Raw genomic sequence first — 144,179 nt, 5'->3', positions numbered from 1 at the left:
TAGCCAGGGGTGGGAAGACCTAGTGAGTAACGGCACGGCCGAGGGTCGTCGGTCGACAACATAAGGGGTCGCTAGTTGGGCCGCCAGTTTGGCCGCCCAAGGGGCCGCCAGTTGGGCCGCCCAAGGGGCCGCCAGTTAGGCCGCCCAAGGGGCCGAGGGGTCGGCTCGTTACAGATTGCTTTGGGTCAATTGATTACCCTAATCGATCGTCCAACCCTAATACCTGAAATCTGAATTTAGGATTTCTTTGCCCAACATCCAGTCATTTGTGACTCGTTGGAACTTTTCGTTGTCTAACATCCGATCAACTTTGACCTGCCAGGGTTTTTCTACTAAGTGTCTAGTCAACCTTTGACCCACTTGGACTTTATCTTATCTAGCCTTGCTAGGACTTTCACATCCTAGTTCCCAACTAGGTCTTTTACTATCTAACCCCACTAGAACTTCTACTACCTAGTTCCTAACTAAGTCTTACATTGCCTAGCCTCGCTAGGACTTCCATTGCCTAGTTCTCAACTAGGGCTTTCATTGTCTAGCCTTGCTAAGACTTTCATTACTTATTTCCCAACTAGGACATTCCATCGCTTAGCCCCGCTAGGACTTTCATTGTCTAGTTCTCAACTAGGTCTTCCATTGCCTAGCCCCCACTAGGACTTCCATTACCTAGTTCCCATCTAGGGCTTTTTATTGATTAACCTCCAGCTTGTACTTTCCCAGTCAAACATCTGATCCTCTCTTGAACTACTTTACTTCTCTCACACATATTGTCAAACATCGAAACTCAAACTCAGACCAATCCGAGCTTAGTCAAAATGATCAACATTTACCCGAGAATGATTGCACCAACACATTAATGGAACTAGACAAGTTCAATTCATTTCAAGTCCTATAAATTTTTTGAGACTGTAAGGAGTCCAATGGTACCCTCCATTGCTTATTTCAACCTTTCTGAATGTACTACAATGTTATACTAACTTTCAACTAGAACGTGGTCCTGGTATCTAGGAAATCAAACTCATGTTGGGTATGATCTGAATTAGACTAGGGCTGGAGGATCTAAATCAACACTACGACAGGTCTGATCTAATTCAGATCAGACTCAATGTGGGTCTAATTTCCCAAAGACTAAGATCACATTCTAATTGAAAGTTAGCATAATATTGTAATACCTCCGGAGATGTAGAAATAAGTAATAGAGGGTACTATTAGACTCCTTACAGTATTAGAAATTCATAAGATTTGAAATGAAGCCAAACAGACCTATTTATATCCATCAATGGATTCCGATCAAAATCCATTAATGGATCTAGATAGATTTAATTGGACTCATTTCAAGTTCTATGAATTTCTGAAACTACAAGAAATCTAACAATATCCTCCATTACTTATTGCATGTCTTATTCGTGATAACCTTGCATTTATAACCAGATGAAGAGATCAGGTATAGTAAACACAAAACTCATGTCATATAGTAGAGAGGGGTGAGAGACATGATGCACGCATGTATATCCTAACCATAAAAGTTACTTTCGAATTAGATTTTCTGAAAATGTTACTCGGATGGATTGAAAATCAGAGTGTGGAAAGTTAGTATTAGAAGGAGGGGTATAATAGAAAAGTGATCCAAATCAATGCATTTGATCATTCTCAAATGCCATACATTGGAAAAAAAAATTTGATCCCGGGCCTTATTGAGTTGGTTGCTCTCCGTAGTTGAAAATTATATATATATATATATATATATATATATATATATATATATATATAAATAAATAAAAGGTGGAATTCATCATTTCAACCACCCACATGATTATATTCATGACAATTAGGCTAATGTGGGAAGGACATTTTTCTCAATTTTATCGATTCGACCCTTTATTCATTGTAGTAATTAATATCTGTTCTACAGTAACCAACTCAACCATGTCCTGAGAGACTTTTACATGCTCATTCATAGTCTTTGATCGCATGAAGAACCTCCTTTTCTTGATAGAGCGACCTATAGAATCCGGAAACAAATTCAACTGGAAGGAAGGCGATTGCAATTTAGGGCAACATCTCGTGAGAGAAGAGAAAAAAAAGAGAGAATAAGACGACCCCTTCAATAATGATCCTTTCAATTAACCTAAACATAAGTATTTAAGCTAATCACTTTAAATTATTATATTTGGTAGTTCTTACACTCGCATTGTTTTATCTATCTCATTATTCTATTATTTAGTAATCCTTATTGATTATTATCTTCTTTACCTAGAATCTAGCTGGGTTAAATTGTTATTATTATTATTATTTGACTATACATTAATTATTATTCTTTTTTTGATAAAATGATCAATTTTATTACATGAAGGAAACTTGGCATAACTATAAAATTACTGTCGTGTGTGTGACCAGATAAAATTGCTTACAATAAATTCTTCATTTTACTCTATATTGCATATTAGATGATTAAAGGTCTCTGCTTCTTAGGTCATCAAAGGCTTTGCGGTCCTTCATTGTGCATTGCTCAGATGTACCATGGCAGCAGAAGAGAATTATGGTTTCAAGAGGTCAGAGACCCAGAGTCTATGAAAGTGATTGTCTTCCGATCCTTATGAAGTTGGTAATTCTTTAGACTTGGAAATCTTTGCTCTTTGTGAAACCTTGTAAACTCTAAGATTCCAGTATAAATGCTTGCTCTACTGAAAAAAAAGGAGAAGAAATTATCATACTTATTTGTGGAGATCGACTATTTCATTCCCTATGTGCACTCCAGATCAACAGTGTTCGATAGGCCTCTACAAACATTCTAAGATTCCAGTATAAATGCTTGACTTGGAAGTCTTTTCTGTTTTCAACGAGCATTTTGACAACATTCATGGATTGGAGGTCACCTTGTTTAGTCATATGGCCATGTTTTAAAATGGCAACTGAGTTTGATGGTCAATTCACTAAAAAAACCAAAAAAAAATATCTATTAGCGACAGAATTATCGGTCGCTATTTGAGATTAGAAACCGATTATTTCAGTTTCCATAAAATTGGTCATTATTGTACGGACTTTTAATTCCGTAGTAAATTAAGATGGAATTAAATTGTCCATCTTTAATTTTAGCATTGGAATATAAATTCCGTGACTAAAATTAGAGATAGATATTGACATTCTGTCTCCAATATTAACGATGGAATTAATATTTCGTCATTAAATTTATAGACGGAATTAGTATTTCATCATAGCTTTAGCGACATAAATTTAAATTCAGTCTCTAATTTTAACGACGGAATATTAAATATTCAATTATAATTAGAGTCGGATATTAAATATCCATCGCTAATATTATAGACAGAATTAAAAATTTCATCCCTAATTAGAAATAGAAATTAAAATATTTGTCATCAATTAGCGATGGATATTTAATATTCCGTTGTTAAATTTCATTAAAATTTTGACAGCCCCTCCTCGTTTTTAGATTTTCTTTGTTTACATAGTCACAAACAACACATCATCACAAATGGTGATTTTCAGAACACAAACAATATAGTATCTAATCCAACACATGGACAACATAAACAATAAAAACACCATAATTCATTCACAAATCCATATCTAAATTATGTCGAATGAATATATACTTTCAATATGACAATTTTTAGAAAATGCTTCTTTTTTTCCAACCACATTTACACATCCTAACAATATATTTATTTATCTCGTCAAAACCAAGCTTAGATATTGTAGGAATTCATAGTTATCTATTTGGTGAATGATTTTTTTCACATAACTTGATTGTTGGCAGAAGCTTTCTCACTACAAAATTCTTTATGAAAATTTTCTTATTTCACCTGAAAGATGTTCAACTGATAAAAATTTATGATGATTATCAAACCAAGATACATTCCCACTGTAATAATGTAATGAAAATGTGTCAGACTCTATCATGCAATGTTGTATACTAATTTACCAGTTGTGCTCCATCACGATAACATTCAATATGTTAGAAAATAGTTGATTGTCCATAATAAGGCAGCATACAATGTAAAATTAGTTTTACTTGTAGCATCAAAAGTCTCCGTCCCTACTTCCATAATTCATTCAGCTCGGCAATCAGAGGTTACAAAAAAATATCTATCTTCTCTTTTAGATTAGTTGGACCTAAACATGAATTTCTCTTTCATGCACATACATGGAGGTAAGTTATATGATGTTAATATAACTGGCTATGATGAATGTTGTTGTCTTGACTGATTAAATGATTGAAATTCATTTACAGAAAGTCTTAGTATCACATTACGTGATTCCATTATAAAATAAAAAAATATTGTATCGAGATGTTTCTATGTAAGAGAGTCACAAGGATAATACATTATACCTCCTTCGTACACATGCTCATGACGCCACCTCATGTGGCTTGCTGTTGTAGCAGATGCATATAGGCGTTGAAGTCTAGCAGTTAATGTGAAGTAATATATAACTTTCCATTCAGTCTTTTTCTTCTTCTTCCCTAGTGAATACAAATTTTATATTCAATCGGTTCACTGTCTTCATTCCAAAATATAATCAATCTTCTTTACAAGCAAACATAAATCTCTCACCAATTTTTTTGTACTATAAAAGTTATTAGTCATTAGGTGATTAGTAAGGAGCAACTTTGACATCAATTGATAAATGCCATCATTACATCGTTATGAGAAATAATGTTCTATCTTGATGTTCAATAACTAGATGGAATGTCTTCCCTTACTTCTTTCATTAGCTTTTAAAATGTCATATAGTAGTTGAACTTCGGGTGTTGGTATTTCATTTATATTGGAATGACCAAGTATATTCATCTTGTCATGACCATTTATTGCATTCTCATTATATGATGATTTCCCTACAGCAGTTATGTCGGATGAAGAAGCAACTGAAGTTCCAATTTGATGAGACAAATTAAATAAGACTCTCTCTGATAGTACCAGTTGTGGTAATTTGGAACAAAATCATTTCTACATATATATACTGATGCGACAATAGGAGGAGGCCCACATGGCACGAGATCAACCGTCAAGGTAGAGGTCAAAGTCAAGATGGTCTACGCCCAAGTGTGAAAGGGTCGAATGGAGGATAAACACAACGACCGGTCAGGACAGGTAGGCCTCGATCGGCGAGAGACATGTCCGAGCGGACAATCCTTTCGACTCGGAGAATGCCATAGGCAGCTGCTCAAGTCATATTATCAAGACGCTGAGGGAGACTAGATATTTTGTCCGAACAGAGGAAGGTAGGTTACTACATAGACACCGCACAGAATGACAACTGAAGTTGACAGAGCGGAGGACTCCCGACCGAGCGGCTACCTGCCCAGCCGAGCAACGGTACCTGACCGTAAACAGAGCGGAGTCCTAGCCGAGCGGCTGTTCCGCTCGGCCAAGCAGTAGGACTATGGTCCTCACGATATCCTTCATAGGACATAGTGGAGGGCATGGCCCCAAATATGTTGGAGAACGTGGCTACAAATGTGTTGGAAAATGTGACAACAAATATATCGAAGAACGTTACCACACCTCAAGGAGCATGTACGTCACCCACTAGGGCTCTATATAAAGGGGGATCCATCACCGGCGAAGGTACACATGGTCTACTTTTTGTGCATAATTATACTATTGCTTCACTTCTTCTCCACATTCCGATGACTGACTTGAGCGTTGGAGGGCCAACGCCGAAGACCCCTTCCCTGGCTCGGCACTGACGTCATTTGTTTTGCAAAGCGGAGCGGAATCCACATCCGGTTAGCAAAACCGCCACATCCCAGCATTCCACTCGCCCGCTTTCGGACAAGATCATATACTTTCACGATATCCTTATCATAGAAAGTTTTATTTCTACATTTATAATGATTACACGGACAACGTAATTCGACACCATGCATATATTCTAGATGACTTTTAGCAAAATTCACAAACTCTTCAATTCCAATAAAATATTTACCTCGGATAAATTCATTTCTAATCTATTATACATCCAAGCTTTATTCATTGTATCCTAATGAGAATAAAATTTCCAGCATTACCAACATAATTACAAAACTTATCAATTATGCAATTATGCAATAATTTGTGTAATAATTATCATAACTATTCATGACCTAACTTATCTATATGGATAATCTGTAACAATTATGCAATAATTTATATAAGTTATGGGCAAAAAATATCACATTGCCGTATCAAACAAATAATGAGAATAATCTCAAAAGATGAATAACCAATATAAGCATATTATTAAGCATGCATCCATCAATACAAGAGAGATACTACAAACATAATTCCATATATTAACTAAGCATGTCATGAACACACAAAGAATAAGAATATAAGAAATTGCTCAATCAAAGAAATTAAAAATTTTTAAATGATTTTCGTCGAGTTAGAATTTTAACTCGAAACCCTACAACTAGCCAGACTAGATTAAAATCTAACATATAGTATTTAGGATTTTATCCTAAACCTTACAACTACTTTGGTTGAGGCCTCATGACCAAGTCTAACGTCAGACAAGCTCACATCTGGCTCTCTCATGACATTAAAACGAGAGGAGAGGGGGTAGGACGCTGGAGAGATTGAGAACATGACACTAAAAAAAATTGAATTTAGGGAAAAAAAAATTTTCATCCCAAATCTGCAATAAATTTAGTGACAAAACAAGATATCATCACTAATTAGCAATGAAATAGATTTGTCGTAAATTGGCAACAAATTATATTTCATTGCAAAATTAGTTGTCAATTAATAACAAAATTTAATATTCATTGCAAACTTTACGATGAAATTCCATATTCATTGCAACCAACGAAATTAAAATTTGTTGCAAACTCTGTGATGAATTAAGAATTCATCCCAGAATGGGCAAAAAAAATTAAAAATAAAAGTGTCTAAAATAGATTGATGGACTTAAAGAGTTTAGAATGACATGAAACTAAGTCATATGTGTTCCTCTAGTTCTTCTAATTATATTCATACATTCAAATATTAATTTGATCCATTATATTGAGATTAGTAATTTTGTGAACACAAATATGTCTAAAAAATCTAATTCGTGTTCAAAAAATCACTGATATCAATATATTAAGTCAATTTGATATTTGAAGACATATATATAATCAAGAGAACTAAATGAATATATAGAAACTGGTAAACTAGCCATTCTACAACGAATCCATGGATTCGTCATGAAATTTGCCACAAATCCATAGATTCATTGTAGAATGACCAATTTATTTTTTAAAAATAAAATATGTCTGAAGCCAGTTGATGGACCTAGAGAGTTTGGAATAACATGATATCAGTTTTTATGTGTTCCTCTAGTTCTTCTAATTATATATATGCCTTCAAATATTAATTTGACTCAATGTATTAAGATTAGCAATTTTATGAACACAGATGTGTATGAAAAATCTAATTCATATTTAAAAAATCATTGATCTCGGTATATTATGTCAAATTGATGTTTGAAGATATGGATATAATCTAGAGAACTAGAGGAACACAAAACAACTAGTTTCATGTTATTCTAAGCTCTTTAAATCCATCAATCGCCTTTAGATATATTTATTTTTTTTAAAAAAATTGGTCATTCTGCGACGAATCCATGGATTCGCCGCCAAATCTATAATGAATTCATAGATTCATTGTTGAATGGCAATTTTAAATAAATAAATAAATATGTCAAAAGCTAGTTGATTGACCTAGAGAGCTCGAAAAATATAAAATTAGTTCTTATATGTTCCTCTAATTCTCTTGATTATATTTTTGTCTTTAAATATGAATTTGATTTAATATATTGAGATTAGTGATTTTTTGAATATGAATGTGCCTAAAAAATCTAATTTATGTTCAAAAAATGATTGATCTCAATATATTATGTCAAATTAATATTTGAAGCTATAGATATAATTAGGAGAACTAGAGTAGCATACATAAACTAATTTTATATCATTTCGAGCTCTCTAGGTCCATCAATCAGCTTCCAACATTTTTATTTTTTTTTAAAAAATGGTCATTCTGCGATGAATCCATGGATTCGTTGTAGAATGACCATTTTTAAAATAAATAAATATGTCCGAAGTTGATTGATAGACCTAAAGAACTTGAAATAATATGAAATTAGTTCCTATGTGTCTCTCTAGTTCTCATGATTATATTTATGCCTTCAAATATTAATTTTATTGAATATATTGAGATTAGTGATTTTTTGAACATCAATATGCCTGAAAAATCTAATTCATGTTAAAAAAAAATACTGATCTCAATATATTAAGTCAAATTGATGTCTGAAACTATAGATATAATAAAGAGAACTAGAGAAACGTATAGAAACTAATTTCATATCATTTCGAGCTCTTTAGGTCCATCAACTTGCTTTGAATATATTTATTTTTTTAAAAAAAAATTTGGTCATTCTGCGATGAATCCATGGATTCATCACTGGATTCGTCGCCAAATCTATGATGAATCCATGGATTCGTCACCAAATCTGCAATGACTCCATGGATTCATTGCAGGATTACCATTTTTTTTAAAAAAAATAAATATCTCCAAAGCTGGTTGATGAACCTAGAGAGCTCAGAATGATATGAAATCAATTCATATATGTTCCTCTAGTTCTTTTTATTATATTCATGCCTTAAAATATTAATTTAACCCAATATATTGACATCGGTGATTTTTTAAAATAGAAATATGCTCGAAAAATTTAATTCGTATTCAAAAAATTACCTATCTCAATATATTGTGTCAAATTGATGTTGGAAGTAATGAATATAATCAGGAGATTTATATCCATATCTTCAAATATCAATTTTACATAATACATTAAGTTCAATAATTTTTTAACATCAAAATTACTTTAACATATTCAATCAATAACTCTTTTTAGTATTTTTACCAAGCCACCAGTCGTTTAAAGTTCATTTAATTGACTAAGTTATGAAAAAAAAATATATTAGATCAAATCGATGTTTGAAGATATGGATATAATTAGGTCTACTAGAGGAATATATAAAAACTGATTTTATATCATTCTGAGCACTCTAGGTCCATCAACCGGCTTCGAATATATTTATTTATTTATTTTTAAAATGGTTATTCTGTGATAAATCCATGGTTTCGTCGCCAAATCTGTGATGAATTAATGGATTCTTTATAGAATGGCCATTTTCAAAAATAAAAAATAAGTATGTCTGAAATCGATTGATAAACCTATAGAGCTCGGAATGATATGAAATGAGTTTATATGGATTTCTCTAATTCTCCTAATTATATATATGCCTTTAAACATCAATTTAACTTGTTATATTGAGATAAATGATTTTTAAATATGAATTAGATTTTTTGACACATTCATGTTCAAAAAATTATTGATCTTAATATATTATGTCAAATTAATATTTGAAGGCAAAAATATAATCAAGAGAACTAGATAAACACATAAGAATTAATTTCATATCATTTGAGTTCTCTAGGTTCATCAACTGGCTTCGGACATATTTTTTTTTTAAAAAATGATCATTCTGCGAGAACTCCATGGATTCATTGTAGATTTGACAACAAATTTAGTGACAAAGTTATTTTTATCGCAAAAAAAACCTAAAATTTCCCCACCCACCCGACTTCCCCCTTGTGCTAAGTTCTTCCTTCGACAGTGGCGATGGCGACTGATCCTGTCCGAAAGCTGAATCAACGGACGCTGGGCACGTGGTGCTCTCTTTGCTGACGTAGATTTCCGACCGGTCGTACGTCGCTCCGGCGAACCTGCACAGAAGTCGGGCCGGGGAGGGATTCCCGGCGACGACCCTCCGACGCTCAAGTCAGGCAAGCAAGTAACGAAGTGGCTCCAAATATCGTAGCATGCGTACCTCTGGTGAAGTGCAAAGCTCCTTATATAGAGCTGGGGAGGAGCTCAGGCACACATACCTAGGCAAACACGTGTCCTCAGCCCATACCCCAGTAAGGGCCTGTCAGCAAGCTTACCTGACACCATACTGCTACAGTCCAAGCATGTCTTCAATGGGATAGCGGAACCCCTTGTCGTCAGATTTGGAGTATGGCCGAATTATAAAGTATGCCCGCTGTCAGAATATGTCCTTTGTCCTTTTCTCCTTACTCCCTGTCGGGCGTCCGGTCGACCAGCACTTCCTTACTCCCCGTCGGGCGTCCGGCCGGCCAGCACTTGCCTTACGTCCGGCCGGCCATATATAGTGATCTACTTGGGAGATACTCGGTAATGTGCTTTGTGGAGACTGTTAGCAGTATGCTACCTTATGTCTTCGGCTGAGCGTGTCATCTGCTCAGCCTTACAATCCTGTTTGACGAGCGTCGGAACCCAATCCTCGCCGGGTGCCTTTGACTCCGCTGGGACCTCGCTCGGCCGACCGGTCTCCTCTTCTCCGGACGACCGTTCGGCCCTTTGACTTCCACGTGGCGTTGACTTCCCTCAGCGGGGGGGGGGGGGGTCTCTCTTGCCTCCCCTTCAAGTCTAGTCGAAGGAGGCGATTAGTCCGACTGACTGGACCGTCAATTTAGCCGAGCGGAGCGCTGCAACAACCATCCACTCGGAAACCAAGGGTAGCCAAAGCACCAGTCAACGCCACCGCTACCCAGCATCACTTCGAATTTTCCACCAATCTTCATCATTAAGGCCGAGCACGCGCGCATTAAATGCATCCCAGTGGCTGAATGCCACGTGGCGGTGCTGTCGTAATCGTACGGCGACGGCGTGGTCGAACGATGAGATTGAGGCGGTTCGAGATGAACGACCAGATGCGTGCTTTGGCTTCCGTGACCTGGATCCAACGGTGGAGGCCGCTCGACCTCCGCCCTATAAAATCTTCATTCTCCTCTATTCACCGCATTTGCTTTCGCGACTTCTACCTCCGTCCCTGGTGTTTCGGTGCTCCGGCGATTCTGCTCCTGCTCTCCGACGATCTCCAGCGCCTCTTCCTTGATCCTTTTCCTCGTAGTAAGGCTATATTTCTTTCCTTCCTTGTTTCCATTGCTTTCTTTTACATTTCTTTCCCCAGTTCCAATCCGTGGGGTCTCTTTTCGCTTGTTGTCGTCTTTCTTCTGCCTTTCTTTGCCTTTTTGATTTCTTCCGATCGGACCATGGCTAGTTCTTCTCATCCTGAAGACCAGTCACTCGGCCCCTGGTACACTACCATGGTGTCACGATTCGATCATCGTGACTTTGATATTCTGACAGATAATTTTGAAATCCTCGGTGATTTTGAACTTCTTTTAGTCGGTCCCTCCGCTCGGCCATATAGGCCGCCGCGCGAAGCTTTCTGTGTCTTCCGCGACCAGTTTACTGCCGGTCTGCGTTTCCCTGTACATCCCTTCATTATAGATGTTTGTAACTTTTTTGGTGTTCCGCTCGGTAGTCTAGTACCCAACACCTTTCGTCTTCTCTGTGGTGTTGTTGTTTTGTTCAAGATCCACAACATGCCCCTCCAACCAGAGGTCTTTTATTATTTCTATTACCCCAAGCAGTCCGAGCCGGGCACCTTCATGTTCCAAGCTCGACCCGACTTAGTCTTCTTTAATAAACTGCCTTCTTCCAATAAACATTGGAAGGAGTATTTTTTCTATATTCGTATGCCCGATCAGGCCAATTTCTGGACCAAGTGGCAGGTCGACCTACCCCCCACTCCTGAGCTGAAGAAATTCAAGACCCGACCGGATTACCTCCATGCTGCAAATATGCTAGCCGGTCTGCGACTTGACATCATTAAGCTTTTGCACGAGGGAGTGATGTACATCTTCGGCCTGAGTCCCATACGGACTCCTCTTCCGAGCAGCTTCGGTAAGAATTTTAATTGGGCATATGCTTTGATTGCTAACTGATTTCTCTTCTTTCCTTTGCAGCGGACATCGTCATGGAGTCGGTAATGGCCGACATCTTGAAGAAAAAGGCGGCGGCGCTAGAAGCCGCGGCAGCCAAAGAAATGGAGACGCTCGGCATCCAGCCGGTCGGCTCGCATGAAGGGGAAAGCGAGACTCGGGAAGAGTCGGCCACTCAGGCCTCTCATCAGAACGTGGCAAGCGGAGCCACCCCCAGCAGAGGACCAACTGCCCAAGAGGAAGGTTCCGCTCGGGAGAAAGAGCAACCTCGACAAAAGAGGCGCCGGGTGGAGACTCCCCTGCGATCGGCTACCTCCGCAATCCAACCATCCGAGCGGGACACTGCCACTACTCGCGGCAAGGCTCCAGAAGTCGAAGCCATTTCGTCTGACCGGACGCCCTCTGAATGGGACGAGCCGGCAGCCCCGATTGAGGCTATTCCGATCAGCACCCTTCCGCCCGCTCTTCAACCAGTCCAGCGCTCAACCATTCATTCTCAGTTTTCGGCGCCGGCTTCTGATCCTCTTCCAACCGCCGGTCAGACGACCCCCGGTCATGGCCGCACTGTACGAGTCTCTCTTTATCTCCCGACTGAAGAGCTGCTGCCAGAGGCCGACCGCCCAACCGTGCCCGAGCACACCATCACCTTGAAGGGGCCCCTAGCTGAGATGTGGGCCGACGCTCGGGCGCGCGTCGCACTGATCCCCCTCCGAAATTTGGCTAATAGCCATATGCAGGAGGCCACGGGGGTAAGTTTGTTTTCTTCGAAGTTTGGTATGCATTATCTCCGCTCGGTCACTAACAACTTCTAATTCACTCGCCAGAGATGGGTGGAGGAGATAGCTGTCTCCAACCGCCTGGCGATGGTGGACGAGGAATTAAGACAACTGAAGGCGGCTGGTGGTCCGTCCGGCTCTCAAGGCCCTTCGTATGCCGAACTGCAAAAGGAGCTGAAGAAAGCTCAAGATTTGTTGGCGGCCGAGCAGAAGAAGATGGCCGATCAGGCCCACGCCTTGGCCGAGTCCGAGCGACAGGTCAAATCGCTCGACACAAAAATAACCCTGGCCACTACTCGCAAAAACACGGCCATCTCCGATCTGGAGAAAAAGAATGTGGAGGCTCGGGGCCTAGAGCAGAAAGTAAAGGGGCTAATGGACCAGCTCGATGGCGAGAAAGCAGGTCGCTCGGCTGACACACTGAAGCATATAGACGAGCTGAAAACTCTGCAGGATTCCCTCGACGCGTCTCAATTGGCCTTCAAAGAATATCAAGAGGCTAAGCCGAGCCGGGTCACACTACAAAAATTTAGGAAAATAGCGACGAAATATTAGCGACGAAATATAATATCGTAGCTAAATAACGATATTTGCGACTAAATATAGTATCGACGTAAACTTTTTTCCATTTTTAAAAAATAATATATTTGCGACGAAACTAGCGGCGAATTAAATCGCCGCTAAAATGTTTGCAACGAAATTAAGTACGGTTGTCGCCAATTATTATTTTTTTTTAAAAAAAATGTTTACAACGATTCTAGCGACGATTTAAATCACCGCTAAAAACTTTGCGACGAAAATTGACGTTTCGCCGCAAATGATAATTTTTCCGACGAAATTGTAAATTTTCGCCGTTAAAAACTTAGCGACGAAAATTGGTTTTTTCGCCGCAAAATATAAATGTTTGCGACGAAATTGTAAATTTCGCCGCTAATATCCGTTTTAAACCCTAAATCTGCCCGACCCATTTCTTTCTCCCGACGCACGCCCTCCTCCTCGCTCATTCCTGCGGCCTCCCTCCTCCGGCGAGACTCCACCGGCCCTTTCTTCCTCCCGACGCACTCGATTCTGCGATTCTTCCTCCCTCATTCTTGCGCTCTCCCTCCCTCCTCCGGCGAGACTCCCCCAACGCTGCACCGAACGCCTTGCCTCTTCCTTCCTTCCAGCGAGGTGACTCTTCCCTCCTTCCTCGACAATGTATTCATGCTATCTGTGCTGCATTGTAACATTTTCAAGCTTAACATTAATTTACTAGCAGCATATACATTTTTTTAGAATTGACATAGGTTGTATTTCTTGTGAAATATGAGATCATGACTCCAAGAGTAGGTTGCCCTTTACTCAGCTATAAGCTTTGAATGACTAGATGCAGATTTAGGCGTATATTATGTGCTAAAGTTGTAACCAGAATTTTGTGCAGTTAAATCATTTCATATATATTAATTTTAAAATTTTACAAAAATGACTAAACTTCTCCAGGAAGTTTAAACAGTATTCATGAAAGCCCTCTATATCTTTCTTGTATGCCTATTTTTAAAAATAGATCAACAATACTATTGCAAATTGGGATGTTATTTTGGCAGTGAGTGATTGTTAATATTATTACTCCCTATACATTATTATTATTCCTTAGTTCGCACATCCAAGATTCTTAGAATGATGTTTGACAACACTATTACATTATTTTCCATCAGCTACACTTCTCAAACAATTAACTTCATCATCACCAATCAGCTCTAAAGATTTCAAGTGTCTACATATCCCTTTATGGAGACGATCCTATGAGACACTGCACAGAAGAGAAATAGGCATCATTAACAATCTAAAATAGCTCCTAACAGAAGATCATTTGCTAAGGATTATCGTATATATATCTTCAAAAGAACTAGAAATTATCTGAGTGCTTAAACTGTATTCTTTGCGTCACCAAAAAAAAACTAGAAATTATCTAGGAGCTGTGATTCAACATCATTTAAGTTTATTTTATACAATTTATTCAGTATTCAGAGTGACACCGAATGCTTGCTTTCCCTTGTGCACTGCTACATCAAAGTAGAGACACCTAAAACACTAACTAAACGAACACATTCACGAAAAGCTTTACAAGAAGATAATGGAAGAATATTTTCATTTTTATTCATCTTTATGTGCTTATGTCTAGTTTAGTTCTTTAGTCCTTGGTGATCTCTTGCCTACATTTTTGTTATCCCCGTCCACTCATGTTTGTGTCAAATCTTAGCTTGGTAATTAAAATTAATCTTAGCTTTGTGTCAATCTTGCCTACCTTGTTTATAATTGTAATATTTTAATGCTTAGATGATAATTTTAGGGTTCTTTTGATGCTATTAATTAATTTTAGGATTATTTTATTGAATAATATGATTTTTTTTATATTATTAATCAGGTTATAAATATGGATAAAACTTGGATAATGATTGAGAATAGGATTGCGCCTGAATATATAAATGGACTAAATCAGTTTTTAAAGGTGGCAGAGAATTATATGATAAGTTTGAATTTATCTAAAATTCGTTGTCCATGTCGAAGGTGTGGCAATTTGTTTAAATATGAGTTGGATTATATTCGAGGACATCTTTATAGGTGGGGATTTGATAAATTATACAAAGTTTGGAACTTTCACGGAGAAGCTACTACATCATCTATTAATATAAATATTGTCAATGAAGAGGAACATGATCAAGAAGATGATTTTGAAGATATGCTTACTGATTTAAGAAATGCAGAAAATATCAATACGAGTGGACCTCAATTAGATGATATTAATGCAGATGATATTAGAGGAAGTTATACCTCAATGTTTGAAGAAGCACAAAAAGTGTTGTATCACAATTGTACTAATTTTTCTGCATTCAGTTTTTTGGTCAAGTTAATGCATGTGAAGGTGTTAAATGGGTGGAGCAATAAATCTTTTGATATGTTACTTCAGTTATTGCAAGAGGCATTTCCAAAACCGAATGCGATTCCAAACTCTCATTATGAAGCAAAAAAAATGTTAAAAGAGTTAGGATTGACATATGAGAAGATACATGCATGTAAGAATGATTGTATATTATTTTGGGGTGAGCACGAGAATAAAGATATATGCCCAGTGTGCAAGGAGCCCAGATACAAGTATGATGGGATGAATAAGAAAAAAAGAATGCTCAGAAAATTCTTCGATATTTTCCTTTGAAGCCCAGACTTAAGCGGTTGTTTATTGCCAAACATACAACACAAGATATGAGATGGCATAAAGAAAAACGGGTTGAAATAGATGGTGTATTAAGGCATCCAGCAGATAGTGAATCATGGAAAGATTTTGACACATCACATGAAATATTTGCTAGTGATCCACGAAATATTCACTTAGGGTTGGCTACTGATGGTTTTAATCCATTTGGAAACATGTCAAATGCTTATAGTATGTGGCCTGTTATACTTGTAAATTATAATTTACCACCATGGAAAATGATGAAGCCATCATATTTGATAATGTCTCTTTTAATTCCTGGTCCTAAATCACCTGGGAAAGAGATAGATGTGTACTTACGACCTTTGATCAACGAACTGAAGGAGCTATGGGATGATGGGGTGGAAACATATGATGCATCGACTGAACAAGTATTTCAATTACATGCTACTGTGATGTGGACCATTCATGACTTTCCAGCATATGGAACAATATCTGGATGGAGTACAAAGGGTTATAAAGCATGTCCAGTATGTCTTGATGAAACTAAATCCCAAAGATTACGGAGTAAAATATGCTATACATGCCACCGTCGATTCTTGAATGTGCAACACCCATGGCGTAGAAATAAGAATTTCAATGGAAAGGTTGAACAAGAAGGACCACCATGAAGACTTAATGGTTATGAGATTTTAGCACAGTTAAATGCATTACCCCAAGTGACATTCAGTAAGGATCCTACATTAAGTAAAAAGCGGCAGCGATCTTTGGATGAAACCAATTGGGTAAAAAAGTCTATATTTTTTGAATTAAAGTATTGGCCAGATTTAAAGTTGAGACACAATTTAGATGTGATGCACATAGAAAAAAACATCTGCGACGCTTTGGTTGGCACATTATTTAATATAGATGGAAAGTCAAAGGATACATTTAAAGTAAGGTTAGACTTGCAGGATATGGGAATTAGAAGTGAATTGCATTTAAAGAAAGTTGGAGACAAATTAGTAAACCATATGCAAGTTACACATTGACATTAGAAGAAAGACGTGAATTTTGTCAATTTTTAAAATCCGTGAAGTTTCCTGATGGATATGCTGCTAATATATCTAGAAATGTGAATGCAAATGATGGAAAATTACATGGACTAAAATCACATGATTGTCATGTTTTGTTGCAAAGAATACTTCCAGTGGCCGTACGGAAATTCTTTCCAAAAGACATATGCGGCACACTAATTGAGTTATGTGATTTTTTCAAAAAGCTAACTGCAAGATCTTTACACTTAGCGGACTTATGTAAAATGGAGGAGGAAATAATCTTCATATTATGTAAGATGGAACAAATATTTCCTCCAGCATTTTTTGACATTATGGTTCATTTGGCAGTTCATTTACCTCGTGAAGCCATGTTAGCTGGACCTGTTTCTTCACGATGGATGTATCCTTTTGAACGATATTTGGGCAGACTAAAAAAGTATGTTCGTAATAAAGCAAGGCCTGGAGGATCTATTGCAGAAGGGTATATTGTAAATGAGGCATTGACTTTCAATTCCTTATATATGAGTCAAATTGAGACAATATTTAGTAGGCCAGAACGAAATAAAGATGTTCAACCAGTAACATGCAATTTAAGTGTTTTCTCACAACAAACAAGAGTATTTGACAATCCACATAATCTGAAATTGCCTTGACTTTGTATAAGAAAGCACATTGGTATATTCTCAACAATTGTAAGGAAGTTGACCAATATAGAAAGTAAGTTTTTACATTATGTAATTTTATTGTTTATACTTCATTATACAATTGTCAAATAATTATTTTTTTCTACAGTGAACATCTACAACTTCTGTCACATAAAGTTCATTCAAATCAACTTCTCCAATACCATGAGCGAGATTTCCCACAATGGTTTAGGGATAGAATGATAAAGTTAAAGAATTTAACAAATTCAGAAATCACAAACGAGTTATATTATTTAGCAATGAGACCTGATCTTGAAGTTCAATTGTATGATGCATGCATTGTAAATGGTATTCGATATCATACAAGATCTCGTGATGCTCGCAGAACTACTCAGAACAGCGGGGTTAGCGTACCATCATCTGATGACGGGGACAATTTAGATTTTTTTGGAGTATTGAAGGATGTTGTTCAGCTATTTTACTCTTTCAGATATAAAGTACAATTATTTTGGTGCGAATGGTTCCAATGTAATCCGAAAAAAAAATCAATAGTTGAAGAGTTTGGTCTGTTATCTATTGACACTTCTAAAACATGGTACGCTGATGACCCATTCATTTTGGCCAACCAAGCAAACCAAGTTTATTATTTAAATGATATAAAGCGTGGAGGTCATTGGGCGGTAGTGCAGAAGGTTCAACACCGAGAAATATACGAAGTAACTGAAGTTGATGAAGTATCAGAAGAAATTGAATCCGAAAATAATTTCAATATTGACACTAACCAAGATAATTCTTCTAATAAAGCAACTTTAGTAGTTGGTGAAGAATTAGAGATATTCCAACTGTGTAGATTAGATGTTGAGCATCAACATATAAATATGTCAAATGCACAAGTGGAGCTTGCTAGGGATGCTCAAAGTTTTCTTAACGATGAAGATGAAGATACTGAAATTGATAGTAACACAGATGATCAATTATCTCTTTCAGATGATAGTGGTGATTAATTTTTATGAACATGGTATATATGTTTTTCTTTTTTTTAATTCATTACTTGTAGATGTCTATATATGTTGATGCATATTTGTTAATCTATATATGATGAATATGCGACAGCCATGCCGCCTAAGAGGATTGAGCATTTACCAGTTTTGGAGACACCTATAGATGATAGTTCTTCCAGTGGTTAGTTGTTTTGTATTTAATTTACAAAAATTTTATTTAAATATTTCAGCTGTTAATTGTTAACACTATTACATTTACAGGTCGGCCGATACGTAGGGAGACACGTGGCACACATTTTGATCGGCTACGACGCCAGATAAGTCATCGGGGTAGATTGCCCGTTACTTTCCGTCAGAGCGATGAGCATCCCATTGGCCCTAATGCAGCTTCATTTATGACCGAATTAGGCCTCTCAGTAAAGAAGTTTGCTCCCTTACAAGCTAAGAGCTGGAAGCACATCCCCGCTGAGAATAAAAGGATGATATACGATCGAATATCAGTAAGTATAAGTAATTCAACATATTTATAACCACTCCTTTATTACTAACCATGTGAAAAACAAATTTATTTTTTTCAAGCTGCTTTTGATATAAGTTTTCAGGAGGGTTCATCATCGGTCATGAAGGAGATCGACCGATTGATGAGTGCACGATATAGAGACAATAGATCTAAAATGCATAACCATTATAAGAAGCTATCGCACCTTCCTCCTGTTGAGCGCCGACAGCATATTCCGATTGAGTTCTGTGAGACTCAAGATGATTGGGACTACATGTGTACTCTATTTGAATCTGAGGCATTTCAGGTAACTCATTCTATAACAAACGTCTTATTTATATAAAAATTTAACTATTTGTTCTATAACTATTGTTTTGTTTATACAAAATTTTGTGTTGTAGAAACGATCCGCAATAAATGTCGAAAATCGAGGAAAACTCCCATATAACCATCGCGGAGGTTCTAAATCATTCATTCAGTATAGTTACGATGGTGTAAGTATTAATTTTATAATTATCTTATATTGTTTGTTGATTAAAATACTAACGCATTATTTTTTTTAGACCGATTAGTCACAAAGAAAAGATCGGATTACTGTCTTTAATGAAACCCATTATAGCTCGAAGAAAGGGTGGATTGGGGACACGGCAAAAACTGCATATGTATATTATGATCTTATTTAGTGAATTTATTCTTAACCGTGCATAATTATTTTTTACACTATTTTTGACATATTTACTTTTTCTAGGATGATATGGTTAGACTACGTGATGAGTGTATTCTATCACAAAATCCAGAAGATGTCATCGATGTAGTCCAAATTGCAGATACAGTTTGTGATTAGGTCCGTGAGAATATTATTTAATAACTGCCGATACATTTAGTTGAATATCTCTATGGATTAAAAATATTTTTTTTCCAGCTGAGTTAATTGATTAAGGCAATCTGTGAATAGGCAGTAATATGCAATCTTGTTTGCTTGCTATACATATACTGTCATGTTGTTAGATTTGATCTTCTGCCTTCTTTACGATCATTGATGGATTACTTCTTTTTTTAGTGTCGTATCATTTTTATGAAAGTGTCAATTTAAAATGGGTTATATGAAGCTTAGACTTGCTGTAGATCGTCCAGGACATCGATTGCTTCCAAACTTTTCACAAACATTGCAATAATAGCTTTGAGCTTAAGTAATTGTTTTAAAATCCTGCTTGTGCTAGTGATCCACATCTTGCAGGCTAAATTTTCCTTCTTTCCTGTTTCAAACAAGGGCTTATCCTGCCCAAAGCTTCTGAATTTCTTTTGATGATCTATCTTGCTTTACTTTTCTGATTACATCCTTTATCTCCATCTGTGATTATGATTGCTTTTCCCTACTTGTTTCGTACGAGTTTTATCTCATCTTCTAAAACAAAAATGTTTCTCAATCTTTGTTTTTCTAAACTTTATTAGTGTATTAGTTTGATTTACGGTTTATTTCCTCTTCTTAATTTGGATGGTTCCCTATGAAAATTATTTATAATATGACTCCAGTCTCCTTGTCCTCTTCCAAGTTTGGGATTTCCTTCTCTCTCTTTTGCAGCAGTGCTTACCTCGATTCTCTTCTCGTGTTTTGTTGTTGGGTTGTTCTTCTTCCCTCTGCCTTCCAAGGGAAGCAAGCGCTGCTTTATAGTGCCTTGCTCCCTCGCCCTTCCTCGCTCAAAGGTTAGCGGAAAGGGGATCTCGAGCAGAGGCAGGGATGAGTGCCACCAAGTTCATTAAATGTGTCACTGTTGGAGATGGGGCGGTGGGCAAGACCTGCATGCTTATCTGCTACACCAGCAATAAGTTCCCCACTGTGAGTAATGCGCAAATCAACTAATGTTCCTACTTGTTTTCGCTTCCTTCTTCAGCTTCTCAATTGATTACGTTGCCTGACATTTTTTTGTTTTGTTTTGTTTTGTTTTTGGGTTATATCTTGTGGTAAAAATTGTTTTTTCCCCTCATCTTCGTGATTCTTGTTTAAGGATGTGATTTTTCTCAGAAGCTCGTGTAGTCGTGCAGGAATCTTTTAGGCTGTGTAATTTTTTAGTAGAGTTATACAAAAAAAGAAAAAAAAATCTCCAATATTTTGTACATATTCATATTATTAGTTCTGAAAGTGTCAATTTAAAATGGGTTTAGGCACACCATGCACCAGATGATTCTCTGGCATAATTTGATTATTACCTTGATATAGTAATTGTGTTTTTATGATTCTCATACATCTAGCTACTCTACCACTAAAGTGCCTTTACTCGTGCTTGGTCATTCTCATTCATCAAGATATAATTTTGATTGATAAACATTTGTTGATATGCTTCTTTGCTTCTACACTCAGCATATAATTTTGATTGATAAATATCTGATTTGGTTGTTATTTACTGTTGAGTTTAACTCTTATCCACATGCTCAATATATCATCATATCATATCATATGTTTTATTATCTTCAAAATTTTGTATTAGGTTCTCGGTACTCGGTCTGGATACATCAGAGGACTTGGAAGTGGGCCGAAGCCAGTTAGGTCTACTTCTTCAGATGCTACATCCTCATCCAGATCAACTAATGCTGCATTGCGTGAAAGACTTGAATCGACCCAAGATGAGTTAGCGAACACCAAAATTCAGCTAGCAAACACCCAAGATGAGTTAGCATCAATTAAATCAAGACAAAATATGTTTAAACAAATACTTAACCGATTGACACCTGGAGCATTAGATTCCTTGATCCAGGATTTATCTTCAGCTCCACCACCTCCTCCTCCTCCATCTTAGGCTTTGATGTTGTAGACTTTTGCATAGAAACATGATGTTCTGAAATTGTTTTGAACTTGTTTGGATTTTTGATTGTGAACTTGGTTAGATTGTTGGTTATGAATATGTCTTGAATTTGGATTGTGAATACTGTTATTATATTTGTGTTGAAGTATGAGTTAAATGTTAGAGTATTTGTGAATTTGTTGTTATAGTTGTGAATTTGTATATAAATCTGTACAGAGGATGTAAATGAGGAGCTGTTTAATCCTAAATCAGATATTAGCGACGAAATAATATAAATTCGTCGCTAATCCTAATATTAGCGACGAAATTATGCAACATTCGTCGCTAATGGCGAATATTAGCGACGAAATAATATATATTCGTCGCTAATATTAGGATTAGCGACGAAATAAGTAAATTCGTCGCTAACATAACTGTACCCCGAAAATACCGAAACTGGGGAACGAAATTTTTAGCAACGAATATATATAAATCGTAGCGAATATTTTAGCGACGTAATAAATAAATTCGTCGTTAACAATAACTATAGCAACGATATTAATTAAATCGATGCTAAATATTTTACGGCGAAAAAATTTACTTTAGCGACAATTGTGGAACGTCGCAAAAACATTAGCGACGAATTAATCGTATTTCGTCGCGAAAATATATTTACGACAAGCTTATAACGACGACTCTAGCGACGATAAAATTTCATCGCTAATATTTTTTAGCGACGAAAAAATGTTATTTGCGACGATAAAAATCATCGCAAAATATCTATTTTCTTGTAGTGTCACCGCCTTGAGACAGAATTACATCCGCTCGCCCGAATTTTCAGAGAAGGTTTGCGAGCGGATGTACACTGCCTTTGACCTCGCCATGACCGCCACCACCGTATATTTGAAGTCCAAGGGGAAACTTCCCGAGTCCTTCGCCATCCCGGCTGCAGATCAAGTGGTGCTCCTTGACAATATCCCCAAGGATCTTTATGATTATTTAGAGTAGAAGCTTAAATGTAATCTAGCCGTTCGGCTATAAACTACCCCCTTTTTGTAATTTGGCTGCTCGGCCTTATTTTCTTTAATGTAATCTCCTTTTGCTTGCTGTTTCTTTGATATGATATCTCGAATGGAAGTTTATTTGTGTGCCGACCGCCCGCCTTTTATCACACTTAGATGCCGATCATTCGCTAAATATGTAACGTTCCCCTTAGCAGAGATCGTTGGCTAGATACCAATGAAGTACCTTTGGGTATAGGGCCGAGCGGATCGGATACAGGAGCGGTCGAACGATATTGACGCTTTGATAACAGTCCCTTGGACACTTGTCGTCCTTATTTCCCTCTTCCGCTCGGAGGGTTTATAGACGCCGGCTCGTCTCTCGATTTTTAACGTCGGAGCTCGACGGTCTTCCGCTCGGAGGGTTTATAGACGCCGGCTCGTCTCTCGATTTTTAACGTCGGAGCTCGACGGTCTTCCGCTCGGAGGGTTTATAGGCACCGGCTCGTCTCTCAATTTTTAACGTCGGAGCTCGACGGTCTTCCGCTCGGAGGGTTTATAGACGCCGGCTCGTCTCTCAATTTTTAACGTCAGAGCTCAACGGTCTTCCGCTCGGAGGGTTTATAGACGCCGGCTCGTCTCTCGATTTTTAACGTCGGAGCTCGACGGTCTTCCGCTCGGAGGGTTTATAGACGCCGGCTCGTCTCTCGATTTTTAACGTCGGAGCTCGACGGTCTTCCGCTCGGAGGGTTTATAGACGCCGGCTCGTCTCTCGATTTTTAACGTCGGAGCTCAACGGTCTTCCGCTCGGAGGGTTTATAGACGCCGGCTCGTCTCGATTTTTAACGTCGAAGCTCGACAGTCTTCCGCTCGGCGGGTTTATAGACGTCGGCTCGTCTCTCGATTTTTAACGTCGGAGCTCGACGGTCTGCCGCTCGGAGGGTTTATAGACGCTGACTCGTCTCTCAATTTTTAACGTCGGAGCTCGACGGGCTTCCTCTCGGAGGGTTTATAGACGCCGGCTCGTCTCTCGATTTTTAATGTCGGAGCTCGACGGTCTTCCGCTCGGAGGGTTTATAGACGCCGGCTCGTCTCTCGATTTTTAACGTCGGAGCTCGACGGCCTTTAATGCTAATTTGAACATTGTCGTTCGGCGAAGTCATTTGTCGTCCTTATCATTTTTGATGCCTGCATTACAAGTACATAGGCGACCAAAGCATATGCAAAATTACATCAGCACACCTCTTACCCAGCTCGGTATGGCTGGAGATGATTCGCGCTCCATGGTCGATCTAACTGCCGCCCGTCTTCATCCTCCAAATAATAAGCGCTCGAGCGGAGCTTTTCGATGATTTTGAAGGGGCCCGTCCAAGGAGCTTCCAGCTTGTCGACGTCGCCGACCGGCTTTACTTTCTTCCAGGCAAGGTCACCAACCTGGAACGATCAAGGAATTACGCGTCGGTTGTAATTTTGCTTCATTCGTTGTCGGTACGCCATCAGCCGGACGGACGCCTTGGCTCGCTCTTCTTTGACCAGATCCAGCTCCAGGTTCCTCCGCTCGGCGTTATCATCATCATAATTCTGGATCCGGACGGACTCTACGCCGACTTCGACAGGAATAACTGCTTCGCCGCCGTACACCAAGTGAAATGGTGTCACGCCCGTGCCTTCCTTCGGGGTCGTTCGGATGGCCCATAGGATGCCTGGCACTTCATCCACCCAGCTTCCTCCCAAATGGTCGAGCCGAGCGCGCAAAATGCGAAGAATTTCCCGATTGGCTACTTCGGCTTGACCGTTACTTTGGGGATACGCCACGGACGTGAAGTGTTGCTCGATGCCATAGCTTTTGCACCAATCTTCAAGCAACTTTCCCGCGAATTGCCGCCCATTGTCGGAGATGAGTCGGCGGGGGATGCCGAACCGGCAGATGATATGTTGCCAAATGAACTTCTTGACCATCTGCTCGGTGATCCTGGCCAGTGGCTCGGCTTCCACCCATTTGGAAAAATAATCGACCGCCACTAGTAGAAATTTCCTCTGCCCAGTCGCCATAGGAAACAGACCGACAATATCCATTCCCCATTGGTCGAACGGACAGGACACAGTAGCTGCTTTCATTTCCTCCGCCGGTCGGTGGGAGAAGTTATGGTACTTCTGGCAAGAAAGGCACATCGCCACGGTCCGAGCGGCGTCTGCTTGCAGGGTTGGCCAAAAGTATCCGGCCAGCAGGATCTTCTTAGCCAGCGATCGTCCGCCCGGATGCCCCCCGCACGATCCTTGATGCACTTCTTGGAGGATGTATGCCGCATCTTCCGAGCTCATGTATTTCAATAGCGGGCGGGAGAAAGCCTTCTTGTAAAGTTGGTCTCCAATAAGCGTGAACCGACCGGCTCTCCTCCTTAATTGCTGGGCTGCTTCCCGATCGGATGGTGTTGCCTCCGATCGAAGAAACTCCATGATGGCTGTTCTCCAGTCGCTCGGAAACTCGAGGCCCTCCATCCGATCGACGTGCGCCACCAGAGATACTTGCTCAATAGGCTGCTGGATGACGACTGGCGTTATTGAACTTGCGAGTTTAGCTAGCTCATCTGCGGCATGATTCTCCGCTCGGGGTATCTTCTGGATAGTAACCTCTCTAAAGTTGGCCTTGAGTTTTTCAAAGGCTTCGGCGTAGAGTTTGAGCCGAGCGTTGTTAATCTCAAAGGTACCAGAGAGCTGCTGAGCGGCCAACTGAGAGTCTAAATGCAGCATCACCCGTCCGACCCCTACATGCCGGGCGGCCTGTAAGCCGGCTATAAGGGCTTCATACTCTGCTTCATTATTCGTAGCTCTATAATCAAGTCGGACGGATAGATGCATCTTTTCTTCCTGGGGAGAAAGCAATAATACACCAATACCGCTCCCGAGCCGAGTGGCTGATCCATCCACAAATATCTTTCACATAGCTTCGGGTTCTGGCCTTTGTACTTCGGTGGCAAAATCCGCCAAGGACTGCGCCTTTATCGCCGACTGGGGCTGGTATTGGATGTCGAATTCGCTTAACTCCGTTGTCCATTTGATGAGCCGCCCGGACGCTTCGGGATTCAACAACACTCTTCCCAGTGGGTTGTTCGTCCGGACGATGATAGTGTGAGCCAAGAAATAGGGACGGAGGCGCCGAGCGGTGAGGACCAAAGCGAAAGCCAGCTTCTCGAGCCCAGTGTAGCGTGATTCAGTATCTTTTAAAATATGGCTCAGAAAATATACAGGCTCTTCTCCGCTCGCCCTAACTAGTGCCGAGTCGACTGCTTGTTCGGTTGAAGATAAGTAGATACAAGTGGCTCACCCATAGTTGGCTTGGCTAGTACCGGGAGAGAGTTCAAATATGTCTTCAGATCTTCGAACGCCCGATCGTACTCTTCTTCCCAGTGAAACTTAGTGGCTTTGCGCAAGATTTTGAAAAAAGGTAAGCTCCGGTCGGCAGTCTTGGAGATGAATCTGGACAAAGCAGTTATCCGACCGGTCAAGCGCTGCACTTCCCTCAGATTTCTTGGGGGCGGCATATCTTGTAGGGCTTTCACTTTGCTGGGATTTGCCTCGATGCCCCGCTCTGTCACTATCTAGCCCAAGAAACGCCCGCCCTTGGCTCCGAATAGACATTTCTGGGGGTTGAGCTTAACTCCATACCTCCTCAGCGTTCTGAAGGTCTCTTCCATGTCTTCAAAGAGATCGTCCGCTTGGACGGACTTGATGAGAATGTCGTCCACGTATACTTCCAGATTTCGCCCGATCTGCTCTTTGAACACTTTGTTCATCAATCGCTGATAAGTGGCTCCCGCGTTCTTTAGTCCGAACGGCATCACATTATAGCAATAGGTGTCGTCGGCTGTAACGAAGCTGACTTTTTCTTGATCTTCTCGGGCGAGCGGCACTTGATGATAGCCTTGATATGCGTCGAGCATGCATATCAACTCGCAGCCGGCCGTAGAATCCACCAGTTGATCGATTCGGGGCAGAGGATAAAAATCTTTTGGGCACGCCTTGTTAAGGTCCCAGAAATCAATGCACACTCTCCATTTATTGCCTGGCTTGGAGACTAGTACCACGTTCGCCAGCCAGCTAGGGAACTGGACCTCGCGTATGTGGCCGGCCTCCAAGAGTTTCTCGACCTCCGATCGGATGATTGCATTCTGTTCGGCGCTGAAGTCCCTCTTTCTCTGCTTCACTGGCCGAGCGTCCGGTCGGACGTGTAGCTCATGCTGCGCTATACTCGGTGAAATTCTGGGCAACTCATGCGTCGACCAGACGAAGACATTACAGTTTCTCTGGAGGCATTTGATCACTTCCTCTTTCTGGTCGGCCTCCAGATCGGCCGCAATGAACGTTGTGGCCTCTAATCGGGTCGGGTGAATCTGTACTTCCTCTTTTTCTTCATAAACCAAAGAGGGAGGTTTTTCAATTATAGCGTTCACCTCGATTCGTGGCGCCTTCCGAGCGGCATTGGCTTCAGCTCGGACCATCTCGACGTAGCATCGCCGAGCTACCAGTTGATCTCCTCGTACTTCTCCCACCTTATCTTCTATTGGGAACTTGATTTTCTGGTGGAAGATGGAGACGGCCGCTCGGAATTCACTTAGAGCCGGTCGTCCCAATATGACATTGTACGCCGACGGAGAGTCCACTATGACGAAGTTTGTAGTCCGTGTCCTTCTGAGCGGGTCCTCTCCCAGCGATATGGCCAACCGGATCTGTCCGACCGGCTGAACTTCATTGCCCGTAAACCCGTAAAGGGGGGTTGTCATGGGCAGCAGCTCAGCTCTGTCAATTTGTAGTAGATGGAAGGCCTTTTTAAACATGATGTTGACCGAGCTTCCTGTGTCAATGAAAACGCGGTGTATTGTGTAATTGGCTATTACCGCTTTGATGAGAAGAGCGTCGTCGTGGGGAACTTCAACTCCTTCCAAGTCCCTGGGCCCGAAACTGATTTCGGGTCCGCTAGCCCGTTCCTGGCTGCAGCCGACCGCATGGATCTGGAGCTGCCGGACGCTTGCCTTCCTTGCTCGGTTAGAGTCGCCTCCGGTCGGTCCGCCAGCAATAATGTTGATCTCGCCTCTGGAAGTATTACTTCTATTTTCTTCTTCCCGAGCGGACGATCGGGGCTGTTCCCTAGACATCCGGAGATTCTCCCACCTCGGAGAGCGATGTCGCTTGGGAGTTTGTTGTTGTCGCCTGTCAGCTATCGTCCGATCGGGCTTCACGAGGCCTCTGTCGCCTGTCGGCTGATGGCGATCGACGACCGCCATTCCTGGGAACGGGGTGGGCGATTAGAGGAAGACTCCGGCAATCCCTAGTGTTATGTGTGTCCGTCCGGTGGAAGGAGCAGAATATTAGGGTCCATTTCTTCTTTGGCTTGGGCCGCGCGGCAGCTACCTCTTGCACGTGGGACCTAGCATGGGGGGAGCAGATTACTTCGGCCCTCGGTCCTCTGGGTGGCTGATGAGCAGCGTGCGGCTTCCGCTCGGTAGGAGGAGCGCGCTCGATTGGAGTTTCTTTTTTCCGGGCCGCTTGGGCTTCCTCTACGTTGATGTATTCGTTGGCCCGGTGTAGCATGTGGTCGTAGTCTTGGGGCGGCTTCCGAATGAGCGATCGGAAGAAATCCCCATCTACGAGGCCTTGTGTGAAGGCATTCATCATGGTCTCCGAGGTGGCCGTTGGAATATCCATGGCCACTCTGTTGAAGCGTTGGATGTAGGCTCGGAGCGATTCACGGGCTTCTTGTTTGATGGCAAACAGACTAACACTAGTTTTTTGATAGCGCCGACTGCTTACAAAGTGGTGGAGGAAAGCCGTTCGGAAGTCTTTGAAACTTGAGATAGATCCGTTCGGCAGTCTTCGAAACCACCGTTGAGCCGATCCCGAGAGGGTGGTAAGAAAAACTCGACACTTCACTCCATCTGTGTACTGATGAAGAGTAGCCGTGTTGTTGAACTTACCTAAATGATCATCCGGATCAGTGGTTCCGTTGTATTCACCGATCGCTGGAGGCACATAATGCTTGGGCAGGGGGTCTCGTAGAATAGCCTCTGAAAATTGACGGTTGATCCGGTCGGGAGAGGCGTCCGCTCGGGGGGCTTTCCCTTTTTTGTTATCTCGTCTTGGCATTTCATCCGAAGAAGATCCTCGATCACGATTAGTTGCTGCGGCTTCAGGAGTGCGGAATAGGGCCCGATGGAATGCGACTGTGGCCTGCGGTGCTTCCGCTCGGCCGCCTGATGCTGATGTTGCTTGCTGCTCCGCCCGCTCGGCTTGTGACTTTTGTCTCTATTCCATAAGCTTGGAGGCTCTTGTTTCGATCAAAGCATCGAGCTCCTCTGTGGAGAGCATCACCGAGTGCTGTCGTCCAGCTTCGTCCATTGCTTCCGATCGGATGCAGGAGCATTCCCACAGACGGCGCCAAATTGATCATGTCCGAAAGCTGAATCAACGGACGCTGGGCACGTGGTGCTCTCTTTGCTGACATAGATTTTCGACCGGTCGTACGTCGCTCCGGCGAACCTGCACAGAAGTCGGGCCGGGGAGGGATTCCCGGCGACGACCCTCCGACGCTCAAGTCAGGCAAGCAAGTAACGAAGTGGCTCCAAATATCGTAGCATGCGTACCTCTGGTGAAGTGCAAAGCTCCTTATATAGAGCTGGGGAGGAGCTCAGGCACACATACCTAGGCAAACACGTGTCCTCAGCCCATACCCCAGTAAGGGCATGTCAGCAAGCTTACCTGACACCATACTGCTACAGTCCAAGCATGTCTTCGATGGGACAGCGGAACCCCTTGTCGTCAGATTTGGAGTATGGTCGGATTATAAAGTATGCCCGCTGTCAGAATATGTCCTTTGTCCTTTTCTCCTTACTCCCTGTCGAGCGTCCGGCCGACCAGCACTTCCTTACTCCCCGTCGGGCGTCCGGCCAGCCAGCACTTGCCTTACGTCCGGCCGGCCATATATAGTGATCTACTTGGGAGATACTCGGTAATGTGCTTTGTGGAGACTGTTAGCAGTATGCTACCTTATGTCTTCGGCTGAGCGTGCCATCTGCTCAGCCTTACAATCCTGTTTGACGAGCGTCAGAACCCTAACTCCTCGCTGGGTGCCTTTGACTCCGCTGGGACCTCGCTCGGCCGACCGGTCTCCTCTTCTCCGGACGACCGTTCGGCCCTTTGACTTCCACGTGGTGTTGACTTTCTTCAGCGGGGGGGGTCTCTCTTCTTATCGTCGGATCAGCGACGATGAAGGTGATTCCTCTCCTACGACGATGATCTCCGGCTGGTAAGCTCCCTTCCTCACCCTTGTCTTCCCTCTCTAATAGACAACTGACCTGCTTGGCTAGCGACGGCAGACTGCGGCTAGCCACGACTAACCTTGGCTAGTCGTGGGAGGTTGCGGCTAGCCTTGGGCGGTTGTGTCTAGCCTTGTTCAGCCGCGAACGACTGCGACAGGCGTTGGTTGGCCTTGGCCGGCTATGCCTGGCCTTGGTAGGGCTTCACTGGCCTTGGGGGTTGGCCTGGCTTTGGCCAGCTGAAAGCAGCCAGGACAGACATTGGCTGGCCTTAGCCAGCTGACTACGCCCAACCTTGGTAGGGTTTCACTAGTTGCAGCTAGTCACGGTTGGCCACCACTATTTGTGTTTGTGCCTGGCCGCGGTTGTCTACCGCTGGCTATGGCTGTCAAGAGTTATCCGCGGTTGTCCCTGGTTGGTCGGTGGCCACTAGGTGCCCGCAAGTGAAATGCTATGTTGATAGCCGCGAGGCTATATTTGTTTGTTGGCCTTTATATTGATTGTTGACTTTGTAATATTATTTGTGTAGGTTTATATTTGACATGTTTGGAGAGACACTAATCTTTGTTGGCCTTATACCTACATTCGTTATTTTAATAATGATAGCATTAGTGTACTATCTCACATTATTGATTTTATTTGTTATATTTTCTCTCTATTTGTATGTGAACTAAGTACATATTGATCATTAGTCTATGTCTAGGTTTTATGCATAGTGGTTTTTATAAATGTTGTAATAAATTGATTAATAAATTGGAAATAGACAAAATACAGAATGAAAGAATTTAAATGTATAAAAAGAATTTACCTGACTATCGGGATTTAACTGATGAGTTTATGATTGTGTTGAACCAATTTTTGAATTTTGTATCTAGTAATGTTGAGTATATAGATGACAACAAAATAAGCTGTCTATGCATAAAGTGTCATAATGGAAAATTTTTACACTGTGATAATATTTTAGAACATCTTTATAGATTTAGTTTTACCTTGAATTATTATAATTGGATATGTTATGATGAATCATTCATATATGATCTAGCTTATGGACAAAACATATAAGTCTCAGTTAGTGGGGATCAAAGTTATTATAATCAATTAAATCTATATCATAGAATGACAATTGATGCAGTGGATCAAAATTTCATTTCCGAAATATATGGTGCAAGTTCTAGTTGTCCTCCAACAGTTGAGAAAATGTTTACTACTTATACATCACTGTTGGAGAAGGTAGAAGTACCATGTGTTGATGAAACATATCTCTAATTTTAGGAAGTATTGAGTGCTGCAGAGGAACCATTATGGGTTGGTTGTGATAGTCACACTAAATTATCTCTCACCATAAGACTGTTGAATGTCAAGATAGAGCATAATGTGTCTCAAGATTATTTTAATTATTTTGTTCAAGTTATTGGAGAAACATTGTTGCATGATCACATACTGCCCAATGATTTTTACATGATGAAAAAACTTGTGAAAGAATTAGGTCCTTTGGTGGAAATAATTGATGCTTGCAAAGATGGTTGTATGTTATATCGAGGAGATGATGAAGATGCCAATATTTGTAAATTCTATAATCAAGTTAGGTACAAGGGCACCAGAAGGAGTCAATAACGACGTAAATCATATAGTTAGTTGTTTTATTTGCCTTTAACTTCTAGGTTACAAAGACTTTATGTATCAAAGGAAACTGCTAAACATATAACTTGGCATGCTAATCATCAAACATAAGAGGGTCTAATGTGTCATCCATCAGATGCAGCGACGAGGAAAATTTTTCAGAGAACATATCTAGAATTTGCAAAGGAGACTTGAAATATTAGATTAGGTCTTTGTGTTGATGGGTTTGCTCCATTTGGCAAATCAGGAATAAATTATTCTTGTTGGTTAGTTATCTTAACTCTGTATAGTCTTCCACCTAGGATGTGTATGAAAACACCCTATATTTTTTTAACATTGGCTGTGCCTAACCTGTAAAATCCTAAGAAGTTAATAGATGTTTATATTCAACCATTGATTGCAGAGCTTAAACAACTATAGGCTAAAGGTTTTCCTACATATAGTGTTTATACTAATCAGATGTTTGTAATAAATGTTGGTCTTCTTTGGACCATAAATGACTTTTTGGCTTATGGTATGCTATCAGATTGGAGTATCGTTGGGATCTTAGGATGCCCATATGTGTGGAGAGATCAAAGTCAATCAGATTGAAACATGAGGAAAATCTGAGTTATTTTAATTATCATAGATAATTTTTACCACCAAATCATAATTTCAGAAAGAATAAAGATGAATTCACTAATAATAAAATTGAAAGAACACATTCGCCATTAAAATTAACATGTCAACAAATTTAGTTTAGAGTGTTTAACTTTCCATATGTTATTGAAGAGTCACGTACAACATATGAATATGAAAATATACATAAATGGACTAAACAAAGTATATTTTCAGACTTACCGTATTGGTTTAGTCATTTGATTTATCATAATCTCAATGTAATGATATTGAGAAGAATATTTTTGATAATCTGATAAATACAGTAATGGATATCAATAAAAAAATCAAAGATAATCTGAACGCGAGAAAAAATATGTGACTCCTTTGCAAAAGATCCACCAAAAGATCCACTCTTGATATTTATGAAAGTAGTAGGGGATCAAAATCAAAGGTAGTTTATACATTGAATAAGGATCAGAGATGTGTTATTTGTGAATGGTTGAAATTATTGAAATTTTCATATGGTTATATATCTAATCTTGGAAGATGTGTTGATGTGAAAGAATGCAAATTGATTGGTTTGAAAAGTTATGACTGACATATATTCTTACAATGGCTCATTTTATTACTTTTAAGGAACTTTTATCAAATTTTTTATGGGGTGTCATTACGAAGTTAAGCATTTTTTTAAATGATATTTGTTGAACAGTTTGAGACATTCACATATGGAGACGTCAGAGAGAAGCATTCCAATCATTCTGTGTAATTTGGAAAGGATATTTCTACCCTCAGTTTTTTATTTCATAGAACATCTTTTGGTTCACTTGATATATGAGGCCAAAGTTGGAGGACTTGCCCATTTTCCATGGATATATCCATTTGAAAGATAAAATTTTCATCATGTATATTTTGATTATCTGAAAGTATAAAAATTTACTAATTTTATTATATATTAATATCTAATACAATTTATTTTATTACCATCATATTATTATATCATTTAAAGAAAAAATTGAAAAATAAGATACAAGTTGAAGCCTGTATTGTTAGTACATAAACTGTGGAGGAAGTAACAACTTTTGCATCATATTGTTTTAAGTCTCACGTTTCGAGTAAAAGATGAGGAGCAAAAAGAAATGACGAGAGTACCCAAGCCCAAAAATGTGAGTTATTATATTCATGTGTCGTTAGTTTGACCTTATCAGAGAGATGAAGGTGTGTCTATGGTATAATTTGGTTGAAATAAATCATAAGAGATTGTATGAAAGATATGAACCATTTATGTTGGCACAACAAGTGATTCAAGTATTCTATGGTTCATATCCTAGTCTAAAACACAACAAAATTGATTGGTGGACTATTTATAAAATGAAAGCAAGGAAACATTGAGGAACATTCAGAAGACATTGCATATCAATAAGAGAAAGTTGTGAGTACATTTTAGACTGACGAATATATTATTCCAATCGTACGAGATCCCAGCAGAGTAGTGATAAACATGAATGCAAGTCAAATTCATAAGAATGATTATTATGAGGAGGAGGAGGAGGAGGAGGGGTGGAGGAGGAGGACACCGAGGATAAGGATGAGGATGAGAATGACAATGACAATGACAATGAGGACTTTGATTTTTGATGATGGGTAAGTTTTGTTATCTTAATATAACAAAAATTATACCATATTTTATTTCATATATTTTACTTCTTTTTGTAAAAGTAAATTTACTTTGAATCTACAAATTGTTGACGCAGTGGGTCCGGCAAGAGAGGGTTGAATCGTCTGAAATAGAAAAATAAAATCCTTCCTCGATCTTCAACTCAGATTAGTAGCACACTTATATAAATAACTTTAAGCAACTAATAAATAAATAAAGAAAGACACAAAGGAATTACTTGGTTACAACCTAGGTGGTTGTTAATCCAAGGCAAAGGAAAGCGCTAAAAGATCTCCTTTGTGTAGGCAGAGAAGCCTATTACACTTTTCAAAAGCTCAGGAATGTGCTAAGAAATGAGAACTAGAGTTGATACCTATTTCTTAGGTTCAGGGATCTTTTTATAGCCCCTGGAAAATCTTATCCGTAGCTTGAGGGTGCCTCCAGCGAGGCACAATGGCTAAAGCTTTATCCACTGCGAATGGCTACTTTGACTGGCTGATTGTGCCTTCCATGCTTATGGAGGGTGCCCTCCATGCTTATGGAGGGCGCCTTCCGCCTGAAGGTGGCGGAGGCGCGGGCACACCTCGGAGGTGCCTTCACCCCTTGTTGAGGGCGCCTCCGGCAATCTTCATCAACTTCTTTCACTCTTCCACTGCTCTGATTGCCTGGATGATTACGACTAATCGAAATAGGGCTCACCCGAACACAATTTCCAGCCTTCTCCTCGAGCAGGCTTGCACTCCGGCTTCTCGTCCCTCGAACGTCGCATACGTTCTTCTCGTCCGCCGATGTACTCTTCCGCAGCACTTCGTCCCTCGGATGCACCGAGCTCGTCGACTCCCTTACCATGTCATCCTTCTTGCTAGCTGCGTCTTCCGCTCAACTTCCTGTGCTTCTAAACTCCTACACACTTAGACATAGTGATCAAAACAAAATAGTGTCTAACTTTAACTTGGTTGATCACACCAAAAAAACTACAGGGACTAACAATCTCCCCCTTTTGATGTGCATCAACCCAAGTTCAAGTTAGGGTTATAAACGAACAAGTTGTAATAAAAGAAATTGCAAAACAAACATTTTAAGCATAAGTTTGCAATTAAAGAAATTGCAAAAACGTAATTCAAATTCAAACTGATAGACTTTAGCAGAATTCAAATTTGAAAAAGAAAAATCTTAACCCCTTAACCCCCCTTGAACTTGTACCTTTTCCTCCCCCTTTGATCACATAAAAAAAACTGGGGTACTTAAAGAATTTTAGTAAGGTTAACAATAAGTTTGAGTTTAAGAAAACAAGTTAAAAATTTATAATTTTGCTAAATTAATTGAAATGATTGACAAATATTGAAAGCATAAATTTGACATGTTTATCAGTTTGTCAATTAAATATTTAATTCAGTAATTAGCTTCCAGGCTGTGGCGAGGCACTAGGCCTTCTTGGTTATTGAATCATCAACCACTTTCTATACAAAGTCTCTTAAAGAATTAAACATTTAATTTCCATTTCGGAACCCAATACAGGTTCCTTCCTACTGGATTAATCAAAAATTTAGGGGTACATGATTTTTTAAAATTTTCCTAATTTATCCCTGGTGTTTTCTTATGTACCAATTGATTTTACCATAATTTCTAAATTTTGGTTTTTGAAAGTTGGTTAATTTCAAACACGCATGTTCTTTTAAACTTTCAATTTGACTTTTCAATTTATCATTTTCTAATTTTAAATTGTTAAATAAGTCTAAGGGTCATGTCTTTGCTAAGTTTAATTTTAACTTAGTATTTTCTTTTTCTAATTTGACTAAACCTTTAGAAAGAATCTTAATAAACTGAAAAGGTTGTTTGGTAGATAGAGCACGTACCTCACTTACCTCATGTTTTGATGCTCCCCCTTCATAACAATTTTCTTCTTCTGATTCTCCCCCTTCATTGATGCTCATCTTTTAGCTAGTTTCATCTTCTACTTGGTGGTTGACCAGTAAAGCTAGTTAGGAGAAAGCTTCGACCTCAGAATCGGAGGATGATGATTCATCCCATGTGGCCTTCAGATTCTTGTGTTTAGAAGATGTTGGTCTTTTAGATTTATCTTTCTCTTTGTCCCTCTTCTTCAATTTTGGACAGTCATCCTTGATGTGCCCTTCTTCATTGCAGTTGTAGCATTAGACACTCCTTTTGTTTCGATAATCCCTCTTTGTCTGTGATTTAAATTTATAAGATCGAATAAATTTATTGAACTTCCTTACCATTAGGGATGCTTCGCTTTCATCAATTGATTCTTCGGAGTCTAAATCGTTTGTTCTTGCCTTCAGGACAATGTTCTGACTCGACCCTTTTTTTTGTCCTGCATACCGAGATTCGTGTAATTCGAAAGTAGAGAAAAGACTTTCGAAACTACTTACCTCGAGATCCTTGGATATATAGTAGAAGTCTACTATAGATGTTCATTCAAGTATTCTTGGGAATGCATTTAATGCATATTTTTATGCGTCCCAGTTCGTTACCGTTTCTCTGAGGTTTGATAATCTAGTGATTAGCTCCTTGAGTCTTCTGTGTAGTTGTGCTACTGACTCTCCTTCTTTCATCTGGAGGTTCGTCAGTTGATTCCAGAGCACATCCCATCTCGTAAGCTTTGTTTCGGAAGTTCCTTCGTATAGTTCTAGGAACTTCTCTCAATGTTCCTTTGCTGAGTTGTAATCTCCAATTCGATTTACTTCCTGGGGTGGAAGTATGCTAAGTAGGTGGAACTCGACTCGTCCGTTTTCTACGAAGTCTGCTTGTTCCTTCTTAGTCCATTGATATGTAGGACCGTGATCGTTCGATAGAGGGGGGTGAATATCGATTCGAAAACTCGAGTGTAAAAATACGCAGCGGAAAAGTAAATGAACACAATTGTTTTTACTTCGTTCGGAGCCTGTGACGACTCCTACTCGAAGGCCCGTGGTCCTTGACCACTTTCGTTGGGCAATCACTATCAATTCGAATATTACAGAGTTAAGTACAAGAATTGACAGATAAAGAAAATACCGACAATAGAATTAAAACAAAACCAGCACTGAGTCGGAGAGCTTTTCGTGGCGTCGCAAGACACTACAAGAAAAAAGCTAAACAACAACGCTTTTTTGGCGTTGTCGTATGTACTTAAAAAGTGATGTTGTAGATGGTGTTGTAGAAAGTCATATCAAAGACAACGCTTTAAAAGCGTTGTGGTTGGTCACAAAGACAACGCTTTTTAAGCGTTGTCTTTTCGTTCTTAAAAAGCGTTGTTATAGATGCTGTTGTAAAAATGCACATATCAAAGACAACGCTTTAAAAGCGTTGTGGTTGGTCACAAAGACAACGCTTTTTAAGCGTTGTCTATTCGTTCTTAAAAAGCGTTGTTAAAGATGCTGTTGTAAAAATGCACATATCAAAGACAACGCTTTAAAAGCGTTGTGGTTGGTCTCAAAGACATTGTTTTTTAAGCGTTGTCTTTTATTACTTAAAAACATTGTCTTTTTAAATTTATAAAAAATAGTGTTTTTCTTAATTAAATAGCAAAAATTATAAAAAATACTCAAAATTTACATATAATTGAATATCCACAACCACAATCATTTTTATAATAAGACTATTTAACAAATAAATAAAACTTTATATTATACAAACAAAATGTATACATATTGATCCACAAATTAAATTTGTATCATACAAGTTATCCTTAACTTCATGACAATAATTTTTCAAACACACAAGTTTTACAAAACCTCATCATTGACTAACCGCTGTTGTTGGTGTCCATCGCATGGAATTGCTTCTTTAAGTCCAGCAATCTCTTCTTCTGAAAGGCTTTCAGCTATCACTCTTAGAGCCATCTTCTTCAACTTGTCATCAGCACACCTGGGGTTGTAGGCAATCAAGAAATTTTGTATGAAAACTTTCATACATGTAAATCTCGTACTAAATAATATGTCAATGTTATATATACATGTAATTCATACCGTAAGTGTGTTTATATCGTAACTGACAAGTTTTCTTTAGGGCCAACTTCTACTCAAGCTCTTTAAACACTGCATCAAAATAAAAAAATTGGCATTAGTTCTGTGCTAATCCCTGAAATTTAGATGCTGAGCTACATCAGAAAGAAATTATAAAAGATGTGAAGAGATAACAATGAACAAGAACTATCAGAACCTGATCTGTTTATGTCCATTAAAAACACAACATATCAGATTGAACAAAGAGCAGGTCCTTACCATTCAGAAGCTTCAAAGAAGTGATGCAGGCTCCAAAGAGATAAATCTCTGTGGCATTGCACAATAACCATGCGATATATAAGCTCGTCGACATACATAATTCACCCATAGACGGCAATTTCAATTTTCAATAAACTGAGGAGGAACACATTACAAAAGCAATGATCAATTCATAACTGGATATATAGTAGGATACATATTACCGGTGGATCTCCCTATCCGTTGCTTTCAAAAAAAAAATTGTGATCATTAAGCCTCGTGTGATATTGTGATATATATACAACATAAAATTTAAATCTTAAAAAATCGGAAATAATTCATTAAACCTTTTACACAGAAATTACGGAACAAGTAGAAGAGAAAGGGGCAGATTGATAAACCTGCCATGAGGAGAATTGGAGAAATCAAAGGAACTTTGGGAAACCCTCCGCTCCCTTCCTTGATTCTGATGCCTTTCGCATATGCAGTTCGATCTACACTGCCAAGCACGAATATTCTGCTCGATCTGTCCATAAAGATTCAAAAGAGAGAAACCAGAAACACAAAAGGGGTAGCTAGAAGCCCGGTTAGAGAAGTAGACAAAAGATCAAACAGAAAGGAACAAAGCAGGGGAGTAGAAAAGGAGTGCTGTAGATGGATATATTAACCAAGCATATTAATGTTTGACCTGTCTTTACAAGTTCTAAGCATATATATTAACCAAGCATATAACCTAAGAGGAATAAGTTACAAAATGCTACTTGATGTTTGACCTGTCTTTATTGGATTTTGCGGCCCCGGTCTTCTTGTAGCCAGGCACAATGTAATACTTGATGTTGACTCTACCTTTGCAGTTGTTTCGGCTTGAGGAGTGGCAAAGAATGGTGGAGTAGAGGATGGATTTCAGGTATTCATCCGTGCCATCGAGGAAATGACTCCAGTAGGTGACTAGCATGTTGACCAGGGCATGCTTGGAGAAGATGACTTGTTTCAGAAGCTTTTTAGATCAAAGATACGAAGTGCATTGTTATAAAACTAGATGCACGAACACTTGCTTATACGGTTCTTGAAATAAAATACATTCGTAACCGTCACTAGCCCAAGCTCAATAAGGAAAATTCACGGTAAATGTGCATAGTATACCTCAGATACTGCAGATGATAGGGAAGGCCAGAAGACAGTTTGACGCAAATATTGAGATTGCCCAAGCCAATCCATGGTACTAATCCTGACAGCTCCTCCAAATCGCACTGACTTGATTGTGTCCACCCATCCTTGTTCATCAGCTTGGAACCTTTGAAATGAAAGCTGCATTGGGTACATGGAAAAAACAACAAAAAGGGAGGATAAATGATAGCCACCAACCTAATTGTTCACAAATATTTGTATAAGTTATTAAGGGTGTTCATAGAAGTTGATCCTTTAGCCGTGTCTGTTAGATGGTCAAATCTAGGCGCCAACTCAAAAATGTTGGCGTCCAAGTGTTAGTGTTCAACTACTTCTGACAATGAAGTAGTAGCAGATAATCAAGAACACAAGAGAATCTGAAAGAGTCTATATTTCTTTCACTAGTAGCAGATAATGATTAGATTAGAAAGCAAAAGAACGCATACCACACCAGCTGCTCCTGCTGTTAAAGCCATAGGTGCAGTGACAGCGCTTAATCCAGATGAGCACATAACTGGAATCTGAACTACTCGGGAAATGGAGTATGCAGCTGCTAGCGTTGGTGTGGCCTACATTTTAAAGAGGAAAAATATCACATTTTTCATCACAAGTGTGCTAAGATTTCTTATTCGTACTGTTGTTACCTTCTCGATCAAACCAAGGACACCAGGTTTTGATGGACTTGAGTATTTCCCTCCTTCAGTTTGGATTATATCAGCACCTTCCTGTTCCAGCAACTCTGCTAGCTTCACCTTTTTAAATTGAACAAAAAACAACGAGAGATTGTGTTAGTGACAAATCTCAGTTTACGAGGAAATAAATGAGCTACCTGATCAGGGAGACTAAGCATGTGTGGCACGGTTACAGACAGTGTAATGGATGGAAGAATCCTTCTAGTTTCTCTAGTGAGCTTTAGAATCTGACAATGGCACCACAGAATAGTGACGAGATAGAAATAGCTGAAAATACTCGAGGAACTGCAAGGAAAAGTACGATCATGATTCATATACCTGTTCAGGGGAAAACTGAATTCCCATCTCGTAGAAAGAATCATAATTTCCAATTTCCACCTGCATTTAGCACAAGGATTTTAATGTTTGGTATGACAGACAATCCGATCGAAACCAGTCAAGTTCATCGCATCCTAACCATTTGGGCACCTGCTTCCACTGCAGAAGGAAATGCCAAAGGGTCCACAGAGGAAACACAAATCTGCAAGAACAAGATCATCATAAGAAAGAAGAGTCGTGGAACTTGCACTCAGCGAGCAATCTGCTTGAACAAGGTAATCATGCAGTTTTTTTACTCTGACGTGAGCATCAAAGACCAAATATTACCAAATATTAAGATCACTGACAAACCAAATAATACCTTATTTTTAACAGCTATCTAGAGGATCTGGCTTTTTGACTTGAAGCTGGTTCAAAGAAGACAAATCAAATATACAAATACTAAGATGAAAGCATAATGAAGTAGTTAACTTTTTCTACTTTACCTGATTATAAGATCTACAGCTTCTTGCTCAGTATTTTGCTGCACGAGTAATTATTAGAAAAACAAACCCAATAGTGGAACAAAAGCTAGATAAAGAAACTAGATAATTTACACTGACAGAACTTTACAGAATAACATATAATACAGTGCTTTGTACTTGCATATTAATCCAGAAAACATCCTTTCACCTAAGTGACAATTTTTCCAAAACATCATCATTCACAAAACATCATCATACTTTCAAAGGAGAAGTAATTTACCATGAAACCATACTACCAGACTGTTTGGAATAAGTAATATCAACTTTTAATTTGTATATCATATATAGTTGAAGAAAATACTTTCGTTTAATGGCCTAAATTCAACACAAATTGACAAAGAAAAGTGTTTTTTTTTGTTAATGCAAATATATTTAACCTCCAGCCTTTTCTTTGATATCGTTCGCTGTGGCCCAAGAAAGTTCCGGCGACTGCTTAATTACTTTACTCTTTTTTTGTATATATGAACATTTCTGAATTGGATTAGTTTCCATATGATCAATCTCTAAATTACTAAACTGCTGCTAAACAGCATTTAAGCTTTGTTCCTTTCTTCTAACGCTAATATTCGTCGATATTGAGATAGTTTATTTGAATAGCCCAGGTACAGTTAAATCTTATACAGAGCTTAGTTGGTTAACCAGTAAATTATTAACCAGCCGCCGCACTAACGATTCATGATCTTAGCAACTGTGTAAATAAGACCCTGGAAATCCTACAGCCCGAGTGAACCCAATCGGATTGTCGTAGCAAACACCCTTCACAACAACAGAGGCCCCTTGAGCCCCGACCTTCTCTACCCAAGTGGCCATAGCAATTCCAAAGCGACGAGTAACCTTAGTCGAGCAAGCAGTCTGGAACACCAACCACTGACATATCCTAACAAAAAATCAATTACAACAAGGTTAAACACAGAGAGCGACGTCAAGTTAACGATCAGATAACACCAATAATCCAGATGGATGGTTGTCACAAATTAAAACATCATCATTCACAAAACAGAAGTAGTACTACCAGACGACACGGCATCGAACGAACTCGGAGCAAAGGAACTGCCACTTCCAAAGGAGAAAGGAGAGGTCGAAATGCTGGTGATGGCAGGAGAGGAGGTAGCGGTAGCAGAAGAAGAGAATAGAGGGGACGCAGAGGAGGAGGCAGGAAACGGGGATACGAAGGATGGAGCTGGAGCAGACGTCGTCGGCACAGAAAAGGCGGGGGGAGATGAGGACGTAGCAAACGAAGGCACCGAAGGTGCGGCACTAGCTGACGAAGCAAACAGTGTCTGAGCCGAGGACAAGGCCGGCGCCGGCGCCGGAGGGGAAGCGGAAGTACCAAACAACGGAGAGGCAGCAGTGGAAGACGAACCGAAGCCGAAGTTGGGAGTCGAAGCCCCCAATCCAAAACCAAAATTAGGGCTTGAGGAAGCGGAAGGTGCGGCGGATGCTGAGGGAAAAGGGATGGGTTTGGGAGAAGAGACCGCCTGCGAGGAAAAGAGACCGGGGTAGTAGAGGCGGAGGATGGAGCAGATGGCGAGAAAAGACTAGAGGTAGTAGAGGCGGAGGATGGAGCAGATGGCGGGAAAAGACTGAAGGTAGAAGCGGCGGAAGATGGAGCAGACGTCGAGAAAAGACTGGAGGTAGAAAAGGCTGAGGATGCGGCCGATGAGGAGCCAAAGGTTGAGAGGCCGAAGAGAGATGGGGAGGAACCGGCGGAGGAAGAAGCGCCTAGGGAGAAACCAGTGGCGGAAGATGAGGCGGCGCCAGCGGCGGTGGGAGCGAAGGAGAAGGGGGAGGCGGAGGAGAGGGAGAAAGAGGAGGAAGCGGAAGAGACTGAGGGTTTGGGTCGACTTGGAGGAGTTGGGCCGGCGTGAGGAGTTTTGCGTGAGGAGTTTGGGTCGAGATTAGGGTTCAGAGGAGATCACGCGGCAAGGAGAGGAGAAGGCGCTCGTGGAGAGGAGAAGGCGCTCGTGGAGAGGAGTGGAGAGGAGAAGGCACTCGTGGAGAGGAGAAGGCGCTCGTGGAGAGGAGAAGGAGAGGAGAAGGCACTCGTGGAGAGGAGTGGAGAGGAGAACTCGTGGAGAGGAGTGGTGAGGAGAAGGCGCGCGCGCGTTGAGGGTTTAGAGTTTAGCAAAGCGAGGGCTGCGAATTTATTTTAAGTGAGTTTAGGGGAAACATACACAACACTTTAAAAAACGTTTTTTAAAAAAATGTTGTCTTTGACCATAAACAACAACACTAAAGACAACACTTCATTAAAAACCGTTGTCTTTAGTAAAAAGTAAATACCATAGACAACGCTTTTCACTAAAAGCGTTGTAAAACAAAGAACGACAACGTTTTTATTAAAAAGCGTTGTCTATTGGGTGTTGTTGAATGCAAAAATTCTTGTAGTTCAGGACAATGTTCTGACTCGACCCTTTTTTTTGTCCTGCATACCGAGATTCGTGTAATTCGAAAGTAGAGAAAAGACTTTCGAAACTACTTACCTCGAGATCCTTGGATATATAGTAGAAGTCTACTATAGATGTTCATTCAAGTATTCTTGGGAATGCATTTAATGCATATTTTTATGCGTCCCAGTTCGTTACCGTTTCTCTGAGGTTTGATAATCTAGTGATTAGCTCCTTGAGTCTTCTGTGTAGTTGTGCTACTGACTCTCCTTCTTTCATCTGGAGGTTCGTCAGTTGATTCCAGAGCACATCCCATCTCGTAAGCTTTGTTTCGGAAGTTCCTTCGTATAGTTCTAGGAACTTCTCTCAATGTTCCTTTGCTGAGTTGTAATCTCCAATTCGATTTACTTCCTGGGGTGGAAGTATGCTAAGTAGGTGGAACTCGACTCGTCCGTTTTCTACGAAGTCTGCTTGTTCCTTCTTAGTCCATTGATATGTAGGACCGTGATCGTTCGATAGAGGGGGGTGAATATCGATTCGAAAACTCGAGTGTAAAAATACGCAGCGGAAAAGTAAATGAACACAATTGTTTTTACTTCGTTCGGAGCTTGTGACGACTCCTACTCGAAGGCCCGTGGTCCTTGACCACTTTCGTTGGGCAATCACTATCAATTCGAATATTACAGAGTTAAGTACAAGAATTGACAGATAAAGAAAATACCGACAATAGAATTAAAACAAAACCAGCACTGAGTCGGAGAGCTTTTCGTGGCGTCGCAAGAGCACAGAGCAGCAGATCTTGGATTCTGAGTTCTTATTGAAGCTCTACCCTTGCCCCTTCTTTTATATGAAGCTCAGGGCGCCCCGGATCCCTTCCAGGCGCCCTGGTGAGACGTGGCAGGTCCAACCAGTGAGCTCCACGTGGCGACGCGCAATCGGGATAAAACTTGCCTCCCGGGCGCCCGGACCACCTTTCTCCAGAACAGGTCCTTCTCCTGCAAGACAAGGTTAGTCCGAGGCAAGTATAATAAATTTCCTGCAAAACAAAGTGTTAGCACAGTTCATGAGTTTGACATGAAAAAGTATGAGTTAGATTCTGTCTTTCCGAGACCGGAATCTAGTCACGATCTCGACTTAGATATCCGAAATGGATCTAAGCCGGATCGACGCCTAATGTTCCCTTCTCGGGAACGCGTCCTCACAGTCACTCCCTTCCAGTGACTTACCTTTACTCACCTGCCAGACGTCCGGTCAGCCCTTCGACCCGTCTGGACTTCTCGCCAGCTATCCGGTCAGCCCATCGACCTAGTTGGACTTCTCGCCAAGCGTCCGGTCAGCCCGTCGACCCGCTTGGACTTCTCGCCAGCTATCCGGTCAACCCGTCGACCTAGCTGGACTTCTCGCCAAGCGTCCGGTCAGCCCGTCGACCCGCTTGGACTTCTCGCCAGCTATCCGGTCAGCCCTTCGACCTAGCTGGGCTTCGTGCCAGACATCCGGTCAGCCCGTCGACCTGTCTGGGCTTCTTCTGCACACTCGATCAGAGTGTTAGACAACAACAGACTAACTTAACCTGATTTGTCATTCATCAAAACCTGGGTTAAATCGTTAGTGCTAACCGCACCAACAATCTCCCCCTTTTTGATGGAATGACAACCTGGTTAAGTTAGTGAAAACATATGCAAGAAAAAAATAAGCATTTAAGTTAGTTTGTATTTTCAATTCTGGTTTAGCTAACTTAACCACCTAACCCTCCCCCTTTGGCATTCATCAAAAATAAGCATGGATTAAGTAACCATAGACTTTAGTAAAAAAATGTTAAGATAATCTGGGGGAGTTCTAAATAAGTTTTCAAAAATTTCAAGACTGAGTTTGAAAAATTTATTTTTCAAAACTGATTGAAAAACACTAGACAAGTTCAGTTTTCTAGAATACTAGAAAAGTACTAGTTTCAAAACCATGGTTTAAAATACTAGAAAAGTTCAGTTTTCAAGGACTAAGTAAAAAGGATAAAAAGTTTGTGATTTAAAACAAACAATTGTGAGTTGATTTAAGAAATTTTTCACAATTTTAAACAGGTTGATTTTGAAAATTGATTTTTAAACTTTGATTTTCAAAATTAAGTTTAAAATTAGATTTGAAAAACTGAATTAGTTTTATTTCTCCCCCTGAACCTGAAATAAAATTTTGAAAATATTTGCTAAATATATTCAAAGTAGAAAAAAAAATTGAGGTAGAATTTTATAGAGAGATTTTAAAGAGAAGATTTAAAAATAACACTTAAAGAGATAATTAAAAACCTCCCCCTGAATTTGATACTCCTTTAATTTATTAATCCTCCTTATTTATTATTCCCTCTTAATATAAAATTTTACAACCGTAACATATTTTCGTACCTAAGTGTTTTAGGCGATTGTATAATTATCTTTATAAAATTGTTCATTTAAATTTGACTGAACGTAATTAACGTTAGATTCAGTTGAAATGAGTTAACCTTTAGTGTAATGTTAAGTAAGATAAGTTGTTATTAATTCAATAATTAATCAATATTAATAATTTATTGATTAAATTTTGCTTGATTCAATAATTTAATATAATCTAAATTTTGTATTAATTGATGAAGGTGTTAGTTATAATTTAACTTTTCATTTACTTCCTTTTAATTTGGATTAACTTAGTTTAAAGTTGGTAGTAATTTGAAGTTAAACTCGTTATTAAACAAGGTTAAGGAAGGTTCAATTTAAGTCAAACTTTAATTATGTTTTAAAAAATAATTAATATTTTAAAGGTTGATAAAAAAATGAGTTAGAGTAATTTTAATATTTTTACTAAGGTTAAACCTAGGTTCTAATCAAATCAAGCTTAGTTCTCAAATAAAGTGTTAAGTTCTACTTATTAATTACATAATTAAGTTTAAAGTTAAAGTTAACGGAATTTAAGCTTTTAAGTTAGGTGTCTAAGTTTTAAATGAATTTAAAAGAATTATAATTATTATTATTTTTAAGGGATTTCTAACAAGATTTTAAAATGATTTTTATAATTATTTAATTAATATACGTTCAATTCAGTTTTGATTTTAGATTAAGATTAATATCAGTGATTAATTTAGGTTTAAGTTTTAAGTTTAAGTTAAATTTTTAAGTTTTAATTTAAGTTTTAATTTTCAGTTAGGTTAAATTAAGTTGAAAAGTAATGTTTAAATTAAGTTTTAATGAGTTTTAATTTGAGATCTAATTTTAAGTTAAGTTAAAATAAAAAATAATTTTAAGGTTAAAATGATGTTTAAGATTAAAAATGAGTTTAAAGTCAAAATAATAATTTTTAAAGTGAAAATAGTCTATAGAAATAATTTATTATTATGACTATTTTTTTTAAGTTAAAAGAATTTTTTTTAAAAGTTTTTAAAACGATTTTTAAAATAGTTTTTAAAAAAAAATTTTAAAGTTTTTAAAATAATTTTTAAAAGAAGTTTTTTTAAAATGATTTTTACAAGTGTTTTTAAAATAATTTTTAAAAGAATTTTTTTTTAAGTTTTTAAAATGATTTTTAAAAGAGTTTTTTAAACTAATTTTTTAAAGTTTTTTTTTTAAATGATTTTTAAAAGAGTTTTTTTTTAAATAATTTTTTAAAAAAATTTAAAATAGTTTTTAAAGAGTTTTTAAAATAATTTTTAAATAATTTTTAAAATAGTTTTTAAAGAGTTTTTAGAATAATTTTTAAAGAATTTTTAAAATAGTTTTTAAAGAGTTTTTTCAAATAATTTTTAAAGAATTTTTTAAAATAGTTTTTAAAGAGTTTTTAAAATAATTTTTAAATAATTTTTTAAAATAGTTTTTAAAGAGTTTTTAAAATAATTTTTAAAGAATTTTTAAAATATTTTTTAAAGAATTTTTAAAATAATTTTTAAAGAATTTTAAAAATATTTTTTTAAAGAATTTTAAAAATAGTTTTTAAAGAATTTTTAAAATGGTTTTTAAAGAATTTTTAAAATAGTTTTTAAAGAATTTTTAAAATAGTTTTTAAAGAATTTTAAAAATATTTTTTAAACAATTTTTAAAACAATTTTTAAAGAATTTTAAAAATATATTTTAAGGAATTTTTAAAATAATTTTTAAAGAATTTTAAAAATAGTTTTTAAAGAATTTTAAAAATAGTTTTTAAAGAATTTTAAAAATAGTTTTTAAAGAATTTTTTAAAAATAGTTTTTAAAGAATGTTTAAAATGGTTTTTAAAAATTTTAAAAATAGTTTTTAAAGAATTTTTAAAATAGTTTTTAAAGAATTTTTAAAATAGTTTTTTAAGAATTTTTAAAATAGTTTTTTAAAGAATTTGAAAAATAGTTTTTAAATAATTTTTAAAATAGTTTTTAAAGAATTTTTAAAAATAGATTTTAAAGAATTTTTAAAATAGTTTTTAAAGAATTTTTAAAAATAGTTTTTAAAGAATTTTTAAAATAGTTTTTAAAGAATTTTTAAAATAATTTTTTAAAGAATTTTAAAAACAGTTTTTAAAGAATTTTTAAAATGGTTTTTACTGAATTTTTAAAATAGTTTTTAAAGAATTTTTAAAATAGTTTTTTAAAGAATTTTAAAAATAGTTTTTTAAAGAATTTTAGGTTAAAATAAATTTTAGGTTAAAATAATTTTTAAGTTAAAAAAAATAAGTTTAATTTTTAAAATAAATTTTTAAGTTAAAAAAAAATTATGTTTAATTTTTTAAATAAATTTTTAAGTTGAAAAAAAATTTCATTTTAATTTAATTTAATTTAAAATTCGAAATAGAATTTTAATTTGAAATTCAAAATTTAATTTTAATTAATTTTAATGAAATTCGAAATTTAATTTGAAAATCGAAATTTAATTTTAATTTGAAATTCAAAATTTAATTTTAATTAATTTTAATTTAGTTTGAAAATTAATTAATTTAATCCTTATTCATCTCACCTGATCTAGATTATCAATCAGGGAATCCTATAATTTTGTGAGATGAATTAGATTTAATTACAGAGTTTGGTTTAACTTGTGTTAGATTCAGGTTTAGCTTTGGTCTCAACAAATAGGCATTCTTCGGATAAACTTCTAAGCTTGGTGAGTCACTTGGACGTCATTAGAAGTAACCAACCTTTCGAGGTTTTCCGAATAGTCCTATCCACGGAGCTTAGTACTAAACCTTGGTCTAACTAGTTAGGATTCATTTAAAGGTAGCTTCGGTCAGTTCCACTTGGCCAAATGCACCAGATTGAAGTCATATCTTTCTAGACATGTGATGCCCAAGCTTCCCCAACGTACTATCATTAAAAAACTTCACCAGTACCATGATTCAAGTTAAACTTGAACCCTCTTTAATTAGTCCTAATTACCCTAACGGGTAGGTTGGTTGGGGTTACCCTTTTCGGGTAGGTTGGTTAGGGTTACCCTGTCGGGTAGGTTAGTTTTGGAGGTGCCAGCTATTCTGGAACCTCCCCTGAATTATTGGTCATTAATTTAGTTTTTAGTTCTGGGTTTATTATAGTTAAGTTTTGGTTAAAATATAATGTTTAATTTGTAATTTAGATTTAAGTTTTTAATTTTGAATTAATTAAATTAGTCAAATTATCTTTCTTTAAGAGAATGTATTTAATATTTAAATTTTCTTTCAATTTCACTTTTATTAGGTTAATTGAATTATCTTTCTTTAATAGCTTATTTTTAAAGTTTAAGTTTTTATTCATTTTTAACTTTGAATTAATTAAATTGTTTGAATTATGTTTCCTTAAAGGTTTATCTTTTAACCTTTTATTAATTGTTAATTTTGAATTTTTCGGATTATCTTTATTTAATATGTTATTTTTAACATTTAATTTTAATTTTGTTAAATTTAGTTTTGATTTTATCAAAGTGTTTGATTTTATTCTTATATTTTCTTTATTTTTTAAGTTGATATAATTAGTGGAGTTTATTAGATTATTCTTATCGTTAAAACTTAATTTTTTATTAATTAAATTATCTTGGGTTTGGATAGGATTTTCTAGATTAATATTGTCTAGATTATTAAATAATTTATTAATTTTATCTAAATCAATATTGACCTTGTCATCTCTATCATTTGAGTTTTCAGATTTGTTTAGGTTTAAGTTTGAATTTTTTAAATTAATTGGATTTGTTTTATCAGATAATATCTTAGGGGTATTTTTGTAATTATTGTCAACTATATTATTTTCACATATATTTTCAGAAATAACCAGATCAATGCTCATATTTTTTAAACTACTATTAGCAGGGGTATTTTGGTAAATATCACTAACCTTGAGCGCAACCCCTAATTCAGTAGGCTTCTCGGTTGGATTTGATTAGAGTCCATATTTGATTTTAACTTGATCTTCTAGCTCCATCGGCATCTCGTGAAGCTTGATCAACTGGGTCCACAACTCATATGCATTCTTGTACTTTTCTAATCTGCATAAAATATTGTTAGGTAAAACATTACAAATAATGTTACTTACCTTTTTGTTCAGTTCCGAGTTTTGAGAAGGTTTCCTCAAAATTAGCATATAATCGATGTCTACGCTTCCTAAGAAGCATTCCATTAATCGCTTCCAGTAGTTGAAGTCTTCATGATCGTATGGTGGTGGTTCGCAGGGGTTCCGTCCTTCTAGAAGAGTCATAATTTCTTGCACACAGAGAAACAAACAAAAGATCCCAAGACTTGGTCTTGGATTAGCAGTGCAAAAAAAAATAATATTTCACTATTTTCGAAAAAAATAATAAAATATTATTAAAATATTAATAAAATATTAATAAAATATTTAAAAAATATATTATTTCAAAATTTTGAAAATGTAATATTTTTTAAATACTAAACAATGGTGAAAAGATGACGATGTATTTTTCAAAAACCGTTTTGGAGGGAAAAAACGAAAGGCGTAAGGTTTTATTTAAAAGACAAACAATATCTAATTTTTTTTTTCTTTAAAACGACCCCCCTTTGCTTGATTGGTGGTTGCACCAAATCAGAGCGGTACCTGCTCTGATACCACTTGTAGGACCGTGATCGTTCGATAGAGGGGGGTGAATATCGATTCGAAAACTCGAGTGTAAAAATACGCAGCGGAAAAGTAAATGAACACAATTGTTTTTACTTCGTTCGGAGCTTGTGACGACTCCTACTCGAAGGCCCGTGGTCCTTGACCACTTTCGTTGGGCAATCACTATCAATTCGAATATTACAGAGTTAAGTACAAGAATTGATAGATAAAGAAAATACCGACAATAGAATTAAAACAAAACCAGCACTGAGTCGGAGAGCTTTTCGTGGCGTCGCAAGAGCACAGAGCAGCAGATCTTGGATTCTGAGTTCTTATTGAAGCTCTACCCTTGCCCCTTCTTTTATATAAAGCTCAGGGCGCCCCGGATCCCTTCCAGGCGCCCTGGTGAGACGTGGCAGGTCCAACCAGTGAGCTCCACGTGGCGACGTGCAATCGGGATAAAACTTACCTCCCGGGCGCCCGGACCACCTTTCTCCAGAACAAGTCCTTCTCCTGCAAGACAAAGTTAGTCCGAGGCAAGTATAATAAATTTCCTGCAAAACAAAGTGTTAGCACAGTTCATGAGTTTGACATGAAAAAGTATGACTTAGATTCCGTCTTTCCGAGACCGGAATCTAGTCACGATCTCGACTTAGATATCCGAAATGGATCTAAGCCGGATTGACGCCTAATGTTCCCTTCCCGGGAACGCGTCCTCACAGTCACTCCCTTCCAGTGACTTACCTTTACTCACCTGCCAGACGTCCGGTCAGCCCTTCGACCCGTCTGGACTTCTCGCCAACTATCCGGTCAGCCCATCGACCTAGCTGGACTTCTCGCCAAGCGTCTGGTCAGCCCGTCGACCCGCTTGGACTTCTCGCCAGCTATCCGGTCAGCCCGTCGACCTAGCTGGGCTTCGTGCCAGACATCCGGTCAGCCTGTCGACCTGTCTGGGCTTCTCCTGCACACTCGATCAGAGTGTTAGACAACAACAGACTAAATTAACCTGATTTGTCATTCATCAAAACCTGGGTTAAATCGTTAGTGCTAACCGCACCAACATGATATTCTTCTTTTTCTTTTCCTTAGGGGGATTTTGGAGCTACAAAATCGTATTTAATTATTAGCAATATTTCAAAATCCGTTTTGAAGAACACCTCTATTCATTTCTTCCAGGACGTAAACTCTCCCTCGAATTTTGGTGGATAGATTGTCGGTCTAGCCATCGTCTTTGATCTTGATGTTTCAGCCGGCGGTTAGTCCTTCTAAGGTGGTTGAGCTCTTTACCACTTGTTGGCACAGCGGGGCCGGTAAGAGAGGGTTTAATCACCTGAAATAGAAAAATAAAACCCTTCCTTGATCATCAACTCAGATTAGTAGCACACTTATATAAATGACGTTAAGCAACTAATAAATAAAGAAAGACACAAAGGAATTATTTGTAGGAGCAATCCCAATGGTCTGTGCGACTATGTGTTTTAGTGTTTGGGCAAAAGATTTAAGTTAGGATTACCCTCGTTATTTGATATGTGTATGTGAGTGTGCAGGTTTGCAGGATCCACATATGATTCAGCTTGATATCTTCGGGTCCGGTGAAGGATGGAGCATCCGAGGGACCGTGGATAGGGCAGTAAGGACAAGGGACGAGGGAAGCGATTTCGAGGCATATGTGAAGGATGACATTGGGGACGAGCCGCGAGCTTGGATGCATTCGAGGGACGAGAGTCAAAGGAAGTAGGCTTAAAGGAAAAAGGTCAAGGCTGCAAAGAAGAGTCAAGTGAGTCATAAGGGTATGAGTGCATGAGAGATTGTACTCTGGGAAAAATGGGGGGGGGGGGGCACTGTAGCAGGCAACGACACTATAACAGTTACTGTAGCAATTGACTGGTGCACTGTAGCAGTCGACTGATAGAGAGTTGTTGGCCAGGCACCAATCGATTGGTGAATACACTAGTCGACTGGTAACGGTAAAATAACTGGGTTGTTTTCTTCCAAGCTCTATAAGGAGTTTGGGATGATCAGCCAAGGTGACAAAATTAGACTTGGTTAAAGCCTAATTAGTAGTCACTAAGTGCTCAAGGTTTCCCTTATGTCCAAGTATTTTTTGTGAGTGTTGTGGTAAGGTTTCTTTTCCCACAAGGAGGTTTGAGCTAGCCGGAGTTTCCAGGGACTAATCCACCGACGGATTGAGGGATCGTCCACCTTATGAACAGCCGTGGAGTAGGAGCAAGTTATCTCCAAACCACGTTACATCGATGTGTATTGGTTTGCATTTCCTTATTGTTTTTAGATTAGGTTTCTCTTTGTGTTTGTTTGTATTCTGTTATGCTAACATCGTAGGAAGCAATCAATTTGGAGGCGCCGTCTATCCAACCCCCCTTCTAGCCGGCCAACCGATCCCCAACATTACTTGGTTACAACCTAGGTGGTTGTTAATTCAAGGTAAAAGAAAGTGCTAAAAGATCTCCTTCGTGTAAGCGGAGAAGCTTATTACACTTTTCAAAATCTCAGGAATGTGCTAGGAAAGGAGAACTAGAGTTGATACATATTTCGTAGCTCTAAGGGTCTTTTTATAGCCCCTGCAAAATTTTATTCATAGCTTGAGGGCGCCTCCAAAGGGCTTAGAGGGCGCCTCCAGCGAGGCGCAGTGGATAAAACTTTATCCACTGTAAACGACTACTTTGACTGGCCAAAGGCGCCTTCCATAGTCATGGAGGGTGCCTTCCATGCTTATAGAGGGAGCCTCTGTATTTATGGAGGGTGCCTTCCGATTGAAGGTGGCGGAGGCACGGGTGCACCTCGGAGGCGCTTTCACCCCTTGTTGAGGGCGCCTTCGGCAATCTTCATTAGCTTCTTTTTCTCTTTCGCTGCTCCGATCGCCTGCGTGATTGTGGCAAACCGAAATAGGGCTCACCCGAACCCAATTTCTGACCTTCTTCTCGAGCAGACTTCCGCTTCGGCTTCTCGTCCCTCGAACGTCATGTATGTTCTTCTCGTCCACTGTTGTACTCTTCCACAGCACTTTGTCTCTCGGATGCACCGAGCCCGTCAGCTCCCTTCCCATGCCATCCTTCTTGCTAGTTGTGTCTTCCGCTCGACTTCCTGTGCTCCTAATCTCCTGCACACTTAGACACAGGGATTAAAATAAAACAGGACCTAACTTTAACTTGGTTGATCACACCAAAATAACCATGGGGACCAACATAAATTTACTAAACTCATAGCCCAATTAGTTGTTTATATACTGTCTTATTCTTAAATTTATATATTTTATCTATTAATGCACTGTATTTCTTCTTATAGGTCATTATAGATGACATATTAGTATTTTGTTACATGCAGTCTTTAATCTGTTAATAAATATGATAAGTTTTTTAATATTCTTCAATATGCATCAAATTTGTAATTTACTTTATTCTATATTTGAATTTTTAGAGCATCTTTCAACGAGGTGGTCGTAGACAATGTTCTTAGGGTCGATCAGATTCAGCACCTGTCACTGTATCTACACCCACTGATTAGGTAGGACCTTCTCATGCACCTTCACCAGCACCCATTCACCGTTGCCAGTACCATTGCTAGTACCCATGCATCTTCTTGATTTGACTAGAAACTCAACTACTGAGTTTATAAACTCTCGAGAGTTTATAGTCTCGCTCGGAGATTCGTAAGTACTATAAAATATTTTATTTTTTCAACTATCTTAATTATTTAACATTGTTTATTTGTAATGATAGATTTACAAATTTTGTATGGGTTACTCACGATATTAATAGAATTGTGACCATTGGGGAGGAACTTCAATGACATATATAAGCACTCCAGTAGCTATCAAAGAGCTATGGTGAAACGAGTTTAAGGTATATCACTTTCAATTTATATATGAAATTAAAGTGAATATATAATTAATTATTTTTTTCTATTTCAGCGAGCATTCAATTGGGACCCAGTGAAGAGATGGAATCAAAAAAATTATTTAAGAAAAAAATATGGTCATCACATCTGACATGTATTACATTATGCTAAGAATAAGGGGGAAAGCCACCCTGCATCACCGATGAAAATTGAGCCAGGATCTCTAATGTTTGGGCAACTGAGGAGAGTAAATAAAGGAGTCAATAGAATAGAATGAATCAAGCTTATAATTCCGGAGACTTGTCTGCCACATATGTGGGAGGCTTTATTAATATGGATGAACATTTATGCAGATTGATAATTTTTTAACTCTCTCACTAATTTTTTAATTTATTTTAGACTATTTCATTATTTCTAATTGTGATTTTTGTGACCAAGGAAATGGGGAAGGAGTCTGCATTCATTGATACTTTCACCCGCACATTTATAAAAAAAAAATACAAGACTTGGAGCAAGGATATAGCTAAAGCAATAAAGGTTTGAATGAATATTTATTTGATCTTAATTTATAACTTAGATTTTATTAGTTATGTATCTGCTATCTCTTAATCAATATTATATGCATTTCTATTATACTTAATCAATATTATATATATTTGTTTTAAATATACAGGATAAATATGATGACCTAAAGCTAGCACAGAGATGCTCACAAGCTAATGATGATACTAAGGGATTTGAGTCCTCTGTTGATAATAATATTAGTTCATGGCTGGAGGCTAGTGGGAGCCCTAAAGGGGGAAAGATATTGGGAATGAGTTCCTTGAGCAGAACTTATAGAGTTTCTAATACATCTTTCACTCCACCAGTAGCAAGAGTCCAAATAAATAACTTGATTGAAGAGATTAGTCATTTGAAGGGGATTATATTGCAAAGGGATCAACAAATGGCCCAAAGGGGTCAAGAAATGTTGCAAAGGGGTCATGAAATTAGCGAGTCGTGCCAACAACAAGACTTCATAATACGACATCTTTAGTTAATCTCCGCTCCAAGTCAGATTTCTCCCCATTCTGATGATGATGGTGGTGATAATAATGGTGGTGGTGACAAAGATGATGATGGTGGTGATGGTTCTTCATAATTTTTTTTGTATGAATATTATTTGTCACATAATTAGTGTTTATGAACATTAATTATTTGATTGTGAATATTTCATTTTTGATTAATACTGTTAATTTATTTCGAATGGGGTTGGTGATGATGAGTAAGCTGGTACAAATTGAAAATCTATATCGGAGAAAGTAAATATTAAGTTTTGTATTAATTTATATGATTTTTCTCCTGTTGTAAAAGATACTTTTTTGTTTATTTATTTTAATGCAGGAAAAGAAGCATGATGGAAGGAGAAGAAATTGTTTCTCAAGGAAGAAGAAGATGATTTAGTGATATTTGTGTATCATATATTTTCATTGACTTGTTTAATTTCTTGGAGAATGTTAGATATTTTTGGATATGATGACTTATATGGATTTGATATATTTCTTTTGACTTGTTTGTATGGTTTCAATTTGATAGGTTTCTTTTGATTTGTTTGTATTCGTTTAATTTTGACAATTTTTAACTTGTGTGATTGTAGATTTGATTTGGAATGTAAATAGAATGTGCACGTTGTGAAAAAGATGTGGGGTATATGTTAAATAGGATGGGTTGGATATATATAAATAGAATATATTATAAACAAGTTTGAATTTTGATGTGATGTATTGTATTAACGTTATAAAATGCAGAAATGACTAAGATCTGGCTAAAATAGTAACATTTTGGGATGAATTTGATGACGAAAATTTTTCATCGTCAAATTATCATAATTTTATTGTGTATCGCAATTCTGTGAATAATCTACATTCATTTGGCTAAAATGGTAGCATTTTGGGACGAATTTGATTATAAAAATTTTTCATCGTCAAATTATTATAATTTTACTGTATATTGCAATTTGAATAATACAATGATTCATCATCAATTCTACGATGAATTCACTAATTTGTTGCCAAATTTATGATGAATCCTGTTTTCATCACAGATTTGGCGAATTAGCATATTGGCTACGAATCCATATTTGTTGCAAATATGTATACCTAGATTTGGCAATGAATGATTTTTCGTTGCCAAATCTACAATGAAAACTGTTTTAATCACCAAATTTGGGATGAAATTAAGAATTTACTTGTAGATTTGTGATTGATAATTTTGTGATGAATTTTGTTCTGATTGCAAAATTGTAACAAATTTGGTTTGTAACGAAAGAAATTTCATTCTAGAATTCATTACAAATAATTTTTACGACGAATTAAAAAAAAAAGATCATCACAAAATAGCTTCTTTTTTGTAGTGTGAGATGGAGTATGCGATATCGAAGTTTAATCCTAATTTTGATCTCGAAATTTATTCTGTCACTAATTCCATCTCTAATATTTAAATGTCGTAGTGGTAATTGGCGAAGGATTAAGTGACAGATATTATTTTTCTATTGCTAATAATTCAAGATTAATTATTTTTTTATTATTAACGACCGTTTTTGCGACATGTTTATAGTTTTGTCTCTATCTCTAATATAAAAGACGGAAATAATTCCTTAAAGATTAGTGATTTGGCATGCACTTGCATGGGCAGTGGCTGGGTCAGAGGCCCGTGGTCTGAAGGAGGGCAACCTGGTCTTCACAGTAAATATTCCTCATGCTTGGCAGAGTACAATTAATGATGTAAGATCAGACTATATCTGTAGTGGAAATTGCATAATGTAAAATTTGTGTTCTTCAATAACTATACTGATTTCCCTTTACAGGATTTGCATTCCCCTGAAGGCTTTGTAAGTGGATAACTACAGCGCATGAGAGTAGATATACAGACCGATATAACATGAGTGCGAGTTGCTTATGTTCGTCTCCAGATGCTATACATTGGTGTCCGATGTCCACCCTTGCCAAACAAGTTCAAATCTCTGAAAGAAATTAAAGTTGGTGTTGGCAATGCGCGATTTAATTTTTGTATGTCAAGAACATCGATAACGCATGCATTCTGCCCATGTTTTTGAAGCTCAATCAACCCTGTTAATTCTTCTTCGTGAGTTGGATAATTAAGTTATGTAACAGAAAAATCTTTCAACAGATTATACAAAATTTTGAAATACCTAAATCACATACCAAAGTTTCAAAATTACCAATTCATATATCTCATACCCATTTTGCCCCTTCTCATTTATCGCAATCGATTGCTAAAGTAAAACAATTGATTCTGGATACTATTAATCAATACAGGAAGGTCCTGAATCAAATGTTATATTGTAACAATCGATTAAAAAAATTTAATTTATATTTTAAAATCACTACTCTCAATATAATATATCAAGTTAATATTTAAAGATATAAATATAATCATGAGAACTAGATGAACACATAAAATTTAGTTTCGAATCATTTCCAACTATTTAAGTTCATCAGCCGTTTCTACCAAAATTGGCTGATGGACCTAAAGAACTCAAAATGATATATAATTAGGTCTTATATATTTATCTAATTTTTTTTTATTATATTCATAATCTCCAACATCATTTGATACACTATATTAAGAACAGTAATTTTTTGAATATGAATCAAATTTTCGTGTTAAAAAATAATAAAGAGAACTAAACAAACATATTGATTTTGACCTATTTCGACCAAAAACCAAAGGCGTAGTTTCGGTATTCCGAAACTTGATTTGATAATTTGTCAAAATCTTTACGTGGATAACTGATAGTAGACATATATCAAATCGCTTTAGACCAATGCGATGAGTAACTAGTTTGATTGATTGTGTTCCGATTAATTATTTATACGCAGTGGCTATCCATGGTTCATGCATTGCCGATCACATTACGGGACAAATCAACTTTTGTGCTCGAGATTAAAAAGACCTTCGAATAAATGTCACAATTGGTAGAAATAAACGCCCCTTTGTGTGGTCTTCTACTAAATATTATTTGATACACTATATTGAGAACAATATTTTTTTAAAATACGAATCAAAAATTCATGTTGAAAAATAATAAAGAGAACTAGACAAACATATCGATTTTGACCTATTTCAATAAAAAATCAAAGGCGTAGTTTCGATATTCCGAAACTTGATTTGATAATTTGTCAAAATCTTTATGTGGAGAACTGATAGTAGGCATATATCAAATCGATTTAGACCAGTGTGTTGAGTAATTAGTTTGATTGATTGTGTTCTGATTAATTATTATACACAGTGACTATCCATGGTTCATGTGTTGCCCATCATATTCTTTCGTGTTGGCCCTAGGATGGGTTGGCGGGGGCGATGAGAGCAAACGTATTCGCCTTTTGCCACAATACGTTGCCAATCACATTACGGGACAAATCAACTTTTGTGCTCGAGATTAAAATGACCTTCGAATAAATGTCACAATTGGTAGAAATAAGCGACCCTTCGTGTAGTCTTCTATCTCGTGTGCGCTTCTCGATTTATCCTGATATCTGATAGAAAACTTCCGTGGAGCCGGACCGGTCACCTCTAGAGATAATCAATGAGACTAACTGGGATTATTTTTGTTCTCGGGGCCATGGTGTCGCAATAGGACCTCCAGGTTGTCACTCAGGCACCCGCGGTTTGAACCCCAGATACGACGTATTTGTAGAAATTTTTCTCCAAATGAAGGACGTAATCAAAAGATACTCGACTTCTGAGCTGACCACCCGTGCGTTTTCCAATTTATCCATAAAATCGAATCGATCATCTTCAGAAATAATCAATGACACTAATTGAGATATCGACTAGCATTTTTGAGGAAATTAACCTCATTTCCAGTAATGAAATTAATTAAAGTCATTATTATTCCCCATGAAAAAATAATAAATGGCCCTTGCATTTTCTTCATTCGGGAGCCCAATCAGCAATTGATGGGCAGTGGTCTCGCGAACCACGTCACTCGCGCGTGGCTCTGACATCATCATTCACCTTGTCCCTACCATTCCGGTGGGTGGTGGTGGTGGTGGCCTTGCCCGTGCCGGTGCCGCGGTGGATGCATCATTCCACATCCTTTTAAATTAAACAGCTCCAGGAGGGCATGGGCATGTGCTTGCCCACCCACGCGCTCGCCTCAACATCCCTCTCTCTATCTCGCTCTCTCGCTCTCTCGCACACACACAATCCAATACCCAATACACAATGCAATATACGGCAAAAGGATAGTTTGTTCATGGATTGATTCTTCAATTCAACGATGGGCATCATCACAATGATTGCGTGGTTCCGGAGGAGGTAGGCGTGGAACTGGGAAAGTAAAGAGGAGCAGGCGCAGAGGAGACACAACGTGGGGCACGACTCGGTCAGTAAAGACCACTGGAATCATAATTAATATTTATCATTCCCTGCACTACTGTACTGCACACATTCCCCGGTTCGCCCTTCCACTGTTAAAGTATGATTCTTTATGGCTAGGTCGTAGCCACAATCTTTTTGATCTCATCAGGCTCGGTCGGTTCCAATTCCATCGCCGCTGCTCCTCTTTTTCTGCCTTGTCCCCGCACCCTCTCAAGAAGCGTCAGTAACTTGTAGGAGCAGTGCAATTATATATCCAACAGGCACTGCCTCGCCCCGCAACACAAAAGCAGCAGTTTATTAGAAAATGGCGTCGTACTATCCTCAGGAAAAGTGAAGCAAATTAAGACCGAGTGGTAAAGTTGGGAGGAAAAAGATTGCAGCATTTAAAGAGCAGGGTGTGCGTGACTGTGACCGGCCGGAGAGCAGCTGGGGCTTGACTTTGATTATCGATCCATGGAGAATCAAGTACTCGATCAAGTTCCATATCACATGGCTCACGGCTATGGAGGAGGAGACGGGGCCTGCAGCTTCTTCCCCGGAGGAGATCATGCGGCTGCCGCTATTAACCCTACCAATCTACCCTGGTCGTCGTCTCTGCCAGCTTCATTTCATTCGACGAACCCAGCGGCTTCCCTCCACCAAGTTGATCAGGAGCTCGCCGTGTGTCCTGGTTCGCTCCCTCCTTTTGCCCCTTCCCTCTACGGAGCCGGTGCCGTGTACCCCAATCCGTCACCTGCAGGGCTGATGGAGTTAGCCGGCGGCAGTGCGTTTATGGGGTTGAATCGTTTCCTACGAGGGACGGATATTCAAGGCTCCTCCGCCTCCTCGTCTCTCTTCGGCACCATTCACGCCGAGCTGGGGAAGTTAACGGCGCAGGAAATCATGGATGCCAAGGCTTTGGCCGCCTCCAAGAACCACAGCGAGGCCGAGCGCCGCCGCCGCGAGCGCATCAACGGCCATCTTGCTAAGCTTCGCAGCATGCTCCCCAACACAACCAAGGTAATTAATGTATGTAATTAGTTAACCCAAAACATTGATATCATATGCATCTTAATTAATTAATTACCTATTTGAGATTTATGTATCTAGCTAGCTATGCATATCGAATATTGGATTAATAAGAGCGAACAGAGGGATTAGTAGCTAGTGCATATTGTCAGAGAAGAGAATGTATGCGCCAATTCTAAGAAAGACAAACATGCGCACTCTTGTCAGAAAGAAACCAATAGAGAAAGTTAAATAGAAAAGAGCAGCACTTTATACGCAGCTGCAGCTTTATCTCCTTACCTAAGTTTGCCATTTCCTCTACGAAATCGCAAGTGGAAACATCAAGCATGCACGCGCATGCCCTCTGCTCTCTGCCTCCTCATACTATTCCATTATTTATTTAATTAATTCATCGATCGATATATCCTTTTGATCAATTATTTGATTCATTAGACGGATAAAGCGTCGTTGCTGGCGGAGGTCATCCAGCACGTCAAGGAGCTGAAGCGGCAGACTTCGGAGATCGCAGAGGAGAGCCCGCTGCCTACGGAGGCCGACGAGGTCGCCGTCGAATCCGCCTGCGACGAGGACGGGAAGTTGGTTGCCAGAGCTTCGCTTTGCTGCGACGACCGCCCCGACCTGCTCCCGGACCTCATCGGCGCGCTCAAGGCGCTGCGGCTCCGCGTCCTCAAGGCCGAGATCACCACCGTCGGCGGCCGCGTCAAGAACGTCCTCGTCGTCTCTCACGCCGAGGAGCAAGACGACGATCCGGACGATGCTATTGGCGACGTCGACGGAGGCCACATTAAGCAGCAGCAGCTGATGGCCGCCGTCCAAGACGCATTGAGGGCCGTGCTGGAGCAGGCGACGAAGCACGATCAGTCGCCCGGCGGAACCAAGCGACAGCGGACGGCCGGCTTATCGGCGGCAGGTATGATCGAGCACAGCTGCAATGTCTGAGTACTTAGCTTGGTGGACATTCTCTGCAGGGCTCTTGCATGCAGGGAGCTAGGTAGCTAAAAATATAACATAAATATGACATATATTAATTACATATAGTTTAAGTTCTTAATTAATCAATTACAGCGGTGTGATTTGGGTGTCTACGTACGTAGCTAAATCAACAAGGTTTGTGTTAATTTGCTTGTGAATCTGGTAAATTTTTAAAACCAGGAATTGGCAGTGTGTTCTTGTGTACTTGCAAAAGTTTGGAATGTACGACAAATGGGCTTTTCTATATATCGTCTTTGCATCTACTTTTTATACTCATTAAAGTTCGTCTACTCCTAGGAATATTTATATCCATGCATTTTCTGGTGCATGGATGAAGAATTTCTTTTGAAAAAGAAAAGCTCGACGTTACTTAATTTGCTTGAATGAGAGTAAAGAGAACGCTGTGCTGTCGTCGTGTATATTTTATAGTATATGTTAAAGTTGTTACTAAATCGTAACCTACTCATAGAGTTTATGAGATAAAACTTAGATTAAGGCTTCTTTACTTAGGATCATCGCATTTCTTACTCACCATCTGTTTTGTGGGAGTATAATTAGTGTTTATTCTATTCACGCATTGTACTTAAGTCTTTACTAATGCAGACTTGATATTTATCCATACTCTGGTGAAATGATATATTTTGTGTTTTTATATTTACACATTGTATATAAGCCTATAAATTAATATACCAAGGTTTAGTGCATCTTGAAATGAAAAACTGCTGAATCTGCATGCAATTTGAAGAACACTAATGCAGGTGCTTCATGAAATATGCAAAATTGATGTATTTTCTTCTATTAAACTAGTGCATCATGGAATATAGAATCAATATTGCACCTGTATATCGTAAAACATTCGTGTTATTCTATTAGCCATGCTTTAAGATATCATAAAATCAATGTCATGTGTCGAATTATCTTTAGGATAGGAAAGTTCCTTTATAATTAATTAGTTACCGTGCCATTCGAGTGGTTTGTTAAGAATGACTGGGCTGAATTGAAATATGCCTTACCTTTTTTTAGTTCTTAATTTCAGGTTATCTCTGATTGAACAAACAATAAATATGAAATTGTAAGGAGAAGTTGTTGATATAAAAAGGTGTGTATATATTCATGAAATAAATAGATTGAATTATAAAACTAGTAATAGTTTTTCAAACTCGAGTTGTTTGACCCAGACTTTTTTGCTGTGTTACCCTGCCTAAGGTAAACATCAAAAGATAGAAAATCAGATCCGTGAATAATCAGGTACACATCAAGAGATAGAAGAGGGAAGATGATTACTTTGCATGGCTTACCATTTGGATACCTCAAGGATATTCTGATATTAATTTACTTTAAAAAAAGCTAAGCTTATTTATTGATGGGTAGGCATCAAATATATCTATATATTTTCTTCAAGAAAATAACTTTTAAAAAAAAAAAACAAATATACACACATACATATAAAAAGAATAATTTATTCAGAGAATATATTCTTACAGGTTAACACATTACTTCAGAGCAAGTTCAACTTTCAGTAAATATGCAAGATACTCTAAAAGGCAAGTTGGTCAATAGTCAGAAAGCAAGACCATTTATCACCGTTCACACGTCTGAACAACTGCACATACAGAGCTGGATCATATAGAGAATTCAGTGCCATTCCAACAGCATGAACCCTAATAAGCGCAGGGAAGAATTGGAACAAAACCCCTACGTTTTAACCGAGTTCAATCGCTTATAACCATGGTCGTCATTTTAAAAACATTTGAATGCATCAATGCAACGTGAGTACAGAGAGCATTCATCAAAAGTCCAGAAAGAAGTAGAGTCCGAGGAGATAGATAGAGATCAGAGATGGAATCGAGGAGTTAAGTTACGACTACTTCTACAGCAACGGCTCACCGGCGAGTTCGGATCCTCTGTCCCAAATTTCCCTGTCCCTGTATCCCCTTGCCGATCGGACGGACTAGATTACATCTCAAAGATGTCTTGCACATCACAAGGATACTGTACATATTTTAAAGATGTCATGATATCTTGAGATGTAATCTGGTTCGTCCGATCAGCAGGGAACACGAAGACAGAAAAATTTGAGGACGATCTGAACTACTCACTGGCGGAGATAGATAGAGAGGATTAATTAACAAATTAATTAATTATTTTTTGGTTTTTATATTAATTAAATTTATAATTTTTATTTAATATTTATTTAACTTATAAATTTTTAATTGAATTATAGTGTATATATTTTTTAACTTATCTCTAATATATTTATTTTAAAATAAAAAAAATTCTAATTTAATTATTTCATAAAATATTCAATTTTTAATTATTTTGAAAGGGTATAACAGGATAATATTATTAATTATTGACTCCACTGTTAAAGAAAAAAAAATAAATTTACTCTTAAATTAAAAATCTCAAACCTCATCTTCAATCATATAAAAAGAATTTTAAAAATTTTCAATTTTATAAATCTTTCACAAAGTTTGTGAATATGCTCTTATAAATATGATTATAAATATGATGACCATAGTTTGCTGCACAGTTGACTAGAAAATCAAATGTCACACTCCACCGACATGAGATATCGATGCGTGCATTCCTGAATATGCAAGGGCTCAATCTCTCAGATTCTCTAGCTAGACAAGTGCCCAGACTCAACTTAGTGTTCTCATGAAAGTGTTAATTAGATATATAAAAAGGGAGGAGAATAACACATGTGGATTATAATAATTTTCAATGTTTAATTCATCAATATGTAGTTTTTTTATAGGTTAATTATACAATCCAATTAAGTCAGTGCTAACTCAACTAACTCTACTACTATCAAATACACTGAACAAAGACTATTTTTCTTTTACCATTAACTATCACTATTACCACTAATTGTATCCCATCAATCCACTGACTCCCTAACTAATTTTGAATCATTTATCAATACTCCTCCTAAATTTAAAATTATAAATACCAAGATGCAATTTAAAATAAATAAATTTATTTTTTAGAATTGACTTTGTCAAAATATTCACCACTTGTTGATCATATGTGTGTTGCATTAGTTCAACTCAATTTCTTTATTTATAACTATGTCTCGAATAAAATGTAGACGAATATCAATATGCTTAATCTTCCCATGAAAAGTTGAATATTTTTGTCATTGCAATCGTCGCCTTGTTATCATAAAAAAAATAGTAGTTACATCCTTTTGTTATTGATGAAGATCTACAAGTACTCTTCTAATCCAAATCGCTTGGCATGTCACTGAATTTGTTGCTACATATTTTGCTTTTAAAGAGGATAGTGCGGTAGTAATTTGCTTATTTATGGTCCATGAAATTATTGATGACCTAAGATTGAAAATACTAGTCAAGGTGTTCTTTCGATTATTTACTGAACTTACCCGATCACTAGCATTAAATCGATAAAGATTAAATTTTAAAATTTTAGTATAATAAATTTCACAATTCACTGTTCCAACGATATAGTGTATCATCCTTTTAGCTGCTCCATGTGTTGGGTGGAATGAGCATTACGTACCCACTTAACTTCCTCTATCAAGAAGGAATTGGATAAGACTTCTTCATCTTCCTCCATTAATCGAGGAAGGGGAAGATATTTTCTACACCTACATAGGTTTGTACAAGGCAATCTAAGGATGGGTGCAAAGCAGAACATCTATTAATTGAGTGAGATTTGATTTATGGAAATAACAGAATGTTCCTTCATGGTGATCTTCATTGGAACAGTGGCTTTTTCTTCATGGTGATCCTTAGGACAACGACTTCTTCTGTAAGCACGGTAAGTTTATTTCATTTTTGTATGAAGTTTCTATGTATGCCTTCTTAGCCCTGTTTGCTGTCCAAACATATCGCTTATGGAGTTTGTCTCCGTTGCGTTTTGCTTTTGCCAAGAGAAATCGCAATCATGTCACGATCTGCCACCATCGTCCGGCGCTAGGAAATACTAGTTGCCGCAAAGGAAGAAAAGGAGACCCTCCTGTGGCCGGCAACCGCGTCACAGTGGGAGGTAGTCGTCGCCGGTTGTTAACGTAGTTGGAGATGGCAGCGATTGATATCGAGTGCATGTAAGAAGAAGAAGAATAGGATGAGAGCAAGAAATAATATGAGAGCAATAAAATCTATTGTTCATTGATATTTGTCCTAAAGACAATACAATATATAATGTTCAAAAAGTACTTGGTCAATTAACTAATTAATAAATAACAGAATTATTCTAAGAATAATTCTGAGAATAATTATAACAGAATTATTAGAATAATCCAAATACTAATATGATTTGATTTGGTAATTTGATCCGGTCAATTTTGATAATTCTATTTTATCTCTTTTAGTGCGGGCGAACACATCAAGGGAGGCCATAGGCGACTAGAAAGTACCGGCGACTACTCGATTGGCAGATAATAGGCAACCATGATGGGCAACCGCATTCGTCATAGCGAAAAGGTCGTGTTTTAAGGAATAAAAAATGTTTTCTTAAGTGGAAATAGAAGGGAAAAAACTAAAGAAAGTTTTTTTTAAAACTTGTTTGGTTCAAACTTAATTTAAATAAGTTTGGTTCAAACTTAATTTAAATAAGTTTGGTTCAATTAAATTATCTGGTTCAAACTATTAGTTGGTTTAATCAGATTAAGTTAGTTCTTTTATACTCCAATCTGATTCAAACCATTAGTTGGTTTAACTATATCAGTTTAATTTATTCAGGCTAGATTGAATAATTGATTAACTCTGGGTTTGATCAATAAATCTGAGATTGAATTAAATGAGCTTAGATTAAATAATAATAATAAATAAGTTTAGTTTATTCCTGTCCAATTAGATCAATTCTAATGAGGACAAGAAACTAAGTTAGTGCTCAGGATTTGGTTTCCCAATTAATCGGTTGTCAGTCAACTGGAGCTTCTTAAATAAAAAATATATATATTTTTCTTATTTGCTTATGGATTATGTGTATTTGTTCTATGCATATGTGTGAATTGAATTGAACCAATTTTGTTACTAGTTTGTCGGTTTAGCACTGACATTATTATTTTCAATTCTATATGACACGAATGATATACATGATGACTTGTCGCAACGTACGACAGAATGAGCTACTGGAGGGATTCAGGAGATCGAGTATGACCCAGTTTACGAAGTTAGAGGACATATTGGACCACTCAACCGATTATTCTAAACACTCAAGCCAGAAGAGTTTCCAATCCTAGATAACTACATGATCTGGGCATTGATTCGATCATTGCCAAAGTATCACAAGGTGATATATAGCACAATATATATAGGGGATCTCTGAAGGGCGTACCTCATATGCAGAGTTGTGTATGGAGTTACTTCACCATGTGGAGCAAGAAGATCCTAAAGAGTTTAAGGAGGATCCAGAAGAAAATCCTGAAGAGTTTGAGGAGGATCTAGAAGATTATCTTGAAGATTTTGAAAAGGATCTTGAAGAATCTGAGGAGGATCCGAAAGAAGATTTTGTTGGTGCAATCAGCACCAATGGTCAAACATGAGTTTTGATGAATAACAAATAGGTTAAAGTTAGATGTATTGCGATTTAACCTTATTACCGAATGTGCAGAGTTGACTAACCCTAGTCAGGATATTTGATTCCTGATTAGTTGAAGATCGAATGTGTGATTCGGGTAAGTCGGGATGTTCGATTCCTAATAGGTGGAAGTCTAGGTGTGAGATTCTGGCAAGGTCGAGATGTGCAACTCTCAATTGCAGAAGACCGGATGTGCGATTCCGATATGTCGGGATGTTTGATTCTCGAAGTACAGATGTATGATTCCAGAAGCTCTACACCTGGTAAGTAGAGGTAATCACTAGAGAAGAGTGACTAAGAGAGGACACGCCCCCGTTCAAAGGGACGGTAAGTGTCAGTCCAATTTAGGTTCATTTCAAAAATCTAAATTGAGATCTTGACTAGATCTTGGTCTTGGGGCGACAGGATCCAATTACTACTCATTATTACTGTGCTAACACTATTTTGTAGGTTATTATTTGATTTATTATACTAACACATTTTACAGGGCAAAAGGAGCATAAAAGGCCTTAGGTAAACAGTACCCGAGGCGCCTTCCATGTTTTAGAAGGCGCCTTCTGCACTGTTCATGGAAAGCGCCTTCCATAGGATAAAATTTAGACTTCATAGCAGATAAGGAACAACGAGTTCATGATCAAACTTTACAGGTTGGAGGCGCCTTCAAGGCTATGGAAGGCGCCTTCCATACCCTTTATAAGGGTATCTCGACCAAGCTTCAAGAATCAACTGATATATAAACTTTTACGCATCCGATTGGTATTTTGATTGCTTCAACTTCCTACTGTTGTGTCAAAGAAGTCTGTCTGCCATGGAGCTACTCTTCCGAGTCATCCGATCACCTCTAGTAGACCGACAGCAACACACTAAGCGCTCTAACTTATTGGTAACACACCGAGCATATGTTGATAATATGCTAATAGCTAGAAGTGACATAAAATGTATAATAGAAGTCAAATCATGACTTTTATTATAATTTGACATAATAGGTATGGGAGAAGCTGAGTACATCTTAGAAGTAGTAAAAATCATTAATTAGAGATCGATCAAAAAAAATTTTGGGTTTGTCTCAAGAGTCTTATATCACTAAGATACTATAACACTTCAACATGCCAAATTATAACATTAAACAAACACCTATAGTGAGAGGTACTGTTCTGAGCAAAAGTATGTCTCCCAAGGTTCCTGAAGAAATAGCCGAAATGAAGAAAAAAACATAATATATGTGTCATTAGTAGTTTAATGTACACTATGTTGTGTACTTGTCTTGATATAAGATATGTTGTTGGCTTAGTTATTTATTATCAAATCCAAGATTGAGACACTAAAAAGCGGTGAAGAGGATATTCAGATATCAAAGGTACAACAAATTATTGTTTATATTTTCAAGAGTTAAATATGAGTCTAAAGGGCTACACAAATGAAGATTAGGTAGAAGACCTTGATGATAGAAATCTACATCTAGCTATATCTTCTTAGTAAATGGTGGTGTTGTCTAATGGAACAGCAAGAAACATATTTGTGTAGCGCTGTCGACAATGGAAGATGAATATGTGGCTTGTGTAGCGGCTATGCAAGAAGCTGTCTAGTTATGGAGGTTCTTGAAATATCTGAAGATTGCTAAAGACAATGGGTGTTCTGTCACAGTGTATTGTAATAATCAAGCTATAATAACTTTTTCTAATGATTCCAAATATCACAGCAAAGACAAGCATATAGAAATTAAGTATAATTTTGTAAGGGATATTATTTACAAGAAAAAGATAATCCTTGAGTATATCCCTACACATGTTATGTTTGCAGATCCTTTTACTAAGTCATTGACTAAAGAGTCATTTCAAGGATATGTGAAGTCTTTGAGACTTCGTAAAATGTAATCCATTGTAAAATGTCATGATCTATTCAATGCATATATTGATGTTATATTTTAGATAAAAGTCTCGACGAACATGTTGATAAATTGAGATTGATCCACTCACATTGATAATTATCTTTATTTATTAACTATAAATAGAGGCAAGACCATTACTTATGGGTAGGGGTGAGCATTCGGTTAATTCGATCCATAAATTAATTGAATTAACCAAAAACTGATTTTCTATTGGCTAACCGAATTGAATTAAAGTTTTACTAAAACTGAATTTACTGAATTGGTTATTTCGGTTAATATCAAATTAACCGAATTTATTTAAAAAATAATAAAAAGAATTTATACAAAATTAATACTAAATTAATTAATTAACTGAATACTTATCCCTACTTATGGGATAACTTATGTAATTGTGAATAGAGATATACTATAAGTTAAGGTCGTTTTGATAATTATGTCAAGATGAGATTATTTATGGATTAATAATGATCAAAATAAATGAATCCACCATTTACTAAATCTGCTGAAGGCCATATTAAAATTCATACGTTGAATTCAAGATTAAATATTAGGTATGTCTAGATCAAAATTTGTACGATGTTAAATTTTGAGAAAAACATACACTCTTTTTGGTAAAGAGAGAAATATCGTAGCATTTGATTCATACCACATGTACTATAACGACAATAAGGGTAATAGGAGAATAGATCTCTATTTCTCTACTATGTGAGACCCTTAAAACTATAAGTTAATCTCAATCTTACCTTAAGTAACTATTTAGTTGTCTACTTGAAGTTCTAATTAGTGTATGCTACTTTAGCATGTGTTCTATTGGCTATGGATGATTCGGTCTATAAAGTATAACTAGGAAAGTGATTAATTAGAATAAATAGATTTTAGTTAAAAAGGAAGATTGAAATTGATTTACATATTTGATATTTATTCACTAGTCTACCAGTTACATTTTTTGTTGAGTATTTAAAATGTGATTGTAAATAATTGTATTGATTGGAAATATTGAACATGCTCTCGACATAATAGTCATAGGAATTAGGGATGTTCATATTAATGTAAATAATTTAATCTGGGATAATGTCTCATATTAGTTATATAGAGTAGTTAAGTTAAGTGTAACAATTTTCTTAGCAATAATTGCTCAGTGTATTTGTTGTCGCATGAATCTTTTTCCCTGAAGTATGAATTGAATATTCTTACATAGTTTTTGTGACTAGATGATCTTTATAGATTAACTTGGATAAGTGGGAGATGTTGGATGAAATGGGTGTTACATACCCTCTTAACTTCCTCCATCAAGAAGGAATTGGATAAGACCTCTTCATCTTCATCCATTAATCGAGGAAGGAGAAGAGACCTTCTACACCTACATAGGCTTGTCCAAGGCAATCTAAGGAAGGGTGCAAAGTAGAACATCTAGTAATCGAGTGAGATTTGGTTTGTGGAAATAGAAGAAGGTTCCTTCGTGGTGATCTTCGCCAAGATAACGACTTCTTCATCGTGGTGATCTTCTCTAGGACAACGACTTCTGCTTCTTCTTCTTTGAGCACTGTAAGTTTATTTCATTTCGTATGAAGTTTCTTACTGTCAACACTAAGATAATGCTTTATAGATTTTTGCATAAACCTGAAAATTACACCAATAGAGAAAGTAATATCTATTCTAGTATGAGTTAAATAAATTAAACATTCAACTAAGCTTCTGAAATTTTTTTGCATTAGTCTTCTCTAAACTATCTTCCAATTATATCTTGTCATTTATATTTATTAGCGTAGTAGCTGGATTGTAATCGAGTAAGCTTAACCTTCTAAAAAGATTTGTTACATATTTTCTTTATGAGATAAAAATCCCATCAACTTTTTGTTTCGCTTCAAGGACAAGAAAATAATGCAATAATCTCATATCTGACATGTCAAATTTCTTCATCATATTAGATTTTAAAATCAACCAAAAGAGAATTAAAAGAGATCATATATATTATATCATCGATATAAAGGCCTATAATAATATAATCATCTCTACTTTATTTTTTTTATATAAAGAGTTGGTTCATTTTCGCTTTTTGTGAAACCATTTTATCAAAAACACTAATCAATCTTGCCATATCATACTTGCAGGACTTGTTTTAACTCATAAAGTGTCTTTCTCAACCTGTACACCTTCACCTCTTTGCCTTCAATTATAAAACCTTCAAGTCAAGCTATACATAGACTTCTTCTTGCAAATCTCCATTAAGATATGCAAATTTTGTTAGGACCTTAAAGGCTAGAAGTAGGGGTTAAATAGCTCAAATCGTTTGTTGTTAAGATTGCACAGCGAAAACTTCAAGCTAAACTAGCACAACACATACAATGTAAACCCAGATGATTTTACTTATTATATGTCTCCTTGAGACGACTAATCCAAGGGTCTATTCTGTGCAATCTACTTCCACTAAAACCTTTTCTTCTCGGACAAAACCCAAAGGCAGAGAAACCTTCTTACAACAAGATTACAAAGTTCCACAAATGAAATAGCAACAAGAGAGAAGAAAAGAAGAGATTACATGTTTTGGCTTAGTTCTCCTTCTCTTGGTTTCTTGAAGATCTCGCAGATAAAAGTTTGACATTGAAGATGAGCAAGAGAATCACAATGGAACAATAGTGTCTTCATATGCCCTAAGATCCCTTTTAAACTCTTCATAATAGGGCCATTTCACCACTATTTGTCTCCATCAATCGATTGGCAGAACATATCAATTGATTGGTAACCATTTGACTATCTATTGAACTGTAACTGACTCTAGATTAATGGCTGAGATTCTCCCGATTTGAACCCCAATCAATTGGTGGGAATCTCCAATCGATTGGCAATGCTCAATCGGTTTGACAATCAATTCGGTAACCTTCTATTTTCTTGCGAAACTTCTGCCAATCGATTGACAATGTTGAATCGATTGACAATGCTAAATAGATTGACAATGCTGAATCAATTTAGCAGGTTTTTGTTTGCTTGAGAAACCTCTACCAATCGACACTCAATCGATCTGGCTAATCGATTCAGGAAGCTTCTTTTAGTTCTAACATGTTTGAGATCAAATTGATAAGTAGCTCAATGCAAATGCAATTGTACAACTAATTCTAAGACAATTCTCACAATTTCAAATCTAGCAATCGGAGAAAATTTTCTTCGAAAGCAATACCTTATTGTTGAGAATACCCTTTTCCACAAGCTGAGCCTTATATTTTTGAATGGTTCTGTCGATATGATATTTTGTTTTGAACACCCACTTAGGACCAATTACATTCTTGCCTTCATATAGATCCACCATCTCCCATGTTTCATTTTTATTTATTGTCATTAGCTCTTCTTTTATTGCATTTCATCATTCTTCTTTTGTTACTATTTCTTCAAAGGTTGTAGGATATGTAACAAGAGAGCAAAATTGACATGATTCATAAATTTCTCTCAAGGATGTGACCTTTGCTAGAGGTGGTCCATCATAAGATTCTTATAAAGAAGATGAACTGCTACTTGAATTTGATGGTGAGGAAGCTGGTGACACCAAAGGAGATGATTCAACACCTTTAGTTGTTGGATTTTTATTCTCCATTGGGGATATGAACTTGAGTCTCTTCACCTTGTGTATTCCAATTCTAGCTCGAATTTTCATCAAAATCTACATCTCTCCTTATAATCAATTTCCTAGTAAGAGGATTATACAACCAATTTGATTGATTTCAATATCCAACAAAAATGTATTTTTTAGATTTCTTCTGAAGTTTATAACAAAATTGAGAATTAATCAAAGAATATGTAATACAACCAAAAATTCTCAAGTGAATTACTGATGATTTTCTACCTCATCATGCTTTATATGATGTTTGATTCAAGACCATCCTTGTTGGAGAAATAGTCAACAATTAAACTAATGTAGCCACTGCTTTAACCTAGAAAAGATTTGTGAGTCCTCTAACATTCTATAAACTTCTAGTTATTTCCATAACTATTTGATTTTTTCCGTTCAACTACACCATTTTGCTCCGATGGATAAGGTGTTGTCAACTCCCTATGGATGTCATGTTCTTCACAAAATTTATCAAATTCTTTAGATAAGAATGTTGGAGTTGTAAGTTACAAATATAGTCCCATATTGAAAACACATAGGAAAAATCATGAGTTTATAAAAAAAAAAAAAGATATCTCCATTGGTATGAGGCATTTTGGGTAAAGTCCAAAAATAAAACCATGAGGGCTTAGTCCCAAAGTGGATAATATCATACCATTATGGAGATATCTTAATTCTTTTGATCCTAACAATTATTATCAGAGCCCACACTGCCAATGTTAACAATTGTTATCAGAGCCCACACTGCCAAAAGGTCTAACCGCCGACTGTGAATAAGAGCTATGGTCTAATTGAGTCATGTGAGAAGAATATTGACCTCAAACAAAAGAAATGGGGGCTCATATGTTCGGATCAAGAAGACCACACACAACGCAAGAAGTCCTAGTTATAGTTAGCCAAGGATCCTATGTTCGGATCAAGAAGACCACACACCAAGCAAGAAGTCCTAGTTATAGTTAGCCAAGGAAGTCCTAGTAGGTCGGTTGGATCGAGGAGCAGGAAGTCCTAGTTGTGGCTTGAGGGACACCATGTGGTCCTTCATTTAAGAGAGGGGGGGGGGGGTTGCTGGGGTTGTAAGATTACAAATATAGTCCTACATTAAAAACACATAGAAAAGATCATGAGTTTATAAGAGAAAAATATCTCTATTGGTATAAATCCTTTTGGGTAGAGTCCAAAAATAAAATCATGAGAACTTAGGCCCAAATTGGATAATATTATACCATTATGGATATATCTTAATTCTTTTGATTCTAACAAAGAACTCACCTCTTCGATATGTATGAAGAGTCTTTATTAAGGCACCCTTCTAATTTTCTACAAGCGCATTAAATTTTTTAAAAATTTTAAAAATCTCTGACTTATCTATTAGAAAATAATTCCAACTCATTCGACTAAAATCATCAGTGAACATCAAAAAATATTTACTCTCGTCAAATGATGTAGTTCTCATAGATCCATATAAATTAGCATGAATTAACTCAAGACATTATGAAACTCTCCATGATTGGCCACTTGAAAAAGACTTCTTTGTTTATTTTCCATAAACACATCCTTCACATAAATCATCATATAACTAATTTACGGTAATTCAAAGACCATTCCTTTGATGTTAAGATCCTTATATCTCAGGTGTCACATCTTGGATTCGTTATCTTTACTAGAAATAAGAGCTTGGTTTCCTACATTAGAGATGCTCAATGGAAACATTTTATTTTTTATCATTTGCATGCTAACAATAGATTGTCCAAAATCTTTATCGGTAGTAATAAAAACTCCGTTATCAAATAAAATTGCATAGTCACCCATCATCAATTATCTAGCATTTAACAAACTATGTGTCAAATTAAAAATAAAAATAGACATTGTAAAGTAATTTTACTTTATCATCAATAGTCTCCACGGTAATAGTGCTTTTATCTTCGGCCTATATCTGTTTATTATCTTCTGGTCTTACTAGCATCTTTTGTGATTCATCAAACTCGTTAAATAATGACTTATTGTAAATCATGTGATTCGAACATCCACTATCCAAAACCAAATATCGTTTTGAACTTTGTTAGAATGAGAATAGACCATATAAATAACTTTCCTTGTTCTCTTCTTTCAAATAATTTGCTTGTGAGTCATTTTTTATAATTTGCCTTTATATGCCCAAATCTTTTACAACCATAACAATGAACGAAATTTTTATTCCATTTTTGATCCTTGATGAATTGTCTCTCTTGTTTATCAAAATAATCTCTTTCTCTGCCATGTTCTCTACTACAAAAATCTCCTCTTCCACGACCTTTGCTAGTGAAGTCTTTTTTTTTCTATCTTCCCCTTCAATTGAGAAGTTTAAAATGTCTTTTCATTATTCTTTTCAACGAATCTATTTCGCCTTGCCTTATAAGATTGCAAAGAATCCATTAGTTTATCAAAAGAGAAAATTGAAAGATCTTTAGTCTCTTCAATCACAATTATTATCTAATCATATTTAGGAGTTAAACTTTGTAAAACTTTTGAAACAATAATTGCATGAGTGATATTTTCTCCATAAGATATTATTTGACTAACAATTGAAATTACTCTTGATAAAAAATCTTGTAAAGTTTCTTTACACTTCAAGAGCAAGACCTCATATTCACTTCTGAGAGCTTGGAGTTTCACTCACTGCAAGAAATCTAAGATTCAACCACACCTAATAGACCACGGTTTTTTGAAAAGCTATTATTTTTTTCTATTTAACGACAATTTTATTGAAAATCGTTGTTGTTGATTGGTTTTTCTTGAAAAAAGATAATGATTTTTAAAAAATCATTGTTTTATATATATCAAAGACAACAGTTTTTTAAAATTATTATCTATGAGCTTATTTTTTTACGCCTACGATAGCGATTTTAATCAACTGTTATCTATTAGTGTTGCTTACATGGTAATAGACAAACTATTGTCTATATGTGTGTTTTGGGTCTAAGACAACAACATTATATTTAAAAATTATTTTAGAACCTGAACCCTTTTTTCCCAGCTCCTCACTCTTTTTCGGAAAATTAGAGCTCTTTACATTTCAGTAACTACTAAAAATTAAAGATATTCTTTGAAAGTAAAAAATACATATTTTGGATAAAATATAATATTATAGTAATTTTTAATTAAAAAAAATCTAGTAAATTTTGTTTCTAATCTATTTGTTATTCTTAGTTATCTTTTCCCATCATCTCTTTTAAATCAATGGTTATGATTAGTTAGGTCAACTCCAAGATTATCCCAACTAATAATTATAATAAAAACATAGATTTATTCGATGAACACATTTCTCAATTTTTTTCCCCTTCGATAGCAATGAATATTAACACATTTCTCCACTTTTTTTTTTCACTTTTCTTGTTTGGTTCTGTGTACTACTTAGTTGTTACTTGTTACCCTTAAATAAAATATCTTAATTTGAGTAGTAAATTTATATATTAAATTTTTATTAATAGGGAGAATATAAGATATGATAAATAATTAATAATAAAATAATAAATATTAATTAAGGAATAATCTTATAGAATTTTTTTATAAATTTTAAATTTTTTTTTAAGGTTTCGTATAAAATATTTATGAGAAATAAATCAATTAGGCCTTAAAAGAAGTCTGTTTAAATTATTAAATATCATTTACATGGAAATTGGTTGGATTAATTAGACTAACTTATTTCATATTCACTCCCTGTTCACCCGAAACCCCTCTCTGCTTTTGATTCTTCTCCTCTTTGTATCATCTCCATTCGATCTATGATGGGTCTAGGACAAAATGAGTTTTTTTTCGTCTTCTCTACGATTTTTAACGCATTTGATTGCCCCTTTTCTGTTTGTTTGGTTTTTACAAAGAAGGAAAGTGATGGTCTGGTGTTAGGTTTCAACATGGATGGGAGAGAACCTCATAGAGTGAGTGTGTCGTAGCCTCCGAATGTGGTCTTGTGATTTATTAGTATGTGGAGTTAAGTGGTTGATTTGTTTCTGCATTGCTGCTTCATTTTTCGTGTAGTTGTTGTTGGCAAAATTTATTCGAACATTGAGGATTTGACGTGGTTTGACCAAATTAAGTGTAGGCGTTTAAACACAATTCTTCACAAGGTTTTAATTAATTTTATATATTCATATAAATACTGTTTCCTATCTCTCTACGGCTTGCCTTCATAAATAAAGATTTATGTTATTTCAGATAATCATTGTAGTCATTCATGATACGGTTGGTGAAAAACTTATTATGTTCATGACTTCAAAATAGTATATTTCAGATTTTCTTAAGATGAAGATAAAAATTTGATGATGAATATGCTTTATAAGCTGTTAGTATCTAAATTAGTATTCTATGCATTAACTTGATGATGTAATAGATCTTGTGATTATAAGAAGAAACAATAGACTTGTTTCTCAGATAAAAATCTCCACGAAAATTCCTATTCTTGGTACAAGTCTATGCGTGTGTTTTTGTTATTCCTTTTTATCTTGTAGTTACAAAGCAATGGAGATTCATGTTATATGATTTATTATATAGTGTATATATGGAATTTTTTATGTTTATGTTGATAAATTTGTGAAGATGGAAATGGCGATGCACGTCATTGTGGACTCAAATTTGGATTGTCTAGCTACCTATAATGCAATGGTAATTCAAGTTTACTTTATTTTTTTCCAATGATACAAGTGCATTATCACTAATTACATGTTTCTTTTCTTTTGGAAACACTTCTCATTCACTAGGATTTATCAAGCAATGATTGTTTCAGGAGCTTGTTCTAGAACTTAAATATGAAGGTAATTTGTGTAGGATTGTTGCGCTAGAAGGGGGTGAAAAGTGCTCGTTGCTTTCACGTTCAAGTAAAACACAAAAGAATAAAGGAAAACAAAAAGCAATGCTAACACGACTAAGATTTATTTGGTTCAGATCCTGTGACGACTCCTACTCCAAGGCTCACATATGATTATGTTTTTGGTGGGCAAATACTAATCAATCGAAAAGTTACAAAAAAATATTACAATTTGAGTACAAGTAATTTGAATAAAAACAATACCGACAACTTGAAGAATTAAATCTTCAGTATAGTTGTCGTCAAAGCAGCTTTCGAACGTCGTAGAAACTTTATTGGAGCAGTGTGCAAAAGCGAAAAATGCTTAGAATGATGTCTTGAATGTACTGGTCGAATTCTCCTTTTATAGTCCACTCCGGGCGCCTAGAAGCTTCCCCGGGCTCCCCCACAAGGCTACTTGGGCATACTCTCGTCGAAACTCGATCCGACAAAACTCATCCATCTCCAGGTGCCCAGACCACCCTTGAGTACCTGGGCTGTGACGTAGGCCGACTAACTGAAGCAATGGCGTAGCCAGGATCTTCAATTGCCCTGAACAATTGTTGTTCTATGACTGTGTTTTCTATGATTGGCTACTCCTCGATGCGTCTAAAGACAAACAAAAGAAAACCCTTTTTGAATTTGGGCTCAATATATAAGTCTAAAAATTACTAGGTAGCTAGATTTGAACTGAATATATAAGCCTAAAAATTATTGGGCTATTGAGTTTCATTGGGATGGAAGCCTAAAACTTACTAGGCTGCTGGATTCGGTCTCAATATATAAGCCTAATAATTATTCAGCTGCTGCACTACACTGGGCTAGAGCCAGGTAAAGCCCAGCCCTGGCTACGCCATTGAACTGGAGCGCGCCAGCTCACCACCTAAGAGCGCCTAGTCGATCCTATCTCGAGCGCCTGGACCACTCTTGGGTGTCCGAACCACTCCCGGGCGCTCGGAGCCCTCCCAGGTGCCCGGACTACTATTTTCCAACCTTTGTTTTTCCTACAACAATGAGTTAGTCTAGATAATAATATATAAAGAATGATAAGTTTTGACAATCTTCGAACTGCCCAGTCCTGATTTTGAATTTCACTGAAACTCTAGGTTGAACCGACACCTACTATTCTCTCTTTGGGAAACGCGCCATCACCTACTTCTCTCAGAAGAGTTTATCTTTTGTCAGACTGGTCCTCCAAACCGTCTGGACTTTTGCTCAGCGTCCGAGACTTCAGGACTTCATATTGGACGTCTGATCCACGACCCGTCCAATCTTCCACTTGCGTCCAATCTTCCACTTGGTGTCCGCGACCCTCAGGATTTTCACCTATCATTCTCGACCCTAAAGTTTTGCCCAAAGCCCTCAACCCACCAAGACTTTGCCCAGTCCCCCGAACTAGGACTTCGTTGCCTAACTGCAACTAAGGCTTTCCACCTGCCTAACCGCAGGTAGGACTTTCCTTTGCCTAAGATCATTTAAGACTTTTCTGCACACTCAGTTCAACTTATTAGACAACAAAAAACCTTAATTTTGAACCATTTGTCATAATCAAAACTTAAGTTTGATCATCTGGTGCTTCCTACACCAACACTTTGTTTCTCCACTATACTACCTTATTAAACCGAAATCATTTTATGTGACTGTAGGATTATTATATGTATATTTTATGTCGTACTAATGAAATGAGTTGAAGAATTGATGTTGTGATGGATTATTATATATATTTTTTTCACTTACATTGTATATTTTACATTCAAAAAATTTTGAGAGATATATTGATTGTATTTACAAATTTAAACACTGGAATAAGATATGAGTAAGAGATAATGAAATCTTAGCAAGGAATGAAAAAATACGGTATATATAGGTTTTTTTCTTTCTAATTTTTTCTACTTTTATGTAAAAATAAAACACACTTAAGTACCTTGAAAATATTTGTGTAGTTTGCTCGATATTTATATTTCCATCAACCCATTTGATGTGTTTGCGTCTATTTTCTAAGCTAGTGTTGCTATACACATTTTATATGAAGTTTATGTTCCATCACTCTTAAGTACTTCTAAAGTTCATATTTTTTTATTGAGGGATTTTTTGTAGTTGCTATTTAGATTTTCTAAACTAGTAGTCCTTTATTGATGTTTGTAGTTATTAGATCTAGAATCTTATTTATGATTTTACACTTTTCATGCCATATGTTGAAATCAAAGAGGGACTGAAATAAATTTGCGAAAACTTATATATATATAGTTGAGCAGGAATCCTCAAGGGAACTAAGAAGAACGTCGGAAAGTTGATGATCCTATCCGAATACTGAATCAACGGACGCTGGGCACGTGGCGCTCCCCGGCTGCTGACGTGGATCTTCGACTGGTTGCACGAACCTCAGGCGAACCTGCACAGAAGTGGGGCCGGGAAGGGGTTCCCGGCGGCGACCCTCCGACGCTCAAGTCAGGCAAGCAAGTAGTAAAAAAAGTGGCTCCAAAGGTGTCGAACTCGTACCTCCAGCGAAGTATAAGGCTTCTTATATAGGGCTGGAAGAAACTCATGCACACCAATCGAGGTAAACACGTGTTCTTAGCCCATACCTCGGTATGTGTTTGTCAGAGAGCTTACCTGACACAATACTGCTACAGTCCAAGCACGCTCTCGATGGGACAGCAGAACACCTCGTTGCCAGATTAGGAGTATGGCCTAGTCATAGGACTTGACCGCTGTCATAAGATATAAATTGTCCTTTCCCTACCCCATGATGAGGTGCCCGTCCGGCCGGCTGGACGGGACGTCCGGCCGGCACTCATCTTACTCCACACCAAAACCAATCACACCCCGTCCGGCTCTTCGTATGCCTCGGTATACTGGGTAGATCCTCGGTAAGGTGCTGTGGGGACTGCTAGCAGTATGTCACCTTGTCTTCGGCCTCCCGCTCGGCTCTTCGCTACTGTTCAATTGAGCGTCGGAACCCCGACTTCTGTCGGGGCGCCTTTTGCCATCGGTTATTCACCGGTCGGCCGGCCGGGAGGTCGGCCCATCCTTCTCCGGTCGGCCACCTGGCATTTTGACTCCCACGTGGCATTGACCCCTCAGAATGGGGGTCCCCTGTTCTAACCGCCGGATCAGTTGAAAAAATGAAAACTTCAGCAAGTTAAGGAGCAATAGGAGCTAAAGTTTCGCCTCTTCATCGGTATATAAGTAGAAAATCTTATATTGTTGTGTTACTCTACATTTGTTTTATTAGTATTATTACTTGTTATTATGTTAGTTGCTTATAAAATTTTTTCAGAATATTGTAATTATTATTTTTTAACATTGAAAAATTGTATATTAAATTTTATTTTTTAATTTTGTATTTTAAATTATTTATATACTAGAAAATTTTATATTAAATTTTATTTTATTTTTATTTTTATCTACGTCTTTTTTTACCATTATAAAATTGTTGTCTTTGTCTTCAAAGACAATGATTTTTAACTATTATCTTTGATCACCCCTTTTAATAACACGACCTTTAATAACAGTTCTAAATGGGCAATGACAAAGATGAAAAACTGTTGTTGTTAGACTTTTTTTTTGTCGTGATTGCTATTATTCTGGATGAATTTTGAAATTCTTTCTGCAATATTTCCCATGCTTCTTTAGAAAATAAGACAGTTACAACTCTTGAGAAAATCATCTATGTACTGCTTGTTAAAAGATGAACAATGTTTTTGAATCTTTCTTTTTGTTCTCCCTTAATAAACTTTTATATGCATCCTTATCATTAAAGTCTTTCTCTACTAAATCTCAAACACCTTGAGATCTAAATAAAATCTTCATTTTGATACTTCTAAATTTGCAACACTTGTTGGAACCCCAAGGTTATTTTGGTGTGATCAACAAGTTAAGTTAGGTCCTATGTTTTTCTAACCTTGTGTCTAAGTATGCAGGAGCTTAGGAGCACAGGTAGTCGAGCAGAAGACGCAGCTAGCGAGAAGGACGACACGTAGTGCGTCCGAGGGACAAGGCACCGCGGAAGAGTACACCGGCGAACGAGAAGGAAGCGTACAGTGGTTCCGAGGGACGAGAAGCCGGAGCGGAAGACTGCTCGAGGAGAAAGAGACGCAGCTAGCGAGAAGGTTGGCACGGGGTGCGACTGAGGGATGAAGACTGCGGATGAGTACGCTGGCGAACGAGAAGGAACCACGGGGTGATTCCGATGGACGAGAAGCCGGAGCAGAAGCCTGCTCAAGAAGACCGAAAGTTGGGTTCGGGTGAGCCCTATTCCGGATGACAGAGATCACCCAAGTGAACGAAAGATTCGGTCTGAGGCGAACGGAACCGAAGCAAAAGACCCGGGCTGAAAAAAGTCAACGGGGTTGACTTTCCCGCCCGAGGCGCCCGGAGCGTACCAGGGCGCCCCGAGTTGACTTTTGACCAGATCGAGTTTTGACTCGATCTGAATGTTGGGGGATAAAGTTTTATCCCCCCCCCCAAGGCGCCCGGAACCCTCAGGGCGGTCCGACCAAGGCTATAAATATAGCCTTGGTCCAGAAGCTTTTCAACAACTCAGAAATTGTGTAATCCAACACTTGTACGCTCCATTTCTAGAATAGCTTCTATTTTCTGCGCTTCATCGTTGTACGAGGCTTCTCCGCCCGAAGGAGTTTTTAGTGCGATCATTTTCCTTGGATTAACAACCTCCCCGGTTGTAACCAAGTCAAATCTTGTGAGCCTCGTCTTTCTGCTTTAAGTTATTACTTTTCGATTTTATGCAAGTGTTAGCTTAAAAGTTCGAGAATGGTTTATTTTTTATTTTTAGGCTATTCAACGCCCCTTCTAGCCGGCCACTGCGGTCCAACAAGTGGTATCAGAGCCGAGGCGCTTCAGGAGGACTAACCGTCAATCAAAGCAAAGATAATGGTCGGACCAAGCATCTACCCGCCGAATGCAGGTAGACGAGGCTCGGTATTCTAGAAAAATAATGGTCGAAAAGCAAAGATAATGAAAAATAATGGAATTATCAAAGCAAAGATAATGGTCGCTACCTAGAAAAAGTGAATGCAGGTATTCTTTACAACTGATTTTGAATTAATTTTAATAATGGAATTTGGGTATGTAGCTCCAGAGGGCAAAGAAAAAAATCAATGGACGAAAATAGAACAGGTCGATTACGTGGCAAACGGCAAAGCAGAATACCATCTGCTAAGCATTCTTCCACCACAAGAAGTCAACCGGATCGGGAACTACAACTCGGCAAAGGAACTTTGGGAGAAGTTCCTTGAGCTACACGAAGGAACGTCCGAAGCCAAGCTCGCTAGACGGGATCTACTTCGCAATCAGCTCACCAACTTGCGACTTGGGGAAGACGAGACAATTGCGCATCTGCACTCGAGAATCAAAGAGATCATCACTGGGCTGTCAAATCTCGAAGAAAAGGTAAGTAACCGAGATTCGTTAAGGTACGCTTTAAATTCTTTTCCGAGAAATTCAAAATGGGCATCACTAGTAAATGTCTTTTACATTTCGAAAGATTTAGAAAAAATTACACTAGAAGAATTTTTCTCGACATTTGAAGTACACGAACCAAGATGTGCAGGTACGAGGGGGCCCAAGAACAACGTCACCCTCAAAGCATCGAGAGACGAACCTGAGTCGGAGTCTTCTCTCGACAACGAGGAAATGATAATGATGGTAAGAAGATTTAAAAAACTTTATAAATCTAGAACCTCTAACCATCCACAGGGGAAAAAGAAAAAAACCATTCGTTGCTACCACTGCGAAGAAGAAGGGCACATCAAGGACAACTGCCCCAAGCTGAGGAACACGGACAAGGATAAAGGTAAAAAGTCTGTCCAAAAGCGCAAGGTCCTAAAGGCGACGTGGGGCGATATGTCGAGGCGTTCTCCGGACTCGCATTAATGGAGAGTCATCAAGACGACAACTGCGATTCAAGCTCTTCCGAGATGAGCATCGAGAGCATCGATGAAGGGGGAGATACGTCGGAAGAAACCAGTAGTTCAGGGGGAGACACGGACAATGAGATCGACAAGGTAAGTGAGGTACGATCTCTTCCTCCCGATAAACTTTTTAAGTTTATTAAGTTGCTAACTAAAGATTACTGCAAGTTAGAAAAAGAAATTAAGAATTTAAAAATAATATTAGCTAAATCTTGCCCTTTAGAAGAATTAGATAAAGTTAAATTAGAAAATGAGAAATTGAAATAAAAAAATAAAAATCTGAAAATTCAAGTAGATAACTTGAAAAATCGTGCATGCCTATCCAATACAAATTTTAGAAAGTTTAAAAATTTAAATTGGTATTACAGATATCACCAGGGACAAATTAGGAATATTTCAAGAAAATATGTCCCTAAGAAATTTTTGGTTAATCCAGTAGGCTGGAACTTATATTGGGTTCCTAAATCTTGCTTAGTCTAAATTTTAATCGAAATTAGCGCTTTCAGCGAGAAAATTAAACAGTGAATTTCTTTATAAGACTTTATCTAAGGAAGTGGTTGTTGCTCCAATGACCAAGAAGGTCTAGTGTCTCGTCACGACCTGGAAGTCAAAATATTAAAATTAAATGTTTAATTAACTTTCTGGTAAAGCATTAAAATTAAACTAAATAATACTTTAAAAAGTTATTCAAACATTTTTAATTTTTACTTAGAAAAATTTTCTTTTTACGTAAATTTTTCTTTTTCAATCAGTTTTGCCTAAGTTAAAAGTTTTGTTAAAATTAAAAATTCTTTTTTCTTAAATTACTTAGAAAAAAATTTTCAAATTTTTTTAAGTTGCCTAAGTCAGAATTCTTTTTTTTTTTAAAAAAAAACCTTACTTAGAAAATTTTCTTAAAGTTTCACTTAGAAATTTCTTTCACTTATAAACTGTTTTTACTATAATTTTAACTTAACAATTTTTTTACTTAGAAAATTATTTTCAAAATCTTCTAAGTTATAACCCTTAGATTTTTTCTTGGAACCCCATTTTTTATGTAATCAAAGGGGGAGAAGAAAAAGTATAAGTCTAGGGGGAGGTAGACAAATTTTTTTTCTTTTTGCACCTTATTACAAAATTAGTTACTTTATTTTTATGTCTATTTTACCCTATCTTAACTTGGGTTGCTCACATCAAAAAGGGGGAGATTGTTGGAACCCCAAGGTTGTTTTGGTGTGATCAACAAGTTAAGTTAGGTCCTGTGTTTTTCTAATCTTGTGTCTAAGTGTGCAGGAGCTTAGGAGCACAGGTAGTCGAGCGGAAGACGCAGCTAGCGAGAAGGACAGCACGCGGTGCGTCTAAGGGACGAGGCGCTACGGAAGAGTACACCGACGAACTAGAAGGAAGCGTGCAGTGGTTCCGAGGGACGAGAAGCCGGAGCGGAAGACTGCTCGAGGAGTAAGAGACGCAGCTAGCGAGAAGGTCGGCACGGGGTGCGACTGAGGGACGAAGACTGCGGATGAGTACGCTGGCGGATGAGAAGGAACCACGCGACGATTCTGAGGGACAAGAAGTCGGAGCAGAAGCCTGCTCGAGAAGACCGAAAGTTGGGTTCGGGTGAGCCCTATTCCTGATGGCAGAGATCACCCAAGCAAGCAAAAGACTCAGTCTGAGACGAACGGAACCGGAGCAGAAGACGCTGGCTGAAAAAAGTCAATGGGGTTGACTTTCTCGCCCGGGGCGCCCGGGGCGTACCGGGGTGCCTGGAGTTGACTTTTGACCAGATCGAGTTTTGACTCAATCTGAACGTTGGGGGATAAAGTTTTATCCCCCCAGGGCGCCCGGAACCCTCAAGGCACCCCGACCAAGGATATAAATATAGCCTTGGTCCAGAAACTTTTCAACAACTCAGAAATTATGTAATCCAACACTTGTACGCTCTATTTCTAGAATATCTTCTGTTTTCTACGCTTCATCGTTGTACGAGGCTTCTCCGCTCGAAGGAGTTTTTAGTACAATCATTTTCCTTGGATTAACAACCTCCCTGGTTGTAACCAAGTCAAATCTTGTGAGCCTCGTCTTTCTGCTTTAAGTTATTACTTTTCGATTTTATGCAAGTGTTAACTTAAGAGTTCGAGAAGGGTTTATTTTTTATTTTCAGGTTATTCAACCCCTCTTCTAGCCGACCGCCGCGGTCCAACAACACTCTCCTTTGAAAATGGAGATAAAAGGTTAAGAAACTCCATTGATTATCATTATAGGTAAATTAGGACACATTGAACCTGACGCTCTATACTACTGTTAGATAAAAAAGGGACGAGGAGAATAGGAGGTTAAAAAAAGATAAGTGGATCAAAATAATTTTTGATGTTTTGTTCATCAATACATAGCTTATTTATAGGCTAATTACCAGGGGCGGAGAATTATATGGGCAAAGCTGGGCACAAGCCCAGCAGAAATTTTAAAATTTTAAGCCTAGGCATATATATTTAAAGCCCAGTTGTAATTATTAAATCAAACTCATTCATTTTTAAAGCCCAATTCAAGGCCTAGGTTATTAATAGCTGATTATTAAATCATTATTAGATAAAGCATTAAAGCCACCTACTAAAGTCACTAAACTCTAAATCATTCACAAAGAAAGTGGCGGCTTACAAAAAAAAAAGTGGCGGCTTGGAAAAGTTTGAAGAAAATTCTCTTAGGTTTGTGTTTCGATTTTATTTATATATAATAGTGATCCGGCGGTAAGAAGGGGGGACCCACTTCCTGAAGGGTCCCAGCCTGAGGACAGATGGAGGGCTGACTAAGCGGGTAATGGCCGCGCCGAGCCGTTGAGCAGGTCCGAGCGGAGCCAGAGATAACCCAGCCATGAGCTTGGCCCGGCTGGGACCGAAGGGCCGAGCGGGTGGTCCGCTCGGCCAGCATAAGGGCGAGGATACAAAGATTAGCCGAGCGGCCTATTCGTTCGGCTCGGGATAGGGGATGTCAGCAAAGGCATGTCTGATGATTAGGCCGTACACAAGATTGCACGATGGAGGATCTCGCCGTCACATCATGGAGAGGTTGATACAGTAGCGGTATGGCCTTATGGATGTTCTTCTGACAAACCCATACCTGGGCATGGTCGAAAGCAGGTGATTGCTTTGATTGGCGCGCCCAGGCTCTTTCGAGAGGTCTATATAAGGCCTCCCTTTCTTCACCGGAGGTACGCTGTTTTGGAATCTCGGAAGCCACCTCTTTGTTATTCCTCGCCTGACTTGAGCGTCGGAGGGCCGTCGCCGGGACACCCCTCCCGGCTCGGTTTTGTTGCAGGTTCGCCGGAGCACTCGAGGATCCAGCAGGGAGCGCCACGTCCCCAGCGTCCTTTGACTTCTGATTCGGACAGGATCAATTTGGCGCCGTCTGTGGGAACGCACCTGCATCCGAACGGGAACGATGGACGAGGCTGGACGACAACACACGGTGGCGCTTTCAACAGAAGAACTCGATGCTCTGGTCGAGATGAGGGCCGCCAAACTTGTGGAGCAAAAACAGAAAGCAACAGCCGAGCGGCCGGATCTGCGTCAGGTGGCCGAGCGGAAGCACCTCCAGCCACCGTCGCATTCCATCGAGCCTTATTTCGCACCCCTGAAGCCATACCAGCTCGAAGAGATAGAGGATCTTCTTCAGACGAGATGCCTAGGCGAGAAGACAGAAAGGGGAAAGCCCCCCGAGCGGACTCATCTCCCGAGCGGATTAATCGCCAATTCTCGAAGGCTATTCTACGAGACCCTTTGCCCAAGCACTACGTGCCTCCGACGATCGGCGAGTACAATGGAACAACAGACCCGGATGATCATCTGGGTAAGTTTGATAACACAGCTACACTCCATCAATACACAGATGGAGTAAAATGCCGAGTTTTTCTTACCACTCTCTCGGGATCGGCTCAACGATGGTTTCGGAGGCTGCCGGACGGATCCATCACCAGCTTCAAGGACTTCCGAACGGCCTTCCTCCACCACTTCGCCAGCAGTCGGCGTTATCAGAAGACAAGTGTCAGCTTGTTCGCCATCAAGCAAGAGCTGAGAGAATCGCTTCGAACTTACATCCAGCGGTTCAACAAGGTGGCAATGGATATTCCAACGGCCACATCGGAGACCATGATGAATGCCTTCACACAAGGCCTAGTGGATGGGGACTTCTTCCGGTCGCTCATCCGAAAGTCGCCCCGAGATTATGATCACATGCTACATCGGGCCAACGAATACATAAACGTGGAAGAAGCGCAAGCCGCCCGGAAAAAGGAAACTCCAACCGAGAGGGCGCCTATTCATGCCGAACGGAGACAGCATGCCGCTCATCAACCGCCTAGAGGACCAAGGGCTGAAGCAATCCGCTCCCCTCGTGTGAGGTCCCAAGTTCAAGAAGTAGCTGCCGCTCGGATCAAGCCAAAGAAGAGATGGACCCCTATGTTCTGCTCCTTCCACCGGACGGATACGCACAACACGAGGGATTGTCGAAGTCTTCCCTTCGTGGCTAATCCCGTTCCCAGGAAGGCCGAGCGACGGTCTCCTTCCATCGACCGAAGAAAAAGGACCCATGAAGCTGACCGGACCCGCACCGAGAGGCGACATCAACAGACGCCCGATCGGCACCGATCTCCAAGACAGGAGAATCACCGAGCGTCCAGAGAACGGTCCCGACCGTCCGCTCGGGAAGAGGAAAATAGGAGCAACACTTCCCGAGGCGAGATCAACGTTATTGCTGGGGGGCGACCGGAGGAGACTCCAACCAAGCCAGAAAGGCGGGCGTCCGGCAGCTCCAGATCCACGCAGTCGGCTGTAGCCAAGAGCGGGCAAGTGGACCGGAAGTCATTTTCGGGCCTGGGGACTTAGAAGGAGTTGAAGTGCCCCACGACGACGCTCTGCTCATTAAAGCGGTAATAGCAAATTACACTGTTCACCGCATATTTGTTGACACAGGGAGCTCGGTCAACATCATATTCAAGAAGGCGTTCGATCGGCTGCAAATTGATCGAGCCGAGCTGTTGCCCATTACAACCCCGCTCTATGGGTTTACGGGCAACGAAGTTCAGCCGGTCGGACAGATCCGGCTGGCTACTTCGCTAGGAGAGGAGCCGCTCAGGAGGACCAGGACAATAAACTTCGTGGTGGTCGACTCTCCCTCATCCTACAACGTCATTTTGGGACGACCGGCGCTCAGCGAATTCCGAGCGGTCGTCTCAACCTTCCATCAAAAGATCAAGTTCCCCGTGGAGGACAAAGTGGGAGAAGTACGAGGAGACCAGCTAGCAGCTCGGCGATGTTACATCGAAATGGTCCGAGCAGAAGCTAATTCTGCTCGGAAAACGCCTCGGATCGAGGTAAACGCCATCACCGAAAAGCCACCCACTTTAATTTATGAGGAAAAAGAAGAAGTGCAGATTCATCCAATCCGATCGGAGGCCACCACCTTTATTGCGTCCGATCTGGAGGAGAAGCAGAAAGAGGGGCTGATCCAATGCCTCCGACGAAATCATGATGTATTCGTCTGGTCGACACATGAGTTGCCCGGAATTTCGCCGAGCATAGCGCAGCACGAGTTACATGTCCGACCGGACGCTCGGCCGGTAAAGCAGAGAAAAAGAGATTTCAGTGCCGAGCAGAACTCCATCATCCGGGCGGAAGTCGAGAAGCTTTTGGATGCCGGCCATATACGCGAGGTGCAGTTCCCGAGCTGGTTGGCTAACGTAGTATTAGTCTCCAAGTCGGGCGGCAAGTGGAGAGTCTGCATCGACTTTCGGGACTTGAACAAAGCATGCCCTAAAGATTTTTATCCCCTGCCCCGGATAGATCAGCTGGTGGACTCTACGGCCGGCTGCGAATTAATTTGCATGCTCGACGCCTACCAAGGATATCATCAAGTGTCGCTCGCCCGGGAAGATCAAGAAAAAGTAAGTTTCGTAACGGCCGACGGCACATATTGCTATAATGTGATGCCATTCGGATTGAAGAATACGCTTGATGAACAAAGTGTTCAAGGAGCAGATCGGGCGGAATCTGGAAGTCTATGTGGACGACATTCTTATCAAATCCGTCCGAGCGGCCGATCTCTTCAAGGACATGGAAGAAACCTTCCGAGCGCTACGCAAATACGGAGTCAAGCTAAATCCCCAGAAGTGCCTGTTCGGAGCAAAAGGAGGGCGTTTCTTGGGGTATATAGTCACCGAGCGGGGAATCGAAGCAAATCCCAGCAAGGTGAAAGCTCTACAAGACATGCCGCCTCCAAGAAATACAAGGGAAGTGCAGCGGTTGACCAGTTGGATAACCGCATTGTCCAGATTCATCTCCAAAACTGTCGACCGGAGCCTCCCTTTCTTCAAAATTTTGCGCAAGGCCACTAAATTTCACTGGGACGAGGAATGCGACCTAGCATTCGAAGAATTGAAGACATATCTTAATTCCCTGCCTGTACTAGCCAAGCCGATCGGGGGTGAGTCACTTTATATCTATCTGTCTTCAACCGAGCATGCTGTAGGCTCGGCACTTGTAAGGTCCAGCGGCGAGGAGCAGCCGGTGTATTTTCTGAGCCACATTTTAAAAGATGCTGAATCTCGTTACACCGGGCTCGAGAAGTTGGTCTTTGCTTTGGTTCTAGCCGCTCGGCGCCTTCGACCATATTTCTTGGCTCACACCATCATTGTCCGGACGAACAGTCCACTAGGAAGAGTACTGTTGAATCCAGAAGCGTCCGGACGGCTCATCAAGTGGACGGCAGAACTCAGTGAATTTGACATCCAATATCAGCCCCGCTCGGCGATCAAAGCGCAATCCTTGGCTGATTTTGTGACCGAAGTGCAAAGGCCAGAGCCGGAAGCTACGTGGAGAATATATGTGGACGGGTCTTCCACTCGGCTCGGAAGTGGGATTGGAATATTGCTGCTCTCACCTCAAGAAGAAAAGATGCACCTATCCGTCCGGTTAGATTACAAAGCTACCAACAATGAAGCAGAGTATGAGGCCCTCATAGCCGGGTTGCAGGCAGCACGGCATGTGGGAGCCGGTCGAGTGACACCTTTGAAATCAACAGCGTTCAGCTTAAACTCTACGCTGAGGCCTTTGAAAAACTCAAAGCTACTTTCCGAGAGGTGCTTATTCAGAAGATTCCCCGAACGGAGAACCAGGCGGCCGATGAGTTAGCCAAACTCGCAAGCTCAATAACGCCGGTCGCCATTCAGCAACCAATTGAAAAAGTACTGCTGGTGGCGCACGTCGACCGGATGCAAGGCCTCACGTTTCCAAGCGACTGGAGGACACCCATCATAGAGTTCCTCCGCTCGGGAGCCACACCGGCCGATCGGGACGAAGCCCAGCTGCTCAGAAGGAGGGTCGGTCGGTTCACACTCATTGGCGATCAGCTCTACAAGAAGGCTTTCTCTCGCCCGCTGTTGAAATGCATGAGCTCGGAAGACTCGGCTTACATCCTCCAAGAGGTACATCAAGGATCGTGCGGAGGACATCCGGGCGGACGATCACTAGCTAAGAAGATCCTGCTAGCTAGATACTTTTGGCCGACCTTACAAATAGACGCCGCTCGGACAGTAGCTACGTGCCTTTCGTGCCAGAAGTATCACAACTTCTCCCACCGATCGGCAGAGGAGATGAAGGCATCAACCGTCTCGTGTCCGTTCGATCAATGGGGAATGGATATTGTGGGTCCATTTCCGATGGCGACCGGGCAGAGGAAATTTTTGCTGGTGGCGGTCGATTATTTTTCCAAGTGGGTGGAGGCCGAGCCACTAGCCAAGATCACCGAACAGATGGTCAAAAAATTCATCTGGCAACACATCATCTGTAGATTCGGTATCCCTCGCCGATTGGTTTCCGACAATGGGCGGCAATTCTCATGGAAGGTGCTAGAAGATTGGTGCAAAAGCTACGGCATCGAGCAACACTTCACGTCCGTGGCTTACCCCCAAAGCAACGGTCAAGCCAAGGTGGCCAATCGGGAAATTCTCCGTATTCTGCACGCTCGGCTCGACCACTTGGGAGGGAGTTGGCCGGATGAAGTGCCGGGCGTTTTATGGGCCATCCGAACGACTCCTAAGGAAGGAACGGGCATCACACCTTTTCATCTGGTGTACGGCGGCGAAGCGGTCATTCCGGTTGAAGTCGGCGTCGAATCCATCCGGGTCCAATGTTACGATGAAGGCAACGCCGAGCGAAGAAACATGGAGCTGGATTTGGTTGACGAGGAGCGAGCCAAGGCATCCATTCGGCTGATGGCATACCGTCAGCGGATGAAGCAAAACTACAACCAGCGCGTCATTCCCAGATCATTCCAGGTCGACGACCTGGTCTGGAAGAAAGTCAAGCCGGTCGGCGACGTCGGCAAGCTTGAAGCTCCGTGGGCAGGTCCCTTCAAAATCATCGAGAAGCTCCGCTCGGGTGCGTATTATTTGGAGGATGAGGAAGGTCGGCAGCTAGATATGTTGGAGTGTATACTAAAAGCCTAGCTTTTGGTATAAACATTTATCTAGAAATAAGAATCACATTGGTCGAATGTCTACATTTATGATAAATGTAGTTGTTCAATTAATTTATATTGTAGATGACATGGTGTGTGGTGTCACACACAGAAGATCATGTTATCAGTAGCTTATAAATTATAAACAGTAGCTCACGACCATGATGGAAAGGAACAAACCATTGGAAGGTCGTAGTGTAATTAGGTATTAGTTTATCTTGACTATATAATTACACTAGTATACTCAGAGTGTATTGAGTAGGACCATTTGAGGTCGTTTCTTTTATACTGACTTTATAAAGAAACAAAGACCTCGGTTATTATGGAAGTGTGTGCTCTTAATCCTAATGTAATAACAAGCACATATATTTGATATTTATTTCTTTAATTTATCAATGGGTGAGATTTAGTTCGTTGAATCAATAAACCCGATAAGTTGGGAAATGGTATCACTTATAGTGTGTGTTGTTGATTATAGAAGGAAACTGTGTCCTAGAGATACTAGGTTGATAATGTCCTCAAGAGGAGCTCATAAAGATTGTCATGTTAAACCCTGCAGGTGGACTTAGTCCGACATGATAATAAGGTTGAGTGGTACTACTCTTGGACTTAGATATTAATTAAATGAGTTGTCAGTAACTCACTTAATTAGTGGACATTTGATATCTTAAACACAGGGAGACTAACACACTCATAATAAGAAGGAGCCCAAAAATGTAATTTGGGATTGGTGCGGTAGTTCAATGATAATTCTCTAGTGGAATGAATTATCATTGATAAAATTAAGTTGTGTGTTCGGGGCGAACACGGGATGCTTAATTTTATCGGGAGACCAAAATCAATTCCTCCTCTCGGTCCCTATCGTAGCCTCTTATTTGTAGAAGTTTAATACCCACCTATACCCACCTTCTATACCCACTAATAAGGGGCCGGCCAAGCTAGCTTGGGAACCAAGCTAGGGCCGGCCTAGGTATATTATTGGGTGGTCGGCCCTAGCTTGAACCCAAGCTAGTGGGGCCGGCCAAATTAAATTAAAAAGGGATTTTAATTTTAGTTTTTATTATGTGGAAGAAATAATTTTTTAAAGAGAATTAAAATTAAAATATCTCTCTTGTAAAAGATCTACAAAAGATTAAAGAAAGAGATTAGATCTCTTTCCTTATTTGTAGATTGATGAGTTATTTTATTTTCTCTTTAAAAATTATCCACATGTTGATAAAATTAAAATTATAGAAATTTCCTTTATCAACCATGAAGAGATTTTAAAGAGAAATTTTATTTTAAAATTTCCGAAACAAATTAGGAAGTTTTAATTTGTTGATTCAAACTTGTCTCATTTATTTCCTCTAGACGTGGCCGGCCACTAGAGATTAAATTGGGAAATTTTATTTAATTTTCCTAAAATAAATCATGTAAAGGAAATTAAGGAAATCTTATTGTAATTAAACTTCCTAATTTGCCTAGGCCAAGGAATATAAAAGAAGGGGTGAGGTGCCTTCACAAGACACAACATCTATTATTCCTCTCCCTTTTGTTCCTTGGTGTGGCCGGCCAACCTCTCCCTCTCTTCCTCTTGTGGTGGCGAACCCTACCCTTCTATTGGAGCTCTTGTGGTGGCGGATACTACTCGGAGAAGAAGAAGAAGAAGGAGAAAGCTAGCATCTCTTGGAGCTTGGTTAGTATTTTGTTTTTCTTCCTTGGTGAAGCTTCCTCTTTGTTGGCGAACCTAGCTAGGAGGAGAAGAAGGTGATTGGTGGTTTCTCGTCTCGGAAGATCGCTGCCCACACAACGTCCGAGGTTAGAAGAGGAATACGGTAGAAGATCAAGAGGTTTTCTACAAGGTATAACTAGTAAATTTTATTTCCGCATCATGCTAGTTATTTATGGAAATAATACCAAATACAAGAGGCTTACGTTCTAGAATTTCGAATATGTTTTTTCGAAGTTGTGTTCTTTTATTTCTTTCTTTTCCTTGTGATTTGATTGTTCTCTTTGGTTAACCTAAAGTTATTTTAGGAAATTAAATATTAGCTTTCTATTAAAGGTTTTGTCTAGTCGGTGGTGGTTGCTCCCATATCCAAGAAGGCCATGTGCCTCGCCACGTCAGTACTGGGAACCTTTTATGGAAATTAATATTTAATGGAATTAATAACTTAAGGAGACTTGGGTCGAACGTGTTAAGTTCCGCAGGAGATCCAAGTCAAAACCTAAAAGAACAAATAGATTAAGTTTTGGATCAAACGTGTTAAGTTCCGCAGGCGATCCAAAATTTAATTTAAAAGAACACATGGTAGCTAGGAAAAGGTTCAGACCTTTGTACAAAATTTTTGTACAGTGGAACCTATAGGTTTTCTAAGTAGCAACCAACAAGATAGGCCGTGGAGCGCGAACCACCTCCAGCCTTACCGGGCAGGGTGAAAGGTGTGCCTATGTAAATCATCTTGTGTACTTTTTTCGACTGAATACTTGAAATGCAGAAATGAAAAATCAAGAGAACAAATAAGGCATCGCCAACAAAGGAACGAAGGCCCCGCGCCGTTCGGCCGGAGGTAAATTGGTCGAGCCAAGCGCTCGAGGAACGAAGACCCCGCGCCGTTCGGCCGGAGGTAAATGGGTCGAGCCAAGCGCTCGAAGATCGAAGGCCCCGTACCATTCGGACGGAGGTATATTATCCTAGCCAAAATGCTCGACGAAGCAGACCCTGAGCCATTCGGCCAAGAGTACGTTATCCAAGCTGGGTGAAAGGAACCAAAAGTGATAAAAAGGAGGGCAAAAAGCTTCGCCGAACGGAAGCGTCAAAATTAGCCTGAAAGCCCGTCTAGTCCAGACGTTAAACCGTAGAGCCGCGCCGATCGGCTATAAACCTCCGCGCCGACGAGATCCGTCGTTAAAGATCGAGAGCCGCGCCGATCGGCTATAAACATCCGCGCCGACGAGCTCCGTCGTTAAAGATCGAGAGCCGCGCCGATCGGCTATAAACCTCCGCGCCGACGAGCTCCGTCGTTAAAGATCGAGAGCCGCGCCGATCGGCTATAAACATCCGCGCCGACGAGCTCCGTCGTTAAAGATCGAGAGCCGCGCCGATCGGCTATAAACATCCGCGCCGACGAGCTCCGTCGTTAAAGATCGAGCCGCCCGATCGGCTATAAACCTCCGCCCGCGCTCCGTCGTTAAAGATCGAGAGCCACGCCGATCGGCTATAAACATCCGCGCCGACGGCTCCGTCGTTAAAGATCGAGAGCCGCGATCGGCTATAAACATCCGCGACGAGCTCCGTCGTTAAAGATCGAGAGCCGCGCTCGGCTATAAACATCCGCGCCGACGAGCTCCGTCGTTAAAGATCAGCGCCGATCGGCTATAAACCTCCGCGACCGACGAGCTCCATCATTAAAGATCGAGTCGCGCCGATCGGCTATAAACATCCGCCGACGAGCTCCGTCGTTAAAGATCGAGAGCCGCGCCGATCGGCTATAAACCTCCGCGCCGACGAGCTCCGTCGTTAAAGATCGAGAGCCGCGCCGATCGGCTATAAACATCCGCGCCGACGAGCTCCGTCGTTAAAGATCGAGAGCCGCGCCGATCGGCTATAAACATCCGCGCCGACGAGCTCCGTCGTTAAAGATCGAGAGCCGCGCCGATCGGCTATAAACCTCCGCGCCGACGAGCTCCGTCGTTAAAGATCGAGAGTCGCGCCGATCGGCTATAAACATCCGCGCCGACGAGCTCCGTCGTTAAAGATCGAGAGCCGCGCCGATCGGCTATAAACATCCGCGCCGACGAGCTCCGTCGTTAAAGATCGAGAGCCGCGCCGATCGGCTATAAACATCCGCGCAGAAGACCGACGAGCCCCGTCGTTAAAGATCGAGAGTCGGTCCGGCGACTATAAATACCCCGGGCGGGCGAACGAGTATCAGAGAATAAGAAACCACGGAAATCACAAAGTATTAAAACATCTAGGCTCGCTCGGACTTGCTTTAATGAGTTAAGCTGATCGGCCGGGTGACGGAGAACGCTTGGAGCATGACTAACTCTAAGCATGAACGTTAAGCAAACATAAGAATATTACGGATAGGAAGACACAAGCAAAGACATAATTACATTAAAAGGGGAAGCATGCCGAACGTCAAGTACAAAAAGCTGCGCTGGGCTTAGGAAACTTAAAAAACAAGGTACAGACAAGAAACACTCCTCACTCAGGGTCTTCGAAGTTGAAGAAGTCGTCCGGGATATCATCTATCATGGTCGCCAGGTCGGAGGCGGGAATGTGCATTCCTGCAGGAAGGTGGCCACCCTTTTTCAAGTACGCCATGGTGACCTTGACCGCCTCGGCGAAAGTTGAGGAGACGTTGCCGCCGAATTTTGCGCCGAACCGTTCCGAGCGGAGGTATGCTTGGCGCGCTGCTGCTAAGCGATTCGGCTCTCCCTCCTTATATTTTTTGAGAACCGCCCGGGAGGCGGTTAAGGAATCTTGGACTGCCTTCAAGTCCACCTCAGCCTTTGTGCGTTCTGCCGAACGGACCTCCCGCTCGGCGTTCAGCTAGGCCTCCAGATCCTTGGATCGCTGATCTAGCGCACGGACATCTACTTTCATCTTATCCAGATCAGCTACCGCTCGTTTCTTCCGGGCAGTAGCGCGTTTGGCCTCCGCTTCGCGCTTCTTGACTTGGCCCTCTAGCCGAGCCACCTCTGTAGCCAGGTCGGCGGCCTTCTGCTGTTCGGCCTCGAGGACTTGTTTCTCCCGCTCGGCCGACGGACCCCCCGACACTTGGAGTTTTTCCAGGAGATCCTCCAGCTCGGCTAGCCGATGGCTAGTGGCGATTTGCTCAGCCCAACGCTGTAAGGGAAATAATAAAATCAGGAACCAAACAGTAGCAGGGCACAGGAAGAAAAATGAATTTACCTAAGTGGCCTGCTGCATGTTGTTATCGCCAAGCTGCTTGGGCGTCATGAGGGCCACCTGAATCTGCGCGTCCTCGAAAAGCTTGGCGAGCGGACCCGTCAGGGTTACTTCATGAACGGGGCTTGATGGCCGATCGGCGGACAATAAATATTCCTCCGAGGGGAATCGAAGGGTAGTCTTGATGGTCGGGTGGCCGGACGGCACTTCCTCAGCCGCAGTCGCCTGGCCCGAGGACTCCCCTATGGTTGAAGTTTCTCCCAACCGTCGTAAGCGACGACGAGTCCGTGGAGGAGAGCCAGAGGGCTGTGCGGTGGGCGAGGCCACTGGGCTCCCGATCCGCGACGGCGTGCGGTCTGGCGAAGCGACCCCGGTCGGCGCCTGTGGCTCGCCCTCTTGGGTCGGCGGAAGGCTGGAGTCTCTTCGACGTTTTCGCCGAACTTCCAGTGGTGGATCCCCGACCTGGGGGACTCCTAGCTCGGCGGGGGCAGAGGAAACAGGATCCGCCTCGACCTCCGTCGAAGCGGATGGGGCAACTTCTGTTTCAGGGGCGGACTGTGCCCCCCCCTCTCCTGCATCTGCCGGGCGGCTGGGGATGAGACCCCGCTCGGCGAGCTCTTTTTTGGTAGCCGCCTCAATTTCCACGGCCTTCAATTTCAGATGAGCTGTAGCCTTGGAGCGCCACATGACTTCAGCTGCAGTGGAAGAAATAAAAATCAGTTAGACAAAAAAGGCTAAGGGAGTAAAGAGTCCTTACCCATGCGGTAGGGGAGATTGGCCCGAACGGGAGATAATCCAAAAATATACAACACCCCCTTGAGAAGCAACTGGTCGATTTTGTACCGCTGACCGGACAACCAGTTCGCCGCATGAAGGTAGGCTGGATTGCTTCTGAATTTGCCGAGCTCCGGCTGGGTCGGCACAGCGGTCTGCCATTTGGTTCTGAATGATGGCCGCCCGGGAAGTCGTATATAGAAGAAGAACTCCTTCCAGTGCTTGTTGGAGGTCGGCATATTCTCAAAAAATTTGAAGCCTATTCTACTTTGGAAAATAAAAGTACCCAACTCGGATTGTTTGGGGTAGAAGAAGTAGTGGAATATTTGGGGGTCGAGTGGGATACTGTGCAGCTTAAAGAGGACGACCACCCCGTTCGGCACAAGTTGGCCGAGCGGGATGCGAAAATAATTACAAACTTCCAAAACAAATGGATGGGTGGGAAATCTAAGGCCGCCCTGGAATTGGTCTAGAAAAAAACAAACTGTACCGATCGGAGGGTCATGGGGCCGGTCGGTCGGGTCGGCTATAACTATTTCATGGTCATCAGGAATCCCATACGTCCGAACAAGACGCCGAGCGCCCTCTTCATCAAACCGACTCTCCATGGTCAGATACCAAGGGCCATGAACATCAACAGTGGGTACGGAAGTGCTTGCCATGACTAAAGTACCAAGAAAAAGAAGGAAGGAAGCCGAAAGAAACTCGGAAACGGAGGACAGATAAAAGTTCGCAAGCAAGGGAACGAAAGAAGTCCCACGCGAAAGGGAAAGGCCGAACGAAAGGAAGGGAGAAGCTGACTGAGGGAGGATGAATGGAGAAGAGCACCAGAAAACCGAAAACCACCAAGAGGCAAGAACTGGGACAGCCGGAATGATGCAGCCGCGGGCACCTTCGACGGAGGAAGCACAATGAAACAGAGAATGCGGCGTAAAGGCGAAGATGAAGGCTTTATACGAAAAAGGCTGAGGACAGATGGAGGGCTGACTAAGCGGGTAATGGCCGCGCCGAGCCGTTGAGCAGGTCCGAGCGGAGCCAGAGATAACCCAGCCATGAGCTTGGGTTTCCGACGCCAAGGCGGGAAGACTGAATGGCCGAGCGGGTGTCTGCCCGGCTGGGACCGAAGGGCCGAGCGGGTAGTCCGCTCGGCCAGCATAAGGGCGAGGATACAAAGATTAGTCGAGCGGCCTATTCGTTCGGCTCGGGATAGGGGATGTCAGCAAAGGCATGTCTGATGATTAGGCCGTACACAAGATTGCACGATGGAGGATCTCGCCGTCACATCATGGAGAGGTTGATACAGTAGCGGTATGGCCTTATGGATGTCCTTCTGACAAACCCATACCTGGGCATGGTCGAAAGCAGGTGATTGCTTTGATTGGCGCGCCCAGGCTCTTTCGAGAGGTCTATATAAGGCCTCCCTTTCTTCACCAGAGGTACGCTGTTTTGGAATCTCGGAAGCCACCTCTTTGTTATTCCTCGCCTGACTTGAGCGTCGGAGGGCCGTCGCCGAGACACCCCTCCCGGTTCGGTTTTGTTGCAGGTTCGCCGGAGCACTCGAGGATCCAGCAGGGAGCGCCACGTCCCCAGCGTCATTTGACTTCTGATTCGGACAGGATCAAATAGTATAATCAATTACACAGTATATAGATTATGTTTTTTTAATATTATGTGAATATATTAAGATTTTTATTTTCTAGGGTTGAAATTGAACATTGGGGATTTTAAAATTTCTAATATTTAGGATTGAAAATGTAAACATTGATATCTAGTTTATATTTGTTCAAAGAAGATAAATTTGTGAAAATTTTTAGGGTTGAAATTTGAAAATGTTGTGTACGGTTGAAATTTTTATCTTCATATTTGAAAATGTAGACAAATTTGTTTCATTTGTTAGCTTCCCACATATTCGAAGTGTATTTTTTAAAAAATTATTTTTGAAAAATGATTTTACTTGTTATTTTATATTTATAATTGTGCTGATTCTTTTTAATTGAACTTATATTATAGGTTAAAAAAAAAGTAAAGAATTTGCAATTTGAATTGAATTAGCTTAAATAATTTAGACTTACAAAATTTATTTTGATTACAGGTGAAATATTACAATGAAGAATCAAAAAATCTTTGATTTCTTCAGAAAAAAGAATGATGAATCAACAAGTGATTTAAATGGGCCAAATAACATATCTCCTTGTATTTCAGAACCAACATCTACTAAAAGACCAAGACTTGAAAATGAGACTCTTGATGAACCGCTTTCGAATTCGAGTAACAATTTGCAATATGTTTCTGATCCTGGAATTCGCATCCCAATTTTACAACATCCCATTGAACTTCAAGATGAGGTAAGAAGAGCATATATTGATAAAGGGTCAATTCAACCTATATATGATTATCCTTTTACTGAATGTGAAGGTCAAAAGCGTAGATTCCAATCTTCTTGGTTTCAAATATATCCTTGGCTTGAATTTTCTATTGAGAAACAAAGTGCATTTTGTTTCCCTTGCTTTGTTTTTGACACTAACTCAGCACAATTTGACACATTCACTGTCACGGGATTTAAAAATTGGAAAAGAGTTAATTGTAAAAATTGTCCATTCAAGAGACATGAAGGAGATGGGAATTCAAGACATAGCTTTGCCATGCCAAAATGGGGAGATTTGAAAAATCTTGATCAGCATATTGATAGAAGATTAGAAAAACAATCTTCTAAGCAAATTGAGCAAAATCGGTTGCTCTTAAAGGTGTCCATAGAAAGTGTGAAGTTTCTTGCTATGCAAGGTTGTGCTTTTAGGGGTCATGATGAATCAATTACCTCTAAAAACTGTGGAAATTATTTGGAATTGGTAGCTTTGTTGGGAAGAATGAATCCAGAAATTGGTAGTACTTTGGAAAAAGCATCTAAAAATGCAAAGTACACATCACCAGAAATTCAAAGAGAGATTTTGAAAATTATTGCTGATATTGTGAGGGATAAAATTCGTGCAAAAATTGGAGAAGCCAAGTTTTGTATCCTCGTTGATGAAGCAATTGATGAGTCAAGTAAAGAACAAATGACTATCATTTTAAGATATGTTGATCGGGATGGGTTCATTAGAGAACGATTTTTTGAAGTTGTTCACGTTGAGAATACAAGTGCATTAACTTTGAAAAAAGAGATATGCAATGTATTCAACCAATACAATCTATTAACTGAAAATCTAAGGGGGCAAGGCTATGATGGCGCAAGTAATATGCGTGGGGAATGGAATGGACTCCAGGTTTTATTTCTTAAAGATTCTCCACATGCTTATTATATTCATTGTTTTGCTCATAGACTACAACTTGCTTTAGTTGCAGTTTCTAAAGAGGTGCATGATGTGTGGCGTTTCTTTTCAACATTAACTTCGGCTATTAATTTTGTTGGTTCATCTGCTAAACGTCAGTTTCAATTGAAATCTATCCGAAAAGCTGAAATTAATGATTTGATAAAATTGGGAGAAATTGACACTGGTACTGGATCTAATCAAGATTGTTCTTTGGTACGAGCTGGAGCTACTCGTTGGAGTTCACATTTCAACTCTGTTAGGAGATTCATTAGTTTGTTTGGTTCAGTGAGTACACTTCTTCAAGATCTTGTCGACAAAGGTCCCAATAGTAACATTCGAGGAGAGGCTAAAGGTTTGTACTTGGATATAAAATCATTTGACTTTGTATTTGTATTATTTCTGATGCATGAAGTTTTGGGAATATCAGATAAGTTGTGTCAGACATTACAGAAGAATGACATAGATATTTTGAATGCTATAAATTTGGTTTCTACTACTAGACTAAATCTTCAACAAATCCGAGATGATAGATGGGAAGGATTTCTTTGGAGTGTGTTGAAGTTTTGTGAAAGCAATGATGTTGAGGTGCCAGACTTTGATGATTGCTACACACGAGGTACAAAACGTTCTTGCCAGCAAAAAAACAATATAACAGTCCATGATCACTATCATTTTGAAATATTTAATGCAGTAATAGATTTTCAGTTGATGGAATTGAATGAAAGATTTCCAGAGGGCACAATAGAACTTCTTACTCTCAGTAATGCTTTGAGTCCCGTTGATGGATTCAAATCATTTTCTCTGCCTGACATTTGTTCTCTTGTTGATAAATTTTACTACTATGATTTCAATCTAGAAGAAAGAGGAGATTTGGAGAGAGAATTAGATCATTATAAATTTGATATACCGCGTCATGCGCAGTTTCAGAATCTTAATTCTTTGCATCATTTGTGCCAAACATTGGCCAGAACGACAAAGTCAGTTATCTATCCTTTGATTGATAGGTTGGTTCGATTGGTTTTGACTCTTCCAGTTTCTACAGCAACTACAGAACGAGCCTTTTCAGGGATGAAACTCATTAAGACGACACTTCGTAATAAAATGGAAAATGACCTTATGGCCAATACCATGGTTGTTTATATAGAGAGGGATATTGCTTCAGGTATTGATACAGAATTTATCATAAACAAGTTTGATGTATTGAAAAATCACAAAATACGACTTAAATAAGAATTCGGTATGTTTATTTAGTTTCTTTTATTTTTATTATGTGAAGTTCAAATTAATATGTAAAAACATTTTGCCCAGTGCCCACCAGGAAAAATACTGCTGGCTATGCCCCTGCTAATTACACAACTCAATTAAGTCACTAACTCCATAATCCGACTCCTTTAACTCTACAACTACTAAATACATTGAACAGATATTTGCCACTAACCACCACTGTTCCCACTAATTGTCATCTTATCAACCCACTGACTTCATAATCAACTTTGGATCATTTATCATTAACAGAAAGTCCATATATAAATTACTTAGCAGAAGCTCATGACAAATTAATGAGGTTGCTTTACTTGAACTCTCATGGAGGTTAAAACCAATGATAAACTAGGAGATTTCGAATACATCAGTTTAGGTATTTCAATGCAATCTTTTTGGAATTCTAAAGGCTTGTTTGCTTTATGAGAAGGAAGAGAGAAATAAATAGTTAATCTCATTTACTTTTGTCATTCTTAAAAAATCTAATAATAATTTACCTCCGTAAAGAACACCGGGAAAAAGATATCAACTTTTAGGGTGTGTTTGGTTCAGGGTTATTCTTGATAATCTTGGTTATCCATCCAAGGTTATCAACAAAAACCTTGTTTGGTTTAGGTATTCGATGATTCCCAATTAATGTTCCATGCCCGACACGTCAGCAAAAGGGTCATGCAGCTCGGAATCGGAAAACCTCAGAAAACTAAAGTTTTTCTTGATTCCGGGGTTAACAAATTTTTTTTTACCAAAAATACCCTCCGATAAAAAAAAACATGAAAAAATGTAAAAAAATATTAAAAAATGTTTTAAAAATTTTTAAAATTTATTTTTTAAAAAAATAAAAAATTTTAAAAAAAATAAAAAATATAAATTTTAAAAATAAAAATTTAAAAAATGTTAAAAAAATTTAAAATTTTAAAAAAAAAATTAAAATTTAAAATTTTTTAAAAAAATTAAAAATAAATAAATAAATAAAAATAAAAAAAAAATGTAAAAAAATATAAAATATAAAAATATTAAAAAATAAAAAAAACACATAAAAAAGTAAAAAAATATACAAGAAAAAGAAAAGTAAAAAAATATTAATAAATAAATAATAATAATAATAATAATAATAATATTATTATTATTATTATTATTATGTATAGTTAGTTTTGTAACTGAGGGTAATACGATAAAATATTAAAGTAGGGTATTCATTAAAACTTTCAAACAAACAAGTTTTTGTTGCATTACCTAAGTTGAACCAAACAACATTTGGTTATGTTTTATTCCCTATAACCTTGGTTATGTGATTATCTGATAATCACATAACCAAGGTTATACATGATGATTTGAACCAAACATACCCTAAGGGATATTAATTTGCATGAATTGAATGGTTAAGATTGGATTGAACATCGATTATTAAAACAATCTCAATCTGAATTTGATTGAGATTTTTTTTTCAATCTAAAAATTATAAATTTGAACACGTAACCGGATAATCAGTATAACTCGTCCAACTAAAAAAAACTTTTTTTTATTATTTTTCATTTTTATCTAAATATTTTATATTCTGTTATTTATGTATCCAAAATATTTTAATTTTTAAAATAAAATTTAAGTTAATCTAAAAAATTCCTAAATCTTAATCTAAAGATCAATTCGAATTTGATCTAAATCTGATCCAAAACTAAATTGATCCAAAACCCTCAATCCAATTCTGATCCGAATTTGAAAATCATTAATCCAAACTTTTTTTTTAAAAGAGACTCTGTTCAAACAGGATTAATGGATCGAATTTATTTTTAACATCCCTATCGACTTTACAGGGAACCAGGAGTGCACGCTCTCGCTACAAAAACATTTCAGCGGAAAGAAAGGAACAGAACTGCTGAAATGTGTCAAGTATTCAACGATATTAATAGATGGAGGCCAGCAGATGCTGGTTTCGACGCATCGCTTCGGCGTTCTTCTCCATTTTAAGCGCTGGACCCCACGTTCGTTCAGCTTTCTCAGAATGACCGTCACACGACGAAGCGTCCCAACCGTTTAGAGGCCTTTGCGTCAATAGGCACGCGCATGCTGGGGCCTCACCAGGTGCAGTGCGGGGGCCGATAGTACCTTTGTAAGGGGAGGAGTGGCGTCGCGTTCCGAGCGGGCCCCTCTTTCCTTTGCTCTGCTGTATCAAATAATTATCACTTAAATTACAATCCTGTCCTCCGGTAAACCATCCATATTTGATTTATTTTATCGGATGCCTTACATAAGCTCCGAATCCGATAAACTCGACAGGAGACATTTATAGCTAGTTTACTTGAAATTGTGTAAAAGGCGGGTCCCGTCGTCCAACAGCCCCTAGGCCTGACCCCACAGGGATTCTAGGAGGAGGTAAATCAACGGTGAATGCTGGCCCGGATAAAGCGTGGTGTCTTCGGAATTTAACGCAGTCGGCCCAGATTATTCATTCAGTGCGCGTCCGTGGACTTTCGACCCTACAATTCATTGTGCAAGGATGCCACGCCTTAACCGGTTGATCCAGCCCGCGGGGGCAGCTAGTTTACTTGAAAAAAATATGGAACCGCTACATCAGCGGCCCCCCTAGAGCCGGTCCCACGAATATGGAGGGAGGTAAATACAGGTACATAGATAGAAAGTGAGTTAGTTTACTTGAAAGCGTGAATGAATGATGGAGATGTTGGAGGTAAGTAAATCATCTTTTTACCACGTGAATGAAGAAAGAGATTGATTACATGAGATTCAAGATCCTTATTTCGGTTTACATGTAAAAAATAATGGATGGATAAATCTCTAATTCATTAGTTAATTATTTGTACCTTTTTTTTTCATCTCTTTAAAATCGAGCGGAAGCGAGCTAAAAACGTACCATCTCACAAACTCCCTTGCCTTCTCCTTCGACTCCTCACCGGAGCACTCCGTCTGCAACACCAAATAATCTTTCCTATCCCAGAGTGTATCTGGTCCTCTCCACCTCCTCTTCTACTTCCCTTCCTCCCGCCCCTCTCCTTCTCCCCTCCCTCGCTGTCAGGAATTACAATAGCTAGGAGCAGAGGTTCGGCCTCGCGACCACGACTTGCTGGCTAAAAATGCCAACAAGAAGGTGGCGAAGTCCTTGAAATTTAACCCATCAACCATCTTAAGCAGTCTCTACACAAACAAAATAAAGCAGAAAAAAAAAGATAACTGAGAACTAACAGTGGAGAAATTCAAAGAGTAAGAATATGATGAAAATGACGGATTTGAGAGGGATTGAGAGAGAACTGGGAATAGAGAAGAACTCATTAAAGGATATAAAGCCTTTGACAGTGCGATCGAGCTGGTAGAAGTGATTGTAGAGGGCAACAATCTCCTACTGTGAAACTGAAAGTAAGAAAATAACTACCCTTGCTGAGCAAAAACAAAGATGAGAGAGAGACAATACAGAGACAGTTGCAGTGGTCTTGAACTTCCTCAATATCGTATTGGGTGTGCATGATAGATGTGTTCCGCATAGCGAGGTTGTGGTCGAGGTCCGACCTCGCAAGGTCGCGGGTGATGTCTGACCTCGTGACCTCGCCATGAGTTCTAGCCTTACGACTTCGCTGTGATCGGTCTACTTGACTTTCCTTTTCCTTGCTTACTTTTTATCCTATTTTTTTCTGTTCCCTTCCTTAGAGATATGTTTCCATGATGATGAATCCCTTTCCCTTCTTTATTCGTCCATCCGAGTAAACATAGCATTAGGTAGGTAACTAACTAAGGAATCCAATGCCGTCACGTGGTTTTACTAATACACGACTAATTAAGTGACAGTACATGGTTAGTGAATGGGTAGTTTTGTCATTTGGCAACACTCGCTCACTGACTCTGAATTTCTTCGCAGCGGGAGGCGAGGGAAGAGGAGATGGAGGAAAGGGGAATGGGGACGGAGTCGGAGCTGGTCTCGATCCCGGCGACCCCGCATGGGGTGTCGACGCCGGAGACGATGAGTCCGTCTGGCCAGCGGTCGCCGCGGCGGCATGGGGCTGGCGGCAGCGTGGCGGCCGGATCCTACTCAGCCAAGTCATGGACGCCGACACCGGCGATGATCTCACCGCGGTTCCTTAGCCCGTCGATATCGTCGGCGGTCGGGACTCCGATGAAGCGCGTGCTGGTGAACCTGCGAGGCTACTTGGAGGAGGTGGGCCACCTGACGAAGCTAAACCCCCAGGACGCGTGGCTCCCCATCACCGAGTCCCGCAACGGGAACGCCCACTACGCCGCCTTCCACAACCTCAATGCCGGCATCGGATTCCAGGCCCTCCTCCTCCCCGTTGCCTTCGCCTTACTCGGATGGTCCTTCTTGTCTCATTTCTTATTAATTCCTCCTTAATATAAAGCTCTATTAGTTACTTCCCAATTGCAGTATCCCTTGATGCTTAGAACACATGACACAAATTTGTGTCGTCTTTCCTTGATGTTAGGATTCGCCACCATTTCCATGGGCATGTTAAATGGTAAATGAGGAAGGGTAAATGCAACTATTTCACTGTGACTTTGATGTATTGGTGTGATGGGACCACATCTTGCGTGTTATTGACAGATTGAAGAAGGTCACGAGGAAATGGATATAAATTGCTTTTCAGCATTCTCAAGTCATTTCGGTGTCAACATGAATTTTGCTCGTACAGCGCCCAATATCACCTGGCGTATTGGCTTACACAATCTAAGTTTGTGTAGTTAACAGTCGAGTCAAGCATCATCTTAGTATTTTAGCAAAGAACTATAGGAGACAGAGTCATGTTCCAAGTGATTACTAGAAGCATATACGACAACAAATGTATAATTTGTTTGGCCGTAAATCTATTAAGTCAAATTATGTGATTGCACTCTGTATGAAATTTAAACTTTATCCATTGACAACCTTTTATCCCTTGACAGCCTTCTATATCTTTTAAATTTTACTGATTAAGCTTAAGCTTGATGTCTTTCTAGATTTTTTTTGTCCTTTTTGTGATAGTATGACAACTACCAATATTATGAATTGCAACTACTAATACACTGATCTTGTTAGTTCATAGTCTTTATTTACGAAATCATATCTATAGAATGTTATCTCTTTTCTATCTTCTAGATAAGTGATTATTCATTTACACCTTAGAATGGCGTCAACTTAAATAGGTTCAATTAGATATTTGTGATCCCACAAGCAAGACGGATCCAAACACTAAGTCAGCCAAGGTGAACTGTGAACCATGAGAGCTTAACCAATCAGTTGTCAAGGAAATAGTCAAAAATTAATCAGGATATACTATAACAATCTGAGAAGTTTCAGATTCATGGTCTCTATGATACCAATTTGTAATTTGCTTTGGTAAAAGTTACATTCATGGAATTGGCGGTCACTTAGATATTAGAGACCATAATCTTTTTGAACCTGTAACCTCAATCTGTTATCTATATTTCAAGCTTGAAGAGATTTAAGTAAGGTGTCACATGATTAATTCACTGTCTAAGTCTATTTCATGTGCTGCAGGAGTTGGGGCATAATAGTTCTTACTATAGCTTACTTTTGGCAACTTTACACTCTTTGGATTCTCGTTAAGTTACATGAAGCGGTGCCTGGCAGAAGATATAACAGATATGTGGAACTTGCACAAGCTGCTTTTGGTGAGGCTGCTTCTCTTTCATTTATTTAATTTGAACTGCAACCAGTAGACAATCTGGTAACTTTAATCTCTTTTATATAAGTTAACTACTGCTGTTTCTTTCTATGCCACATCTTCAACTCTAATTGATTCAGGTTGTTGGTTGGTTTTGAACATGCTATTTCATCTTAGCCTATTTTTTCTTGTTTTAAGCGCTATTAAAACATACATGAATTAACTTCCTTTAAGGACAATAGTGAAAATTTACCTACCTTGTTATTTTGGCAATTCCAGTTGAACTAATTAACTTATTTTGCATATAGGGATGTAAACAAATATAAGCAATTAATTGTTTTCCCCCATTTTGTGCTATGAGGATCCCGCAAACGCTCACATTGGGATGAAGGCAGGTCTTGAACCCAAAACCTTAGCAACAATTTTAAGGACCCTTACTGGTAAATTTTGAAGACCCTTACTACTAGGCTAGTTGGTACGCTCCAATTGCCTTAAACTGTTTTCATATTATCATTTTTCTTTGAAATATTCAAAACAAACTAAGGAAGATATGACAGCATTTCCTGCACTAAAAAGTTCTTATATTGTAATTAAACTTGAGGTTGATTCGTTAAAGTTGAATAAGCTAAAAATAGACCCCATGAACAATTTGCATGTCTGTAATGTAAGTCTCTTGTTCTTGTTTCAACTTTGATCATTATACAGTCTGCTAGCTGTACAGATGCTAATGATGCATGAATTATGTACCAAAATTGGTTGTCCCTGGTCCCTACACTTCTAATCAGTAAATTATGTTGTTTTCAGGAGAAAAATTAGGTGTTTGGCTTACGTTATTTCCAACGGTATACTTATCAGCAGGAACTGCAACAGCTCTGATTTTAATTGGAGGCGAAACCATGAAACTCTTTTTCCAGATAGTCTGCGGGACTCTTTGCTCATCAAATTCACTTTCAACTGTTGAGTGGTATCTTGTATTCACAATCTTGTGTATTGTCCTATCTCAGCTCCCAAACCTCAACTCCATTGCTGGTCTCTCACTTGTTGGAGCTGTAACAGCAATTACATACACTACGATGGCTTGGGTACTGTCTGTTAACCAAGAAAGGCCCCCTTCCATCTCCTATCAGCCACTGCCCTCATCTTCCTTTGGTTCAGCTGCTTTTTTGATCTTGAATGCTTTTGGAATAATAGCATTTGCATTCAGGGGACACAATCTTGCTTTAGAAATCCAGGTATTTAGTTCCTGATCTCAAGTAATCATTTGAACAGATGGAGCTCTTGTTGCTTCAATCACATTGCTTCTAGTTTTTTAGTAAAAGTGTGGTGGGATTGAAAGGTACAGTTTCTTTACCCTCTTTACTACCTTATAGAAATTGTTATATCTTGGTTTCCAGGCAACAATGCCATCAACTTTCAAACATCCTGCACATGTTCCAATGTGGAGGGGAGCCAAGGTCGCCTATCTTCTAATAGCAATGTGTTTATTCCCTATTGCCATTGGAGGCTTCTGGGCTTATGGTAACCTAGTAAGTATGCTAGTCGATAATGAATATCGCATCTTGTTAAAAGATTTTCTGAATTATGATTTGCCTCTTGCACCTTTATATGTTTTCCAAATGCCTCGAGGAGGAATACTAAATGCCCTTTATTTATTTCACAGCCATGATATCCCAAGAGGGCTTCTAGCAACAACATTCCTCTTGGTTGTGTTTAACCGCCTCAGCAGTTTTCAGATATACTCCATGCCTGTTTTTGACAGCTTTGAAGCAGGTTATACAAGCCGAACAAATCGACCCTGCTCGATTTGGGTTCGATCTGGCTTCCGAGTATTTTATGTCTTCATCTCGTTCTTCATTGGAGTAGCACTTCCTTTCCTGTCTAGTCTTGCTGGCCTCTTGGGTGGCCTCACTCTCCCGGTCACCTTCGCTTACCCCTGTTTCATGTGGATCCGGATAAAGAAGCCTCAGAGATTTAGCTTCAGCTGGTATCTTAATTGGAGCCTCGGCCTCTTGGGCATAGCTTTCAGCGTATGCTTCTCTATAGGCGGTGTTTGGAGCATGGTAAACAGTCGCCTCAAGCTCAAGTTCTTTAAGCCTAATTAAGCTCCTAAAGATTTTGATATGCAAGTTCGAATTCTGTTCGTTTGAAGGACATGAAGTTAAGCATATAATTACTCCGTGATGAATTAATCCAGATGGGATAGCTTCCAGTTATAATCTTCTGTTACTTGAAAAGCCTAATTTAGGCTTTGGCACATGTTTTGTAATTGCTCAATTAATTAATTGCCTACAAAACTGACGAAGAAGCAAAATAATGATCAGGTCAGTCAAGATCATCCCGGACCAGGAATGGTGGGTGGCTTCCTCGGTAATCTCAGCCGCACATCCAAATGGTAAACGGCCGCGGTAGAACTCACCGCCGCAAAATCCGCGTAGCCTCTCGCGAAGGCAAACGCCCCGGTTCCTCCGACCACCACCAGCTCCTCCCTCCTCCTGCCCCTCCTCGACTCCACTTCGAGGCTCCCCCTGTACGCCGGCGCGTCCAGCGCAAGGTGCACGATGTTAAAGGCTGATAGCTCGGCGTGCTGCCTCTGCCGCACCGGGACTACGACGCCCTGCGCCTCGCCGACGACGCGGGACGTGTTCGACGGTCCCTCCTTGAGCTTGTGACGGAACACGAACGCGTTTTCCCCACCTAGGCTTGCTTTATCCCCACGTGGATTTCCCAAGGCTGCGCCGCCGGCGGGAATATGAACGAAGAGCGAGAGGGCCAACCACGGCCCCAATTGTCTCTCCTCTGCTTTCCCGGGAAGAGGCGAGAGCAGAGGCAGCAGGATCACGACTAGTATGGCCGCCGCAACTGCTACGAAGAAGATGATCCTGGCCAACATTATAAATTTTGTATGCTTCCAGTTTTTCCTAATGAAAGATTTAATATATAGAACAGAGAGATCTACTGCACCAACTATGGATCACCTGAACCATCAAGGATTGCTCTGACCTGCACCATTTTGAGGATTAAATTATTCTTGGCAACACCAACAGCTTGAGCTATTTGTATTTAAGGAAAATGATTTCTTTGTCTGTCTCAACGCAACAGGTTTGGATGTGAGGGATTATGCTAGTAGAATTTAATTATTATTTGTTCAAGTGATCAGGTACAATTTTAAGATGTTCTTGACAAAATGATATATCTAAAGACAGCAATATGCAAAGTTTTAGTTTGGTCGACACAATTTTTAATAGAAAAAAGAAAACACAACTAAAGTACAGCCCTTTGACATGTAAATCATGTGAAGGGAAACTCATCCACCATAAGATTGATTTGTGATTTCCAAGTATTTTTGAATAAAGGAAGAGAATTAATTATTCATCAATATACAGGTGATAGCCAATTGTATCAATATTGCCCGATTGTTTTCACTTCAGATTCAGAGCTTCGAAGAAATAAAACTCCATTCTTCCCTTTCAAATAGAAAGGACAATAAAATTTAACAATGCAATTACCTGTAGAGTACTGTACTATCTTCCCAATACCAGTTTGTGTTAAATATTGTCAGATACACAAATGGACAACAAAATTAATGGAGAAAACCTGCAAAAGGCTTCTGTATCATACACTAATTTCTATGTTCTTCCTATATATATATATATCTATCTTAATTAACTTGTTGCAGGCAGCTACCAAAGAGGCATCAATACATATGCAGATTTAATGGTTGATTAATTAGTTTATTCACCCCGCTTCATTTTATAACTTCGAATTAATTAACAGTGGCTAAAGTCCCTAACAGAGAACCTGCCCTTCTCCGACGAGCTCCCGCCGCCGCCGGCGTGTCGCAGTCCGAGGGTGAGCGACACGTCTCCGGCGCCGAACCTTGCGGCCGCCGCCGCTCCTCCGGCTAGCTGGTACATGTCGCCAAGGTTATGGCCCTGTGCGGCAAACGCGTCGGCGCCGGGGAGGAGGGCGTCGCCTCCCGCGAGGCTCGAAGGGTGGTGGTTGATGTCGGAGGCGGGCGGGAAGTGGTGGTGGTGCCGTGCCATCGAAGGTGCGCTCTGGGAGGCGTCGGTTTCCGCTGCCGGCGGCGCGTGAGTAACCGGTTGATCGGGTCTCAGTTGCGTTGGCTGGGCCGATGAGTGCGGTTGTTTTTGTCGGGTCGCTTCGGTCTCGTGCTCCTTCGGCTCTTTCTCCAGCTCCTCGTCCTCCCCTTCTTCTTTGGATTCTTGTAGGTACATCTCCTCCACCATTGGTTTCCACAGCCGCACTCTTGCGTTGATGAACCAGTTGGCCACCTAAAAGCGATATAATTAATTAACCGCTAGCAATAATTTCTTCACTTGATTGATTAAATTTTGCAAGATTAAGAGAGAAGATCGAGGACAGACCTGGTTCCGGGACAAACCAGTTTGCCTCGCCAGAAAATGCTTATCTGCATCGCTCGGATATCTAACAACAAAACCAAGCCGGTCAACGAAATCAATTAATCTTGCAGCAGACAAATATATACATGAAGTAAAAAATCCACCGAGCAACAAGGTCTGTGCCCCTCGACAACAAGGTCTAAATCATTGAAAGCAATAAATAATCCGGCATATAGGACGCTGGGTCTGCATGCCTGACCTTGTGCCTCAAAATGTCGAGGGAAATCCTTACTGTTACAGTTTGAATGAATAGATACAAAGTTCCTTTAATCTACTGTTAGCAATGTTTTGTGTTTAACTATGAATAAATGCTGACTGTCGACCTCCTCTGCCTTACCGTTACAGATCTAAACTGTATTATGATACTATAATTATAGAGAATTAAAGAAGTAAGAATCAAAGCATGAGTTCCCCCGTAGATCAAAAACCATATGCAATATGATCAAAATCTTAATGACTAAGTAAGCATTAGGGCATGCATCAATACTAATGAGTGTTGATGGGAAGGAAGCAATTCGAACATCCAGCAATTTGAAGATCTAGAAATGAATAGTCTAACTTTGTTTTTTTTTTTTTTGGAGAAAAGAAGAAGATTAAATGTTTAGTTAATGCATGTGCAATCACTAAACTATAAAAGGAGAACATATGTGACAATTAGATCGTGATAGTAGATTATATATTTGAAAATGAACATATATTTCGAAATATCGATAGAAGTGCTTCTACTAAAGTCAGGATGGGTTAAATTTACCTAATTTTATGGAAAATTTGCAGTGTGTAGGGCAGCTATACAGTAGGCATGGGTACATGTGCTATTTGAAAAGGGGCAGGGCGTGCAGGATATTCGATAACTAGAATCAGATGACCACAAAAGTCACTATGTAGAGGGATTTATATAAAATTTTCTCTCAATCTTTCACAATATCAATGCAATGCGAACTGTATTAGTTGAAATGAGAGTAGAATCAGTAATATCGAATCGTATTGAAGCTCCAAAAGAAGAACAAATAAGAGTGTATATATATATATATATATATATATAGAGAGAGAGAGAGAGAGAGAGAGAAAAGGAGAGGCAGTACGTACGGGTGGAGGAAGTGCTCGAAGAGCCAGCCTCTGAGGATGTTGACGGAGCGCTCCGGCAGTCCGCGCTGCGGCCGCCAGGCCTCCTGCTCCATCATCCCCATCTGGTTGAACGCCCTCTGCTGCCGGAGGCTCTGGTCCAGAATCTTCAGCCGCGGCGTCTCCCCCTTGGTGATGCCCGAACCACCCGCACCCTCCTTCTCCCCCAGCACCTCGTATGTCTGCTTCAGCTGCGCTGCGATCGCGTCCTTGAGGCACCGGAAATGCCGCGACATCGCCTTCTGCGCCAGCGCCGTGTACGGCGTGGCCGCCCCGAACCCCATCACCGAGTCGAACGAGTTCACCACCATCTGCATCTGCTCGCAGTAGTGGTTGTATCGCCTCTCCACCTGCCAAATAAGGATCCGATTAATTAACTAGCTAGTTAGTTAGTTAGTTAGTTGCAGTAATTAATTTCCCGTTGGTACGTACGTAGTTACATTATTATTTTTACTAGTGTCTGATTGAGGACCACGGAGGACGCAAAGGACAGGGAATCAACTGCCCCTTGCCAAAAGTCGAGAGGATGTGAGCTGTGCGAGCAACACAAACCAAGTACAATAATTAATTTCCTCCTGTGCGTGCCTCCGCTGCGTACAATCATGATGTAATCGCAAAAAGCGATCGAGCAAGAAGAAAGACAAACTAACGCTACCGTATTAACATTGCCATAATCATTTTAGAAGCCACGCGGCTGACCAAAATTAATTTTTTAACCACCATGCTTCTTCTATTCTGCTTCTTCTGCTCGAATGCTTCCTGCACATGCGGTTAAGTGTAGTACGTACTAGCTAGCTAGCTAGCCTACCTAAGATTTGAAGATTTGATGAACGAACAGGAGGACTGTTCGAATAAGGATCTATATATAATGCACTGATAGTACTCGATCCAATACTGAACTCCTATTCCTATAGATCTGCTTCCATGCAATGGCCATGTTGTTAAATGCAGCACTGGCCGGCCTAAGATTTGATGAACGAACAGAACTCATGATCAACCCAGAAACTAGCTAGCTAGCTAATTTAATTTGACCACACACGCATGCAGAAAGGTAGCCTTGGAGCAATTAATATGGTTTCTTGATGAAAATACCCCTAATGGAAATCCACCTCCCCACCTAGTGAACAGAAATGTATGGTTTAAGTACAACGATCACTGTATATAAGTAAAAATATCGTTGAAAATAACCCAATTAGCTAGAATCACCTCAACCACTTGTAAGGAAACTATGGACTCAAAAAGCAAGGGCTTAATTATATATGTGTGGCTGGCTGCTGGGCCTCCGGCCAACTTTCCGGCATCAAGATGTGTAGAGGAAGGAATCAGTCGAGGAAGCTGAGATAGATCAATAATAATTAAGTAATTAAAATAATTTGATATGAATATATACATGCCTCGTCGAGCATGGACATGAGCTTGGCCTTCTTCCTTTGGTGCTCGAATCTGTCGGCAGGGGACAAGGCAGGCACGTCCTTGGAGGAAGACGTTGATGCTGCGGCCGAAGTCGAAGCGCTGCCGCCGCCGCCGCTAGGGTTACGGTTAGAGTTGAATATAGAGCTACTGCCGCGCTTGCTGAGTTTATTCGGTTTCAATTGTCCCCTACCCACGTTGCAGAATTCCTCCAATAGTTCTTGAGCCACCTTCGCGTACTTAGAGTTTCTTAACACGTTGGCCACGCCCATGCCTCCGGCGACGCCGCCGAAGCCAACGTGTAACTGCTGGCCTTGCAGGTGTAAGGGAGAGGGCTGATGCGGCGGCTGGCTTTGTTGTTGGTTGTTGAAGTATAAGACAGCACCTTCTCTCACGCGTAGGTCGTCGGCGCCCTTGGCCATCTCTAGCTGCTGAAGGGACGAAGAGAGCGAGAGAGAGAGGCCTTGGCCTTCGACTACCCGGCCGGTGGCGCCAAAGTGATTCTCGGCGAAAGACTGATGAAAAGGTTGGTGTGTGTGAAGAGAAGCGGCTGATGTTGGAGATGGCGATCGATGCTGTTGCGGCAGCGGTTGCATCCCCGGCGGGTTGATCAGGAACAGCTGCATCGCGGTGGCGGAGTCGGAGTTTAAACCCGCCGCCACCGAATGCTGCTGTTCGTGTTGTTGCCGATTTGGGCCTGGGCCGTACCAGTCGGCGGCGGCAGAGAACCCGGCGCCCATAGCCACGGATCTTGAAGGAACATGGTATCCGCCCGCCGGGATCTGGTTGGCGTGCAGGTGGTCCATCGTCGCCACCATCCCAGGCGGCGGAAAATTGAACATCTCGGAGAGCATGTTCCCGCCGGCATCACCGACTTCTGCGGCGGCGGACTCATATATGCCGGTCTCGTCGTCGGTCTGGTCATCGATGGGGACGAGCGCGGGGTGTCCGGCAGCATCGAAGCCCTGCTGCACCCGAAGCTTGCTCCGCCTGATGTGCTGCTGCTGGCCGTGGTCGCGGTTGGCTGTGGCGCCGGGGAAGCTGAAGAGGCTTTGCTGGAAGCCCTGGGACATGGGAGTCTCCGGCGATGGAAGCGAGCTGGTGAGGAGGCGGCGGGCGAAGGTGATCGGCGTGGCTACTGATCCCATATTACTGCGCTCTCTTTCACCACCATCGCGAAGAGCAACCTATCCAACTCACCTCTCGCTGGCTGGCTCCCAAGCAAGCTGCACCCATCGCACCAACCAATTACAAAGCCAAAGAAAAAAAAAACGATCAAAACAAGAAGAAGAAATCCAAATAATTCAGAAAAAAAATATTCAATCAGAAAAGACAAAGCCTCCGTCTTTAATTAATTCCGACACGAAGCTTGAGGTTGCAACTGCTCAGTGCTTACTATGGATGAATTCTATTTCCGGGAAGAAGAGGGAAAGATTTCTTGATTAATTTAGATCATGAGCATCCACATCGTTGTCTTCCTCATCAGGCATGGCGCTTCCATCTCTGTCTGCCCCTGTCTCCTTTTTGCTTCTCCTGCTGCTCTCCTCCGCCTACAATCGCCCTCTGAAAGGGAAGAGCGAGCAAGAATTAATATAAAATTTAGGAAAGGGAGAAATTTAAAGAACGAGCGACGATAGCAGACAGAAAAGAGAACCGGTCGCTATTCTCTCTCTCTCTCTCTCTCTCTCTCTCTCTCCCCCTCTCTCTCTCCTCCACAATTTTGCTGATCACATCCGCAACATTTCTCTGTTTCCTTTTCGCTAAATTGACTACCACTCCCATTGGCATCAAATGACCATTTGAGCCCCCACCTCCATCCCAATCCTCTCTGCACCCATCGAATATTCAAATCTCCGCCATTTTGCAGTAAAAATGCCAATTTTTTCCCCACCTGATTCTTTCTCCTTAGGCTAATGCTATATAAACCCTGCTCACTTTGTTGTGTCTGTTGACCTGAGCTACCATTTGCCACTTGCCACCGAAGCCACCAATCGGCGAATGGAAGGTAGGAGAAGCCAGGGGCACTCTCGTCATTCCGCCACCTGCAACCGAGGCCCAGCTTAAAGCAGAAGATAAGGTTGTGATGAGGCTCAAACCACCACCATTAAAGGGCCTCCAAATTGAGCCATAATGCGAGCCATCGCCCTTGGCTTTTGATCCGACGGTTCTCCGTCGTGGTCCCCCTCGCAATTTGGTGGGCGTGCGTGTTTATCGTTTGTCGGTCGCTCTTAACGGGGCGAGGATCCGGCATCGATTTCGATCGGAGTTCCAATCGTAATCGGATCCGATCCGTCAGCTTATAATTGGATCAAACGTTGAACAATTAGCGGATCCGTCTCGTGCGTTGCACTTTTTAGATTGATGTCACAGGAACCTCACCAAAGTCTACTATTAAAATTTCACCCTCCCTCGTAAATAGATTAATTAAATAATTAATTAATTAAACTGCAACCAACAAAGGGAGGAGCACAATAACAGCAGCTGCAACCACCCACTGCCACCGGACATCGTCATCATCACACAATTTCTTACGATCCATCTTCCAAATCACGTGCAACATGCATGATCTCTGCCCCCTCTGTCACTGTTGGGATCAGTTCTTTATGTTAACAACTCCTTATGTTACGATCCTCTCCCATTCTTAATAGTTTCCCAATATCGTATTAACATCAATTTATCCTCTCCATCCCTTTGAAAAATTCTCCTCCGGCTCACCAGTAATAATCAATAGTCAGTGTACTTTTCTGCTAACTGCTTCGTATTTAATGTGAACCGTGATCAGCCATATGAAAGCAACAGCATGCAAAAATAATAATATTTTTTTTTAAAAAAAAAAAGGCGCGCTGTGGCATAACCGTGATCATCCATCCGTAATTAAGTAGTTCCTTAATTTTGTTTTACTAGAATTTTAAACATTAATCTTCGTCAAATAAAAAGCATTTCGTTCGTTAGGATTCGTATTGCAAGCGCGTGGCCATGATTTTCTTTCTCCTCTCTTAATTCTCTAATGGCAATATATAAAAGACAAGGGCGAGTTGAAGCGACTTGAAATTTATCAAACGAGACGTCTTTGTCATCCATCTCCCGACGAAATCCATGAATTTGGCATGCGTGTTCGTATCGCCAAGCCTGAGGACTGACTGATAGATCGATCTTGATTTAAACCCTAATTAAAAATATACTGCACCAATTCCGATACCATCGGCAGAGAGAATATCATTCTGAGCCCGTTCTGAACCAGCTGAGCCTGAGGATGAACTGCAGGTACCTATTTTGCCTCCCGACTTGTGGGGCCACGCCTGCTTTTATATATTCTTCGACGCAATACGAGTATTTATATTAATTAGGTAGTTTAATATTAATTTTAGAAATATACGTATAAGACGTACATTTTTTCGGCTGCCTCCGATCCGTCAGGTGAAGCGTCGCGATCAAGTAACTTAGCTCCCATTAATGGAATCAGTGTGTATATATAAAATTAACAATCATTTGAAAGGCAGATAATTATAGAGTAAATTATGCCTGTGTGCTTGCATGCTTACGTGCGTGCGAACAGATAGGAAGCAAGCAATCTGAAAAGATTCTGTAGGGCTTGTGATTGATTGAAATAGTCTCTCTCTCCCTCCCTCCCCTCCCCTCTGCTACGGACCTGGCTGGCATCTTAACGAGCAGCAGCTCTGCGGCGTACGTGACTGGCTGCTGCGTCCATTTAGCTGCAGTCTCCGACCTCTTTAAATAAAGCGAGGCAGGGCATGAACCTTGGCAACGGATCCCGTGTATCCTTGTAGGCGTTAAAAGCAACGCAGCCATGAAATTTTTCGGCGCAGATTACAAGGCCAATCATGCATGCTTCGTTCCTTTACTGCATTCGAAAAATTATATAATTGTCCAATGCCGGCAATTATGATACGTAATTAAGGCAATGAAAATATAATAATACGAACCTAACTGCGACATTAATAGTATTAAAGAGAGAAGAAACCTAGTAAACAATTCAATATGTACCTAACGCAGGTAGAGTGTCATCGTCCAAGAACACGAGAGGCCTCTAACAAAGCGTATCCCCACAAATCAGAGTATTGAATTAGGCTTTGGATGTATATGAAACGTAAATAATATATCCTTTTGCATATTGCATTAATTTTGGGGACCTCTTCATAGTAGCTAGGACATGTCTACAGTGAACTAAAAATAAGGATCCAGATTGCCATTTTTCTGGCCACAACTTTATTAAAGATGCCCTGTAGAAGGTTTTTATCGCACTCATCCAAACAAAATGTCATTAAGTCATTTAATAAAGTCAAAAAGGAGATAATTCAATTCAATTTAAAATGTAGATAAACAGTCGAAGAGAGCCTAAAGGCACCCATAATATAATACCTATTTAACATCTCTCTATTGTGAGTGGGAGAGAAGGGGGCGTTCAAAGGGACGAACGTCGTTTTCAAATTATTTTTTAAAATTAAGGTTATTATTAAAAATAATAATAATAATAATTTAAATATTTTAAAATATATTTATTTAATAGGATATAATTTTAAGATAATTGAGTAGATTATGGGACCCATAAATAATAAGTATTAATGTTAAAAAAATATATAGGTAAAAGAGATATGTTGTTATAATAAATATGTTGCAATAGAACTCATGCTTTTTGATGAGGTAGTACGTGTTATAATGATAGTGGGTTGTGGATGCTCTTAGGCGAGATAACAAGTAGGATTTCGATCTGATTTTATATCCTCCATCTATTTCCCTATTTAATATATTTATTTTTATCCCTATCCTCATCCAGATCTTCGTCCCTATTGAATTTTCAACTTTCATCCACATCCCATCCCGATCATCTCCATCAGAGATCGAATATCTATTCTAATACTCATACGCATCATAGGATCGAATATTCTCTATACTATTTTTTTTTTCATTCCATTCCACTGCTATTTTTCAATAAAAACATCTTAAAATTAACAACATATCCCAAAAAAAACATAATTAAAAAAACTAAACATCGAGTCTACTTCAATTTTAACATATTTAATAATTTATATATATAGGGATTTGATATGATGCCCAACTTTTATACTGGGTGTGTGGCATGATCTGAAGTGATCCAGGCTCCCAGATGTATGTGAGAGTCACAAACGAGCAAACACTATATATATATACGCACAGTAATATACTGTGCGCGTCACGCAAGATATCAACTTTGCTTTGCTTTTTTTTATTTATTTTTAACTATTTTTAAAAATTTTGAATTTAAAAAATATTTTTAAATATTTTATTTCTAGGGTTCATACTTCCCAATTGAGTTATAATTTGCAAGCTATTTTTTTAAAATATTTTATCTCTAGTGTTTAGGCTTCCTAATTAGATTATAGTATTTAGTAAAAAAAATTAAAAATAAAATAAATTTAAGTATTTACGGAGTATTGTAATATATTTAGGGGATATATTCATGAATTAGGAATTTATATATGGAAATATTGATTTTTTAAAATATAAAATATAAAAAAAATAATAGATATCGTCTCTTATTTTTTTACTATTTTTTAAATTTTGAAATAAAAAAATAATTAAAATATTTTTTAAAGATTTTATTTTTAGGATTCATGTTTCCCAATTGGATTATAATTTTCAAGTTATTTTTTTAAGATTTTACCTCTAGGGTTCAGACTTCCCAATTATATTATAGTATTTAGTAAAAAGAAAATTAAAAAATAAAATAAATTTAAGTATTTATGGAGTATTATAATATGTTTAGGGGATATATTTATGTTTTAGATATTTATATAAAGAAATATTGATTTTTTTTTAAATTCAAAATCTATAAAAAATAAAAAGTCTTATATGTTGCGCGCGCACAGTCGCGCACTGTGCGACGCGCAGCATATCACGAGATATACATATATATAGAGAGAGAGAGATCAGTTTTGATATGTTGCTCAACTTATACTGCATACTCTGTATGCACCTAACTTTTTTTTATGTTTAATACTATAACCCAACCCTAAACTCTAAATATATTTAGATAACCAAAAGCTTAAAAAACTATTAAAATAATAATTATACTAGGTGCTCACGAGGTATACGGCTTAAAGTGAGCAAAATATATATATATATATATATATATATATATATATATATATATATATATATATATATATATATATATATATATATATATATATTATAGCATGTATACCCTTATATGAGTGATGATGGACAACAGCCTGTTGGCGCAGCAAGGCTGGCAAAAGAGGATGAATTGCCTGTTAAGAAATAAAAAGAACCTTTCCAGAACTTTGAACTTCAATTAACAACAATTTCACAATTATAATAAACAGAAATGAACAACTAATAAAATAAAAGAGGTCAATAGATTTAATTTGTTACAACCTAAGTGGTTGTTAATCCAACGCAAGTAAACGCACTAAAAGTCTCCTTTTTTGAAGGCGGAGAAGCCTCTTACACTCGTTGGAAGCTTAGAAAGTATTTAGAAAATGAATACAGAAGTTGTTATTAATTTCCTAGGTCCAGGGGTCTTTTTATAACCCCTAAAAAATATTATTCATGGCTTGAAAGCGCCTTCCATAGAGCTGGAAGGCGCCTTCCATAGAGCTGGAAGGCGCCTCCAGCGAGGCGCAGTGGATAAATTTCTGGAAGGCGCCTCCAGCGAGGCGCAGTGGATAAAAATTTATCCACTGCTAACAGTAAAAATCTGCCTAGTCGAAGGCGCCTTCTGCCTGAAGGTCGCGGAGGCGCCTTTAATTCCCTTTAAAGGCGCCTCTAGCAACATTTTCAGCCTTCTATTGTTTTCCTGCTGCTCTGATCGCTTGGGTGATATCGGTCAACCGAAATAGGCTCATCTAAATCTAATTTCCTGCCTTTTTCCACGAGCAAGCTTCCGTTCCGACTTCTCGTCCCTCGAACGTCGTGCACACTACTTCGTCCCTCGGATGCACCGAGCCCGTCGACTCCCTTTCCGTGCTATCCTTCTCGCTAGCTGCGTCTTTCGCTCGACTTCTTATGTTCCTAAGCTCCTGCACACTTAGCCACAAGGTTTAAAATATAACAGGACCTAACTTAACTTGGTTGATCATATCAAAACTATCACGGGATCCAACACAACCAAAGTTACGAGCTGACGTGGACAAAAATAAGTTGCTTTAATCTTTCTCTTATTTGCATACTCTATTCTCTCTCCTGCATGTAAAGTTTCTTCTCTCTCTTGCATGCAAAGTGTTGTTGGTTTAAAAAAAAATAGCAACACAATGGTGTTGATTTGCGAGAACCAACTCCACAATAGTGTTGGTTTGTGAAAACAAACACCAACGTGGAGCTGGTTTGTGCAAACCAGCTCCATAGTGGTGTTGGTTTGCACAAACCAGCTCCACAGTGGTGGTGGTTTGCGACACTGTGGAGTTGGTTTTGTGCAAGCCAACTCCACATTGGTGCTGGTTTACACCACTGTGGAGCTGGTTTGCGAAAATCAGCTCCATATTAGTGTTGATTTGTACTACTATGGAGCTAGTTTAAAATACCAACTTTACGTTGGTGCTAGTTGGCACCACTGTGAAGCTGGTTTGTACAAACCAACACCATGTTGGTGCTGGTTTACACCACTATAGAGCTTATTTACGTAAACCAACTCCACGTAACCACATTGGTGTTGGTTTTCATAAATCAACACTACTGTGGAGCTGATTTTCGCAAACCAACTCCACGTTGGTACTGATTTGCACCACTGTGGAGCTACTTTGAGCAAACCAGTACCACTATGGAGCTGGTTTACAAATACTAGCACCACGTTGGTGCTAGTTTGCACCATTGTGGAGCTAGTTTGCACAAACCAGCTCCACAATGGTGTTGGTTTGCGAAAACCAGCTCTAAAGTAAAGCTGGTTTGCAATACTAGCACCACTGTGGAGTTGATTTTCGCAAATCAACTCCATGTTGATGCTTGTTTGTACTACTGTGATGCTGGTTTGAGCAAACCAGCACCACTATAGAACTAGTTTGCGAAAACTAACACCAACACCATTGTGGAGCTGGTTTTCTCAAACCAATACCGTTGTGGAGCTGATTTGTGAAAATCAGCTCCACGTTGATGCTGATTTGCATCACTGTGAAACTACTTTTTTAAATCAGTATCACTTTACCTATAGGAGAGAAAAGAAATTTTGCATGTAAGAGAGAGAATAGAGCATGCAAATAAGAGAGGAATTAAAGAAACTTATTTTTATCCGTATCAATTTGCCACATTTGTTGTTGTCCACTATCATCCATTTAAGGGTGTGGAGGGTAACTTTACATCATTTGCGCAAACCAGCTCAACATTGGAGTTAATTTTCGCAAACCAGCTCCAACATGGAGTTGGTTTGCATCATTGTGGAGCTGCTTTTTTAAATCAACACCATTTTGCATGCAGTGGAGAGAAGAAATTTCATATGTAAGAGAAAGAATAGAACATGCAAATAAGAGAGGAATTAAAGAAATTTATTTTTCTCTGATGGTTGTTACTCGGAATACGTACTGGTTCCCCTATATAAAAATTTTGTATAAGTCCTGAACCATTCCTAACAACCTATTGTGTTCTTTAGAAATTAAATTTGGAATCGCAAACAAAACTTAACATTATTGATTCCAAATTCAACTTATCTGTTCTTAGTGGTTTATACTTGAATCGCAAACGATGCTTAACATTATTGATCCAAATCCACCCATGTTACAAATTCAATTAAATATTAATTTCAGAGATCGACTTCCAAGTTAAACATGGCGAGGCACTAGGCCTTCTTGGGTATGAGAGCATCCACCACTTCCTAGACAAAGCCTTTTAACGAAATTTAATATTTAATTTCCTTATAGTAACCCTAGATTTAATCAAAAAGAACAATCGAATCACAAGTTCGTAAAACAAAAGAAATACAAAATCGAAAAATAGAAATTCGATTACCTAAATTCATTAGCCTCTTGTGTTTGGTATTTCAAGGTCTAAATAAAATGATGAACTAGTTATGATGCGGAAACTAATAACTAGTTATACCTTTTATAGCTTATAGACCTCACGATCTTCTGCTGTATTCCTCTTCTTATCTCGGACGTCATGTGGGTGACAATCTACCGAGACGAGAATCCACCCAAGCTTCCTTCTTCTCCCTGCAAATTTTGGCCACCAAGAATCTCCTAGAGATGAAGGTCTTCGGCCACCAACCAAGCTCCAAGGGATGTAAAGAAACAAAGCCTCCTTTCTCTACTTCTTCTCCAAGCAAAATCCGACCACCAAGGGTCTCCTAGAGAGTTGATGCCGCCGACCAAGGAAGAAGAAGAGAGGAAGGGCCGGCCACCACAAGGAAGAGAAGAGAGAAATACTAGATGTATATTTGTTATGAGGTGAGACACCTCTACCCTCTCTTTTATATTCCTTGATCTTGACAAATAATGAAAGTTTTAATAAAAACTTCCTTATTTTCTTTGCCATAGAAAGGAAAATTTAATTGATTAAAAAAAATTCCTTTTCTCTATCAATGTGGTTGGCCACCTCAATTCCTCCAAACAAGGAAAGTTTTAAACACAAAATTAAAACTTCCTAATTTGTTTCCGGAAATTTTTAAAATAAAAATTTTTCTTTAAAAATTCCCTTCATGATTGGTTATAAAAGGAAACTTTTATAAATTAAAATATCTCTATTAAAACATGTGGATGATTTACAAAAAGGAAAGTTTTCTCTAAAATTAAAATCTTCCTTTTAACTACAAATAAGGAAATATATCAAACCTTTCTCTTAATCTTTTGTAGAAAGCTATAAAAGGAAAGATTTAAATTTTAAACTCTCTTTTAAAACCATGGCTTCCACATAAGAAAAGATTTTAAAAATAAAATCCTTTTAATTTATTTTGGTCGGCCACCTAAGCTTGGGTTCAAGCTAGGGCCGACCACCAACTCACCTTGGTTTAGTCGGCCCTAGCTTGGGCTCCAAGCTAGGCTTAGCTGACCACCTTAAGGTGGGTATAAGACTTTATAAATAAGAGGATACGACAGGGACCGAGAGGAGGAATTGGTTTTGGTCTCCCGATGAACTTGAGCTTCTCGTGTTCGCCTCGAACACCCAACTCGAGTTCATCAATAATATCTCATTCCACTAAAGAGTTATTATTGAACTACCACACCAATCCCATATTACTATATGGGCTCATTCTTATCATGAGTGTGTTAGTCTCCCTGTGTTTAAGATATAGAATGCCCACTAATTAAATGAGTTACTGACAACTCACTTAATTAATATCTAACTCCAAAAGTAGTACCACTCAACTTCATCGTTATGTCGGACTAAGCCCACCTGCAGGGTTTACATGATAATCCTTATGAGCTCCTCTTGGGGACATCATTAACCTAGATTACTAGGACACAGTTTCATTCTATAATCAACAACACACACTATAAATAATATCATTTCTCAACTTATCGGGTCTATTGATTTATCTAACTAAATCGCACCCTTTGATAAATTAAAGAAATGAATATTGAGTATATGTGCTTGTTATTATATCATGATTAAGAGCACACACTTCCATAATAACAAAGGTCTTGTTCTTTTATGCAGTCAGTATAAAAAGAACTTACCTTAAATGATCATGCTTAATACATTCAGAGTGTACTAGTGTAATTTTATAATTAAGATAAAATAATACCAAATTACACTATAACTATTCCAATGATTTGTTTCTTTCCATCTTAGTCGTGAGCTACTGTTTATAATTTATAAGGAATTGATAACACGATCTTCTGTATGTGATACCACACACCAAGTTATCTACAATATAAATTAATTAAACAACTACACTTAGCATATAAATGTAGACATTTGACCAATGTGATTCTTTATTTCAAAATAAATATTACAAAAAGCTAGACTTTTAATATACACTCTAATATTCTCTACATTGGTTAACGACCACCACCACTCATATAAGGATGTGCAAGGTAACTTTACATCATTTTTTTTTAATTTGAGATGAAGTAAACAAGAAGAAAAAAACCTTAAATAGAGAGGGTAATTAAGGGCATTTAGGACCACTAAGCTCTCTTAACTTCAACATTACTCATCTAGAACCTTGTCCAATTAGTCATAGCCAACGTCATGCACATCATGCCATTTTAATTTGTTGGTGGTGGGAGCAAATTCATCCACCGATCAAAGTATCATCAGCGTCGCATCCTAAGATTTTATAAATTTGTGTGGATCAATATTATAGGCTGTCACACGCACCTAATGCTTTACGAAATCAACAAGTATTTGTAACTTGATCCTCTTTCTTACCTTATTAACATCCTAAAACGCATTTGATTTCTTTAAATAAATGCTTATGAATATTATTTTACTTGGTTTCCAAGGATAATGATGACTAATCTCCTCACCAAACCCTTTGGCCTCATGATTCAGCCTCCTCTACCATTCGAAGGAGAAAGTTCAAATTGACCTTCCTCCTTTTTTTATTTAATGATGAAAAAATATATATGTAATTCCTTGACGTGTCGCATTCATGACATATATATAAACCATATTTTAGTGAGTAAATTACAATTGGAATTCGGATGTATTAATCAACTAATCATGCCATCGTCACACTGACTCAAGCAAGGAAGAAGTAATTATTATGAAATTTCAGTATAGTTGTTCAACTTAACTCGTATTTCTTGTAATTAATTTGTTACTCATGAACTATATCAGACTTTTCAATCATTTAAAGAGGTTATAAATAATAAGTCAGATAATTAATCTTACGTTCACTCGTGATTTATTATTGTATTTTTTTTTCAAAAGAAAGAAAAAACGCTATTCAATCTTCCATTCAAGCAAGCAGTGTGTGGTATGCTCTATAAGATTCTCATGTTTGTAAATTGACGCCTCCATAATCAAGATGTTACACTTATCCATAAATGCCGATGGTGCCAAATTTTAATGCAAATTGTCGATTATGGGCAACAAATCCTCGCAACGATCCATTTGAAATGGACACGATGGCCACACTCAATGCACATTTTAAAGTCGATAAAATTTAGGATCACATCACAATTACACACTCAGTACGATAATATCTCCATTAATTTGCCAGGATCTAAACCTTCAGATGCAAATTTTAAATATATTTTGGCAATAGACAAACAAGGGTTGATTATTGGCGTTGTTGAAGCGTACAAATTTTCTCTTCTTTTAGCACAACAGCTACTGCACCTAACAGTGAGCACAATCATTGGGCGACTTATAGCCACATGTCACCCGCAACTTAACCCATCCAAATTTTTTAATGCACAATTCTTACCCAGTCACTTTGGAACGTGGCGTGGAAGGAAGAATATTCACATCTTTTAATGCCCTTTATTTTATTTTCGTTCCATGTACTGTTGCTAGCTAGTGACAATTAGCATCGCCCAACATCCTCTTTAGTTAGTCACTTTCTTCCCAGAGTCCCTTCAGTTCGCTCGCCAACGTTACAATATTTGCCTGCTCGATCGTTTCGGCCCCAATCGATCTACCTCCAGTTCGATGGCTTGTCAAAATCAACCGAAACAAAACTCCTCAAAACTTGGCTCAGTAGATCATATCGGTCCAGCTCTTGAAAATCATTGCTTTTTCAACGTGTCGAGGAATATATAAAGGCAAGCGAATGGGAGGACTTTTTTGTTTTGTTTTGTTTTATTTATTTTTTTTTATAAAAAAAATATTGAATAGCGTAAATAAAAGACGGAGGTGCAATTATTAAAGCTGATGGGCAATTCCGATATCGATGCGCGGCCGACGTGGACCACTCACTGGACTCCGCCGACAGCCCCGGCCCCGCGTCCACGTGCCGCCCCGTGGTCCGGCCGTGGTCCTCCCACCCGGCGCCACCACCACACTTGGTGACTCGCCGGTGGCCGCCACCGCTTGACTCTTTTTTTGGCAGCTGTGCTGCTCCGGCGGCATTAGGACATCGATCGGGCCCGCCGTGTTGTCGCGTTCCGTTCCAGTAGTTAACTTTGGCCCCGTTTAACTCCGCTGATCGAGATGCTCATGGTGTTGTCCGATTCCGGCGTGTTATCTTCTTCCCGTGCTGTCCCTTTTTAACTTGTCCTCTCCGCAATTGGAATATATATATATATAATTATGTTACGTTGAACTCATACGCTGGCTCACCGACCGTAATTTGCATGGCACGAGCGACAGCAACGGATACCTGTTAACAGGGGAAGGGAAGGATATGATCGATCAGCTAGCCGTGCCCATGAACACGGCATTCACTCTGTCGCCGTCACGTAGTTTTCTTCTTTTCACCTCTGATCGAGGGGTGAGCGATCGACGAGAGTGGGCATTGGGTTTAATGCGGTAGATGAAAGATAAATTAAGGCAGGCAGGCAGCAGGGACCAAATGAATGCTCAGGTGATGGGGATGGCTACGTGGATATATGATCAGTTAGTGGAACCCACCGGGTGGGGACGTGGGTGGAGGAGGATCCACTGCGGTGGTCCGGCGACGACCCCACGGCGGCGAGGAGGACAGCGACGTCGGCCACGGTCGGGATACGAGCTCTCTGACAGGAATTCGACTGACTGTCAAATCGACGGCTGCTGCGGCCAATCCGGTGATCGTAAAAGGATGAGGGTGCAGTGCAAGTTGCAAATATGATTGGCCGGATGGTGGCACGCAGAGATTGAACTTTATAGCTTTAAAGGGTTGGGACCGAGATTGTCGCAGCTGTGAATTGAAAGAGAATCTGTTTTAGTTACTACAGTGGATAGCGTGGACATTTGCATCGTTAGATCAGTAGACTAGTGTGGGGTTGTTCGAGGAAAACAACTAACATAACGTCTTAATTTCCTTGGACTTATTGGGGAGGCAAAATGGCAAATGATCTGAGACTTTTTGCAGCCTTGTATGGATATATAGTTTATGAGCAAATGGATTTCAGATCCGTGTGATCTATTATATTATATTATATTATATTATATTATTAATCATCAGTAGACTAGTAAACTGAGACATTATATATATTTGTTTGTCAAGAAAGAGATATTATCAACTGTCCATCGACGTCCCATTCCCAACCCAAACCCAACAGCATATGATCAACTGTCGGCTCGGATGGTGCTCGCTTTGCCACCAGCCAATCGTGCATACTAGCTATTGCCTACGTTGCATCAACGGACTGTTGAATAAATTCTGTAATCCAGTTAATAATTTAATTTTATTTATAATTATTTAAATTTGTTCAATATATTCATTTCTTATCATTTATTAAACATTTAAAATTATTATTTTGCCTTTTAAAAAAGAGCGATTATGTTTTATTAGGGTAATGATGATTTTATTAAGAAAACATTTTACTTATAAATAATATTTATGTTCAAAAAATAACTGCTAGAGGGATATACGATTCGATAATTTATCAAAAATTTAAAATTAAGAAATTAATATAATTAAAAATGATCGACTGACGGTATGTTTTCGTAATTTTTATGAATATAGGCAGTAATTTTAAGAGGGTTTTAATTTTTTTTTTCCCTACAATAATGCTCGGAGCCCATTATCTGCTGTATCCGGCCTGACCGCATTTCAATTGGTAGCCCATGTCGGATTCGAAGACAAGATCCATTTGGTAAGGCTTTAACCGACGAACACTGAGACAAATCAAAATTCTTTAATATACATTTACTAATTCTATTTTCTTATAATATTCTCATCTTAGAAAGACATGATGATGAGGTTCAAGTTAGTAAGTTAGTCTTGAACATGTTTGCATTAAAACGGTTGCACTGGTTGGGTTTTGTCGATGGACATAAATATGAAATAGTTAATATTAGCATTTCCAAAATTTAATAGATCCACCATGTCCAACCTCGAAACAAAAAAGCCTAGACTCTCTCTCTATATATAATTTTGAAAATGCTAATATTAACTATTTCATATCTACGGATGAACTGCGGACTTCATCCCGCTATAATAGTAGTTTTTTGTTTATATATATATTTTTAGCTTAGAAGTTAAGTTAAATATAAATTTTAATTTTAGAATTTAGGGGTTAAATTATAATATTTAAGTAAAAAAAAAAATTAAAAAATTTAAATGGTCATAATATATATTTTGATTTTTTGTTCTTTTAGTTTTCGATTATGTCAATAAAATTTTACTTTTAGAATTTAGATTGAATTTTATATTAAATAAAAAAAATCAAATTGATTTTTTTTTTCAAATTTTATTGGGTGTGCAGTATAAGGTCCTTAGGATAACAAAATCCTCTATATATATATATAGGCTCTTGATAGCCTAGGCAACCACCATGGGTTTTCTCTCACATGGGAGGGACCTCCGATCATTTGAGGCGCCTCGTATATGAGAGGCGCCAATCGTGGACGATCACTATGAATACCTAGGCTATATTCTGTATACACTCCTGGGTGACTCACATGTTCGAGTGTCCGAACATGTGAGGGTCATCCAAGAGTGTGCATCGAACGAGTGTACAGGCTAAATTCCCTTTATATATATATACTATTTTATTAATAGTTTAGGCCTTTTACTAACTAATTTTGGTGAACTCAAAGATTAAATTACGTTAATTTTCTTTTTTTTATACATTGAAAATAAATTTAAGGCTTATTAGTAATTAATTTTGGTGAACTCCAAGATTAAATTATGTTAATTTCCTTTTTTTTTATACATTGAAAATAAATTTAAGGCTTATTAGTAATTTTCTTCGTATACTTTTTATATAAAAAATATGCAAGTTTTCTTTAGTCCGCACCTTAGAATTGACAACACTATGAGTGGAAAAGTTTCTATAAATACTTTAGGCTGACGACATTAGAAAGAAAACTTTTCTTGAGCTTTTGGCCCAGATATGTTGTTCTTATCAATTTAATATCTTATATAAAAAATTAAATTAATATATATATATATATATATATTTATATATATTATATTACACATGCAATGCATGTATGTAATGACTTTTATATTATAAACATATTCTTTAATTAAATAAATAGATCAGTACAAATTTAAAATTAAAATCTTAACTTAATGCTGCAAGTTATTGAGTCCAGATCCTCTGATCCGTAATCTCTTGTCCTTTCCTGATCCCTTCCACAATTTACATATCGGATTGTGGTCGAAATCCGATCAAAATTGGGTACGATCTCTCCTGGGTTCACTTTCCTACCTAGATTATAGTTTTGGGCCGATCCAGGTGGCCGGAGGCCGCCGACCGTCGACGATGGACAAACTGTATGATGCCGAGCAAGGCGTGGCCCACCCACCGTCGACGACCTCCAGCCGCTTGGTTCAACCCAAAATTCTAACCTAGGTGGGAAGGTGAACCCGGGGGAATCAATAATTCCATGTGATATAGTTCCTAAACACCTATGCCACAATATAGAAAAAATCTCGTCAATCAATTTACATTTCGTACCTATATTATGCATTATTATGTTATCAACCGTAGGAGTAAAGGTGTTCAATTTATAAAGTTTATCATCTAAGGAATCATTATCACCCAATACTGAATTAAAAAAATACTGAAAATTCTATTTCTAAATGAATAAAAATAACCTGATTTATCTAAAAAAGAAATTAAAATTAAATTTTATTAAAAATATTGTACAATAAATATATTTTCTAAATCCAAATGGTTCCTAAACAAAGCATAAAAATACACTTGACTTTAGTCTTCTTTCCATTCCTCAACATTACCTAAATAAAGCCTAAAAATACCAATTGATTCGATTATAGCCTTCTTTCCTAGAAAGGTTAATGTCACATGAAATTATTGATTCCCTTGACATGCTTAAAATTAAATTTCGTTGAAAAGATTGTACAATAAATATATTTTCTAAATCTAGATGGTTCCTAAACAAAGTATAAAAATACCAATCGACTCGACTTTAGTCTTCTTTCCATTCCTCGACATTACCTAAATAAAGCCTAAAAATACCAATTGATTCGATTATAGCCTTCTTTCCTAGAAAGGTTAATGTCATATGAAATTATTGATTCCCTTGATATACCTGACTTTGATATCTACATAGAGTGTGTTAAGAAAAAGACTACTAACAAAAAAAACAAGGAGGTTAGCCGTTGTAGTGACGTTTTGGAACTAATGCATAGAGATATTTGTGGATAACTTCCTAAGGCATTTTGGAATCAACACATATATTTTATTAGCTTTGATCCCGTCTGGAAGCTGAGTCAGATAGACCGTCGAGTGATGTTGATGGAATGTTACCTGAGTTGCCATGACCTAGAGGGGGAGGGTATGATGAGTTGTCTTCTAAGTTGACCAAGTCGTTAGAAGGTCTCTGGTCAACGTTACTTACAGACAACGATTGAGTTGCTCCAGTCTCTAATATCCCGATGCTCGAGGCATGCCCCAAAAATATATAAGCAGCCTAATAAATAGTAGAATATTGAAGTGCATAGAGAAGAAGCATGGAAAACATATCCTAACCCAAGGGGTACCCTCTAGTAGACCGGTGAGCTAGCAGTAACGCTGATCTAGTCATCGTGACTCGAAGGAGTAGACGAATGTGGGCTGGATGAAGAGCTAGATCTAACAACGCTGAGCCAGACATAGCATGGATCCGGAAGGTGACACGCAGGTTGGGATATGACAACGACGCACGAGTTAGGGTATGACAACGGCGGGCAATCCGGAATACAACAGTGACAAGTAGGCTGGAATGGTGTGAAGGCGGAAAATAGTAAACTACAGGGAGCCAAATTGGTTACTGAATACTGTAGAACGATAGCAAACGACTGTGGTATGAAGGCGACGAAAATGAGAGAGAGAGAGAGAGAGAGAGAGAGAGAGAGAGCACTGAAAATGAGGCCGGCGGTCGACGGCGTCAGCGGGAGGGAGAGCCAGCGCTGGCAGCAGCATATAGAGGAGCTTAAGCGATGACCGTGAGAGGCGATGCCTAGTGACAACGTGCGTGGCTGCGGCTTGGCCTGTAGCGACAGTTATTGCAAGGTAGCGATGGAGGAGGCGCCTTTGAGTGGAGAGAGAGAGAGAGAGAGAGGGGGGGGGGGGGAGTCAGCGTGCTCGCGTGAGGGTGATGTGACGCCCTCGTGCGTGAGAGGATTGTCGACATTGGATGAGGTTGGCATCGGAGGCTGTGAAGGTGGTGTCCCCTTGCGCCCTCCTAATGGCGGCGACCAAAATGAAGAAGAAGCCCCCTCTTCGAACAATTTCTCCTCTTCCCTCTTAAAGTCCTAAATAGTAGAATGAACAAAATGCCCTCACCCTCTCTCTAATTACCCTGGGGCTGCTAAGATACATCTACATCACAAGCCTCCCCTTTAAGTCTAGTCGAAAGAGACGTGAGTCAAACTTACTGTTGGGATATGTTCGATGCGGGTGCGTCCTAAACACGTTTCGTAAATATGCGCAGTGAAAAATAAAAATAATAATAATTTCTAATTATTACATCACACGCACCACACGCATATAAGGATACAACATGCCAGACATAATAACATAATTGAAATTTTACGGAAAGTAAATTTACGCTAAGTATACCTGACAGATGATATGTAGAAGATTCCATCGGATGATCCGGAGTGGGACGAAGATCAACCAAGCGACGCACGAGCCTTGTCTCTACTTGTATTCACACCGAATTATCTTCGAGACAACTTCAATAAGTCTAAGTCGTGTCTCCACTTCGGTACTAGTCAAAGTAGGAGACGGTTCGATTTGAGAGAGGGATCACGACCCGATTTGTACCCGATAACAATTGCAACCAAACGGTACAAATCAACCGGCGATAACAACCATTGTTACCGATGTTCGGAGCGATCAACCTCGCTGCCAGCGAGCGGCAACAGGTCCGGTGATGGCAGATTCTGGCAACAATCTTTGCTGGCTGGAACAGGAACTTTGGGCGGCGGGGCACAAGGAACTCACAGCTCCTTGGTTGATAGGCGTCAGTAACTCCCACGGGACAGCAGGGACGGCGCTCGGGGCAGTAGCTGCGGCAGAGGGCAGCGACTCCAGCCGGCATAGGACAACAGCTCCAGCGTTTTCTTTCTCCGGCAAGTAAGTTGCTGGCCGGAGAAAAGGTGCTTTGGGCTGTGCCTGGGCGGCGCTTAAAGGAGAAGCGGCGGTGAGCTCCTCTTCCTCGTCGGCGTCGGCGGCGGCGGCAGAGGTATAAGGAAAAACGTTTTTTTTATTTCCCTTTTTCCTTTGTGTCGGCAGAAATGAAGGAGGAAGAGGGGAAAAGGAACAGAGAGAGAGAAGCACCTTGGTTTAATGATCTCGATTAATCTCTTATATAGATATATCTCAACATATATATATATATATATATATATATAAAAGCTCTTATTGAATTTGATCCAATCCAAACTCGTATCTTTTAACCACAATCTAAACCAATAGCCTTAAGTCCAAACTATCTTAGTTCAAACCAAATGTCCTTTTTAATTAAACCAAACCAATTTAGTTAATAATTAAATCAAAAAAATTCAACTCGTCTTCAAAAGACATGATTCATCCGCGCTTCCGTTACGTCACTCTGATTCCCTATTTATCATTTATCTGGTCCAACCAAACTTAATCTCTCTCGATCTGAGAATCTAATTCTCAAACTCGTTTTATGTCTCTTAGATAAACTCGTAGTACGTATGACCTTATAGGTTCCCGGTTATGTTGGTTGTCCATAATTTACTATTAATTATAGAACGATCATGATGACATCATGACCCCTAATTAATCGAAAAATCATAGGTTGATCTCGGAACCACTTCCAAACCCTTCGACAACTACAATAAGTTGTGTCATGTTCCTTTCACTCATTTTATATACACTTGGTTCAGGACATGGTCTATATGTCAGTCCCCATTAGGCTGACTACGTCACACCTAACCCAAGTAATACTTCCTCGTTCTACGGATTCAAATTACTCCGACATGTGTCTAAGAGTCTCGTGCTCTTAATATGTGATGCTTTGGCTAAAGACTTTGAGTAATAATCCTAACGAGTGGTCATAGGGTATACGTCTCATCATAAGAAGCGGTGAATCTTCTTTGGGCTATCCAAACACCTTCGAGTACTTCGACTTATATCGAATCATCCCGGGTCCACACCTCAATGAGATGCTTGCTTAAGATGTCAAAGTATAAGCCTCCATAACCAAGGTGACTTGTATACCTCAAGTTGAAGGAAACTTGCACTCGAGCTGCAGTAAGAACTTCACAGATATATCTATATATATGTAGAGAACCATATGAAGTCTTACAGCAGGTCACTCCAATGAACTAGTTACCATAACTAGCATCCATGTTTAACTCTCGACATTCCAATGTCTCCAGCCTGTGAGAAAACAGCTGCTTGGTTATACCAAAGAGTATAACCCATGCTAATCTATCAGAATCAATGATGTTTGAGCTCATCAATTCATCAACTAGGAAATATTCCAATACATTTATAATTGCACATGTAGAGATACTTACAAGTTGTGATTCAATCACAAGTTCTCTCATGCTGTGAATCATATCGTGGACATTCAGTACATGAGTTTAAGATCCAATCATACACATAGAAAATGTGCACCCAAATAGTGAATTTATATTTATCAAATAAATAATAAAAACCATAAGGCGATTTCCTTAGGACATCTCTCAAAATCTAACACTTACTAGACAGTCCATTGCAAAGACTGAATCACTCCATAGTATAAAGTCAGATCGCTAGACTCATCATATACCATCAAGCCCATAACAATGACGATGTTGATCGAGCCGTGGAAGCGATGTTGAACAGGCAACAGTAGCGATGCCAATCGAACGATGGTAGCAATGTTGAGCGAGTAGCGAGAAACAACACCAAACGAGTGATGAATGAGATGAATACAAACGAAGCAACGAACAAGGTCAGTGTTGGCCAAGTGATGAGTGTCGGGTAGAGCGGCGAGTGAGATGAGTGTCAACAGAGCAGCGAGTAAGTCGAGTGTCGGGCAGAGCGGCAAGTAAAACGAGTGTCGACCAAATGGTGAGCGCCAGGCGGAGCGGCAAGTAAGTCGAGTGCCGGGCAGAGTGACAAGAAAAATGAGTGTCGACCGAGTGGTGAGTGTCGGGCGAATCGGTTGTTAAGTTAGGTACCTACCCAGGGGTTTAACCTAACCAGGAAGTCAATGGAGTATGTGAGCTATGCACACTTATAACTCACTCTGGAGAGAGAGTCTAGGAACCCAACCGGAAAGTAGTTGGACGCAAGAGTCTTGCTCTCTTATAACTTACACTAGGGCGAGTCTAGAAACCTGACCAAGAGGTCGCTGGTCGTGAGAGTCTGCTCGCTTATAACTCACACTGGGACGAGAGTCTGGAAACCTGACCGAGAGGTCGCTGGTCGCGAGAGTCTTACTTACTTATAACTTGCACTGGGTGAGAGTTTGGAAACTCGATCCAGAGGTTGCTGGTCGCGAGAGCCCTGCTTCCTTATAACTCGCACTGGGCAAGAGTATTGAAACCTGGCCGAGAGGTCGTAGGACGCATGATCCCTACTTGCTTATAACTTGCACTAGGGCGAGAGTCTGGAAATCCGACCGAGAGGTTGCTTGTCGTGAGAGCCCTGCGTGCTTATAACTCGCACTAGGGAGAGAGTCTGAAACCCTACTTAGAGGTTGTTGGACGCGAGAGTCTTGCTCGCTTATAACTCGCACTGACAAGAGTCTGAAAATCCGACCAAGAGCTTGTTGGATGCGAGAGCCCTGCTCGCTTATAACTCGTACTAGGCCAGAGTCTGGAACTTGATTGAGAGGTCGTTGGACGTGAGAGTCCTGCTCTCTTATAACTCGCATTAGGGTGAGAGTTTGGAAACCTGACCAAGAGGTCATTGGTCGCGAGAGCCCTGCTTGCTTATAACTCGCACTAGGGCGAGAGTCTGGAAACCCGACCGAGAGGTCGTTGGATACAATAGCCCTGCTCACTTATAACTCTCACTGGGTAAGAGTTTGGAAATCTGACCGAGAGGTCACTGGTTACGAGAGCCCTGCTCACTTATAACTCGCACTGGATCGAGAGTCTAGAAACTCGATCGAGAGGTCGCTGGTCGCGAGATCCTTGCTCACTTATAATTCACACTAGGGAGAGAGTTTGGAAACCTGATTGAGAGTTCGTTTGATGCCAGAACCCCACTCGCTTATAACTTGCATTGGGATAAGAGTTTGAAAATCCAACCGAGAGGTCGTTGGACGCGAGAGCCCTGCTTACTTATAACTTGCACTAGGGTGAGAGTTTTGAACCTGACCGAGAGGTCGTTCGACGCGAGAGCCCTACTCGCTTATAACTCGCATTGGGACAAGAGTCTGAAAAACTAACCAAGCGATCGTTGGACACGAGAGCCTTGCTCACTTATAACTCGAATGGGGTGAGAGTTTGGAAACTCGACCGAGAGGTCATTGGTTGTGAGAGCCCTACTCGCTTATAACTCGCACTGAGATGAGTTTGTAAATCTGACCGAGAGGTCGTTGGTCGTAAGAACTCTGCTAACTTATAATTCGCATTGGGACGAGAGTCTGGAAATTCGACCAAGAGGTCGTTGGTCGCGACACTATTAATGACTCCTTGAGGTGACTAATTCAAGGGTTCACTCCTCTTTGAGGTGAGCTGTACCAATTGATTGACAACTTTTATTCGATTGACTCAATCGATTCAAAAGTTTTCTATTCTTGCGAAAAGTACTCTAATCAATTAGCCTAATCGATTGATTGCTGAATCGATTTCCCTAATCAATTCTGACACCTTTTGTGCTGTCGCAAAAAATCATTCAATCAATTGCCCAATTGATTTTGGGACATACTATACTCCTGAATATGACCTTCAATCGATTGTATCAATCGATTACTCTAATCGATTGCCCAACCCTAAGTTTTTATCAGAGTTTAGGGTTCTTTTGCCCAACACTAAAATCAGTCATGACTCGGTAGGACTTTCTGTTGCCTATCATCCAGTCAATCTTGACCTGTCAAGGCTTCTTCACCTGTCTGATCCTTCTTAACCCACTTTGACTTTCCTTTACTAACTTCCCATTGGACTTTCAATCATCAAGTGTCCGGTCAATCTTTGACCCACTTAAACTTTACCCTTACTAACCTTTTTGTTGTACTTTTGATCACCAAGTGTCTGGTCACCCTTTGACTCATTTGAACTTTTCCTTGCTAATCTTTTTGATGGACTTTCGTTTGTTTAACCTCCAGTTATAATTAGTCACTCGGTAGACTTATAACATGCCTAACCTGTAGTTAGGATTTTTCGTTGTCTAATCTTTAGTTAGAACTTTTCCTTACCTAACCTTAGTTAGGACTTTCCGTTGCCTAACCTCTAGCGAAGGCTTTCCTTTGCCTAATTTCAATTAGGACTTCTTGTTGCCTAATATCTAGTTAGGACTTTCCCTTTTCTAACCTCAGTTAGGACATTTTGTTTTTTAACCTCCAGTTAGGGCATTCCCTTGCCTGACCTTAATTAGGACTTTCTATTGTGTAACCTCCAATTATGACTTTCCATAGCCTAACATTAGTTAGGTCTTTCTGTTGCCTAACATCCAGTTAGAATTTTCTATTGCTTAACCTCCAGCTAAAACTTTCCCTTGCCTAACCTTAGTTAGGCGTAGTCACTCGATAGACTTCTTACTTGCCTAACCTCCAGTTAGGACTTTCCTTTATCTAATATCTAGTTAGGATTTTCTCTTGTCTAATCTCAGTTAAGAGTTTTCATTGCTTAATCTCTGGTTAGAGCTTTCCCTTAACTAATCTCAGTTAGGACTTTACTAGTCAAGTATCCGGTCCTCTCTTGACCTACTTTTCTCTCAAACATTGTCAAATATTGAAACTTAAGCTTAAGCCAACACATGAACTTAATCAAACTGGTCAACCTTGACCCGAGAACTATTACACCAACATCTTTGTGGTCCAAAGAAGAAAACTATTTTAGATTATTTTGTAATAACTAGCAAATGCTAGAATAGATTCATCAGCCACAAAGGGTGCCTATTAGGGGGCAGGATTCTCTGGTCCAAAAAAGTGGACCAGGGGAGCGATCACAATACAATTATAGTCGGATCATGACCGCGATTCAGTCGTAATTGGTTGCGATCCTTTTTTGGGTTCATCTTCCTATCCAGGTTATAGTTTGAGTCGGGATAGATGGTCGAAGGTCGCCGACTGTGGGTGGCTGGCCGGACTGCCAGGCGCCAAGTGAGGTAGTCTCCGACCGGCCACCCAGATCCAAATTATAACTTGGATAGAAAGGTAAACCTAGAGAGGAATATAATCACAACTGAATGTGACTGAATCGCGATCACAATCTGACCATAATTATATTGTAGTCCATCTCCTGATCCATTTTTCATGGACCAGAGAATCCTGGCTCGCGTATTGGCCTTTATACAACATTAGATTTTGAGTAACAGAGTTATAGCAGCTCTTAACTTTGACTTCCAGCTTAATATCTCCATTTCTCTTGTGTATTGCTCCATTTCTCTTGCGTATTTACCAACCAAACAAGAGGTATCAAGACAGAGTTTGTAATTTATCTATATTTAACAAGAGTTATCTGGGAAAAAAAACACGAGTTGAAGTAAGTGCACTATCTAAGTTGTTTAGTGTTTTGTAATTTGAATCTCAAAACAATTAGTTATCGCTGGGTAGATTTCAAACGGGATCATCTAGTCCGTAATTTATGGATCAGAGGATGATCCATTAATTATGATTAATGGATTATGATGGATTTTATCTATTTAAATGATAGAGTTCATTAAAATAAATTAATTCATAGAATGAATCATCTTCTTATCCGTAATTTATGAACCTACGAACCAAGGATCCTTGCTCGGTAGACTTATAGAATTAAGTAAAATTGAATCCCGTACAGATTGAGAAATTTTGTAAAGTATTTAATTATTTATTAGGCTCACTATTAAAACGTTAGAGCATTTTAAAAAAACTATTAAAACGTTGGGTATATTTCGATTTGAATATTATATATATTTTTTTCATATAAACCATTATGAACTAATTATTCACCATCCTAAAAAACATTTTAATTTGATGTAAAGGTTATAAATATCGTAGGCTACGTTTGTTTTAATTAAACAAAAAAACTTATAAGTTGACATGAACTATGTAAACTAAATACAAATATTTACTTTAACTAATTGGAAATATCTAATCAAACTAAATTAAACACAAACTAAAAGAATTATACATGAAAATATGCATCTGACACCTGATTAGAGCGAATAAAAAACATCTATTAAAATCAATGATTAGTGATCTGGGGACTAATTAATAGATATAATATGGATAAAAAAAAGATGGTTGAAAACTACGTACTAAGGTGGTTTTAATAGAAAAAAGTTTAGGCCCTCTCTTGATTTCTTAGCCTTCCGACTCCTGATTTTCGGGCCTCCCGACCTCTTGGATCTTCCGACCCCCGACTCTCGAATCTCCCGACCTCTTGGGTCTTCCGGCTTCTAATTAGCCTCCCAACTCTCGACTCTTGGGTCATTGCCCCTTTAGCTTCCTAGTCTCTTGGTGACACAGGACGCAATATTATTTTAGGAAAAGGATAAATCATCGTGTGAATTTTGGATTATGTCAAGAAAGGGATAATCATTATGCAAATCTCGGATATTTTAGGAAAAACCAATGACATGAATAAATTTGCATTATTTATGATATTAAATAATGACAACATGGAAAGAGGGATAGAAGGAAAAAAGTCTGGTCTCTTTATAAAAGGTAATCCTTTCAAGTATCCAGGTACCCGCACACATCTACGTACATTGAAACCCTAATGTTCATCTTCTTCATCCTCTAATTTGAGTGTCCTACGCCAGGGAACCCCTTAGCCATCATTCTAACCCTCTTATTCTTATTTATCTTCGTCTAAGCTCCCAACTACATCATCGTTCTTGTTGTCGTTCGACGATTGGCAGTTAAGTTGGCAACAGATCCAACTCACCAGTGATTCACTTGTTGATGCTCGCGAGTAGGATCAAATTAACGACATATGTGGAAATACTAAATTAAGACCCGAACCAGAATGTGAAGATGGATGATACCTGAAAACCTAATGTCATCACCATGACAATAGAGAATTTTGACAAATTGGTAGCGACAATAGTACAAGCGATGCTAAAGGGGCAACCCTCGCATCCTCGGATGATCAATCCTTCAATAGAACAACCACCCTAGTCGATCGCAGCTACACCGGTGCATTAGAAGGTACCTTGGCCTACGGGAACACCGTAAAATGTTTCTCCCTTACCTATTGGTAAGTCCATCGCTAGAGAGCCTTTTGTAGAATCTTTTAGTGAACCCCCTCATCGAGGTTTACCAAGGGGAGCATGCCCTGAATTCAATGGATCGAAGGCCCCTCGAGGTCCTCCGTTCTCAAATGTTATCCTCCAGGATGAATTACCAAAGCACTTTCGAGTATTGTAGATCGAGGAATATAATGGTACTATAGATCCAAAATATCACATCTGCAAGTTTAAGAACGCTTCTTTATTACATTAGTATATAGACGGTGTCAAGTATTGGATTTTCTTAACCACACTCTCGAGATCGGCATAGAGATGGTTTAGTCAACTCTTTGCTTCTTCTATTCAAACCTTTGAAGAATTTAAAGTCATCTTCATGCAACACTTTGCAATCAATTGAAGATATCAGAAAACACTACATGATTTGTTTGCTCTAAGTCAAAAATTCAAAGAACCCATGAAGGAATACTTGCAACAGTTTAATCGAGTATCCATAGAGGCTCCCTCAGCTACCCTAGATGTACAAGTTAGTGCTTCTCTCAAGGTTTAGATGATGGAGAATTTTTTTTCAGATCCTTAATAAAAAAAAAGCCTCCTGCTAATTTCAAAGGGTTACAAGTTCGGACACTTAAGTATATTCAAGTCAAAGAAGCCCAATTAGCTAAGAGAAAATAAACGCAAACAATGGTTCCTATTCCTACTCATCAAGATCATAGAGCTCCTCCTTTACCCTCGTGAAATAGGGAATTAACAAGTCAGAGGGGTGAAAAATTGGTACAAGTCGCGGAGGTAGCCCCGACTGCTACTCCCAAATTAGATCAATGATCCCCCAAGGTGATTCAGTACTGTGCCTATGATCAATCAAGCACTCATTCCATTTGAGATTATTAGCAGTATGCAAGGCAGTTGAAACACATAGATGACAAGTGGAATACCAATCGGAGAGAGTCTAGCAAGAAGAAGTCTCCTGAACCCTACAAACATCACCACCACCATGATACTGACCGACCTACGAGTCATCAATCCCATTCTCCCTCAAATGAACTTTGATACTCTTCTTGGTCTCATCAGAAGGGCGAAGAAAAAGATACAAAGGACAAGATTGATGTTCGAGGGACCATAAACATAATCCTGAGTAGACACATGGATGGGGACTCCGCTTGAGCCCGAAAGGCTCATGGTAGAAGGTTAGAAAGTTATGTGTTAGCACTAGTCGAGGAAGAGGGTAAGATCCTTCCATAAATTTTGGACTTGAGGATTTGGCAAGAGTCAAGGCCCCCTATGATGATGCTTTGGTAATTGAAGCTTTCATCACTAATTTTCAAGTAAAGAGAGTATTCATTGACATTGATAGTTCCATCAACATCATCTTTAAAACCGCTTTCAATCAGATATAGCTAGATGACGAGGAGCTTCATCCCATACATATATGGATTTATGTGACATGAGGTACAACCTATCGGTCAGATTAACCTCACCCCTTCCTTGGGAGAGGAGACATTAATATGAACTTGACAAACATCCTTTATAATCGTAAACACTGCCTCGACCTATAATGTTATACTAGGGAGGCTGACTTAGGAACCTTCCAAGCAGTCAAGGATGTTACGAGCATTTCACCCACTGTAACAAGAACAAATTGCATGTCTCTTATGCAATTATGATGTCTTCGCCTGGTCAAGGACGTTACGAGCATTTCACCCACTGTAATGGTTCATTGGCTGAACACATTGCTAAAAGTGTGACCTGTTTGACAAAAGAAGCACAACTTCTCAACAGAATAGGAACTAGTAATTAAAATAGAGATTACCAAGTTAATAGAAGTTGGACATATATGAGAAATTCAATTCCCCACTTGACTTGCTAATATGGTGTTGATGTCCAGATCGAGAGGTAAATAGAGAGTTTACATCGAATTTCACGACCTCTATAAAGTCAATCCAAAAGATTGCTATCCCCTACCTCGTATTCAACTAATCAAAACTTACCTCTTATTAAGATATTAAGAAAAACTTCTAAGTTTGAGTAGGACACAAAGTGCGATGAAGCTTTCACTGAATTAAAAGAATATTTTTCTTGACTACCCTTGCACTCTAAATAGGTGATACGAGAAATGCCATGGGTATATTTATCGGCATCCGAAGGAGCAGTCACCGTAATCCTACTCTGATAAGAAGATATACAATACTCATCTATTTTTTGAGACATTTATTAAAGAATAATATAAGAAGATACACTAATTTGAAAAAAAAAAAACTTTTGGACCAGCCCTCACCGCCTGTCAATTGAGATAGTACTTCCTTGCTCACCTGATCACAACCCTCACTAATAGTAATTTGTGGTGTTAACTAATCCTGAGTCCCGAGAGAGGTTAATCAAGTGGATTATCTAGTTGAATGAATGTGATATCCAATATCAACCACAAATGATTATTAAAACTCAAGCCTTAGCGGATTTTTTAACAAAATTCCTTGACCAAGAAGTATACGAGACTTGAAAGATTTATGTGGATGACTCTTCCACTAGGTAAGACTACGAAGTTGGGATATTGCTAATATCACTTAGAGAAGATGTGCACCAACTTTCTATTCGACTTGACTTCTGAGCATCCAATAATGAAGCCGAGTATCAGACCTTACTCACAGAACTTAAACCACCAAAGCAAGCCAAAGCCTCTCGAGTGATCATCTACTCAGATTCTCAGTTGGTGACTCAACAACAATAAGGAAGTTTTGAGATCAGAGATGACCGATTACGACAAAATGTGGACGTTTTCGAAAAGTTAAAAGGTGATTTCCAAGAAGTCACTCTATAGAAGATTCCTAGGGCAAATAATCAAAAGGAGGATGAACTGGACAAATTAGCAAGCGTACTGGCTGGATGGAGAACAAATGATTGTGTGTCTCAAACTCTACTGGTCTCCCAGATCGAGCAAGCTTCAATACATAATAAGCTCGCCGATTGTAGAACATTGATCATTGCTTATCTCAAAAAAGGAATTCTGCCTACCAATCCTGAACAAGTCCTACTACACAAAAGAAGAGTTACCCGCTTCACTTTAATTGGGACATATTATATCGACGATCCTTCTCACACCCCCTCCTCAAGTGTCTCAATCTAGAGGATGTTGATTATGTAATAAGGGAGGTTCATAAAGGTATCTACAGAAATTATATTGAAGGAGGGACACTTGCTCAGAAGACATTATTAGTTAGGTATACTTTTGGCTAACAATGCAAGCCAATACTGTTCGATTCGTCATTGTCTGTATTCATTGTTAAAGGCATCAAAACCTCTCTCACCACCCAATA

General features: G+C 39.3%; 7 protein-coding genes across 11 annotated transcripts; 4 read left to right on the top strand and 3 right to left on the bottom strand.

The window, feature by feature from the left end:
* Positions 1-20,035: 20,035 nt before the first annotated feature.
* On the top strand, positions 20,036-21,911 carry LOC122034825. Its single transcript, XM_042594179.1, has 2 exons — positions 20,036-20,836; positions 21,486-21,911. Exons 1-2 carry the CDS (start codon positions 20,738-20,740, stop codon positions 21,792-21,794), a joined length of 408 nt encoding a protein of 135 aa, XP_042450113.1. The 5' UTR covers positions 20,036-20,737; the 3' UTR covers positions 21,795-21,911.
* A 17,753-nt stretch (positions 21,912-39,664) lies between these two features.
* On the bottom strand, positions 39,665-40,566 carry LOC122034094 (uncharacterized protein ycf23-like). The gene is made up of 6 exons (XM_042593221.1): positions 40,486-40,566; positions 40,347-40,406; positions 40,166-40,255; positions 39,981-40,088; positions 39,783-39,905; positions 39,665-39,670 (listed from the first exon to the last, which is right to left on the bottom strand). The coding sequence occupies exons 1-6, from the start codon at positions 40,564-40,566 to the stop codon at positions 39,665-39,667; spliced, it is 468 nt and encodes a 155-aa protein (XP_042449155.1).
* Positions 40,567-59,545: 18,979 nt separating this feature from the next.
* Positions 59,546-61,723, top strand: LOC122035392 (transcription factor bHLH30-like). 3 transcript variants are annotated; one of them, XM_042594804.1, is made up of 3 exons: positions 59,546-60,505; positions 60,938-61,415; positions 61,474-61,723. In XM_042594804.1, exons 1-3 carry the CDS (start codon positions 59,951-59,953, stop codon positions 61,494-61,496), a joined length of 1,056 nt encoding a protein of 351 aa, XP_042450738.1. In that variant the 5' UTR covers positions 59,546-59,950; the 3' UTR covers positions 61,497-61,723. The 3 variants fall into 3 exon arrangements, with proteins under 3 accessions (XP_042450738.1, XP_042450737.1, XP_042450739.1); XM_042594803.1 differs by having other exon boundaries at positions 59,556-60,505; positions 60,938-61,723; XM_042594805.1 differs by having other exon boundaries at positions 59,577-60,496; positions 60,938-61,723.
* Positions 61,724-66,803: 5,080 nt separating this feature from the next.
* LOC122034093 (zinc finger MYM-type protein 1-like) lies at positions 66,804-104,029 on the top strand. Its single transcript, XM_042593220.1, has 5 exons — positions 66,804-66,963; positions 67,153-67,290; positions 99,629-99,771; positions 100,030-101,896; positions 103,806-104,029. The coding sequence occupies exons 1-5, from the start codon at positions 66,804-66,806 to the stop codon at positions 104,027-104,029; spliced, it is 2,532 nt and encodes an 843-aa protein (XP_042449154.1).
* A 1,836-nt stretch (positions 104,030-105,865) lies between these two features.
* On the top strand, positions 105,866-109,828 carry LOC122033428 (lysine histidine transporter-like 8). Its single transcript, XM_042592449.1, has 5 exons — positions 105,866-106,308; positions 107,489-107,622; positions 108,420-108,847; positions 109,010-109,140; positions 109,231-109,828. Exons 1-5 carry the CDS (start codon positions 105,878-105,880, stop codon positions 109,715-109,717), a joined length of 1,611 nt encoding a protein of 536 aa, XP_042448383.1. The 5' UTR covers positions 105,866-105,877; the 3' UTR covers positions 109,718-109,828.
* A 119-nt stretch (positions 109,829-109,947) lies between these two features.
* LOC122034092 (pterocarpan synthase 1) lies at positions 109,948-110,505 on the bottom strand. Its single transcript, XM_042593219.1, has one exon. The coding sequence runs from the start codon at positions 110,503-110,505 to the stop codon at positions 109,948-109,950; it is 558 nt and encodes a 185-aa protein (XP_042449153.1).
* A 607-nt stretch (positions 110,506-111,112) lies between these two features.
* On the bottom strand, positions 111,113-116,331 carry LOC122033427 (BEL1-like homeodomain protein 4). Of its 3 annotated transcripts, none has more exons than XM_042592448.1 (6): positions 116,223-116,331; positions 115,965-116,131; positions 114,553-115,794; positions 113,123-113,508; positions 112,001-112,061; positions 111,113-111,907 (listed from the first exon to the last, which is right to left on the bottom strand). In XM_042592448.1, exons 3-6 carry the CDS (start codon positions 115,714-115,716, stop codon positions 111,383-111,385), a joined length of 2,136 nt encoding a protein of 711 aa, XP_042448382.1. In that variant the 5' UTR covers positions 115,717-115,794; positions 115,965-116,131; positions 116,223-116,331; the 3' UTR covers positions 111,113-111,382. The 3 variants fall into 3 exon arrangements, with proteins under 3 accessions (XP_042448382.1, XP_042448380.1, XP_042448379.1); XM_042592446.1 differs by having other exon boundaries at positions 116,211-116,308; XM_042592445.1 differs by lacking the exon at positions 116,223-116,331 and having other exon boundaries at positions 115,965-116,173.
* Positions 116,332-144,179: the final 27,848 nt, after the last annotated feature.

Source organism: Zingiber officinale, chromosome 11B (assembly GCF_018446385.1).
Source record: "Zingiber officinale cultivar Zhangliang chromosome 11B, Zo_v1.1, whole genome shotgun sequence".
NCBI classification, from domain to species: domain Eukaryota; kingdom Viridiplantae; phylum Streptophyta; class Magnoliopsida; order Zingiberales; family Zingiberaceae; genus Zingiber; species Zingiber officinale.
Note: the sequence above shows the minus strand (reverse complement) of the source record. Positions and strands in the feature narration are given on the sequence as shown.

What these genes read in the sequence shown, in the direction of transcription:
- LOC122034094 (XM_042593221.1), bottom strand. Translation starts at nt 40,566, where the DNA reads ATGATCTTGTTCTTGCAGATTTGTGTTTCCTCTGTGGACCCTTTGGCA. An exon ending in TTCAGTTTTCCCCTGAACAG is followed by an intron (nt 40,256 to 40,346) that starts GTATATGAATCA and finishes TGCCATTGTCAG; the next exon opens with ATTCTAAAGCTCACTAGAGA. An exon ending in TGCTTAGTCTCCCTGATCAG is followed by an intron (nt 40,089 to 40,165) that starts GTAGCTCATTTA and finishes CAATTTAAAAAG; the next exon opens with GTGAAGCTAGCAGAGTTGCT.
- LOC122034093 (XM_042593220.1), top strand. Translation starts at nt 66,804, where the DNA reads ATGGAGTTACTTCACCATGTGGAGCAAGAAGATCCTAAAGAGTTTAAG. An exon ending in TTCCAGAAGCTCTACACCTG is followed by an intron (nt 67,291 to 99,628) that starts GTAAGTAGAGGT and finishes CTTGTATTTCAG; the next exon opens with AACCAACATCTACTAAAAGA. An exon ending in AGAGAGGGATATTGCTTCAG is followed by an intron (nt 101,897 to 103,805) that starts GTATTGATACAG and finishes TCGACTTTACAG; the next exon opens with GGAACCAGGAGTGCACGCTC.
- LOC122035392 (XM_042594803.1), top strand. Translation starts at nt 59,951, where the DNA reads ATGGAGAATCAAGTACTCGATCAAGTTCCATATCACATGGCTCACGGC. An exon ending in ACACAACCAAGGTAATTAAT is followed by an intron (nt 60,506 to 60,937) that starts GTATGTAATTAG and finishes TTGATTCATTAG; the next exon opens with ACGGATAAAGCGTCGTTGCT.
- LOC122034825 (XM_042594179.1), top strand. Translation starts at nt 20,738, where the DNA reads ATGAGTGCCACCAAGTTCATTAAATGTGTCACTGTTGGAGATGGGGCG. An exon ending in CCAGCAATAAGTTCCCCACT is followed by an intron (nt 20,837 to 21,485) that starts GTGAGTAATGCG and finishes ATTTTGTATTAG; the next exon opens with GTTCTCGGTACTCGGTCTGG.
- LOC122034092 (XM_042593219.1), bottom strand. Translation starts at nt 110,505, where the DNA reads ATGTTGGCCAGGATCATCTTCTTCGTAGCAGTTGCGGCGGCCATACTA.
- LOC122033428 (XM_042592449.1), top strand. Translation starts at nt 105,878, where the DNA reads ATGGAGGAAAGGGGAATGGGGACGGAGTCGGAGCTGGTCTCGATCCCG. An exon ending in GCCTTCGCCTTACTCGGATG is followed by an intron (nt 106,309 to 107,488) that starts GTCCTTCTTGTC and finishes CATGTGCTGCAG; the next exon opens with GAGTTGGGGCATAATAGTTC. An exon ending in ACTTGCACAAGCTGCTTTTG is followed by an intron (nt 107,623 to 108,419) that starts GTGAGGCTGCTT and finishes TGTTGTTTTCAG; the next exon opens with GAGAAAAATTAGGTGTTTGG.
- LOC122033427 (XM_042592448.1), bottom strand. Translation starts at nt 115,716, where the DNA reads ATGGGATCAGTAGCCACGCCGATCACCTTCGCCCGCCGCCTCCTCACC. An exon ending in TCATGTCCATGCTCGACGAG is followed by an intron (nt 113,509 to 114,552) that starts GCATGTATATAT and finishes CTTATTTGGCAG; the next exon opens with GTGGAGAGGCGATACAACCA. An exon ending in TTCGAGCACTTCCTCCACCC is followed by an intron (nt 112,062 to 113,122) that starts GTACGTACTGCC and finishes TTTTGTTGTTAG; the next exon opens with ATATCCGAGCGATGCAGATA.